The 126,144-nt window shown below is 45.2% G+C and overlaps 1 protein-coding gene across 1 annotated transcript; it reads left to right on the top strand.

Annotated features, from left to right (window-relative positions):
- The first annotated feature begins 4,464 nt into the window (after positions 1-4,464).
- On the top strand, positions 4,465-108,721 carry snta1 (syntrophin, alpha 1). The gene is made up of 8 exons (XM_056274084.1): positions 4,465-4,844; positions 40,237-40,422; positions 93,782-93,968; positions 94,274-94,463; positions 97,626-97,756; positions 99,832-100,028; positions 104,393-104,580; positions 106,348-108,721. The coding sequence occupies exons 1-8, from the start codon at positions 4,562-4,564 to the stop codon at positions 106,438-106,440; spliced, it is 1,455 nt and encodes a 484-aa protein (XP_056130059.1). The 5' UTR covers positions 4,465-4,561; the 3' UTR covers positions 106,441-108,721.
- The last annotated feature ends 17,423 nt before the right edge of the window (positions 108,722-126,144 follow it).

Raw genomic sequence — 126,144 nt, 5'->3', positions numbered from 1 at the left:
TGTATGCAGGTTTTCATTTCAGCCCAGCATTACACCAGCTGATTTCATGATTAGTCATCTCCTGTCTGCTTGTGAGTGTGTTAGTCAGTGAAATAAGCTGGTGTAAGGTTGGTTTGGAATGAAAACCCGCACACACACACACACACACACACTCACGGGCCCGGCCCATAATTCAGGGCCACCGGCCTACGGCCTTGCCCTCTTGGCACGTTTTGAGGATGTTTTAGTGATAATTGGGCCTCTATAAACCTTTTACGCAAGGTTTTCTGTTTCCAATTAATGCTCTAAACCTGTTTCCATTATTAAGCAAAACCCTCTACCGGCCCACCCAGGAGACGTGCGCACATGCTTAAAGTGGGAGCCTCTTTCTGCTGTTTCACCTGCCGCGCGGCAGATGCACGGCAGGCCCAAATGCGTCTTCGGCTGAAGGGCTGCATGGCAGAGAATGTGCAGATGCAGTAGAGGAGGTCAGACATCCACAGAGGCATGTCAGAGTCAGACTACTATCTCAGCTTGTTTTGAAGTCATGACGGCGGTCTTGTCAAAGACCACCTCTGTCGAGTTGCCAACAAAGCATGTCAGGACCGAGCTCTGGCTGGAGTCAAGACCAGAACCAAAATGGGGGCCGAGATGAAACTAAGAAAACAGCGCAGATCTTGTTTCAGGTCACAGTCAAAGCCCTGCTTAAGACCAATGGTAATTTGTTCATGTAGGGAGACTCAGGTTTTGTTTCAGCAGAGATACATCATTGAAATAACAATATAAAATATTCAAGTTGCGATATGATATGTATATTAAATACACATATGATGTGTTTTAGATTATGTATTCTATTCTCATGTACACCTGACCCAGAAAACACCAGAGATAAGACCAAAATATACCAAGTCTGATTCAAACATGATATTTGCCATTTGAGAAAGACATTTATTCAAAATGCCCAACAGTAAAATAAATGCATACATTTGCCATAAGTGGCTGTGGTGGGAATCAGCCGGCCCTTAACGATTCTGGCCCCCCACTAAACTACACATGACCAAACTGTTAATCCCCCTCTTTAACGTGATACCTTACATGGCCAAATGTATGTGGACACCCCTTCAAATTTGTGAGTTTGGCTTTTTCAGCTACATCCATTGCTAAAAGGTGCATAAAATCAGGCACCCAGCCATGCAGTCTCCACAGACTAACGTTAGCAGCAGGATGGGTCATACTGAAGAGCTCAGGGCCTTCCAACAGGGCACACCACCTTTCCAACTAGTCACTTGGTCAAATTTCTGCCCTGCTAGATCTGCCCCGGTCCACTATAAACCTGTTATTGTGAAGTGGAAATGTCTCAGAGCAACAACAGCTCAGCACTCGGCGGCCACACAAGACCACAGAACAGTACTGAAAGTGTTGAAGTACGTAAAAACCACCTGTCCTCGGTTGCAACACTCATTTCACTACCGGGATCCAAACTGCCCCTGGAAGCAACGTCAGCACAAGAACTGTTTGTTGAGAGTTTCACGAAATGGGTTTCCACTGCCGAGCAGCCAAACACAAGCCCAAGATCACCATGCCCCTGTGGTGTCCAACCCCGCTCCTGGAAACCTACCATCCTGCCAGTTTTCATGCCAACCCTAATTTACCTCACCTGGTTCTACTAATCACCTACTGACCAAGACCTTGATTAATTGAATGGGATGTGTTAAATTAGGGTTGGAGTGAAAACTGGCAGGAGGGTAGCGCTCCAGGAGCAGGGTTGGACATGCGTAATGCGAGGGGTGTAAAGCACACCGCCATTGGACTCTGGATTGAGGAATCACACCTCACTATCTGGCAGTCGGACGGACCAATCTGGTTTTGGTGGATGCCAGGAGAAAACTACCTGGCTGAATGCATTGTGCCAACTTATAAAGTCTGTTGGAGGAGGAACAATAGTCTGGGACTGTTTTTCATGATTTAAGCTAGGCCCCTTAACACCAGTGAAAGGAAATCTTAATGCTACAATATACAATGACATTCTAGAGAATTGTGCGAGTCTCACTTTGTGGCAACAGTTTGGGGGGGGGCTTTTCTGTTTCAGCATGACAGTACCCCTGTGCACAAAGCGAGGTCCGTAAGGACATCGTTTGGTGTGGAAGAACTTGACTGGCCTGCACAGAGCCCTGACCTCAACCCCATCCAACACCTTTGGGATGAACTGGAACGCCGACTCTGAGCCAGGCCTTCTCTCCAACATCAGCACTTGACCTCACTAACGCTCTTGTGGCTGAATGGGAGCAAATCCTCTCAGCCAAGTTCCAAAATCTGGTGTAAAGCTTTCCCAGAAGAGTGGATGCTGTTATAACAGTAAAGGGGCTCGTGGTCTTGGAATGAGATGCTAAACAAGCACATGTGTGTGTGTGTGATGTTCAGGTGTCCACATACTTTTGGCCATGTAGTGTATTTTAAACAAAATGTGGCATGCCAAAGTACAAATCCTCCCCTGCGAAAGAGTCTTTGAACAGGCTCCTTATCCGCAGCTGCTGTCCCTGCAGCTGTCCTTCTTCTTCCTTATGGATGTCCCAATTCCCTCACATCAGGTCATTTGGCGTTGGCCAATGGCCAGTATTGATTATTCTCATGCTGTACTGCAGGCTCATTTACAACCTTCTGGAGGGAAACCTTCAGCTAAAGACCCCGCAGAGATCAACGCAGGCTCTCCTGTATCTGCATTTAATTATTTTTAATTTTTTTTGCTGGTTATCGATTCAAAGCTTTATTTTCCACAAGCAACTTCACTACTTAGGAGTTCCCACATGTCATAGGTCAGCATTTTCATGGCGGTGCAGCACCGTTACACTTTTTTTTGTTGTTCAGTTATTAAGTCTTGCTTTGCAAAGCCCGAGGCTTGTCTCAAACAGCAAATTTAGCACAGAGGAGTCATTCCTTTTTTTCTTTTTCTTTTTTACATTGTTAGTGAAAATGACGGTACAACTGAACATACAGTTCCTATAACGGGGAAAGGCTCAACACACTACCACACATTTTACATGCTGATTGATATGAACTCGTTTCAGTCACAGGCCCAGGGCTGCGTCTTGCTAAAAGTGCTATAAGTGGTTTCTTAGGGCTTTCAAGGCACGAGGGGCTCTGCAAGCGTGCACTTCGTTTTTTGTTTAGTTAAATTGTTTTTTTTAATAACATTCCTTATTTACTTTCTGATGAAAACCTCAGTTCAGTCCATGGTTGAGGCAGTCACAGGGTCCCCCCCCCCATTGTGGTCCAACAACAACGAAGATTGTTTTCTAAGGTGGGCAAGTTAGAGGTGTGTCAGAATCACAAAAGTGCTCAAGGGTGTCCGGATAGCACAGTGGTCTATTCCGTTGCCTACCAACTCGGGGGATCGCCAGTTCGAATCCCTGTGTTACCTCCGGCTTGGTCGGGCATCCCTAAAGACACAATTGGCCGTGTCTGTGGGTGGGGAGCTGGCTGTATGTGTCCTGGTTGTTGCACTAGTGCCTCCTCTGGTCGGTCGGGGCACCTGTTCGGGGGGGGGGGGGATAGCGTGATCCTCCCATGCGCTACGCCCCCTGGTGAAACTCCTCACGGTCAGGTGAAAAGAAGCGGCTGGCGAGATCGGCAGAGGGGATGGAGCAGCGACCGGGACGGCTCGGAAGAGTGGGGTAATTGGCCAAGCACAATTGGGGGGGGGGAGCAACAACAATAAAAAATTTTAAAAAAAGAGAAAGAAAACAAAATGGCCAAAGTCATTAAAAAGGGGGGGGGTTACAAAAGTGATGAGGGGGAAAATTTAATCCAGAGCTGAAAAACGTAGGGGTGGGGTGGGCGGGGTGGGCGGACTGCCCCCCAGGATGTAACTTCGGGTCCCCAGATGTCCGGAAACGGTCCTGCGTCAGCCTGCGCGTGTCAGGGCAGTAATTGGTTATCATTGTGTTCTCAGGAAAACTTGAACGCCCACAGCTGTAGAAGACACGGTCTGTGAAAGTCGGAGCTGGTGTGAGGAGGGCAGCCCAATATTTCCAGCCTTTAAAGTGCCGCATGAGCAATTATTGATTTATTTTTTTTTTATCTCATGACAGAATATATCGGCATAGGTCACTGCGACGATTCCGGTGCTTTTCACGCAAATACTGGCCATTTGGTCGATGAAGATCTAAGCCCTGAGTTCAATGTGCACTTTTTCTTGGGGGGGGGGCGAGGGGGATAAATAAATAAATAAATAAATAAAAACTAATTATGTGCAACGCCCGCACACAGTTGATTAATGAGAGGACTCAACAAGAACCTCTTTGAACTTTAAGTCTGTGTCAACACCGTTGCTAATCGTATCATCCTCAATTAACTTTACTTCTTACAAGTGCACACGAGAGAGGGTGCGCGAGAGAGAGTGAGAGAGAGCGAGAGAGAGAGCGAGAGAGAGAGAAGGGGAGGGGGCTCTGTGTGTAGCTGTGTGTGTGTGCGTGTGTGTGTGTGCGTGTGTGTGTGTGCGTGTGTGTCCCCTGCCATCTCCCCCACCCCTATCTCTTTACAGGACTGCCAACCCGTCTAGAGTTATTCCAGGAATGCGTTGAACATGGCTGCCGCTATGAAGGCACAGAAAACGGGACTGCTGGAGCTCCGAGTCACCGTGGACCGCTGGATCCGGGTTTTGGCCACCCTGACCGAGGAGACCCTGACGTTAAGTCCCGGAGAGGCCGGGGAGGAACCGGGCAAACCCAGCCCGACCCCCGCCGGCGCCTTGAACGGAGATCCGCCGAACCTCAGCTCGTCCCCGGTCCCGGAGACGATCACCAACGTGAAGCGCACCGTGCGCGTCACCAAGCAGGACGTGGGAGGACTCGGAATCAGTATCAAAGGTAAGAAATCCCAAGCGATAGAGTATTGATTATCGATAAACTTCGGTGTCCCTTCAAACAAGTTAGTACGGGGGGGGGGCGAGTTGGGCTGAGTTTCGTTTCGGTAACAGGCGGTCACGCAAACAAGTTTCCAGTGACGCGCCCGCAAGTCCGAAAAACACAATAACGCACGACTCTAATCTTTACCTATTCTCCACGCGGACGAAGTCCCGCGCGTGTAGTTTATAACACAAGACACGTGTATCTAGTCTGTCCTGCAAATGTTACACAGCACACACGACAGCTGAGAGCACACCTCAAACTGTCTCTCACTTTTCCTGTCTTCCAGTGCAGACATGGCATTTTGCACCCTTTGCTCACAATTAGCGTGAACCGACTTGTACCCCATTATGACTCTCTTCTGTTTTGTATTTTATTCTCTTCTCATCGTATTCTGCCTCTGCTCAACTCTGTTCTAGTTTAGGCCCTGAAACTAACATTGAGCACCAAACCCATAAGATGTTGGGTTCTATTTTTACCATATCGGCTTCAGGAGGCGCTCCTGCGGCGGAGCCCCTGTTGAAAATGGTGTGCAAATCACATTAAGTGGGGGATACAGAAAACTCAGGATAGCAGGATAAGCCCCAGGGCTGCAAGGTAAGACTCGCTGGACCAATTAAGGCGGAGGGCAAAAAAGAAAAAAAAAGAAAAGAAGCGCTATCTCGCCGCCCCGGAGATAAACCCCCCCCCCCGCGCGGCTTCCGCTCCAGCGTGCGCTTGTTTGGAGGGCGAGCTTTCCTGTTTATATCTGGCTTCGTGTTAATGTTTGACCGAGCGAATCAAACACAGACGACGCCACGCTCGCACTGGCTGACGCTATCAGGGCGGCAGGCGGGCTGGGAAAGGTCGTGACCCTTGGCCCGTGGTCCCGGCCGGGGCTTGCATACCTGTGCGGTTGGCTGCTTCCTCTTTACCTGTAGGAACAGGCAGGTATCCCGCCGAAGATCCCAAAACGCAGACTTGCAGAGTAAACAACTCACGCTGTTACTGTGGCAGCCCCAGATGTACGAACACATCTGCACGCTGTGACTCACTTTTCACTGACAGCGATGCGGTGCAGGGAGGGGGGAGGCGGGGCGGGGGGGTTATTATTCCCCTCTTTTCTGCTTTGCTTATGCTTCACGTGTAGGGTGCTGGGATTCCTTTAACATTACTTTTATTAGTTTTTCAATCTTCCTATAGGCCTTCTGAGACCCAATGTTGGATCTGAAGTCCTGGTCGAACTTCAGCCTCGCCCGCAATGTCTGGGATTAAAGGCTCGATTCTGGCTCACGCGCCCGTCCCGCGTTTGACGCGCCGAGTTGACTTTAGAGCGCGCTCAGCAAACACCCACCGCAACATTCAACCTGCCGAGGGGGGATAAGTCGGGTGTGTGTGTGTGTGTGTGTGTGTGTGTGTGTGTGTGTGTGTGTGTTAAAAGTCTTGACATTCTGTGTGAACTGACAGGTTGTCACCTATTGGCGGCCACCTGCCAGTGTTGGATGGACAGAAAGCACGAGACCCGCACCGCTGTCATGAGGAAGGGGGGCGGCTTGTCATTGTGGCAGCTGGTGGTGACATGTTTTAATTTTAGCCCCCCCCCCACCACCACCACCCCCACCACTTTCCCCGGACCAGCAAATCAGGTCCCTCGTGGTTTGGATGGGAGTCCATCTCTGTGGAAACTGGTGGCTTTGAACATCAGCAGCTGAAGGCAGCAGCGCCACCGCCTCCCTGCAGACACGACGGTGTTGCGATGCTTTCTGTTCAAAGGCAAGATAGGAGGAGCGCCAGAGCGAGACAGAGACAGAGACAGACAGAGAGAGACAGAGAGAAAGAGAGAGGGGGGGGAGGGAGGGAGAGGGGGAGAAGGGAGGTGGAGAGAGAGAGGGGGAGAGAGAAAGAGAGAGAGGGGGGGAGGGAGAAGGAGGGAGAGGGGGAGAAGGGAGGTGGAGAGAGAGAGGGGGAGAGAGAAAGAGGGAGAAGCGAGGTGAAGAGAGAGGAGGAAGAAGGCAGGTGAAGAGAGCGAGAGAGGGAGAGAGAGAGAGGGAGAAGGGAGGTGAAGAGCGAGAGAGGGAGAGAGAGAGAGGGAGAAGGGAGGTGAAGAGCGAGAGAGGGAGAGAGAGAAGGGAGGTGAAGAGCGAGAGAGGGAGAGAGAGAGAAGAGGGCGTGAAGAGCGAGAGAGGGAGAGAGAGAGAGAGAGAGAGAAGAGAAAGGAACAAAGATTAAGACGAAGATGGCAAGGGACTTGGACAACAACTGCGAAGGAAAAAGTTTTAAGATGAAGAAACTTGTCAAAAGGAGATTGGAAGAGGGGGCAAAATGATGGAGTGGTGGCGTCTGGGTAGCGTGGCGGTCTAGTCCATTGCTTACCAACACGGGGATCGCCGGTTCGAATCCCCATGTTACCCCCGGCTTGGTTGGGCGTCTCTACAAACACAACGGGCAGTGTCTGCGGGTCGGAAACCGGATGTGGGTATGTGTCCTGGTCGCTAAGTCGCTGAACTAGCACCTCCTCTGGTCGGTTGGGGAGCCTGTTCCGGGGGGAGGGGGACTGGGGGGGAGAGCGTGATCCTCCCACGTGCTACGTCCCCCTGGCGAAACTCCTCACTGTCAGGTGAAAAGAAGCGGCTGGCGACTCCACATGTATCGGAGGAGACATGTGGTAGTCTGCAGCCCAGCCCGGATCGGCAGAGGGGGTGGAGGAGCGACCGGGACGGCTCGGAGGAGTGGGGTAAATTGGCCGAATACAAATGGGGAGAAAAATGGGGGAAAAAAAAGAAAAATGAGTGATAGGTGAGAGAAAAAGGACAGGGAGGAAAAAACACGCGAAGAAAGAAAGAAAGAAAGAAAGAAAGGAAAAACATGGAAACAAGCAAGGAAGGAAGAAAACGTGCAAGAGAAAGAAACAGAAAAAGGAAGGAAGAAAAAAATGTGAAACAAAGAAAGGAGGAAAGAAGGAAGGAAGAGAAAAAATGAGAAAGAAAAAAGATGTAATAATGGAAGAAAGAATAAGTGTGTGTGTGTGTGTGCGCGTGTTGGGGGGGCGGGCGTCTCGTGAACAGCTGAACAGTTGTCATTGGCTAAAGATGAAAGCTATGTGGCTGTGCAGGGAGCGCTCCTCCGCTGTTAATTTTAGGGAGCCCAGCCCAGCGTGTGAGGAGGAGCACGGAGGAGCTCGACCTTCACTCCTGCGGGGTCTATATTTAAGGAGGCCGGCGAGGAGGCCGGACAACACGGGAGCGGGCGTACGGACAGCTGCAGCGTTCAGGTGGACACATGGAGAAGAATGAGTACTCTCTCTTCCTGGGTGGGGCTGTTCTAAAACGACTGCAGACAAGTTTGGACAGCCAAGAAGTATTTGAATGAGAAGTCCGGGTGGCGTGGCGGTCTACCCCGTTGCCTACCAACATGGGGATCGCCAGATTGAATCCCCGTGTTACTACCTCCGGCTTGGTCGGACGTCCCTGCAGACACAATTGGCCGTGTCTACGGGCGGGGAGCCGGATGTCGGTGTGTGTCCTGGTCGCTGCACTATCACCTCCTCTGGTCGCTTCAAGGGGGAGGGGAAACTGGGGGGAATAGCGTGATCCTCCCACGCGCCACGTCCCCCCTGGCCAAACTCCTCACTGTCAGGTGAAAGGAAGCGGCTGGCGACTCCACATGTATCGGTGGAGGCATGTAGTGGTCTGCAGCCCTCCCCGGATCGGCAGACCGGGACGGCTTGGAAAAGTGGGGTAACTGGCCGGATACAATTGGGGAGAAAAAGGGGTAAAAAAGAGAAGTATTTGAATGTGGATTTAGTGACGTTCCCTGCGACTGACATGGTGTTGTTCCCACCCACTTGTTACAGAATAAAACAAACGGAATCATCTGAGGCCGCATTTAGTCCAGATCTCCTTGCCTCGCGTCTCAGATGTGGACATGATATTAGTGTCACTTTCAGCCCAGCCATGTTTGCAGCGTACTGGATCCAGAGGGGGGCCGGGTATTATAAACCGGAGGAGTCAAATTAAAATCCCCTGCGCTGCTTTGTTCCGTCTGCATTACTTGTGCTCAGACAACCATTCCCAGTTAAAACAGACAAACATCAGAAACACCAATTAAGAACAAGCCCTGAGCTCATTATCTCAAAAGCAATGTCATGCTTTTCTGTCCCCAGTTGTTTCTCCAGCTCTGTTTACCCTTTGACCCCTAAAACCGTTTTTGATGCCGGTGATGACGATGCTGGGCGGGATGAAGGGCGCGGGCGCCGCCATCGCAACGAACACGCTGTTAGCACTTTTGGTGCCTCATTAGCTACATGTCAGAGCTGAGTAAGGCGCTACCATTCATTTACCCGTCACTGTCAGCAGCCGGCACACGCACACGCACACGCACACGCACACGCACACATACTGCATTGTCAACACCGAATTCATGATTGACATGAACACTCAGAGGAAGCTGGGAGATGGAGGGGTGGTACCCACAGATGGATGGATGGATGGATGGATGCAGGGGGGGAGGTGGGAGACGGAGACGTGTGGCGTGGAGAAGGATACTTGGAAGTAAAAAAACCCACACTGATTGATTTTAATTCTGATTAATTGAGGGTTTTTTTTTCTGCTTGGCAGTGCTGCGCGTGAACAAATAATGCCAGTGAAACAGCCCACTGGAAACGTTTTGGTAATGAGTTTGCCTAATTAGTGGCAAAACGTTGACTGGTCGATTAGTATGGCTGCCAGTCGGGCTAAGTAAACAAGACATCACTCTGCAACCTGTGATGGATGCATTTGTCATTGTTTTGACAGTTCCCAAAATCAATTATTTAGAAAAAAAACCAATAGCTAAATCGACGATCTAGATACTAACAGATAAATGAATAACGGGAGAGAAAGGGGGAAGGAGAAGTGAAAGGAGCGTAGAGAGATAGGGGAGGGTTATTGTGGGTCCTTCCTCTCAAGGTCAGAGTTAATGGTCTGCCAGAGAAGAAACATCCTTACGCCAACTCGTTTTGTCACCAGCATCATTAGAATTAATATCTTCTTGGGCTTGAATATCCCTCAGTCAAATGTCTCCAAATTAGTTTGTGGCGAACGCCGGGGTCATTTTCTCACCCATGTCGCCCTCGTGCCACTTTTGACAGCCGGAGTCATTGTCATTTCCTGTCTGACTCAGGCATGTAAGACAAGCTGTGTTTCGCTTCCTCGCTCAGTCATTCACTTTAAATAGATGCTTGGCGTACATGTCCATCTGTTGTCAGGTCGAAGGAGACGGCACCGCCGCTGGTTTACTGGGGTGCTGGCCTGAGCGCTCTATCAGCACTCGCTGTGTGAGAAATAACCCTGGGAGTCCTGAAGGGACCCTGGTTGGGTTTCCATTCTGTCATAACCGAGGTCAAAGGTCATGCGCAGGTCCTGCAGAGTCAGCCATTGCAAAGGTCCCCAAGATGGTGTAACCAGTCTGTGTTAATTATTGTTGTGCGGTTTTTAAAAGTAATTCATTACGTGGGCAGAGAAACAGCTCTAACGCAGGAAAACTGAGACTTCTGAAATGCTACATGGGATTTTTTTTCCTTTTTCAAGAATATGATTATCCAGTTCATGCAGAAATCCCAGAATTCATTCACAGTGACCAGAAAAATGAAAATTAGAAATACTGTTGTTATGTATGCACACATCGACAGTGCTGCATTTGATTTGGTGCTGTTCTATTGTGCTGGGATCGATTGGTGATGCCTGCGGGCTCTGGGTTGTTTGATCGGGTCTGCCTCTGATGCTGTGTCAGTCTAAATAAAGAATGCCACGGAGAGGTTGTGTCGAGCGACAGCGCTGTGTCCTGAAGTGATTTCTAAATACAATATTGGCGACGAGGATGGCTGATATCTCTCTCCCACCACCTGCCCCCTTCCCGGCATTACCTGGCGAGCCTCCGGTACCATGGAATCGCTGGCTACATAGTTTTGAAAATTACATCATCGCCTCAGGGTTCGACGACGTGAGCCAGGCTAGGAAGACGGCTCTGTTGCTACACTGCTTGGGAGCAGAGGGTCATCGTGTGCTCGGGTCTCTGGGGACGTCACAAGCTTTGATGAAGCTGTGGGACTTACGAGCACCCATTTCGCTGCTCCACAGAGTGCCCTCCTTCGGCGACTTATATTCCGTCAGCGACACCAACTGCCTGGTGAGTCTGTGCGGCAGTACGTAGCTAATTTGCGAGGGCTAGCTAGCTCATGCAAGTTTGGCGCGCTTCAGGACGAGATGGTTCGCGACCAGCTAATCGAACACACCAACAACGCAAAGGTGCGTGAGACTCTCCTGCTGGAAAAAGACGATCTGCTGCTGTCCAGAGCAATTACCATCGCACTACAGGTTGAGGTAGCAGCTGAGTGTGCTGCTATGCTAAATACACAGCAAGTGGCCACCTCCAGTCAAGCTGCCAACGACTCCTCCCTCTACTCACGGCTGCCCCTCGGGACTCAACCCAACCAGAGCGAGGCGGGCGCCGACTCCACTGGGGACGTCTTGCAACTGCCACGACGGCGTTCTCGGCCCCGCCCTCAACAGTCCTGTGGTAACTGTGGGTCTCGGTCTCATGTTTCAAGGGCTCAGAACTGCCCTGCCCGTGGCCAGACATGCCGTAGCTGCGGTAAGCACAATCACTTTGCCAACGTCTGTCGATCTTCCCCGGCTGGGTCAGAGGGCCACACCCCCCAGTCTTCAACCGCCGTCATTCACAAGGTGAGCTCTGGGCCAGTGTCATTCAAATCATGCACAGTCAACATTAATGATGTGTGCATCCCCCTGCTGTTGGACACCGGTGCAAGTGTGTCTCTCCTGAATGTTGATACCTACAGTCAATTTTTCGGTTCACTGCCACTGTCCGCACCCTCAGCTGTCCTCTGTGGGTATGGTGACTCCAAAATCGATCTGGTTGGCTCTCTCCAACTGACTGTCCGCTATGGAACCAAGCTGGTGCCCAATGCAGTTTTTCATGTGGCACGCCGTGGGGCCAACCTGATGGGCCTGGACCTGTTCTCCGCTCTGGGGTTCTCCCTCTTAGACACAAGGGGGGCAGCAATCCTGACTGTTGCCACACCTTGGCAGCAGAAGTGGCCATCGCTGTTTATGGGGCTGGGCTGCCTCTCCGCCTTCACTCATCAACCTCTCCTCAACCCTGCTGTGAAATCTGTCATCCAACCACTGCGCCGCATCCCGTTGGCTCTCCGTGATGGGGTCTCCGCCGAGCTGCAACAACTGCTGGAAGCTGGCATCATTGAACCGGTGGACGCGTCACCTTGTGTCTCAAACCTCGTGGTGGCTAAGAAGAAGTCGGGGGGCCTGCGTGTCTGCATCGATCTACGTGCAGTAAATAAGGCAGTGGTCCCTGATAAGTATCCACTGCCCACCTCAGAAGAACTCACTGCTCATTTCTATGGCTCTGAGGTGTTCTCCAAGCTCGACCTCAGACAGGGGTACTTACAGGTGCCCCTCCACCCCAGCAGCCGAAACCTCACAGCCTTTGTGACACATGCAGGAGTGTTTCGCTACACCAGGATGCCTTTCGGTCTCAGCTCCGCCCCTAGCTGCTTCCAGAAAATCATGGTCTCCGTGCTGGCTGGCATACTGGGCGTGGCCATTTATCTGGACGATATAGTGGTACACGGGCCCACCAGTGAAATCCACGACAAGCGCCTCAACATGGTCTTCGCAGCCCTGTCCTAGCACAAGCTAACTCTCAATGCTGAGAAATGTGTCCTCTCTGTGCCAGCCATCGACTTCGTGGGGTTCCGGCTGTCAGCGAGTGGTGTAACTCCACTACAATCCAACGTGGACGCCATTCAGGCCATCCCTGAGCCCAGCTCGGCCGCCCAGGTCGCCTCCTTCCTGGGTATGACAAGTTACTACCTGAGGTTTCTTCCCCAGTACTCTGCGACCACAGCCCCCCTGCGCCAGCTGCTGCGTAAGGACGAGCCATGGGTGTGGTCAAAGGCATGCAGTGACGCTGTGCGTGATCTCAAGACTCAACTGACTTCACCACCAGTGTTGGCTCACTTCGACATCTCCAGCTCCACCTTTGTGACCTGTGACGCATCAGCCACAGCGATAGGGGCTGTGCTGTCTCAAACCCAGAACGGTGTGGAGAAGCCCATTGCCTTCGCCCCCCGTGCCCTCAACCTGACCGAGCAGCGGTACTCCGTGGGTGAGCGTGAGGCGTTAGCCTGTATCTGGGCTTGTGAAAGGTGGCACCTCTACCTCTATGGCCGCTCCTTCACCCTCAGGACAGATCACCAGGCCCTGACAGCGCTGCTGTCCACATCTGGGACAGGCCACAAACCCCTGAGGCTGCACCGCTGGTCTGACCGCCTCCGCCAGTACAACTTCAGCCTGCAGTTTACCCCAGGCAGAGACAATGTTGTCGCCGACCTGCTCTCTCGCTCTGTCTCCACCCCAGCTCCACAGACGGACACTGACTGTGTGGAAAAGGACATTGTCCAAATGCTACACACACCCCTCCAGGCCACTGTCTCTCTGCAGGAGCTGAGGGCAGCCTCCGAACAGGACCCTGTCCTCTCCCAGCTCCGCACCTACATCCAGAACGGCTGGCCTCACAAGGTCCCAGAGGAGCTGGCTGCGTCCGCCCGAGTCAGACAGGAGCTCTCCTGCTGGAACGACACCTGCGTGGCACGTGGGTTTTGCACAGTGGTCCCAGCTGCTCTCCGTGCACGTGTTTTGAATACGGCGCATGAAGGCCACCTGGGCATTGTGAAACTGAAACAGCGCTGCCGAGACCTGGTGTGGTGGCCGGGGATAGACAGAGATATTGAGGCTCTGGTGAAGGACTGTTCTGCCTGCCTTGTGAGTGGCAAGACTGGCCACCAGGCTCCCCCACCCCTGCAACCTCTCGCCTGGCCCTCTCAGCCCTGGGAACACCTGCAGTTGGACATTTGTGGTGAGATCCATGGAGTTCCCCACCACCAACGCTTCATGGTGGTTGCCTACGATCTACACTCAAAATGGCCTGAACTCACCACTTCCGGCACTGTCACCTCACAGATCATCATCGACTTCCTGGACTCTCTTTTCTCTCGCTGGGGCCTCCCAAAGGCCATCACCACTGACAACGGCCCTCAGCTGGTCTCTGCTGAGTTCACTGCTTATCTCGAAAGCAAGGGCATCCGTCATATATGCACTGCGTACTACCACCCCCAGGCCAATGGCGGCGTTGAACGTTTTCACCAGTCACTGAAGAACGGCCTCAGAGCCCACATGGCCCAAGGGTGCTCTTTCACGCAGGCCATCCGTCACACTCTGCTGCACTATCGGGCCACACAGCACTCGACCACAGGCGTCTCCCCAGCCTCTCTCATGCTAGGCCGGGAACTGTGCATGCCCCTTGACAGGCTCCGCCCCTCCACACCTCAGGCACCTCCCTCTGGGGTCAGAGCCTCAGTCACTCGTCAGCAGACGTGGATGAAGCAACGGTTTGACCAGTCAAAACGAACCAGGGTGCCAGACATCAATGTGTCAGACTGGGTCAGGGTCCGCAGGCCCCACAGGGACAATAAAATGGCTTCATACTGGTCCTCTCCTCTCCAAGTCACCCGTCAGCTGGGCCCAGCCACTTACCTCCTCAGCGATGGCACTCGGTGGCACTCCAGTCGTCTACGGAAGGTGTCAGCTCCGCCACACACAGCTGGTGACACAACCATAGCCATTCCCTCAGCATGGCGAGACGCCCCGGGGCTTCATGCAGCTCCTACACGGGCCCCAGACATTTCTGGGCCTCAGCTTCACCTGCCATCTCCCTCCCCACCTCGGCCTGCCCAGCCTCAGGCCGCCCCGCGACCTGTTCGCACACGTTTACGCCCTGGCCACCTAGAGGACTTTGTGTCAACCTTTCATGTTTGAAATCCTGCCGGGGGGGGGGGGGGAATGTTATGTATGCACACATCGACAGTGCTGCATTTGATTTGGTGCTGTTCTATTGTGCTGGGATCGATTGGTGATGCCTGCGGGCTCTGGGTTGTTTGATCGGGTCTGCCTTTGATGCTGTGTCAGTCTAAATAAAGAATGCCACGGAGAGGTTGTGTCGAGCGACAGCGCTGTGTCCTGACGTGATTTCTGAATACAATATCTGTAGCACTTCATAATGGTTTGCTTCCATCCCCCAAGCACAGGCCTGGATGTACTGTGTAATAGTTTGAAAGGTGCTGTAACCGGGCACATTTCCGCCCGCTGCGGGATTCGATCCAGCACTGTACTGCACCATGGGGCGACAACGCCAACAACCCGACTAAAGGGACCGACTCCCTAGCCATCCGGCCAGTGAGAGTTTTGTAGTTTTTACAGTAGCTTCTATTGTTAAAATAAAATAGTTTTTTCAGTTTTTCAATATTTCAGATGGATACATTTTCAGAGAATGTACTGATGGAAAAGTCTTTACAAAGAATTAAAGATTCAACAGTAATCACTGCCCACATTGGTAACTTCCGGAAGCGGGTTGCACTCAGCCCGTGTGAACGCCGAGCGTTCTTTAATTGGCTCCTTAAGAGTTACGGTGAAAGGAAAGAATTGGTGTAGATCGCTCTGCCACTTCTGCCCCATCTCTCGCACTAACAAGTTGTGAGTCGTTGCTGGGTTAGCTGGGCTTGTTTTTAGCCGGCTGGCTAGGCTAGTCTAAGTACTTTCGGCTGCTCCCGTTAGGGGTCGCCACAGCGGATCATCCGTTTCCATTTCTCCCTGTCTTCTGCGTCCTCCTCCGTCACACCAGCCATCTGCATGTCTTGCCTCACCACATCCATAGGGGGCTAGGCTAGTAATAATAACAATAAATAGGTTGCTTTCACTGGAGATTTTAAGCAATTTTATTTCTGGATTTTTTTGGGAGGGGGGGGGGATTTTACTCCTCTTTCCCGCTTTTCCTTTTGAGTGATTGATTCCCGACGGACGTTCCTTACAATGCTGTGTATTGATAGTTGCCTACTCGAGGAAGCAAATGGGGACTATCAGATGAACTAAAGCGGAAGGATATTCTCTTGTCCAATTTCACTGACACTGCATCTGTTCAGGCAAAACACCAGCTGTGATGATCTCGGTCGTTTCTGATACCATCCTGTGGAACTCTTCGGTGCATCCAAGACCATCTTCTTGATCGACCCCGAGCCCCCATCCCTCTTGCACTGAAGTGGTGGTCAGAAACCACAAGAAGTGTGGCCTCCGGGTGATTTCACCTCCAGCTCTGCACCTCTTGAACCCCTTCGGTGCTCTACCTGTGGATACTCCTGTCCAACCAGTGGATATATCCGTGGCTGCTGCAGATGTACGCTGTCCCGCTGCTGGTGCAACTGCTGCAGGACTACCATCGGCCGTCACTAGAGATGTCCTGCAATGTTAGAATTTCATTTAGCAGACGCTTTTATCCAAGCCTACCTCCACTCTTCTGCACACTTCCCTTTCCGACTGCTTACTAGAAATCAAATCCTGGTTTCATACCAATTCCTCAAACTTAATAGTGATAAAACTAAGGTCCTTTTAGTTGGCACTAAATTTACGTTGGCCAGCCAAAACTGATAGTTTTTCATTTACTATTGACAATTCTATAGTTCCCCCATTGCCTCAGGTTAAGAGTCTGGGTGTCATCCTGGACAGCACATTATCTTTTGAAGCTCACATCAACAATGTTACTCGGTCTGCATACTTCCACCTACACAATATTAACCATCTTTGCCTGTCACTTACACCTAACAGCACCGCCATACTCATTCACCCCTACTTACATCCTGTATGGACTACTACAATTCTACCCTCTTTGGTCTTCCCCTCAAGTGTCTTCATAAGCTTCAATTGGTCCAGAATTCAGCTGCCCGTATCATTACCAGAACACCTTCCATAGATCATATCACTCCTGTTCTTCAGCAACTCCATTGGCTTCCTGTTAAATACCGTATTGGCTTCAAGAACCTGCCCCTCACCTTTAAGGCCCTTAATAACCTAGCTCTGTAGTATCTTTCCGAACTCCTTCATATCCACACGCCCTCCCACACTCTCAGATCCTCTTCTGCTCTCCAACTCACTACACTTGATTTTATACTTATCTGTTGTGTTAACTTTTTATTGTCTACCCTGCTCTGTTTTGATTTTATGCTGTCTGATACAGTGCTGCTTGCTTTTTTTTATTATTGTGTTCTGTAAGGTGTCCTTGAGTGTTTTGAAAGGCACCCACAAATAAAATGCATTATTATTATTTATATTATTATTATTATCTGAGAGTTGATACTACACAAGCAAGGACATACTCAGAGGACAGCAACGCAAGGAAGTGCTAAAAAACTAGGTTCAAGTCCGATAGGACATAGGTGTCAACAGGCAGCGCACCAAGGTATTGCATAGGGTGCATAGAAGCGGATTTTTTTTTTTAATAATACCATCAGGTGCGGAGGTGTTGGAGAAAGAGCTGGGTCTTTAGCTTCTTCTTAAAGATGGAGAGGGACTCAGTGGATTGAATGGAGTTTGGTAACTCGTTTCACCACCGGGAAACTACAGAAGAGAGGAGTCTGGCTCGTGACTTAGGGCCCTGTTGCGGCGGAAGTGCCAAGCACCTTTCACTGGCAGAGTGTGGTGAGCGGGGCTGAATGCAGACCTGAAGGAGGGAGTTCAGGTAGGCGGGAGCCGTTTTAGCTGTTGTTTTGTAGGCGAGCATCAAGGTTTTGAATTTGAATTTGAATTTACAGAGGTTTGAAAGCCCAAGCAGGGAGACCTGCCAGTAAGGAGTTGCAGTAGTCAATGTGTGATATTACCAGGAGTTGTGTTGCATGCTCAGACAGGTAGGGTCTAATTTTCCTGATGTTGTACGGGGCAAATCAGCATGACCGAGCAGTCGAGGCCACGTGAACCTTCAAGGTTAATTGGTCATCAATCATGACACCCAGGTTTAGGGCAGACTTTGTGGGCATGAGTTGGGTTGGGTTGATCCGAGCTGGATATATATAAAACTTTGTTTAAAGAAACACTCAACGGTAGGGAAAGTGCTCAACAAATAAGGAGCAAAATAATCCAGTGAGTCAAGTAAATTCTCTATGAGACAATACAAGCCTGCACCCACACCGGCCCTTTTCGCTGCGAGCCCCCACTGCATACCCCTACATCCCTGATCGTCGGTGATTCAGTGGTAAGACATATTAAATCAAAAACTGCAGTGACCCGTGTCCTACCAGGTGCTAATAGACGTCCTGCAGCAGATCTCGTGTCTTCTCAGCAAACACCCGTATGTTCACAACTCATGTTGGCACAAACGACGCCATCAAGCTGCAGTCTGAAGTTTTAAAACAGCATTTTAACCTCAATTTTAACAAACTCAAAAACTGGAAAGGCTGTCTTTATCTCAGGCCCTATTCCCGCGCTGGGCCGAGGTATCGGACGTTTCACTCGGCTGCCGTCTCGTCACACATGGCTGCAGTCAGTCTGTCCATCACAGTTTGGCTTTTATCAACAATTTTTTAACTTTTTGGGGAATTTTAATCTTTTTTTGCACTCCGACTAATAGAAAGGGTGGGGGGTTGGGGTTGCTGTTTTATATAATGATACTTTTAGCTTTGATTTTGTCTTTTGGCAGTTATGTGAGTTTTGAATAGGCTGTTTAGGTGTAGTTGTAAAATCCATATCTCCTGTTGTACTTCTTCTTACTGTCTGTCATCCACCTAAACTGAGACAGCGTTTTTTTTTGGGAAGAATGTGGTGAGCTGTTATCTGAAATCACAATTGATTTTGACAGCATGTTCATATCAGGTGATTTCGATATTCATGTTGATAATACCAACGACTTAGACACAAAACAATTCATCAGTTTACTAGAATCATTTGATGTCAAACAACATGTCACTGGGTCTACCCATACAAAGGGTCACGCACTTGACCTTTTCTTTTCCAAAGGGCTTGATATTGCAATAACAGCTCTAATGGATGTTGCTGTTTCTGATCATCGCATTTTTTTTAATCTTATATGCTTCTGTGAGCAAATGAAAATTGATTCATTCATTAACAAATGTTACATTAATGCTGATACAGCTAATATATTTATTAATGAATTTTCAAAGTATACATTACCCACCTTGCCATCATGTGATGTCATGGTGGACAATTTCTCTATTGTTGTGTCTCAGATCATTGATCATGCTGCCCCAGCCAACACTATAAAGATATGTGGGCCACTAAAAGCACCTGGGAGAAATAGTGAAAAAGTACAGTTGGCAAAAATAATCTGCCGGAGAGCTGAACAGAAATGGAGAAAAGACAAATTACAAACTGATTTTGAAATCGTGTCTGTGAATGTTCTCATTCATCCAGGCCATGGTTATCCAAAGGAATTGAATCAAGTGCAACTGGACTTGATATATATCCGTGAAGACGTTTCACTCTCGTCCAAGAGGCTTCATCAGCACGAACTGATGAAGCCTCTTGGATGAGAGGCGAATATATACCAAGTCCAGTTGCACTCGATTCAATTCCTTTGGATGATTTTGAAATCCATAAAAAATAATCTCTGCTGTTGTAACAATGATATGAAATCTGCCAAACAGTCCTACATTTCTCAATTAATCAACAATAATCAGAATAATGTCTCATTCCTTTCCTCTTCGATTTACAAACTGATTAATCCCTCCAAACCTATCCTTCACGAATTTCTCTCTAAGACCAAATGTGATAGAAAAAGTTTCTCGTATCAGAGATAACAAGTTCATTGATTCTGATTCTGATTTCTTGCAGCAATACATCTAGACCAATGACATTGCTACATTAGGGGCCGGTGGGCCCACCATATGTCACCAATGAGCAATAATTCAATATAACAAGTAATATATATATTCTTCGTATCTGACATTGTTGCGTGTTTATTACATATGGTAATGCTAGAGCTGTCTGATACATCCCACATATTTTCCTGTACCTGTTGCATAAAGGTCAGTATACTCACTGACGGCTCTCTGTCTATCATGTGCATGCATGTAACACGCAACACTGTTCTGCGTTACGTGCATGCACATGACAGACAGAGAGGCATCAGACAGGAGTGAGTATACTATGCAGTTCGTCTGATATTCCCAATAAACAATGTCTTCTCTATCAACATTGATATTTTAGCAAACTGCTGTAAACTTAATTAACCACAAACCAGCAACTCATTAATTATCATCAAGTTTTTTTTAATTTTAGATCAAGGCAAACTCAACTTATCCTGAGATAGCCTAGTAACTTATTTTAGCTAGCTAGTTGTGGCAGTACATTCCCAGAACATTCCCAGAACTATAATCATTTGGGGCTAAAAATCAGCAACACAGGAAGTTTTAACCTGGCAGTGAATGAACTGAAAGAAAAGCACGCAGGGCTTTCTATGCCATAAAACGACAATTTTTTGGTAAACCTTCCAATTAGAATCTGGCTGAAAATATTCCAATCAGCAATCGAACCAATTGCCCTCTATGGCAGTGAAGTGTGGGGTCCAATTACAAGTCAAGAATTTAGCAACTGGGACAAATGTTCAATTGAGACCCTGCATGCAGAGTTCTGTAAGAACCTCTTACACGTCCAGAAGAAAACAGCAAATAACGCATGCAGGGCAGAATTAGGGCAATATCCATTAATGATCAAAAGACAGAAAAGGGCAATCAAATTCTGGCAACATCTGAAAAACAGTGACCCCCCCCCCCCCGCTCATAACATTACAAAGCCTTGCAATACCAAGAGTTGAGCAAAACCAGTCCCCCTCACTCAACGGGTCCTGATGCTCAGCTCATTAACAAACACTAACAATTCACAGCCTCAGGACCAGAACATCAGAATCCATCAAATTATAAGTCAACAAAAAGTAATTATAGTACTTATTGGGGCACACAATGAAAAAAGAAAAAAACACTGTGAAATATTAAAATAAAAGTGCTAATATAAACCGTTTGTTTGTCTTCATCAAGAGTCGTCATCTTTGGTTCCAGTGCAGCAGCAGTCATTAATTTTGTCTTAGCTTTTAGGCGCCACCCGCAGGTATCTCTCTCTCTCTCTCTCTCTCTCTCTCTCTCTCTCTCTCTCTCTCTCTCTCTCTCTCTCTCTCTCTCTCTCTCTCTCTCTCTCTCTCTCTCTCTCTCTCTCTCTCTCTCTCTCTCTCTCTCTCTCTCTCTCTCTCTCTCTCTCTCTCTCCACCACGGGCCTTGAACTTGTTCCCTCAGCCCACTACTAACAGGCCCAGGGTAAGCATGCTTACACACCAATCAGTAGCTCTTTCGTTATCAACGTCATCACATTCACGCAACGGACCTGTACGCTAGCTCCTAGCTAACCGCTGTCGACTAATTTTAACGTTACAGTGAAAATGGACAGTAGTACTGTAAACATCAGCGAGCTTCGGGGCTTTCGCAAACTGGATTTCCCGGAAAAACCGAGTTCCTTTCTAAACGCCGCCCGAAACCAGCGTTGAAAGACCTTCCCACTAAAAAGGGACGGATCGAGCCTGGCACGAACGTAAGAAATGGCTGTGCTACTAGCTACTAGCCGCCTCTCTTGCTACTCCTGTACGTTGTTCTCAACGGGTGATTATAGTGTGTGGACTCAGGCGGGCTACGGGGACCTTAATGACCTGACAAACGCGCTCAGTCAACACCGGAAGACCGCAGTCCACATCACAAGCCAAGTCGCATTGAACACATTTGGCACCAGCCGTATCGATTTAGCTCTCGATGAGCAAACGAGATTATCAATCGAGCTCCACAATCGAAAGGTTAGGGAGAATAGAGATATTCTAAACAAACTGATTGATGCCACCTGCTATTTAGCGAAGCAAGAAATAGCATTTCGGGGCGACGAGGAAGGCGAGGACTCTTTGAACCGTGGCAGCTACGTGGGACTCATTCATCTCATTGCAAAGTATGACTCGTGGATGGCTCATTCAGCACGATCTGGTTGAAACCGTCCCCGAGGTAACAAAGTTGCTAAAATTAGTCTTAACTATACCAGTGTAAACTACTAATAAGACACGTTAGTCCCTAGTTAACGGGTGTTACCCTTTAGCCGAGCGGTTAGTGATATCGCCTTGTGGTGCGGTACACCCCGTATTGAATCCCGCACCGGGCAAGAAAATAACCGGTTACACCAGCAACAACGGTATCTGTTGAGAGGTCCTTTTCAGCGATGAAGAGAGTGGAGACCCTCAGTCGAAATCACACCGGACAAGGACGCCTTCCATCGCTGGCCCTGGTTTCAGTTGAGAAGCAGAGACTTTCCAAACTCCAACAAGCGGGAGACTTTTACAGTGAAGTCACGGAGGTGTTCGTTCGCAAGGAGGGACGCGTGGATTTCGTGTTCAAGTAAAGTAAGATAACATATTTCTATAACTTTATGTTATGGCTGCTGGTTCATACTGTTGGCTAGCCCGATAAGCTGATGGCGATCTGATTTAACTGCACTGAGTACTTTATTGATTTAAGACCGCCGTGTCTAGTTTACATTTGATTGTATGCTTTGTGCTGTGAAGTGGCGATCTGAGTTGACTGCTGTGCTGCACTGGTTATGCTTGAAAGGCCGCCTTCTTTACCTTTTGAATGTAGGCCTATGCGTTGTGCATTGATGTTGAGGACGTTGTATTTGGAGAGAGATTAGTTGGGCCAGAGCAGGTTGTCTGTCAACGGCTCTGAGTCAGGCTAATTGTCGCTGCCCATCCCGGTGGTTCTGAATCAATCGATGAGCGAAGGGCGACGTGTGTGGCCCTTGATCTGAAACATTGTATCGCGACTGGCAACTTTTATTTTGGTAATTTGATCATAAAGTCCGCCACTGTAACACTCCGCTTACTGTTTATTAGCGGGTTCTAGGGCATCAATTTACCCGAATGACATTTCCTTGACACTGCACTCACCCATAACATTTGTGCTTGGCACAATGTATAATTAAGTGTATTAAAATATTTCATGCTTACCCAATCTCAAAGCTCACGGCACGTGCCTGATAACATGTAACGCTATCTGGCCCTAAAAAGACAGTACACTGTGGCAGAATATCTGCACACAGTGGCTGATACGGACACATACCCACATCCGGCTTCCCACCCGCAGGCACAGCCAATTGTGTCTGTAGGGAGGCCCGAGCAAGCCGGAGGCAACACAGGGATTCGAACCAGGATCCTCTTGTTGGTAGGCAACGGTATAGACTGCTACGCCAGCCGGACGCCCACAGAGAATTTTGATTTTAGTATTGCTTGATGTCACTGCTGCCATTGACACTGTTGACCATGACTTTTTGATTCAAAGGCTTCACGATTCAGTCGGCCCGGGGTGGGCAATCTCATCCAGAAAGGGCCAGTGTGGGTGAAGGTTTTTGTTCCAACCAAGTATTTAAATGATAATAATAAATCAAACTTATATAGCGCTTTTCTAACACTCAAAGTCGTTTTACAATAAGCGGGGTGAAACAAGACAACAGATAAACATAACACAGACATACAGGGATGGATGGGGAAGGGGGGGGGCTGCGAGAGGGAGAAGCGGCAGCCACACACGACGCCAGCAGTACTCTCCCATTTAAACACATACAAAATGGTAAGAAAAAGAAAAAACAACAGCACTGTAGACGTTGATTTTCTGTAGAGGTTTACTCCCATAGCCTATTCCTCTTCCAAGGTATCCACTAGGCAGTCGCACTGTTTAACCCATAGCTGGGGCTGGTTCGTGGGCATCAGGGAATATCCACACACCGGTTGGCCTGCCTACCACATGTCTAGGGGCCAGACCTCCTCCGAGTCCCTTGTAGTTCAGCCAGGGTCCAAGGTGTACCCAGTTACCGTGTGTTGCCACGAGGAGGCGCTACATAGGGCTTGCTGTTGGAGAGGCTATGTACTGGCAGGGAGAGACTTGCGTGCTCGGCTCTCCTGTTCGCATTTCTGCTAGCCAGCGGTGAAGGTTGAGAGTGAGACGTGACAAAGAACAGAACACTACACCAACACACTAGACGCTTCACAACAACCCCACTTCTTACACAAGAATGTCAGACACACAAACAATTACACACCTGTGTCTCCTAAGTCGTAATCAAGTTCCTCAGCAAAGACTACAGGTTGATTAGTGGAATTGGGTGTGTAATAACTGCTTGGCTAGAACAAAAACCTTCACCCACACTGGCCCTTTCTGGATAAGATTGCCCACCCCCCTAAAGTGTCCTGTTCTTAACTGGTTTTCATCCTACCTAAAGGCTGGAGCTTTTATATTTCAATTGGTAGTTTTAAATCTGTTGAAACAAAAGTTTTCTTTGAGCTGCACAAGGGTCAGTCCTGGGGCCACTAGTCTTTAATATATATATTTAATATATGCTCCCACTTGGTATTGTCATAAAGAAACACAATATGTCCTACCATTCATATGCTGATGGCACGCAGTTGTACATTTCCCTTTCCTCTGGTTATCTCAGTCCTGTTTCTAAATTATTGAACTATATTCCATCTGTCCATCCATTATCTGAACCGCTTATCCTGCTCTCAGGGTCGCAGGGATGCTGGAGCTTATTCTAGCAGTCACTGGTGATATTAATTTCTGGATCTCCAGAAACATTTTACAGATGAATGCGAACGAGGCCAAGATACTCATAGTTGGTCCTAAAGGTCAGAGACAGGAGATTTATTCACACTTGGCATCGCTTTCTGAAATACAGTGAGCAAGTCAGAAACCTTGGCATTGTTTTGGATACTGATCTCAGGTTTGAAAATCATGTGACCAATATCATGAGAACAGCGTTTTATCACTTAAAATATATATATCAAAATTTAGAGTATTCTCATCTCGAACTGACTGAGAAACTGGTTCATGCATTCATCTCAAGCAGGTTAGACTACTGTAACCCTCTATTTGCAGGATTATCCAGTCAGTAGGACAGCTTCTTTTCATTCAAAATGCAGCAGCCAGAGTCCTCACATGTACCTGAAAATTTGAACCTATTACTCTGGTACTGAAATCACTTCACTGGCTCCTGGTACAATATTGTTGCATGGTATGTTTAGTGTATATTGGGTGTATGCTTCACTGATTCAGCCTCTGCATTTTACTCATGCTTATATTCTTATATTCACTGATGATGAATATATCATTATCATCATCGTATTGTTTATGTTACCGACGTTTATGCCTATATTTTATATTTTGTCTTCTAATGTAAAGCACATTGAGCTTACTTGTAATGAAATGTGCTATATAAATAAAATTGCCATTGTGAATTAATCTTGTAAATGTAGATGCCTATTGACATGCTGGCTACTTCATTTTCATCTACAACCTTTTTAATCCCCTGTTATTCCTGTTTTAAGATTGATTTTTTTCTTGGTCTTGGAGCAAAGTGATACTTAGTAACCCCCAAAATTATGAATCTCTGTGAGGTCTCACCGGTTGGTTCCAAAAAAAAAACCCCACAATATTTTAAAGTATTAAAGTATATGAGAACGATTAAGGAAAGGCTGTTTGACCCGATGGCGGTGGTAATTACTGGGTGTCTGGAGAACTGTGCTTAGCCCTTCCTGGAGAGGATATAGATAAGCAGCTGGCAGACTGTGTTGGTCGCAGTAATGTGAGCCCTTCATGCAGGGAAAAGGAGATTACAGTACAGGGTAATTGACCATAGTTTCCACAGGGTGGAGAACCGGGGTCAGAAGTAACTTGGGGGGCAACCGGTGGATCAATAATTGAATCTGCAAATCAGATGGAATAATTTAGGTGGGGGGAGAGAGAAAAATTCACCCTCTCCAATCTCTCCTAACCATTACCATAGAGTTGCCCTTGAGCAAGGCATCTACATCACCCCATTAAAAGAGAGATGAGAGGGGTGTCAGGGTAGCGTGGCGGTCTATTCCGTTGCCTACCAACACGGGTATCACCAGTTCAAATCCCTGTGTTACCTCGGGCTTGGTCGGGCGTCCCTACAGACACAATTGGCCGTGTCTGCAGGTGGGAAGCTGGATGTGGGTGTGTGTCCTGGTCGCTGCACTAGCGCCTCCTCTGGTTGGTCGGGGCGCCTGTTTGGGGGGAATTGCATGATCCTCCCACACATTATGTCCCCCTGGTGAAACTCCTCACTGTCAGGTGAAAAGAAGCGGCTGGCGACTCCACATGTATCGGAGGAGGCATGTGGTAGATCCGGGGTGGAGCAGCGACCGGCTCGGAAAAGTGGGGTAATTGGTCAGATACAATTGGGGAGTAAAAGGAGGGGGGGGAGAGAGATGAGACAAAGAAACTCAAAGTGCTTTACGAAGTATACGTCACATTCAACCATTCACACACACAGTTTATACACTGATGGTTGGATCTGCCATGCAAGGCACCAACCTGCTCATCAGGAGCAGTTAGGGGTTCCGTGTCTTGCTCAAAGACACTTCGACACACTCTCTGGAGGAGCTGGGGATCGAACCAGCGACCTTCCAATTACTAGACGACCCGCTCTACCTCCTGAACCATGCCGCCGGTACAGAAGAAGGAAAATGTAAATTTAAACTATTTAAATGTAGTAGATTTTGGACACGGGACAACCCCTGGACTGAGCTTTACAATGGTGTCTTATGGGATGCAGTAATAAATAAATAAATAAATAAATAAGCCAAGACAGGAACTGTTTAATCCCACCTCTTGGCTCTCATTAAAAGAGTACTAACAGTTTTGGACAACATCATAACATCATCAAACATCATCGTAACAACTTATCGACTGAATACAGGGCAAGTTATTCCTAAAAACCAGGCCTTTTATGGATGAATTTCATTTCCCTTATGCCTTTCCTGACCTGCTGTCAGACTGGGCCAGATTTTATCCATATATCGCCTCAGGCAAGTGCCTGGGGGCACCAGCCAGTTTGCTGTTTTGGGGGAGGGGAGCACCAAATAAGTAAGACAACGACCAGACTTTTGAAATATATTTGTCATATTTTCTGCAGTGGCTACCACTGCTGTGTGTGTTTCAGCAGCATAGATGCATGGAGGGTGGTGAGGAGGGCGAGGAGAGAGAGAGAGAGAGAGAGAGAGAGAGAGAGAGAGAGAGAGAGAGAGAGAGAGAGAGAGAGAGAGAGAGAGAGAGAGAGAGAGAGAGAGAGAGAGAGAGAGAGCGAGAGAGAGAGAGAGAGACTGTTTATTTCAGTAACTAGTGCAGTGGCCGTTGGGGTGTAATTCCCCCCCCGACCACATTGTGTGGGATTATGGTGTAAATTTTTTGGGTTGGGTCTTGTATTTTTCTGTAGTATGTGTGTTGAGCCTGTACTTCAGCTGTAAGTTTATGTAAATCTATGGCCTTTACACTCATAGTACATGTCACTTTTTTGTGTGTAAAGTGGGAGGAGGGAGGCACTTCAAGTGTGGTCACCCTAGGGCCCCGCACTATGTTAATCTGGGCCCTCTGTCAGAGTATCAATGAGACTAAAATACTCCAGTGGTTCAAGTGAAACCAGTCGTTTGTACAAAGACAAGACTAAAAGCTTAGCTTAAAAGTAACCTGGTGTGGGTGCCTACTATTTTGTAATATGTGATCATATCTGAAATATTCTATATTATTATTATCTCCACCACCTGGTAGCCTGGAGGGGACTATGCATTTGGTCGCTGTGTGTGTGTGTGTCTGCAGCTAATCTTGCAAAGTACTGGACCTATTAGCCTAAATTGTTTTGTGCACAGTTGACTGTATGATGAAGAACCTCTCGTGGTTAGTGTACGGTTATGATCGTATGATGAAGAACCTCTCGTGGTTAGTGTACGGTTATGATTGTATGATGAAGAACCTCTCGTGGTTAGTGTACAGTTATGGCTGTATGATGGAGAACCTCTCGTGGTTAGTGTACGGTTATGACTGTATGATGAAGAACCTCTCGTGGGTTGGTATACGGTTATGACTGTATGATGAAGAACCTCTCATGGTTAGTGTACAGTTATGACTGTATGATGAAGAACCTCTCGTGGTTAGTGTACGGTTATGATTGTATGATGAAGAACCTCTCGTGGTTAGTGTACAGTTATGACTGTATGATGGAGAACCTCTCATGGTTAGTGCACAGTTATGACTGTATGATGAAGAACCTCTCATGGTTAGTGCACAGTTATGACTGTATGATGAGGAACCTCTTGTGGTTAGTGTACGGTTATGACTGTATGATGAGGAACCTCTTGTGGTTAGTGCACAGTTATGATTGTATGATAAAGAACCTCTTGTGGTTAGTGTACACTTATGATTGTATGATGAGGAACCTCTTGTGGTTAGTGTACGGTTATGACTGTATGATGAGGAACCTCTTGTGGTTACTGTATGGTTATGACTGTATGATGAGGAACCTCTTGTGGTTAGTGTACGGTCATGTCTGTATGATGAAGAACCTCTCGTGGTTAGTGCACAGTTATGACTGTTTGATGAAGAACCTCTCGTGGTTAGTGCACAGTTATGACTGTATGATGAAGAACCTCTCGTGGTTAGTTTACGGTTATGACTGTATGATGAAGAACCTCTCGTGGTTAGTTTACGGTTATGACTGTTTGATGAAGAACCTCTCGTGGTTAGTGTACAGTTATGATTGGATGATGAAGCACCTCTTGTGGTTAGTTTACGGTTATGACTGTATGATGAAGAACCTCTCGTGGTTAGTGTACAGTTATGACTGTATGATGAAGAACCTCTCGTGGTTAGTGTACAGTTATGATTGGATGATGAAGAACCTCTCGTGGTTAGTGTACAGTTATGATTGGATGATGAAGCACCTCTCGTGGTTAGTGTACAGTTATGATTGGATGATGAAGCACCTCTCGTGGTTAGTTTACGGTTATGACTGTATGATGAAGAACCTCTCGTGGTTAGTTTACGGTTATGACTGTTTGATGAAGAACCTCTCGTGGTTAGTGTACAGTTATGATTGGATGATGAAGCACCTCTCGTGGTTAGTTTACGGTTATGACTGTATGATGAAGAACCTCTCGTGGTTAGTGTACAGTTATGACTGTATTATGAGGAACCTCTCATGGTTAGTGTACAGTTATGACTATGATGAAGAACCTCCCATGGTTAGTGTACAGTTATGATTGTATGATGAAAAACCTCTCATGGTTATTGCACAGCTATGACTGTATGATGAAGAACCTCTCGTGGTTAGTGTACAGTTATATGACTGTATGATGAGGAACCTCTTGTGGTTGCGGTGATTCAAAACCTTCGAAAAAAATTTGTTCTTGCTGTCGCTACTCTATCTCTTCATTCACACTCTACTAATGCTGTTTTTCATTGCTGCCCGCTTTATGCTCATGCGCGACTCACATCTACAGTTGAGTCAGATCAGGAAGCGGTAGTGTCAAAATCAAAACATTACGTATACAGGAAATCGATCGTATTTTGCAAGCCAGCAAAGCACAGGGAAACTGGAGGAACCAAAAATAATTTGCCTTATTCGCGTCGCCGCGACGTGGGAGTGCCATAGTCACTGATGTCCAAACTCCGCTGTAAATATACAATTTCAAGAGTAAGATTGATTACAGTCGCAGCTGGAAATCAACTCAGTAGCTACAATAAAACATACCTATCATTAATTTCTTACCTATCATTAATTTCATTCATAAAAAAACATTGTTTTATGAATGAAAGTCAATCAGCAGAGCAGCCATTCACCTTGATTCATTTTATATCATGAAAATTGAGATGGTTGAATACATTTTAGGTCTTTTAATAAGGGCTTTGAAATTATAATAGCCTGGTCCAGTGGCAATTCTGGTCATTCTGGCACCCTAGGCGAGATCTCCAACCCCGCTCCCGTGCCAGCTTAAGGGGAAATAACATTTCATTAGAAGGATAGACCCATTGAGATGAACCATCTCATTTTCATGGGGGTCCTCAACACAAATATACAGAAAATACAGTATATAGAGCAAACACAAATACACTGGCACATACACAGACAAAATTTCTCCCAGGGCTAGCCACTCCCCTACCCACTGGTTTCCCTAAAATGTCAGAATACATACAGTAAATGTTACATGTAACATGTAAAGGGTGATGGACAGGTTGACGGACGAGATCAGACAGGAGTTTCTGTGGACTGATGTTTGCAGATGACATTGTGATCTGTAGCGAGAGTAGGGTGCAGGTTGAAGCGAGCCTGGAGAGGTGGAGGTATGCACCGGAGAGAAGAGGTGTGAAAGTCAGTAGGAGCAAGATGGAATACATATGCGTGAATGAGAGGGAGGACAGCAGAATGGCAAGGATGCAAGGCGTAGAGGTGAGGAAGGCGTATGAGTTTAAATACTTGGGGTCAACTGCCCAAAGTAACGGGGAGCGTGGAATAGAAGTGAAGAAGAGAGTGCAGGTAGGGTCGAGTGGGTGGAGAAGAGTGTCAGGAGCGAGTTGCAACAGAAGGGTAACAGTAATAGTTAAAGGGAATGTTTACAAGATGGTTGTCAGACCAGCTATGTTGTATGGTTTGGAGACAGACTGATGGAAAGACAGGAGGCGGAGCTGGAGGTGGCAGAGTTGAAGATGCTAAGATTTTCATTGGGAGTGACGAAGAACGACAGGATTAGGAACAAGTATATTAGAGGGACCGCTCAGGTTGGACGGTTTGGTGGTTTGGAGATGTGTGGAGGAGAGATGCTGGGTATATTGGGAGAAGGATGCTGAATATGGAGCTGCCAGGGAAGAGGAAGGCCAAAGAGGAGGTTTATGGATGTGGTGAGGGAGGACATGCAGGTGCTGGTGTGACAGAGGAAGATGCAGAGGACAGTAAGAAATGGAAACGGCTGATCCGCTGTGGTGACCCCTAATGGGAGCAGCCGAAAATAGCAGTAGTAGTAGGTGCTGTGCCCTCACAGGGTACTGATGGAAACTGTCGAATCTGCTGTGGCGACCCCTGGGAAACAGGGAACAAGCCGCAAGAAGAAGAAGAAGTAGACGTACAGTAAATGTACACATATCCATACAAAGACCAACAAAGACTTCAACAGCGGATCTGGTGGAATGTCTCCAGGTCACAATGGCCATGCCATTGGACTCTGGCCACCCCACTGCCAAGGACCGTGTGGTGGCTGCAGGCACATCCACAGCCACTCCACGTAAAAAGCTGTTGCGTGCAGGCGTCCCCCCATTATGCAGCTCCAGGATCGGCCTCTACACCCACCTGAGGACCCTGGACGACCCAGAAGGAGGACAGACATACTCGACCCTGAGTGACCGCCAATGATGATGACCCATACAAAGCTACATACATATGCACCTACACATTACTGATAAGTTATTTCCATATTTGAATTTTACTTTTATTAACACAAAATAAATAAAAATGCAACAGCAGGTGTGCAAAAAAACTGCTTTAAATGCTGGCATACTAAAAACGTATGGTGTTACTTTGTAGATAATGCATTATGTTTGGCAATGATAGCAATGCTGTTGAACTTTAAAAGTAGTGTATATCTTTTGGGAGGGGCATATTTGGGGTTCTGGTATTGGGCTGGTCTTGTCACAGACCTGGAAACCTGCTTGGATTGATCTTTGTAATTTCATGTTTAGAAGGCTGCACATCCACAGACTGACAGGCAAAACATTTTTCTTTTTCTTTCTTTTTTTTTGTGGATGTTTTTCCCCTTTTTCTCTGAATTCTACTTGGCCAATTACCCCATTCTTCCGAGCCGTCCCTGTCGCGGCTCCACCCCCTGCCGATCCGGGGAGGGCTGCAGACTACCACGTCTCCTCTGATACATGTGGAGTCGCCAGCCACTTCTTTTCACCTGACAGTGAGGAGTTTCACCAGGGGGGCGTAGCATATGGGAGGATCACGCTATTCCCCCCAGTTCCCCCTCCCCCCTGAACAGGAACCCCGACCGACCAGAGGAGGCGCTAGTGCAGTGACCAGGACACATACCCAGATCCGACTTCCCACCTGCAGACACGGCCAATTGTGTCTGTAGGGACGCCCGACCAGTAGATATTTTTTAGCTTGAGCACTGCAGATTAACAACCCCCCCCCCCGCCCATATTTCCCATTCAGTCGACTTGGGTGCTGTGCAAAAGTCTTATAATAACACAAAAATATCCACTTTTTTTTTTAATCTCCGTGTGTGTGTTTGTGTTTGTGTTTGTGTGTGTGTGTGTGTGTGTGTGTGTGTGTGTGTGTGTGTGTGTGTGTGTGTGTGTGTGTGTGTGTGTGTGTACGTACGTGTATCTCCCTTCTCCCGGCAGTTGAAAAAAGGGTTTGTCGCCAAGTTAGAACACCGAAGAAGGGGAGAAACGTGGGGTGGAGGAGATCTGTGATTGATTGATTGATTGATTGACTGATTGATCTGAGGAGAGCACTCCTCTAGTTTTGTTATGTAGTTTGTTTTGTAAGTGGAAGGTAATGTAGAACACAAGAATATGATGTCCACGACGTGGGCCATCATCAACAGAAGAAACAAGTACATCTTGACAGCAAATTGTATAATGGCTGGGTGACCTCTACAACATCCAGCATAATGTGCAGCATGATAAGAACTCTGAACCTTGACAGATCGACTGATCCGGCCAGCGGAAACTGAGATGAGGAGAGCCAGTTTCATAAATTACAAAATTGACGGGCTATTTAATGTCACAATTTTCTTCTTTTCCATTTTTCAATCTCCATCCGGAATAATACACAAGGCCCTTTGTTCAAATAATTTGATTCACACAAATGGACAATTTGAGACATGTGTTCTGGTCGCAGATCCTGCACCTGTTACGGCGACAAGCAGCAGCAGTTGTTTGCTTGTTTTGTTTTTTAACATGAATTTTAAAATCCATCTATTGTGTCTGAACCTATTTGTCGTGTGAATGTTGTTTCTTCTAACCGTCTTTTAAGTACGTGGCATCATCATGGACGTAATGAGTGCTTTGTTCATGAAGATAGTTGCTCTTCGGACTGGTATGAAGTTTCAACAAAGCAACCAGCCTCGCAGACTCCAATATCGTCGTGACTTTCTCATCCGATGTGGCAATTCAGTTGCTGGGACCTAAGCCGACGGCATTCCGCCAGATTTGTAAATGTGGAGCTGTTTATTCCAGGTGGCAGAAGGCAGTACAAGAGAGGAAGCATGGCCAGAAAGCAGGAGTGCGACGGGCTATGTTGACTCGGGCTGCTCCGCTGGCTACTTCCTCTATTATCCTGGGAAACACGCAGTCACTGAGGAATAAAGTCAACGAGTTGCAAGTGATTGTGAAGTGCATACAAGCGTACAACAATGCTTGTGTGATCGTATTGACTGAAACCTGGTTAACTGATCGTGACTTGAGCCAGGATTTCGATATCGATGGTTTTGGTCAACACATCCGGTTCCGGTGCCATGAAATGCACCCCCTTATTTATCCGCATGAAACGCCACTTATAATACTGCAGAGAATTCAGGGGGCAGCCGGGAATCCGCCGCAGCGGGGAATCAAACCCGTATAGTCCACACTACAGGCGACCGCACTAACCAGTCAACTAAAGGGTCTGACGCAGATGACTAGACTTGCTAGCTGAAATGGATGACTAGACTTTCTAGCCCTTGGCTAGCGAGTCTAGTCATCTGTGGTCGTTACACTACCCCCCTCCTTCAGGAAGCGCATCCCCGCACTTCAGCATATCACTCCCTCATGCCTCTGGGCGCACGTGTTTCCGATGGCCTCACAGTCTCACCATTCCACTTCTGACACCAATGTAGCCAATTCAGGGGGCAGCTGGGAATCCACCGCAGCCGGGAAGTGAACCTGGATAGCCCACACCTTGGGCAACCGCGCTAACTAGTCGACTGGTTAGCGCAGTCGCCCATGGTGTGGGAGATCCGGGTGCGCTTCCCGGCTGCCCCTGAAGTCGCTACATTGATGTCAGAAGTGGAATGGTGAGACCGTGAGGCCATCGGAAGTGTGTACACCCAGAGGCGTGAGGGAGCTGATATGCTGAAGCGTGGGGACGCACTTCCCAAAGGAAGGGGGTAGTATAATGATCACGGGTGACTAGACTTTCTAGCCCTTGGAACGGGTCGGACCCTTTAGTTGACTGGTTAGCACAGTCGCCCGGGTTTGCTTCCCGACTGCGGCGGTGGTTCCTGGCTGCCCCCTGAATTCAATACAGCACCTTCAATCTGCTCAAAAAAAAAATCAGTAGAATGCAGTGGTGTGGAATAAGAAAGGTACTGGTTTGCATTCGTTGTTATCCGTTATGAATTACAATCTGACACTCGGTTCGAAAAGTGAAGCAATTCGCATTAATATCGCAAACGAAGGGGGGGGCTATCTCACATTTTAAGTCTGTGAAGGGAATAGAAGAGAAGAACATCGGTTATTTAAACTCTTTAGAAGAGTTTTAAAGAGTTTTTTTCACTGCGAGTGATGAAGAAGGACAGGATTAGGAACGATTATATTAGAGGGACAGCTCAAGTTGGGTGGTTTGGGGACAAAGCAAGAGAGGCAAGATTGAGATGGCTTGGACATGTGTGGAGGAGAGATGCTGGGTATATTGGGAGAAGGATGCTGAGTATGGAGCTGCCAGGGAAGATGAAAAGAGGAAGGCCAAAGAGGAGGTTTATGGATGTGGTGAGGGAAGAAATGCAGGTGGCTGGTGTGACAGAGGAAGATGCAGAAGACAGGAAGAAATGGAAACGGATGATCCGCTGTGGTGACCCCTAATGGGAGCAGCCGAAAGTAGTAGTAGTAGAGAAGAGTTTTAAAGAGTGTAAATAACTGATATTCTTCTCAACACAGTCTATAAAACATGTAATCATAATGTATCTATCTATCTATCCATCCATCCATCCATCCATCCATCCATCTAGAAAGATTGAGTGAAATACCTTTTACCTTGCGTATGGAGACATGGAGGATGTCTCCATCAGCTGACGCCCCCCTGCATTGAGCCCTTCCCTTTTATCCTGTCTCAGTCTTCATGTGGAAAAACACCTCTGCTCAGTGTGAAAATGAGTGAGAATGGCATTCTCTGATGGATCCAGTACTGAATCACATTTGTTTCACCATGGCTTTGACGGTTCGCGTCCTAGAATCCTCTGTGACAACTGACGGGGAAGCGAGTCAGAGAGCTTGAATGTTTAGACGGGATGAGGTTTGTCTGTGTTTAAACTAGACAGACAAGAGGTTTTACATCACATTTCCATGACATTGTCTGGCATAAGATTATGTTTTTCCTCTAAATTAATCTTCTTTTTCTGAAGCTTGAAATTAGAGGAGGTGTCGGGGGTTCCTTAACAGATGGTATCTCTGCAGACCCAACCATACTGTCATGGCTCCTCCGGGTTCCGCTACTCCAGCCCTGGTTGGTGTCTCTGACAGCACCATCCCAGTCCTCAGTCTGTCATGGAAATTGCCTGCAAGAACTCAATAATCATGAAATAACAAACAAAACACTGACGGGTTGAGGATTAAAATATATCTTTTACAATATATTGGGGAGAAACACCCCGACACGGAAGTCAAAGGGAGCCACCTCTCACTGAGGAGAGAAACGCTCAGCATCTTTGATAGTTCAGCAAAACACAAAAGTCTGATATGTTTAGCCTCTTGGCATTTAAAGACAATCAACCTACATAGAAACACTCCTGCATACAGTGGGGAGAACTAGTTCCAGCAAGAGTCAACAGTTCAACACAAGTTCAACACAAGTATTGCTTTCTTCAGAAAAACTCGCAAACGGAAACACGAGACCCGGGGCCCCCTCAAAGACCTCTACACATGACGTGTCTCATGACAGCACACGTCTCTCTTCCGAAACCGCACGACACAACCTCCTTTAAGGTCTACTTGATCCACATAGCAGTGCAGGCATAAAGAAACAAACACATAATGAATAAATAACTCCTTCACAAGTCCTGTCCCCTTTTCCTCTGTTGCCCATTTGCCCCCAAGCTGTTGCTGTTGCTGATTCAGTCAAGTTTCTGTGTATTGAAGTTTGGCTGTTCAGTTTGTTGGTTGTCTGAACATCCACATCTGTGCCGTGTCACCGCCATGTTACCTACCATGTCGCCATGTCTATACCATATTACCATTACTATACCATGTCACCATATCTGTACCATGTCACCATGTCTGTACCATGTTACCATGTCTGTACCATGTTACCATATCTGTACCATGTTACCATGTCTATACCATGTCACCATATCTGTACCATGTCACCATGTCTATACCATGTCACCATATCTGTACCATGTCACCATGTCTGTACCATGTCTACCATGTTACCATATGTGTACCATGTTACTATATATGTACCATGTCACCATGTCTGTACCATGTCACCATGTCTGTACCATGTCTACCATGTTACCATATCTGTACCATGTTACCATGTCTATACCATGTTACCATATCTGTACCATGTTACCATGTCTGTACCATGTTACTATATATGTACCATGTTACTATATATGTACCATGTCACCATGTCTGTACCATGTTACTATATATGTACCATGTTACTATATATGTACCATGTCACCATGTCTGTACCATGTTACTATATATGTACCATGTTACTATATATGTACCATGTCACCATGTCTGTACCATGTTACTATATATGTACCATGTTACCATGTCTGTACCATGTTACTATATATGTACCATGTTACTATATATGTACCATGTTACCATGTCTGTACCATGTTACTATATATGTACCATGTTACTATATATGTACCATGTCACCATGTCTGTACCATGTTACTATATATGTACCATGTTACTATATATGTACCATGTCACCATGTCTGTACCATGTTACTATATATGTACCATGTCACCATGTCTGTACCATGTTACCATGTCTGTACCATGTTACTATATATGTACCATGTGACCATGTCTGTACCATGTTACCATGTCTGTACCATGTCTACCATGTTACCATATCTGTACCATGTTACCATGTCTATACCATGTCACCATGTCTGTACCATGTTACTATATATGTACCATGTTACTATATATGTACCATGTCACCATGTCTGTACCATGTTACTATATATGTACCATGTCACCATGTCTGTACCATGTTACCATGTCTGTACCATGTTACTATATATGTACCATGTGACCATGTCTGTACCATGTTACCATGTCTGTACCATGTCTACCATGTTACCATATCTGTACCATGTTACCATGTCTATACCATGTTACCATATCTGTACCATGTTACCATGTCACCATGTCTGTACCATGTCACCATGTCTGTACCATGTTACCATGTGTGTACCACATCACCGTGTTACCATGTGTGTACCATGTTACCATATATGTACCATGTCACCATGTTTGTACCATTTTACCATGACTGTATCATGGCACCATGTCTACACAATGTCACCATGTCTGTACCATGTTCTCGTCATGTGTGTTCATGATACCCTCATGTTTCCTACGGTAAACGTTTTGATTCACCTGTTACAGCATCTGCATCTGGGTCCTGATGTATAGAAGTGTGTGTGGTTTATGTGCATGTTCTCTATGTGTGTGTATATGTACCTACTGTATGTGTCCAATTTATGTCTGATTGTAGATGAGCTCACATTTGAAAATGTTAATATTATTCACCAGTACCAGCATTATTGACCAGTTGGCAAAGTTTTTTTTTTCACAAAAGAATAACATGGAGGACCATCCACGTTATTCTTCTGTAAACAGAATAACATTATAATAACGTAATACCATTCACACCATACCATAATACCAATATCACAACATAATACCATAATACAGACACAATATTTTGTTAGAAAAACATGAAACCACCCGCCTTGTTCCAAGGCGTCTGTATCGAGGCCACCGCACACCTGCACCGGCTTATACAAGTCCAGAAGAACGCTGCTATTCATTTCATCATGAAAACGCCACAATGGAGGCGCCTAGCCTTGAATGGCTGTATGCATATTCTCAGGACACTGTTTTATTCCTAGATGATGCTCCTCCAAGCTCACCATTTCTCTTAGAAAAAAGGCTTTTGCAGAGCAGAACTTAATACAGCATACAGTGCCTTTCATATTTGTTTCTGCGGCGCTGTGTGTAATAAAAGAAATGCATATATACATGTTTGAGTGATATTTGTGCATTTCTGTATGTGTACTGTGCATTGTACATCTTTTGTAGTTCCTTTACTTTGTCTGAGGTCCTGCTGTGTCTCGTATGAAAGTCTGTGCAGTGAAATCTCTCTAAAATTCACAGAGTTTTGTAAACCAGATTTTTGCACATTGCTGTTGATTGGATAACACGAATATTGTCCCACACCGGAGGCCCACCGGTGTGGGGAGATGGCAGTACGAATTCATGTTTGCAGCAGCCTCACCCAGTACCGGTGTGGGAAGATGGCGGCACGGCCTCACCAGGTACCGTCCATGCAGTCTTTGCCCACGTCTGCATCTTAAGTTGTGTCTTCGTTTGATGGCTGGGAGAGCTGGTGCTGGATTGGCTGGGAGAACTTGGTCTGCTGCATCCTGTGGGCCCAGGGACCCGGGCCTTGCCTAGAGCCGCGTCCGAGGAGGTAACACCGGAAGCAGGACGCGGAAGCAGGGCAAGCTAAGCTAACTACTAGCCCATGTAGACCGGCAGTTCTAATAATACCGAGAGCGGCCTGGCGGCAACCTCGGCTAGTCTTGATTGTATTTTTAGTGTTGTCGAGTGGAGTGCGGGGAGGTGTGTCAAAGGTGTCTGGCTGGGATAGCTAGCGTTGGATCGGCTGAGGGAGCTTGGTCTGCTGCATCCTGTGGGCCCAAGGACCACAGCCCTGACCAGAGCTGTGCCCAAAGAGGAAACACCAAGGGCGGTCTGACAGAACGGAGACGCGGGGCAGGCTAAGCTAACTGCTAGCCCATGCAGACCGGCAGTTCCGACAGTCATCCTGGCTGGCGTTCGTTCTCCTGGACAGTGATTTTCTTTTGTTTAGTTTAGATATCTGTGTTAGTTTGGATATACGTGTTCTTGTAGTTCTTGGATAAATGTTTTTGTCTTTGTGTGGCACTGCTGTGGGATGGGGGAAACGATGCTTTGTTTCATTTCATTTGTGAAAGTGCATGAAAGGAAATGACAAACAAAGTGCTTCTGATTCTGATATATATTTTCTACATTACAGTGGTTTATACCAACACTTTCTACCATGATGGCTATTATCTTAACAATAGAACAATATGAGGGACTAAATACCATCCACTTTGCTGTAGCACATCTGTATCGGACACCTTCAGAGTGACTTGACGGAGTATCTGAACGGGTGAAGGTACGCCTCCAGTTCACTCTGAATGTTCTCTCCATCTTATCGGGGGTCAAATACAGGCAGATGTTGGGGTCGCCTTCTTCCAAAATGTAGTCATGCAGTAAACCGCTGTCTATTTCCATGGTGTGATAGTCACTAGTATACAGAGCTGTCTTCCAGCTGCAGAAAGCTCTGTCATAAAAAAAAACCTTCACACATCAATTCAGCAGCATCAGTCGCCGAGGTCTTCTTCCACCGCAGACAGAACCCGAGGGACACGGTGACTGATTTACACAGGAGGAGTGTGTCAGATCTGTCCCGGCATTTCTTCCCTTTTTTTTTTCTTCTTTATAATTGAGAACACCCGGCTGTGGTCTTGGAGGAAGGATATACATGAATTCAATCCCAAGGAATCGCCGATCCATCAGTATAAGAGCTGCCCTTCATTAAAGTGTGCAGGGAGAGACAGAGAGAGAGTGAGCGATAAGAAACTTTGGTCGTTACTATGAGAGGGTAATAACTTCAATAACTTCTGTCTGGTTCTGTCCTCATATGCTCTTTTGATTGCAGCTTAGGTGGCTGAAGTTGTCCTGCACACACTGATATGAAGAATTATGTAGACTGAAGCAGAGTGGGATGATGCTCGACTGATGTCGTGTGTCAAGTTACAGTGGTTCTTCTGTTGTTACCATCGAATCTCCATTTAGAGCAAGTTAAAGGATTAATCCCTTTTTATTTTTTTTTTCTAGAGTCAGAAGTACGATTTTTTTTAACATCCTGGGTCTTATTTTCATCCTTTTTACCTTAATGTGTTATGATGTCATTTTGCTCAGGATTATAATGTTGATTAAGAAAAGTACAAAAATTCCATCTCACAACAGGATTTATTTTTTAGATGCACTCACGAACATTTTTGAAGCAATCGAAACCCTGCCGAATCTACATAGATGGTACAGCTTAACATGAGACTCAAAGTCAGTTTGTGTGTGAGTTCAGGTTCACGAGGCGCTTTGCATCTAAAAATGTTCGGCGACGGTTCATTTGAAAATAAACTGTATCTAAAACGTCTCGTGGCACTGCTTGGTGACTTTAATTGAAGGCTGTGATTAAACCAGGCAGTTTGCAGGTGTGTAGATTTCAAAAAAATAAAATCGCTCTTTTCTTGTTCTGTGAAGGTGGGAAGGAGAATAAGATGCCAATCCTCATCTCGAAAATCTTCAAGGGTCTGGCTGCTGATCAGACTGAGGCGCTCTACGTCGGTGACGCCATCTTGTCGGTCAATGGGTTCGACCTGCGGGAGGCAACACATGATGAGGCCGTGCAGGCCCTCAAGAAGACCGGCAAGGAGGTCATCCTCGAAGGTAAGACAGGTTTCAGACGGAGTCTGCCCAAACCCAGCACCAACTAAGTCTTGTCTGTTGTACTTTGCATTTCTTCTTTATTGTCGGGGTGATGGTGTGAGTGCTTGGGGGGGGGGGGTGACATGGAAGTAGAGGAGATAGAAAAGGAAGTATATTAACATGAGTTGCTCTCATCTCTTGTCTCTGATAATTCAGCTGTCTGTTTATTTCTTGGTACTCTGTCATTGTCAGAATCAGTGGATTCAAAATGAGCATTTTATTTTATTTTTTGGATTTTTCCCCTTTTTTTCCTCCCCTATTGTACTTGGCCAATTACCCCACTCTTCCTAGCCATCCCGGTCGCTGCTCCACCCCCTCTGCCGATCCGGGGAGGGCTGCAGACTACCACATGCCTCCCTCTGATACATGTGGAGTCACCAGCCGCTTCTTTTCACCTGACAGTGAGGAGTTTCACCGGGGGGACATAGTGCGTGGGAGGATCACGCCATTCCCCCCAGTTCCCCTTCCCCCCGGAACAGGTGCCCCGAGTGACCAGATGAGGCGCTAGTGCAGCAACCAGGGTACATACCCACATCCGGCTTCCCACTCGCAGACACAGCCAATTGTGTCTGTAGGGACGCCCGACCAAGCCTGAGGCAACACGGGGATTTGAACTGCCGATCCCATGTTGGTAGGCAACGGAATCAAAATGAAAATTTCAAACTGTTACCACCAAGAAATCTGAGTAATCCTCATTCATCACAGCTACAAGTCTCGAAAACAGGACAAACTGCTACCAGAGATTAATAGAGAGGTTCATATTTTTCTGTGGGTTGGTATTTTGTTCCTGATCCCCAGAATGTCTTCCAGTATTTGGGTTGATTTCTCCTTGAGGGGCCAAACTGTGACGAGGCGAGACAGACGATCAGTTGAATCAGGACTTTGATCAAATCTTCCTCAGAACATCTGAGTAATGAGTGGAAGTCAAAACAGCGAAGTGAAGGCCAAAGACTTTAGATTCAAAAACAATGTTGTGGCAGACACACCTCGGAGTATCTGAACAAGCTAATGACTAGACTTCCCCTCACATCAAACACTCTCTGACACCGGCAGAATGTAAATGTGGTGTCGGGAACTGTAAGACGGGGGGGCTGAGCACTGAGAGGCTTACAGTCGAGCCAGCGGGTCTGTTGACTGAGTTTTACCTCCTATTCCTTTACTTCCTACCCCCTCCCTTTCACTCTCTCTCTCTCTCACATACAAACAAACACACACACACACACACACACGTAGATGTGCTGTCATAAATCATGTATCTCTCTTTCACTCCCTCATTCTGACACATTTGTAATCCATGATATGTGTGTGTGTGTGTGTGTGTGTGTGTGTGTGTGTGTGTGTGTGTGTGTTTATGTATAATCATGTGTATGGCTGTTTATCAATACCTGTCTATGTCTACAGCCTGGAATGAGACTGTCCACCCGTGTGTGTGTGTTTGTGTGTGTGTGTGTGTGTGTGTGTGGCATAAGTTGTGTTTTTTTCCGTGTGTGTACTCGCCAGCAGGTGTGAAACAACATGGCGAGGCTGATATGAGATCCTGTAGCCTCAGGGAAGAAGCGAAAAGAATTAAACCCGATCTTTTCTTTCTTTCTTGCCGAGCGGTTGCATCACACTCCTTCTTGTATCTCCATAAGTCTCCTCTTCAAGTCAGTTTACTGGAATTGTAAATGGAGGTTGTAAATCGAGGAGTACAGCGTCGTAAACCCTTGTGAGCAAAGCTAGGGCAGCTCTCCTCACACCGGTGGTGTCAGAGAGAACACGTTTTCATCAGGAAATCTACAACTCCACATTTCTTTTATCCTTTCCCCCCATACTTCCTCTTTGTATTCTCTGTGGATCAAATTTTGGAGTGAGAGCCCACCCATAGAGACCGGGCACCGGCTGAGGGATGTATTCACCGATGTGAATCCGACAGGCCCTGCAGACCGTATAGGGACTCACACACCATCCGGCCGGGTGAAATACTCTTATCTCTGAAAAAGTGTGTGTGGGGGGGGGGGGGGATTTAGCCATCTGAGAACATATAGCTCCTGTCAGCATGGTTTTAAACTGGCCAGATTGTAGTTGCACACCTCAACTCCTCGAAATTCTCAGTAAACAAAAACCCTCCGCCGAAGTCCGGCAGCATTGCGAGGTCTGGGTGTGAAGGGAGGGGACGTGATGGAGCTGGTTAGCACGGCTTCAGTGTGCTCTGGAGACACGGCCGCTGGGAAATCATCACAAATCCCTCCATAACAAGTCCACAACCAGGCAGAAAAGTGTTGATATCAGGCGGCTCCAACCAGAGCTGCTCTGTGAGCCGACATGTCAGGAACCATTTCATCCCCCACCCACGACCCCCCCCCCCCACACACACACACACATCTCTCAGTGGATCTGAGAGAGGCTTGGAGACTCTCTTAAGGGAGGAAGTTGTGTGTGTGTGTGTGTGTGTGTGTGTGATTCACATACATCTTTGCATGCATGCATATGTGCACGTGTATTTCTTTTTTTTTTTAAATTTTTTTATTTCTGATTTTTCCCTTTTTTCTCCCAATTTAGTGGCCAATTGATCCCTATTTTAATTCAAACACCCACCCTCGTATTGCATGCGTTCGCCAACTGCATCTCTCCGGCCGGCAGTCTCGAAGGAAAGCGCCTCCCCACTTTCGTGACAAGGCGAATCCAAGCCGAACCACTGTTTTTCCGACACACACAGAGACGCATTCACATGACGAACACAAGCCGACTCCGCCCCCCTCCCGAAGACAGCGTTGCCAATTATTGCTGCTTCATCGAGTCCGGCCATAGTCGGATCTGACGAGACCGGGGCGCGAACCCCAGTCCCCAGTGGGCAACTGCATCGACACCAAGCCGATGCTTATACCGCTACGCCACCGCGGACGTCTGTGCACATGTATTTCTATGATTGAGTGTATTTGTGTGCATGTTTACGCACATGCATGTGTCTTAATCCCTGTGTGTGCATAATTTGTTTTTTTTTGTGTTATGTGTGTTTTGTGTATATAAGCGTGCCTGCAGGTGCGTACATCCATGCTGTGGTGTAAAGTAAGGGAGTAAAAAAACTTTGTTAATGTACTCAAATATTTATTTTGACATATCTGTACTTGAGTTTTTAATGTTTTGCCGGCTTTGACTTCAACTATATTTTATGAATGAAACGTCTTCTTTTATTCATGTTCAGCTATCAGTAATAACGCTGCTGATTGTTACATTATGTGTGCGTTCATGGATAGGTGTGTGTGTGTGTGTGTGTGTGTGTGTGTGTGTGTGTGTGTGTGTGTGTGTGTGTGTGTGTGTGTGTGTGTGTGTGTGTGTGTGTAAAAACATGTAAAGTTTCATTATCGGAGCTTTTCCCAATAGAAAATAATGTATGAAGCACAGAACAATAATAAAAAAATAACAATAATAATAAAAATATAACAATAATAATATTATTATTATTAATTCAAGAAACTACTACTACTACTTTCGGCTGCTCCCGTTAGGGGTCGCCACAGCGGATCATCCCTTTCCATTTCTTCCTGTCTTCTGCGTCTTCCTCTGTCACACCAGCCACCTGCATGTCTTCCCTCACTACATCCATAAACCTCCTCTTTGGCCTTCCTCTTCTCCTCTTCCCTGGCAGCTCCATATTCAGCATCCTTCTCCCAATATACTCAGCATCTCTCCTCCACACATGTCCAAGCCATCTCAATCTTGCCTCTCTTGCTTTGTCTCCAAACCGTCCAACCTGAGTGGTCCCTCTAATATAATCGTTCCTAATCCTGTCCTTCTTCATTACTCCCAGTGAAAATCTTAGCATCTTCAACTCTGCCACCTCCAGCTCCGCCTCCTGTCTTTTCGTCAGTGCCACTGTCTCCAAACCATATAACATAGCTGGTCTCACAACCATCTTGTAAACGTGTTTCCCTTTAACTCTTGCTGATACCCTTCTATCGCAAATCACTCCTGACACACTTCTCCACCCACTCCACCCTGCCTGCACTCTCTTTTTCACCTCTCTACTGCACTCCCCGTTACTTTGGACAGTTGACCCCAAGTATTTAAACTCAAATGCCTTTGTCACCTCCACTCCTTGCATCCTGACCATTCCACTGTCCTCTCTCTTATTCACGCATATGTATTCCGTCTTGCTCCTACTGACTTTCATTCCTCTTCTCTCCAGTGCATACCTCCACCTCTCCAGGCTCTCCTCAACCTGCACCCTACTCTCGCTACAGATCACAATGTCATCCGCGAACATCATCGTCCATGGAGACTCCTGCCTGATCTTGTCCGTCAACCTGTCCATCACCATTGCAAACAAGAAAGGGCTAAGAGCCGATCCTTGATGTAATCCCACCTCCACCTTGAACCCATCTGTCATTCCAACCGCACACCTCACCATTGTCACACTTCCCTCATACGTATCCTGCACCACTCCTACATACTTCTCTGCAACTCCTGACTTCCTCATACAATACCAAACCTCCTCTCTCGGCACTCTGTCATAAGCTTTCTCTAAATCTACAAAGACACAATGCAACTCTTTCTGGCCTTCTCTTTACTTCTCAATCAACATTCTCAAAGCAAACATCGCATCTGTGGTGCTCTTTCGTGGCATGAAACCATACTGCTGCTCGCTGATCGTCACCTCTCCTCTTAACCTAGCTTCTATTACTCTTTCCCAAATCTTCATGCTGTGGCTGATCAACTTTATACCTCTGTAGTTGTTACAGTTCTGCACATCGCCCTTGTTCTTGAAAATCGGTACCAGTATGCTTCTTCTCCACTCCTCAGGCATCCTCTCGCTTTCCAGGATTGTGTTAAACAATCTAGTTAAAAACCCCACTGCCATCTCTCCTAAACATCTCCATGCCTCCACAGGTATGTTATCAGGACCAACTGCCTTTCCATTCTTCATCCTCTTCATAGCTGCCCTCACTTCCTCCTTGCTAATCCGCTGAACTTCCTGATTCACTATCCCTACATCATCCAACCTTCTCTCTCTCTCATTTTCTTCATTCATCAGCCCCTCATAGTATTCCTTCCACCTTCTTAGCACACTCTCCTCGCTTGTCAGCACATTTCCATCTCTATCCTTGATCACCCTAACTTGCTGCACATCCTTTGCAGCTTGGTCCCTCTGTCTAGCCAATCGGTACAAGTCCTTTTCTCCTTCCTTAGTGTCTAATCTGTCATACAACTCACCATACGCCTTTTCCTTTGCCTTTGCCACCTCTCTCTTTGCTTTACGCTGCATCTCCTTGTACTCCTGTCTACTGTCTTCATCTCTCTGACTATCCCACTTCTTCTTTGCCAACCTCTTCCTCTGTATAATTTGCTGTACTTCCTCATTCCACCACCAAGTCTCCTTGTCTTCCTTCCTCTGTCCTGATGACACACCAAGTACCTTCCTAGCTGTCTCCCTCACTATTTCTGCAGTGGTTTTTCAGCCATCTGGCAACCCTTCACTACCACCCAGTGCCTGTCTTAACTCCTGCCTAAACTCCACACAACAGTCTTCCTTCTTCAACTTCCACCATTTGATCTTCGGCTGTGTCTTCACTCGCTTCCTCTTCTTGGTCTCCAAAGTCATCCTACAGACCACCATCCTATGCTGCCTAGCTACGTTCTCCCCTGTCACCACCTTGCAGTCTCCAATCCCTTTTAGATGGCACCTTCTACATAAGATATAGTCCACCTGTGTGCACTTTCCTCCACTCTTGTACGTCACCCTGTGTTCCTCCCTCTTCTTGAAATATGTATTCACCACAGCCATTTCCATCCTTTTCGCAAAATCGACCACCATCTGTCCTTCCACATTTCTCTTCTTGACTCCATACCTTCCCATTACCTCCTCATCACCTCTGTTCCCTTCACCAACATGTCCATTGAAGTCCGCTCCAATCACCACTCTCTCCTCCTTGGGTACCCTCTCCACCATGTCATCCAACTCACTCCAGAATTCTTCTTTTTCATCCATCTCACACCCAACTTGCGGGGCATATGCGCTGATAACATTCAGCAATAAACCTTCAATTTCCAGCTTCATACTCATCACTCTGTCTGACACTCTCTTCACCTCCAGCACGCTCTTGACATACTCTTCCTTCAGAATTACCCTACCCCATTTCTCCTCCCATTCACACCATGGTAGAAGAGTTTGAACCCACCTCCGATACTCCTGGCCTTACTCCCCTTCCACCTGGTCTCTTGCACACACAGTATGCCTACCTTTCTTCTTTCCATCATGTCAGCCAGCTCTCTCCCTTTACCAGTCATAGTGCCAACATTCAAAGTTCCAACTCTCACCTCCACACTCCTACCCTTCCTCCTCTCTAGCTGCCTCTGGACATGCTTTCCTCCTCTCCTTCTCCTTCGCCCAACAGTAGCATAGTTTCCACCGACACCCTGCTGGTTAACAGTACCGGTGGCGGTCGTTGGTAACCCGGGCCTCGACCGATCCGGTATGTAAGTCTTATTTATGATCCGCATATTTGATTTGGCAAAGATTTTACGCCGGATGCCCTTCCTGACGCAACCCTCCCCATTTGTCCGGGCTTGGGACCGGCACTAAGGATGTACTGGCTTGTGCATCCTCAGTGGCTGGGTTATTATTAATTCAAGAAAACTACTTTTAAAACTCGATCACATCTAATTTTACATACATCAAGACATTTACTCAGTTAATAGTCTTATGGGTAATTTTCTATTTTGCTAAAGGGATTTTCCAGTAAATCATGTTCAGTGCTCTTCCCACATCTGCATCCGTTTGTGTTCTATGGAAACGGAGGCTCATACGATGTCATGGAGATCTGTCGTCATCTCATCACATGTCCATAGGAACGCACACAAAGTGACACTCGCATCGCAGCACAACATCAGTCTAGGTATTGGGTGGGTCGTGGAAAATTTTTATCTGAGTTTCGATACTCAATGACGTGCCCTCTCTTCCCTAACTTGAGTGATAAATGTCAGAAAAGCCTCGTTGAAGAGAAGATAACAAAGTCTTATTCTCTTTCTGAGCTGAGGGCAGTTTTGTTGCTCTTTTTTTTCGGTGGCTCCCCCCCCTTTTTCTCCCCAATTGTATCCGGCCAATTACCCCACTCTTCCGAGCCATCCTGGTCGCTGCTCCACCCCCTCTGCTGATCCGGGAGGGCTGCAGACTACCACATGCCTCCTCCAATACATGTGGAGTCGCCAGTCACTTCTTTTCACCTGACAGTGAGGAGTTTCGCCAGGGGCGTAGCGCGTGGGAGGATCACGCTATTCCTCCCAGTTCCTCCTGCCCCAAACAGGCATCCCAGCTGACCAGAAGAGGCGGGAGGCACTAGTGCAGCAACCAGGACACACACCCACATCCAGCTTCCTACCCACAGACATGGCCGGTTTTGTCTGTAGGGATGCCCGACTAAGCTGGGCGTAACACGGGGTTTCGAACCGGCGATCCCCATGTTGGGAAGTGACAGAATAGACCGCTACGCTACCCGAACGCCAAGTTTTGTTGCTCTCTGTGTGAGATGTAAAGACTGACGACCGGCCCATGCCGAGATCTGGGATGTACGGCATCCAACACAGGAGCCAGAGCACTGAAACCGGCCCGACACACACCCAACAACTTACAATTTTTTTTTATTTTGCCTTTTTTATTTATTTATTTATTTATTTTCATTCCTTTTGAAATTTTGTTGAGGACTCATCAGTGAAACGTCTACTCAGTTGGATTTTCTTCACCATGCCTCCAAGCTGTTTCATCTCCAGTTGTACTTATTATTAAGAGAGAGAGCAATCTCTGGTGTGTTGGATTAATTTATGCCACAACATTTATTCTCTCTGTGAATGTTCTCATTCATCCAGGTCATGGTTATCCAAAGGCATTGAATCGAGTGCAACTGGACTTGACTCGATTCAATTCCTTTGGTTAACACTTACTCTCCTCAAAACAGTGCTCGAACGCTGAAAACTTGAAAAGTTCTACCCTGTAGATTCTCAAAATAATCTTCAGTTCTTTCACATTTTTGGACCGAAATTGTCTCCAATATATATGATGGAGTCAGGTTTCATAATCCTACCAGTCATCTTCACCATGGTTGGAGACACTCTTCAGTCTCCGTATACCACTGTGGAGATGTTTTTGACTGGGTACGATGAACACTGAAACAGGATAAAAGTCCGAGATGTGATGCTGATGTGTCCATGACAACCAATATGACTGTGCAACAGTGTTCCCATATAGTGTGATGTGTTTGTAATACATTAGACTGTCTGTGTTAGCGTTGGTCCCAGGATCCATTTATACAAGGGTGGGAACCGTTTACTGCCGAGCTGACGGCACACCAGTCACACCCTGTTTGTAGTCCTGCTACACCTGGTTTGTAGTCCCAGAACATCAGAGTCAACAGGTCTGTTTCTCTCTGCTTCCTACATCAACTATATCACAACACTGTTCTCCTGGAAGACGTGACTGTCTGTCCGACACAACCACCCCATCATCACCATGTGTCAGATGGATAAAATAGCCAGAAAAGTTGCGGATTACACCTTTAAGGGAACGGTGGCGGTGCCGGTGAGGCCTAGAGGTGTAGATGCCAGATGTCGTCAGTTCTCAAAACATTTTGGTTGGTGATCATGGCATGGCAGCCTTTTGGTGGCATGGGTGAAGTTGTAGGTGTAGATTATGTCGTAGCGATGGCAGACACACGGTCACTTCTAGGTAGTTTCCCTCTCCATTTTTTCTGTTGGATGGAATGGACCCGTCTCATGGCTGAAGCTGTAACTTGTTGTATGTTGAGAGCAGGATCCTTTCTCCTTCGCTATATTCCTGTGGCGTCGGCCATCAACATAGAGATGGAATAATCAAGGTGTGTGAGAGACAGGGAGGTACAGTAAACACCTGCCAGGGTCAGATGAATATAATAGAGAAGATGAAATCACAGAGCCACAGCTGCCTTCATTTCCTCCCAGCTATATTTACAGCATGTGTGTGTGTGTGTGTGTGTGTGTGTGTGTGTGTGTGTGTGTGTGTGTGTGTGTGTATGTGTGCGTGCGTGTGCGTGCGCGTGCGAGACAGAGGGACAGAGACAGAGAGAGAGGAGAGAAAGAGAGAGAGTTATTGTGTGGTTGCGTGTTTGTATTGACCCGTCTGTTTCTCTGCTTGTGTGTCTCTGTCCACGTGTGTGTGTGTGTGTGTGTGTGTGTGTGTGTGTGTGTGTGTGTGTGTGTGTGTGTGTGTGTGTGTGTGTGTGTGTGTGTGTGTGTGCTTTTTTGCACATTTTCCATTTTGATAGAGAGCAAGTTTATGCCAAGGCTAGTGCATGTGTGTGCATGTGTGTGCACGTGTGTGTGTGTGTGTGTGTGTGGGGGGGGGGTGTTTGCATTAACAGACATACAGATTTTAATAGCTGGAAATTAAAAAAGTTTAATGCTTTGATTTGTTTGGAATTGTCACTCTCAGAGCTGCCTTAGTTGTTCAGAATGGAATGAGTTGTTGCTAGGTAGAGGATTTAAATTTAAACAAATGAAATGCATTCTTTGTCTCGTAATTTAGCGTCTTGCAGTTTAGCGTCTTACCCAGGACTGGGTAAGACGCTAAACTGCAACCACAGGCTGTAGAGGGGTAGCACCTTACCTTAGCAAGGGCTCTTTGGCTAAGGACGACGTCCCTACTGATAGATCTGGTCCTCCTGCATGCCTGTATGGTACTTCCCATGGTGCCCAGTCCAGCCAACACACTGGGATAGGAGAAGAGAACTCTGATTTAAATCCACCTGCTGCTTTGTGGGTTGATGCCTCTTTAGGCAAAGGCTAGGAGAAGGAAACACTGACAACAAATCTACCCGCTGCCTTGAAGGTTGATGCCTTTTTAGGCAAAGGCTAGTAGAAGGTAACTCTGAATTCAAATCCCCAGGCACAGTCTACCCAGCTGTCAGTACGCGGGAAGGGTAAACCATGACAGCTCCGCTCAGTCAACTCGGCAGCGGTTCCGGCAACCGGCAGCTCTTCTGTTTGTCAACTCGGCAGCAGTTCTGGCAAAAAGCAACAGGAATCTTCTGCGGCCATCTCAGCTACGCTGTGCCACCGAACAACAGAAAGTCTTGCCAAGGGGTGCTATAGAGCACCAAATAGTATCCTCATCTAGGGTGCAGCCTCACATGTGCCTCTGACCAAGGCAATGGGAGGAAATAACTGGAGTTGGGCCCCGGGTGCTGCATGGCGGCTGCTCACTGCTCCTAGCTACACAGCTAGGATGGGTTAAATGCAGAGAGTAAATTTCATTTGTATGTATTTACAAAATGACTTATAAAGAATATTCTATTCTATTCTTTTCTAATTATTTGATTGGGTAAAATTCTGTTAGGAATGATGCTTAAAGTGGGTGGGTGTCGGAATCTGCCAAGGTTGTCCCTTGTGTCCAATTCTGTTTGTGATATTCATGGACAGCATCTGAAGGTGCGGCCAAGATGAGGAGTGTGTCCATTTGGGGAACCTCAGAATTGCGTCTCTGCTCTTCGCAGATGATGTGGTTTTGTTGCCTTCTTCAGAACGCAACCTCCAGTGCGCACTGGGGCAGTTTGCAGCTGAGTGTCAAATGGCCAATATGAGAGTCAGCACCTCCAAGTCTGAGGTCACGGTTCTCTACCGGAAAATGGTGGATTGCTCCCTCTGGGTTGGGGAGGAGTTGTTGCCTCAAATGAAGAAGGAGGAGAGGGACGTCTGGAGTGCCCTATTTGGCTTGCTGCCACCACGACCCGGCCCCGGAGAAGCGACTGATGATGAGAGTGAGATGATGCTGAAAGTGCCTACTGGGAGTAGACTGCAGCAAATAATGCGTCTAACACTGATGATCAGTGTTCGATGCATTATTCGCAGACCACCAAAATCTACAATGATCCAGAAAAACATGGACATGAACAATAAGACTACATGCAAACCCCACAGAGCAGAGATAGAATCAAACCTAAGACCGTCCTGCTGCAGGACCACAGCCCTAACTACTAAACCAACACTTGTGCCAGCTGGAAAACACTCAGTTTTAACTTTAACACGACCCCCTGCATGCTGCAGCTCAACAGGGACACTCTGACTGTTTACATGCAGTCAATAATCTGATTAAATATCTTGATTAAATTTAATCTGATTAAAGTAAAAGTTCAGTTAAGGTGACTACATGTGTTTGCAGTAGTTCAATGTCTTCAGTAATCCCAGTTCGCACGACTCGATGGATAGTCAAATTAAGAAAGAAAAGTTATTTCAGGACTTTAAAATTTCCCCATTTCTATTTTCCGTCTGTCCCAAACCAGAAATGTTTGTGTTTACTGCCCGGCAGGAAAGAGGAGACGGCACACGGCTGTATTGTTGAGCTGCTGACAGGATCGGTATCTAAAGGATTACGTTACCCTGAAGAATATCCTAAAGGAGAAGTTTGGCGAAACTTCACTTAATAAACATCTGTGTCGGGAGTTATGAGTGTTTTTGTTTCCTTCGGTTAATCTTTGTTTACTGCCGCTGGCCATGTTGTCTCTTCATCTGCACAACCGGTTCTCCAGAAGAACTCAGATTAAGGTGAATACGAACACAGTAAATCAAATGATTGATGAAAAATCTAGCTCTGTTAATCTCTTTATACTTGTGTCAATTTAGACCCTAACTGGATTACAGTAGTTCAAATAAGGTGCTTACATGACCATTGCAATGATCAAATTGTTGCCTGAATCTGATTAAAATCAAATTTTTAACTTGCGTGTTAAGTTACCGAATGAGATGCAGTGATGGCTTTCTAAACTGGCTGCTGTGTTCGTTTCAGTTCCACCATGGCTGAGAGTATGTTTATCACTACAACCAGTCAGACAGACAGGCAGGCAGGCAGAAATACAGACAGGCAGGCAGGCAGAAAGACAGACAGGCAGGCAGGCAGAAATGCAGACAGACAGACAGACAGACAGGCAAGCAGGCAGAAAGACAGACAGACAGGCAGGCAAGCAGGCAAAAAGACAGACAGACAGGCAGAAATACAGACAGACGGAAATACAGGCAGGCAGGCATGCAGGCAGGCAGGCAGGCAGAAAGGTAGGCTGACAGGCAGACAGACAGACAGATACACAGACAGACAGGCAGGCAGAAATACAGACAGACAGGCAGACAGGCTGTGTTCCACTGCCATGTCAGGGAACCAGTGAAACCAGAGGCCATGGCTAAATGCTGCCTCAGTCTCCTGGACAACCAAACCCTGACAAACTGCCAAGGGACAGCCAAAGGACACACACACACACACACACACACACACACACACACACACACACACACACACACACACACACACACACACACACACACACACACACACACACACACACACAACAGAAAGCAGGCATGATAGGACACTGAGGCTTGTACAAATATGCAAGGGACAGGGCACCTGTCATTGTGTGTGTTTGTGTGCGTGTGCGCATGTGTGTGTGTGCGCGTGCAAGCCTTCATCTCTGTGTGAGTGTGTGACTTCATATGTGGTGTGTTAATGTGTATTTGTGTGTGCATGTATGTGTATTTACTAGTTTGCTCTGTTCTTCAGTGTGTCTGAGGATTAAGGGTGTTGGTACGTGGTGGTCCATGGCGCGGGCCAGTCTAACGGTTTCTAGGCCAAAGTGACAGACAGGTTGGAGAGCATGCTCCAAACCCCAGAGCAGCAAACTTATCATACATTATCCTGCTCATTATCTTCAGTGTACATTCCACACCGGATGACCCGTTGTGTTTACCTCATTTGTTGAGATCAGTCGGATTTCATATCCAACTAGCATAAGGCTTGATAAGTCTCCATCTGCATTTGTAGACAGTTAAAGCAGCTATAGACAACTTTTCAACTTCCCTCCCTAGCATTTCCAAGTGTTTTTATTTTTGCACCGCTGTCATCAAGACAATTGGATCGCTTTCTGTTTATTAGCAGCCTGGCTACTGTCCAAAGCAAGAAAAGACTGTAAGAATCCCAATTTGAACTAAAAAAAAAACCCAATCTCAGTGCTTTGATAAAGGCAGAGTAAATCATCCAGTAGTATGAATAAGTAGGCAGGTTGTGTTACTCACTGATCCAGTAGAAAGAATACCAACTGAAATTTGGTTTGGAACCCTCTCAAGTCTCGAGTGTTGTATTGAACTCTGTTTCCCCGTCAAGGTCTGTCTACCCCTAGCGAGAGTTCAGTTCAGTTCACACTTCATTGAGTTTTGTGCTGATGTTGATTTTATATTTATCTGTTGTATTAACTTTTTATTGTCTACCCTGCTTTGTTTTGATTTTATGCTGTCTGATTCAGTGCTGCTTGTTTTTTTTTTAGTTTTTTTTTTTAAACTATGTTCTTTAAGGTGTCCTTGAGTGCTCTGAAAGGCGCCCACAAATAAATTGTATTATTATTATATAACACCGGGATGCTTGATAACCTAACTTCAACCTAACCCTATGGTTAATCTAACGCTTACCTTAACCGAATCATAGCCGATAGCTAACTTGTTTCTATGTGAATGCTTTTGTCTGGCGAGGGGGAAACAGATCTCGATGGGGAAACAGAGTTCAATACAACACCGGAGCTTTCTCCATTGAGTGAATGCCTGTCCGAGGTTCACTCTTGTTTTACCTGTTTTACCTGTTGCTCTCCCTCTTTACCTTCTTTGCCTCCTCCGTCAACGGAGTTCTTTTTCTCTTGCCGGATAGTTTCCACTGTCACTTCGGTTGTTCCTTCGTCCATTTGTACTACTGGGGATAGCTACCAATAGCTACCGGGGAAAACCAAAGCGTAATCCTCTTCCTATTTTGCTTGCACAATGGTTGACACACTCCCTTTCAGCCGTTCATTGAGCCTTAATTTTCTCGCGAGATCATACCCGGTGACAGAGAGAATTGTATAGTGAAAGCGAGGCTTATAAAGAATCAATCTAATTCTGATGGTGTCCTTATTCTATAGGTTGTATAATCAACATTTACTTCAATACACTTTATTCGGCATTGTATATACATACAGTGAAATTCCTCTCTGCCTTTAACCCATCCTATCCTAGGAGCAGTAGGCAACTACCATGCAGCGCTTGCGGACCAACTCCAGTTCTTCTTTCCATTGCCTTGGTCAGGGGCACAAACAGGAGTATTAACCTAACATGCATGTCTTTTTGATGGTGGGAGGAAACTGGAGCACCCAGAGGAAACCCACACAGACACGGGGAGAACATGCAAACTCCACACAGAAAGGACCCGGGACAGGCTGGGGTTCGAAACTAGGACGTTCTTGCTGTGAGGCAGCAGTGCTAACCACTGGGCCACCGTGCCGCTCAATGATATATGTATATGTATATGTGTATGTGTATATATATATATATGTATATCTCATAATGATAAATTGTCCTTAGGTGTGAATGTGTGTGTGTGTCGGGGAAACACTAAACTACTAAACCAAAGTGTTGGTTTAGTAGTTTAGTGCTGCCGGGCCCTGTGATGGCCTGGTGGCCTGTCCAGGGTGTCTCCCTGCCTGCCGCCCAATGACTGCTGGGATAGACTCCAGCATCCACGCGACCCTGAGAGTAGGATAAGCGGTTTGGATAATGAATGGCTAGATAATGATAAGTTAAAGCAAAAAAGTTTTCTAGTTCCACTTTAACTTGCAAATGCTTTCCTGTGATTGTCCGAAAAATCTTGTAGTTGTCACTGTTTTATGATCAAGATTAGGATTAAGATGTACTTTATTAATCGCCGTGGGGAAATTCATCCTCTGCATTTAACCCATCCTAGCCATGTAGCTGTGAGCAGTGGGCAGCCGCTGGGGACCAACTCCAGTTCTTCTTTCCTACTGCCTCGGTCAGGGGCACAGTCAGGAGTATTAACCTAATGTGCAAGTCATTTGTCCAAGAGTGTGTGGCGAACAGCATCAACCCAACTCTTAAGGCAAATTAAGGCAGGCCAATTTAAAAGTACCTACGGACAGTAGTTTTGCCCGAGACTGATGAGAAAGTGGGCTGGGAAATTGTTATTAGCTTAATGTCAGCTTGAATTTCAGCAGAATTTACCAGGCTATCCAGGGGCCAGAACTTCATGGATATTAGTGTGTGTGTGTGTGTGTGTGTGTGGGAGAGCGAGAGCGAGAGCGAGAGAGAGAGAGAGAGAGAGAGAGAGAGAGAGAGAGAGAGAGAGAGAGAGAGAGAGAGAGAGAGAGAGAGAGAGAGAGAGAGAGAGAGAGAGAGAGAGAGAGAGAGAGAGAGAGAGAGAGAGAGAGAGAGAGAATGTGCTACTGCCTTCTGCCAGCCATTTAAAAACGGGTTGCCACAGCCTGGCCAGCGCTGGTGCTCGGCCTCGTGCTGTTCTTTTCATTAATATGATGGTTGAGCTCGGGCCCAATGCACAGACACAAGGATTAACTTGGCTTAGTTATGGAAGCTCCTTGGGTCGCAGTTTCCCTCATATAAAAGTAAACGCGTTCTTTTACTAGGAATGCTGAATGTGTGGAAATAAAAAAAAGTAGAGAAATAATGGGGGATGAGATGAGTGTGAGTTGAATGGAAAAAAGACTGACGGGAAGTACGAGTTCTGAAATTGAGGTATGTCATAAAAGACACTGCGTTATAAATGGGCAAAGACACATAAAAAATGAATTAAACAATAAATGGGGGGGAAGCAACAGATTTCTTGATTTAAACTATATATTTAAAAAGTCGCTTGGTGTCCGAATGGCGTGGTGGTCTATTCCATTGCCTACCAACACGGGGATCGCCGGTTCGAAACCCCGTGTTACCTCTGGCTTGGGCGGGCGTCCCTACAGACACAATTGGCCATGTGTGCGGGTGGGAAGCCGGATGTGGGTATATGTCCTGGTTGCTGCATTAGCGCCTTCTCTGGTTGGTCGGGGTGCCTGTTCGGAGGGGGGGGGACTGGGGGAATAGCGTGATCCTCCCACGCGCTACATCCCCCTGGTGTAACTCCTCACTGTCAGGTGAAAAGAAGCGGCTGGCGACTCCACACGTATCGGAGGTAGCGTGGTTGTCTGCAGTCCCAGCGACCGGGACAGCTCGGAAGAGTGGGGAGATCAGCTGGATATAATTGGGGAGAAAAAGAGGGAAAATCTGCCCCCCCACCCAAAAAAAAGGAGCTTGAAAATTTATTACCCTCCTTTTTCAATTCACCTGTATTTTCATCACCCTGTTTTTCAGTTTGTTCTCATCCAGTCAGTTCTACGCTCATCAGGTCTTTCTGTTATTTCCACCCTGCTTCGGCTCCCCTTCGATGATTGATTATTGGTAATTTTGTACTTTAATTAATAAATAATGATGACAAGTGGAGACGAATAATAAAACTTCAAATCAGTTTTAATCAACTCGTCTGCTGATTTATCAAATCACTTATCACTCTTTTGTTTTTAATTCACAAGCATTTTTATCAACCTCACATTAATTTCATTTGATATATTAATTGCATGTTCCATGGTTTGACCTCTGAGTGTTTGTGGAACGTGCAACGTTGGCCTCATAACGTCTTCAGTCTGAGAGAAAGCCGAATGGCTCGAAACATCACTTTGGGTATTTATTATTATTATTATTATTATTTTATTAAAGCTTTGAAACGGGAGCCGTCAGCGTGCGGACTTGTTTTTCTGATGGTCACGTAACGTGGTTAAACATGGTTTCTGTTGGCCCCGGTTGACTTTACCTGCTGTGGGGGCATTCACTACTGATGGACCTTGCACGAAGTCTGAAGCACCTGTTTTAGCAAAACCGTTCCTCAAAACCGTTCCTCATCTATGAAGGTGGTAAGGGATAATCCACTCCAAGGTGTGTGGAGTGGATTATCCTGCTTATACGACAGTCACTTACCAAAGGATTAAAATAAAAGCGTTCAGTTATCTTTTTGTTGAACGATTTGGACTCAGGCAAAAGTTAGCTGCTAAGCTAAAGCTTTGAGTGTTCGCTGGTCTTGCTACTGATTCAGTGTGTTGCTATGGTTATATAGAGACTTTGTGGTCAGCGTATGGATTTAGAACAGCGATTAAACTTGAGCCGAACTACAAGTGTATTAAATGGCTTTAACACACACCCTCCAGCCAATCAGAGACCAGTGTTGACTGTGGTATAACTTGCAGTAACTTTTTTCAGTCAGGGTTTTTCATCAACCACAACACAGAAACAGCTGTTGTAAAGGTGGCACATGGCCTTTGAATCAATACTGATTCAAACAGCCTTTCTACACTAGTGCTGTTGTACCTCAGTGTCATTAGCTTTCGGTACAATCAAGGTGGGTGTGTGGACATCCAGCGGGACTAAAAACAAAACCTGTCAAAGGTCGGATGAGTTCCTCTGTGAACCAACGGCCATCCATACCTGGAGAAGAGATAGGGATAACCAGGTTCTCCCCCTACTGGAACACAATGATGACTCAACCTGTTGAGGCATCAGCTGTGCTCCTACAACCTCAAAAAAAGTTCCAGAACTGATGATGATGATGATGATGATGCCAATCAAGGTGGCTATGAGCAATTTTGATTTAGAACACTTTTTATAATGTTTGGTCAAACTCTTTTTACATCCTGACAGCTATCAAGTAAATCGATGCACTGAGAAGAAAAATCTGGTCCCTTTGGGTGTCCGAGGCACTGTAAACAGAGACACAACATTTTCTCTGTACCTCTCTACCCGCTCCTTGTCAGCCAATCAGGAAGGCCCATTGCAAGCCAGCATCTCTGTTGGTCCCTACTTACTGTCAATCAGTTTTCGCATTCATCAGCTACCACTACTCATCGGCTGCTCCCATTAGGGGTCGCCACAACGGAAAGTATCATCAGCTATATTTTCAAAATATAGCTAGCCCTTACTAACGTCCACCCAGGATTGCTTCACCCCTCATAGTATCCTAACCGAAGCTGGGCGGATGTTTTAGGTACAGTGTTAAATTAAATTAGGTCTTACATTCTTGGCCTTGTTTCTGTTTCAATTGGTAATGATAGCATTAATGAAATTGATATTATTTGATATTATTTATGAGATTCCACAGCTGGCATTCTGTTCCTGGGCCCTTATTGTTCAATCTTTATGGGTCGTTTCCCAGTCACTCATTAAGTCTAGTCCTGGATTAACAAAAGTCATCTTATTGAATGACTAGATATTTTCTATGAAACTTGCCCTATATGTTTCCTTATGGTCATATTATTATGATATAAACAACCATAATTATGATGATGATATGCACATTTACACCGATCAGCCAAAACATTGAAACCGTGTGAGGCCACTGCCATCAGGGAATACCGTTGCCATGAAGGGGTGTACCTGGTCTGCAACTGTGTTTAGGGAGGTGGTACATGTCAAAGTAACATCCACATGAATACCAGGACCCAAGGTTTCTCAGCAGAACATTGTCCAGATTATCACACTGCCTCCACCGGCTTGCCTTCTTCCCATAATGCATCCTGGTACCATCTCTTCCCCAGGTAAACGACGCACACACACAGCCGGCTGTCCACATGATGTAAAACAAAATATGATTCATCAGATCAGGTCACCCTCTTCCATCCATGGTCCAGTTCTGATGCTCACATGTCCATTGTAGGTGCTTTCAGTGGTGGACAGGGGGTCATCATGGACACTGACTGGTCTGCAGCTACACAGCCCCATACGCAGCAAGCTGTGATGCACTGTGTGTTCTGACACCTGTCTATCATAGCCAGCATTGACTTTTTCAGCAGATTGAGCTACAGTAGCTCTTCTGTGGGATTGGATCAGACGGGCTAGCCTTCTCTCCCCACGTGCGTCAATGAGCCTTGGGCGTCCATGACCCTGTCGCCGGTTCCCCGGCTGTCTTTTCTTGGACTACTTTTGGTGGGTACTGACCACTGCATACCGGGAAAACGCCACAAGACTCGCCGTTTTGGAGATGCTCTGACTCAGTCGTCTAGCCATCACAATTGGCCCTTGTCAAAGTCACTTAGATCCTTACGCTTGTCTATTTTTCCTGCTTCCAACACGTCAACTGCAAGATCTGACTGTTCACTTGCTGCCTAATATATCCCAGCCCTTGACAGGTGCCATTGTAATGAGATAATCAGTGTTATTCACTTGCCTGTCTGTGGTTTTAATGTTTTAGCTGGTCAGTGTATATTTGTTTCTCTGTAACCTGAGTCTTGTAGACTCTTTGCTTGAGTCTATAGCGGTGTTATGACACACGGCACTATCGCCGTAACAAGCGGATATAAATTTATGGATATCTTAACATGTTCTACACTTGGATATTTATAAGACTGAGGTGCTTGGTGTGGGTCCCAAAATACAGAGGCAGAAAATCTCTCCATTTCTTTAGTTTCTGTCTTTGAAGAGCAGTGCTGAGGTCAAAAACCTTCTGATGATGATAGATGACGGTCTGACATTTTCAGCGTCACATTATCAGTGTCGCTTGAACAGCTTTCTGTCGCCTTAAAAATATCTTTAACGTTTGACATTTTCTCTCCCAGTCAGGCTCAAAAATTCTCAGAAATAATAAACACGCAAGTAGATTGAACTAATGTAATTCACTTTTCTTTTGGCCTTTCAAAACAACCTATCAGACAGCTACGAGTTATTCTTAAGGCACCAGGCTCATGTTGTAATTCAAATTAGGATGTTTGGTCACATCACTCCAGTCTTTCAAAGTCTCCAGAAGGTTGACCTTTAGTTTCAGAGTAGATTTTAAGATTTTACGGATGGTCTCCATAGCCGTCAATGATGTGCCATCGCAGGACATCGCTGATGTGCCATAAGTTTACTAGATCTCTTAGCTCATTAAGCACATTCTTTTTTTTATTTAAAAATTTCCCCCTTTTTCCCCCCAATTGTATCCAGCCAATTGCCCCACTCTTTGGAGCCATCCCGGTCGCTGCTCCAACCCCTCTGCCGATCCGGGGAGGGCTGCAGACTACCACATGCCTCCTCCGATACATGTGGAGTCGCCAGCTGCTTCTTTTCACCTGACAGTGAGGAGTTTCACCAGGGGGACGTAGCGCATGGGAGGATCACGCTATCCTCCCAGTTCCCCCTTCCCCCTGAATAGGCGCCCCGACCGACCAGAGGAGGCGCTAGTGTAGCGACCAGAACACATACCCACATCCAGCTTCCCACCCGCAGACACGGCCAGTTGTGTCTGTAGGGATGCCTGACCAAGCCGGAGGTAACACTGGGATTCGATCCGGCGATCCCCGTGTTGGTAGGCAACGGAATACACTGCTACGCTACCTGGATGCCTCGACTTATTAAGCACCTTTCTAAAGCTGGTGAAATGGTTTTCAGCCATTATGCTCCCATGAAATAGAACAGCCTACCCCCTAATCTGAGATCTCCCCAAGACTGAGCTCTTTTAAGAGTAAACGGAACAAATGTTTTATTCAGTAGTGCTCATGCAACTGTATGAATGCTTGTCTATTCATCTGTTTCTGTATGTTTCAGTGTATCGCGCTATGTTTTTATCTGCTTGATTATTTTTATTCTGTTTTTTACAGGTACATTGAGATGCATTTTCTATGAAAAGGACTTTATAAATATAATTTAATTTAAAGCAACAGGTGACAAGCATGCAGTTAGAACCCCTGTTCATAACTGCTGATCACATTTCAGTGCTCAGTTAAAAGCAAATATATACTGTTTGTAAGCACGCAGTACATGCATATGCAGTCACATTCACACAAACATGCAGGACTGCAGCCTCTCTCTCGCTAATCCTACTGAACCAGTGGTTGGCCACCAACAGCATTTACAGAGGGAGGGAGGGAGAGCGAGAGAGAGTGAGAGAGAGAGAGAGACATGCACACAAGGACGCAGTATGCATGTATGCACCGCGCACACACACACACACACACACATACACACACACACAGACCATGACCATGACCAGACCTGTAGGCCCTCATGGCAGCCTCATTTTCCCATTTTTTCTTTCGAACAATTTAATGGGGCCCTTGTGTCTTGGCACCCCTTCACTGGCCCACTTCTTCATCACTGTGTTCCTCTTGGATGTTGCCAGCCAGTGAGGCAGTGAGATTTAATACATTTGTAGTTAGGCACCATCCCGTTCTCCCTGCTGTCTCTGCAGACAACAATATGTGATTTTTTTTTCTTTCTTTGATACAACAGTAGAAGAACTGTTTCCTTTTTACCTGGTAAACTTACAACCAGGTCACCTGGTGATGTGAGAAACTGTCTCCTTACCTGGACGGTCTCAGCTCTGAGTCCTTCTGCAGTAGTTGGAAGTGTCCGACCTAGATTTGTCTTGGTATGGTACCATTTATTTTCACATTGTTCCTGCCTTTTCCTAATAACTGGTAATACCGTCTGGCAACACTGGAAAGTGTCTTTGGCCCTGCATACTGTGCGTTACAAGTCCTGAACCATTTGAATCAGGATTCAGGAATCAGGAGCAATTTATTGTTATTTCTATCATGTACCTGCGTACACAAAAGAAACTAAATTTTAATTTCACCCAGCCCACAGCATTGCAACACAAAAAATAAAAACACACCCGAAATTTCCAAAAACGACACCACCAAAAACATGCAAAAACAGAGAGAACAAAGCAAAAAAAAAAAAAAACGTATATATATATACTCACAAACAGTTAACAACACAGTCCATTCAGTGCAACACAGTCCAAAAATTCCACTGTCTAGAGAACGAACCCCAGCAAGGATGACTGTCGGGAGTGCCGGTCTGCATGGGCTAGCAGTTAGCTTAGCCTGCCCCGCTTCCACGTACTGTCAGACTGCCCTTGGTGCTTCCTCTTCGGGCACAGCTCCAGGCAGGGCTGTGGTCCCTGGGTCCACTGGATGCAGGACCAGGCTCCTTCAGCCGATCCACCACCAGCTCTCCCAGCCAGACACCTTCGACACACCTCCCTGCACTCCGCATGACACAAATGCAGACACAGACAAAAACACTGCACAGTCTACTGATGATATACTCTATTGATCCCCGTAGGGAAATCACACTCTGCATTTAACCCATCCTAGCTGTGTAGCTAGGAGCAGTGGGCAGCCACCGTGCAGCACCGGGGACCAACTCGTTTGTCTTGCCATGCCTTGGTCAAGGGCACAGACAGGAGTATTAACCCTGACATGCATGACTTTTTGATGGTGGGGGAAACTGGAGCACCTGGCGAAAACCCGCCGCAGACACGGGGAGAACATGCAAACTTCACACAGAGGACAACCCCGGGATGACCCCCAAGGTTGGACAATCCCGGAGCTCGAACCCAGGACCTTCTTGGACAGCGCTAACCACTGTGCCACCATGCCACCCAACTACTATTTACTACTACTACTACTACTACTACTACTACAGTACTACTGTGTGTACTATTTGGTGGTGTTTTGACCCAAAGTGTTGGAAACGCTGGGGCTTTGACAATAATATGAGCTCTCATATATTAAAAACAGAGTAAGATAAGGGAAAGAATAAGGACTGTCAGTGTGATAGATGTGAAGCGCAACTGTTGTGACTTTGCGGTGAACAAAACGATATGGGATCATTGTCTTTAAGTTTGGAAATGGAAGTAGGTTTAGTGTTGACTACACATCTGGCATCAGACTAAGCATGACTAGGCATCAGACTAAGCTACTAATGCCTTGTGGGAAAACAACGAGACAAAATGAGTTTTAGATGCGATAAATGAAACCATTTAATTGGCTTTAAAGGTCATAAACTTGGCTAATTTCTCAAGTGGTTCTATTCTTGCTGGATCAGTAACTCAGTTTTCGCTTGTCTAGCGCCCGTTCAATCTGAACCTCGTTACTTACCAGACTCAAAGTTACTGGATTATCACATTTCATCCATCCATCATCTGTACCTGGTCTCAGGGTTGCGGGGATGCTGGAGCCTATTCCAGCAGTCATTGGGCAGCAGGCAGGGATACACCCTGGACAGGCTGCCAGGCCATCACAGGGCCTGCCCCCCCCCTTCATACTTAGGGACAATTCAATATGGCTGATTCATCTGACCTACATGTCTTTGGACTGTGGGAGGAAACCGGAGACCCCAGAGGAAACCCACACAGACACGGGGAGAACATGCAAACTCCATACAGAGGATGACCCGGGATGACCCACCATGGTTGGACTACCCCGGGGCTCGAACCCAGGACCTTCTTGCTGTGAGGCGACCACACTAACCACTGCACCACCGTGCTGCCCCACATGTTTCATGCTGGATTATAAACTCTGCAACCAGAGTATCTTGTCGGGATAATGGTGGCGCTGTGCACTATACCGTACCGTGCATGCTAGCTACTGCATTCAAATTCCATCCTCCATTTTTTATCTATTTATTTTTTCATATTTCTCCCCATCCAGATTATCACTGACACCTAATCATACTTGTCCTTTGATAAAAATACACGGGCATGTTTTAAAGTAGTTCTTCTGTGTTACATAAAAACTATTCCACTCATAGCCAGCAGGCTAAATGGAAAAAAGAAGAAAAATGATAAGAGAAGACTTGTTTTAATATTTTTTTCCTTGATTGTCTTGTTCATTTGACCTGCCTGTCAAATTTAATTGCCGGCTTGAATGGTACGTCAATGTTAATTTGAAACTGCTATCCTCTCTCTCATTCACACACACACACACAGAGACTTCTGCTGTATGTGAATGGTGCAGATTTTGAGGAGCGAGAGGCTGTTGCAGTTGCTAATATGAAGTGGGTCACATGCTGTCTTATCTCCAGTTCATAAACAAAGTTCACACCTCGTTTTAAATATTCGCCATACACCAATGTGAGCATGATCATCAGGCAGCCAATCTAGCGACTGAGATGTAGAATCTCTGAAGATGACGGGAAGAGAGTGTGCCGAGACGAACAATGCCGGACTATCAACGCCAGATTTGAACTGATGCTAGGTAAATGGATCACGCGTACATACATAACTCTCTCCCTGGTACACCGTTTTGATGTCTGTTATTAAACAGTGATCTATTCTACAGTGAGACACATTCACCACTTACTGTCATGCAGTGTAGTGTCAGACTTACTGTGTTGTCTGTTAGTTCCACGGATCTATAATAAACTCTGGATCAATAGTGTAATGATAGAAAACTTGCAAAGGGTGATGCCAATGGCAGTTCCTTGGCAGCCATATTTGTATCCCCTAATAAGTTAATTGTGTCTGGGTTTCTGCCAGCTTGTCACTATGACTACATGTGCTGTATTTTGTTGCACGACTGGATTTGATAAAGGATGTGTAATACTATACAGCATTATAAGAAACAGTTGATGTAATGTTATTTTTAACAAAATAGTTGTTAATTGCATAGTAGTAGTTGTTGTTATTTGCATGGTTGGAGATCTGATGGTATTAGTTAAATTTTTTTTGGGGGGGGGGGATTTCTCCCCATTTGTACCTGGCCAATCACTCTGCTCTCTGAGCCGTCCCGATTTTTTGCATCTTCACCAGTCAAGAAATTGTTATTGATCAGTGGCTAGTTCATATGTATTACTGTGTGTACACAGTGTAATGTCTGATTTGCTGTGTTATGTGTTTTTATGATAGGACCACCTGTAAAAAAAAGAATTTCCTCTCTGAAGACAACAAATGGTTCATTTATAAAACTCAATTCTGCGCTAATGGTACTGGTATAGGATGCAATAAGTTGTGGCTATATTCGTTTCTACATATCGTTTTGCTTTGACGTTCTCCAGACTTCAGATCTGCAAGGCAGTTTTGGTCTGGGTCTTTAATATTGCATGATGGTAGTCCACACACAAACTGTATATGTGTACAGCTGGACTGCGTAGTGGCGTAGTTTTGCAGATTTTTGCAAATTGTGCAGTTTTCCACCTTATACACATAGTTGTGTTTGGCGTCAGCAGCCTTTCTTAGGTTGTATTGTGCAATGTTGTGCCATGTAGTTTTTTATCATGTGGCATCTTGTGGTATGAATCGTCTTGTCTTGTATTCAGTGGTGTGGTGTTTGGGTATGTTGTGCAGTTTGTGCCATGTAGTATCATACAGTTTGTATTGTCGAGTCAAGTTGTTGAATTGAGTTGAACTAAATTGAGTTGGGCGGCATGGTGGCACAGTGGTTAGCACGGTTGCCTCACAGCAAGAAGCTCCTGGGTTCAAGTCCCAGGGGTGGTCCAACCTTGGGGGTTGTCCCAGGTCATCCTCTGTGTGGAGTTTGCATGTTCTCCCTGTGTCTGCGTGGGTTTCCTTCGGGTGCTCCGGTTTCCTCCCACAGTCCAAAGACATGTAGGTCAGGTGAATCCGCCATACTAAATTGTCCCTAGGTGTGATTGTGTGTTTGTGTCAGCCCTGTGATGGACTGGCGGCCTGTCCAGGGTGTCTCCCCGCCTGCCGCCCAATGACTGCTGGGATAGGCTCCAGCATCTCGGCGACCCTGAGAGCAGGATAAGCGGCTTGGATAATGGATGAATGGATGGATGAATTAAACTGGCCTCTCAAGACTAGGTGAGAGTAGATATTAAGGGTGGGATGATGCACAAATCTCACAGTTCGATACGTGTCACAATTCAGGGCTCACGATTTCGATTCAGTATGACACAGTGGATGCCTTGGTGAGCAAGAAACAGAACACTATTGCAGTTCTCTATTTTTCATTTATTTTAAGAATTAGGCCCAACATTTTGGCATTATTAAGGCAAATATTCAAAGGTAATGCAAGTGCAAAAGTGCTAGCAAAATTTTGTGCCATCTTTTCTTGTTGTCTAACACAACTGCTTTACTTTAAAACTTTAAACTACTAGAATGACCACAGCAGCCATTTTGGATTTTCAAAGTTTAATAACTTTGTGAAAAAAAAGATACAGACCTGCTGCTCCCTGAATACTTCTAAAATTGCATATATTTGCAATAAAATTAGTTTTAGATCAATTGCACAAAAAAAAGTTATAAGATCTACCTAAAATGACCATGAGCAGTCCAAATGACTGCGCATAATTTGCGCGTCATGTCACTATTTGTGATGTGTGTTGTTTGCGTCATTTACATCGCAATGTTCGATTCTTTTTTTAAATTTCACGTTTTATAGACCTCGTTATGTGTGTTAGATTAGGAATATGTGTTTTCCGTTTTGTTTTTCAGGTATTATTTCCAACATCATTCCGTACCTGCTGAGATACCCCCCCCCCCACCCTTCAGCCTGAAGTGGATCAAGCAGATCCCACATAATAGAGAAGGAATTAAATGAAGGATGTTGAAAGTCCTTTCTTTTATGCAGTCAGGGGGTGGTTGCCTTGTTCTTGGCAGGCAGTGCTACAGTCATAACTATGCATCTGCTCCAACGGTGCCAAAGCCGTACATGCATGTCCTCTATCACTTAATTAAAACTTCCCGAATCTCGCTCCTCTGACAGTTTGATTATCACTTTGAAAATAAGCCTTTCAATATCTCCCCACCATTCCATAACCTACTACTCCTACACCTCCCCCCAGTTCTGATGGTCCTGATAACACACTGCTCTCCGGCGATTTACCTGACGGCCAAGAGATAAAGACTGTTCGTTGGTAGCCTGCTTACAGATAGATCTTAATTTCAGATGTACCTTCTATCTCTCTGTTGGGTCGGAGTGCAAAGGGGAGGATGTGGGTGGAGTACGGCGGAATCTGTTTGTTCTGTGTTAGATGGGAGCAAATTGAAAATCAGCTTTACCTGATGGGTCTTTTTACCTGTTTATTGTTTATTCTAAATTAACCTTCTCTCATTCATGTTAGACTCAGTGAGAGACAAAAGCTCGCTTTTATTGTTTTCTCTAGATTGTTCTTCCAGGTGATCAAAGTGTGAAGTTGTTTGTGAAATTATTTGTCAGTGCGAGTATGCAAGGAAGTGCTCATTGGGTATTGTAGGTTTTACTCGTCTATACATCTTGACATGGGCAGCATTGGACAGAGAGTTGGTCTGTCAATCTCCGAACATGTATTCAAAGTTGGACCAAAATTTTCTAACATCACTTATTGCGTTAATCACCATGTATTGTGTACTGTCTCTTTCAGGTTAAAAGACTTGTTTATAAATTTAAAATGTAATAATCAGGTTTTCTATTTTTCTCCTTTTAAAGGGCTCACCCAGTTCATCATCTCTTAGCTGATCTTTATTTCTGATACTTGTGATGTCATCAGTCACTGATTTACATACAACCAATCAGATCAAATCGTCACAATACACACACACTGTGGTCTTTAATCCATGCAAAGACACACTTGCCCAAGTGTTTTGGCATATATGTTCTGCATATATGTTCACATCACCTGACCCCACGCCTGTATGCTCCCATTTCCAAATGCTTGCATGGTGGATACTCATACACACACATGCACACGAGTTGATGTGTGGCTATATTGTCTGCATAATTTTTTTCCCCACCCCATCAGCCCAGCCTTCTGTCTCTGCGTGTGTTGCACTCCCATAGCTCTCACTCGCCACCAGCCTCCATCTCATTAACCGCATCCCTACAGCTCCGGTTTGGCTTTTCTTTGGTGTGTGCGTTCTGGCCATGAAACGCCTAACTCAGTGACTTACACAACAGCTACCTTAACTTTTCCACTGTGCGCTAGCTGGCTGTTTCTTCAACAAAGATAATGTCGGCTTTCATCTGAGAATACCTAAGCAGTGGTGGGAGTATTACTGTGGTGTGTGTGGCCCCAACAGCCGTTCTTCCCTCTGACCTAGATAGAGTGCTGTGGTACCCTGTCTTTCATAAGTCCTCTTACCCTGCATCAAAACCTCAAAACCTTGGGCGTCCGGGTAGCATAGCGGCCTATTCCGTTGCCTACCAACACGGGGTTCTCTGAAAACAAGATCATGTTCTGAGATCAACAGTTCACATGATGTCATCCTACAGCCACCTCCATTCAGCTTGAATGAGAGGCAGCCAGCCGCAGCGCGGCGCATGGTGGTGGTGCGGGGCAAGCCAGCAGCACGGCAAGGAAAAGTTGAAATTGGTGAGCTTTGAGCCCCGCCGCACAAGAGATTCGCTTAGCAGTAACCAGTCAGGTTCCAGAGAAAGGTCTGCTGTGAAAATTCTCTCCTGGCAACTGTAACTTGCTGTTTCCCAAAAATATGGAGGTGAAGCTAATCAAGTGTCGGGTTTTCTGTACTGTCCTGCTGATGCACAGACACACAGACGGAGGAAAGGCTGTTTGGTGAAAAGTGCCAGAAATTGTCGGTGGTTCTGCTATGTTAAAATAATATACAGAATGATCTTATGACGATCTGCCTTGTCTTGGTTAGTTGTTGATTTTATGTGAGCTAATTTGATTTATCGAATGTAATTGAACTGGTGCATAAAAATATACACAATATATGTCAGTCAACAAGATGACACGACCACAGAGGGCTGATAGCAGCCAGCTGGAGCAGTGCCAGACGGTTTTATTGCTTCCAGTGGGACTTCAGTGTCTCTTATCCCATCAGATTCAGGTTAAAGTCCGGGTCAGGGTTAGGGTCAGGATCAGGGTTAGCCCAAACATGGTCAACATACCAAATGCTGATCTGAGGACATCTCTCATTTTCAGAAATCACAATGTGTAGATGTGATACTCTCTTTTTTTACAAGTCCGCTCTCCTGCGTACACGAGGTTTGTTGAGTGGTCAGATTGATGGGTGGGACTTATTAACTTTCACTATACAAGACGAGTGAGCTTCATATACTTTTCTAGGATCAACCATCTATCAGCTGTCTCAGATTGGTTTTGACACGATTGTCCCTACAGACAACAGTTGGCCGTGTCTGCGGGTGGGAAGTCTGATGTGGGTCTGCGTCCTGGTTGCTGCACTAGCGCCTCCTCTGGTCAGTCAGGGCACCTGTTCGGGGGGAAGGGGAACTGGGGGGAATAGCGTGATCCTCCCACATGCTACGTCCCCCTGGTGAAACTCCTCATTGTCAGGTGAAAAGAAGCGGCTGGCGACTCCACGTGTATCGGAGGAGGCATGTGGTAGTCTGCAGCCCTCCCGGATCGGCAGAGGGGGTGGAACAGTGACCAGGATGGCTCAGAAGAGTGGGGTAGTTGACCAGGTGCAGCTGGGGAGAAAAAGGGGGAGAAAAAAAAACAACTACTCTTGGTGTACCCAAAGAGGCTAAAACAGACTTCTTAACAGATGTAGCTATCGCGCAGTGTGTGTCCGCATTTTAAACAGTTATTCTTATGAAACTCTGTACCAGCTGTAGAGAGCATGTCTATTGCTTTTCATACAGTGATATGTTTTCAGTCAGTGCCATGCTTTTAGTATGAATACTGTCTAGTCGTGCAATCACTTTGCAGAAGGAAGCCACTTTTTCAATTTTCTTTACTATTGTAAATTGGTCCCATTACCTTTTGAAACCCTAGTGTGTGTGTGTGTGTGTGTGTGTGTGTGTGTGTGTGTGTGTGTGTGTGTGTGTGTGTACACATATAATCAATCAATCAGGTTTTATTTGTATCACACTTTTCATACAAACAAACGTAAGACAAAATGCTTCACATAATAAAACAATAAAATCTCCCCCCTCAAAAAAATTTTTTAAAATAAAAGTACAGGCAAATTTTATAAAAGTACAGGCAAGTTTAAAACTGAGTTTTACAGTTTCAGATACAGTTCAGGTTACCTGGACATTAGTCCAAAAACAGGCAACAGAGCAGACAAGGGGAAGACGGCAAACAAGAGTCCAAAGTTCAGACAGCAGAGTAAAACACAGGCAGGTCCAAACACACTAGACTAGACGTTCTGGCAGGGACACTAGGACACCAGGGGAGTGTAAATGCTGAGGAGCTAATCAGGGGGTGGGGAACCGGTGTGGAAGACATGGGGTTGACTGGTGGCAAAAGCAGGGGCAGGAACTGGAATGACAAGAAGAATTTCAAAATAAAACGGAAAGGGAACAAAATAAAAGAAAAACAGGTAAAATAAATGACTGAACTGAGAATGGACACAGTCGTAACAGAAAGTAGTAAACTAATCACATGTCCAGTTTTTGATGTGTCCAGAATGTAGCCTGAAATAGGCGTAATTAGGGCTGTGCGATATGACCAGAATCTCATATCACGAGATAGGTCATTCATATCACGATAACGATACATATCAAAATATAGCACATTTTCTGTAAATTCAATGAATAAATAGTTTATGACCACATGGAAAGGCCTATTTCTTATTACATTTTGAATTAGATACTTGGCAAGCGTAGGTGGTAAAAGAGGCTAGTGGTGTTTGAGTCTGTTGTGGGGACCGGCTTGTGGCATATTTTGCGTAGGTTAGTACAGTTTTCTGGTCTGTGTCAGACTTTTAATACTCAAACCACGTCCATACAATAGAAGTAGCCCTTCTTTTAGGTACAGGCTCCTCGTTTTGTCCTGGCTGGTCGGAGTCCTTCTGTTCGGAATTACACCAATCTGCATTGCGTTCACTGTCCTCCATGTTTGTTTGTATTGCCTTCATGCAAATTTCCTGCCTGTGTCCATGCTGTGCAAAGAGCAGAAAGGGTCGTCCAAATGATGACAAATATTGCCGTAGAGTGTGATTTGCGACACGACGAAATAAACGATAGAGCTTAATATGAAACGATAGACGTTTTCCATTATCACACAAAATATCGTCATATCGCACAGCCCTAGCTGTAATACATGCAAATGTGGTATCAGATATAATTAGACAACACAGTATTGTCAGCTTATACTTTTGAATGGCTTCAAGTCTGTTTATTGTGTAGCGGCAAGGGCAGGAAAACCTGTTAAATGGAGTGCCAGCAGGAATGACTTTGAATCCCTAGTATAAGCTGATGATCTGATGATACTGGCAGCCATGTCCACTAGTAGCAGTGGGTAGCTATAGTGCAGCACCCTGGGACCAACTCCAGTCCTTTGTCATCGCTTTGGTCAGGGGCACAGACAGGAATATTAACTCTAACATACATGTCTTTTTATGGTGGGAGGAAACTGGAGCACTTGGAGGAAACCTACGCAGACACGGGGAAAACATGCAAACTCCACACAGAAAGGACCTGAGATGCCCTGGGTTTCGAACCCAGGCCTTCTTGCTGTGAGGCAACAGTGCTAACCACTGGGCCGACCGAGCTGCCATGCTGGCAAGTGTTGGTGAAGACAATACGAAATATAAAAACAATACAATAACTTCTCCAATTGGATTTGTTCATTTCAAGCCATGTTAAAGATATACTGTATGTTTTACCAGTCTCCATCATTTACCATGCTGTTGGTACACATGGATAGGTCTTCTGGGCCCATGGGGTCAGGAGGCCACTAAATCACAGTCTCTGCATGAAGCCACTGTTATTTTTGTTTCTCGCTGCAGAGTTGAAGGGCTCAGTTGTAATGTAAAATTAAATAAGAAAATATTCAAAATATTCAGGAGGAAATGGAAAATGAAAACTACTATTGCTGCATGAAAAGTAAAAATATTTTTCCTCCAAAATATTAAGTGTATCTCTGTCATTGCATAACTGTCATTATAATGAACCCAAAACTGTTGCAAACCGGAAGCTTATCAAATTTTGGCTTATGACTTTTTTTTTTCGGGTAGTGTGTGTCTTCCTCAAGCTCGGGTCCTCTACCAGAGGCCTGGGAGTTTGAGGATTCTGCACAGTATCTTAGCTGTTCTTAGGATTGCACTCTTCTGAACAGAGACCTCAGATGTTGCTCTTGGAATCTGCTGGAGCCACTCTCCCAGTTTGGAGGTCACAGCCCCTAGTTGCTCCTATTGCCACTGGGACTACTGTGGATTTCACCTTCCACATCCAATCTAGTTCTTCCTTCAGCCCTTAGTATTTCTCTAACTTCTCCGGCTCTTTCTTCCTGATGTTGCCATCGTTTGGGATAGCTACATCAATCACTACTGCTGTCTTCTGTTCCTTGTTGACCACCACAATGTCTGGTTGGTTAGCCAGCATCTTCTTGTCAGTCTGGAACTTGAAGTCCCACAGGATCTTAGCTCTGCCATTCTCAACCACTTTTGGCGGTGTCTCGCATTTGGACTTGGGGACTTCCAGTCTGTTCAGTGCAGATGTTCCTGTACATTATCCCAGCCACTTGGTTATGCCTTTTAGGGGCATCTTTGCACAGCCTCCATGTTGGGTCTTGTCTAGTGTGGTAGACCCCTGCCTCAACTCATCTAATCTTGCGTGCCTATTCTTGTGCTGCTATGATCAGAGCCTCTGTGCTGTCCTTCAGTCCAGCCTTTTCTAGCCACTGGTAGGATTTCTCAATATCAGCTACATCTTCTATCTGTCGATGGTACATCCCATGGAGGGGTTTGATCTTCCATGATACCTCCTCTTTTTCTTCCTCCACACTCTGTCTTCTGCTGACTGAGGTACTCACTCAGAAGTTATCCTGGGGGGGGGTCTTTCTAATGTCCTCATAGATGTTCCTTGTTTCATCCTGGATAGTGGCTCTAACACTCACTAACCCTCGGTCCCATCTTTTCGCTTATTGTACAGTCCAGGCTGCTGGGCTTTGGGTGGGACCCGCCATGCATTGTGAGGAGTTTCCATGTCCTGATATCTGTTGCCTTTATCTCATTCTTTGGCCAGCCTATTATTCCAGCTGGGTATCTGATGACTGGTAGGGAATATATGTTGATGGTTTGGATCTTATTCTTCCCATTGAGCTGGCCCCTCAGGACCTGCCTCACTCTCTGGAGGTATTTGGCTGTAGCTGACCTCCTTGCTGCCTCCTCATGGTTTCCATTTGTCTGTGGAATACCCAGGTACTTGTAACTGTCCTGTATGTCTGTTATCCTGCCAATTCAACCGCTTCAGTGCTCACCACCTTTCCTCTTTTTTGCCACCATTTGACCGCACTTGTCCAGTCCAAATGACATCCCAATGTTGTCACTGTAGATCCTGGTGAGGTGGATCAGCAAATCAATGTCTTGCTCATTCCTGGCATACAGCTTAATGTAATCCGTGTATAGGAGCTGGCTGATGGTAACTCCACTTATGAACCTGTATCCATATCCACTCTTTGTGATGATCTTACTGAGGGGGTTCAGGCCTATGCAGAACAGCAGCTGGGATAGCGCACCACCTTGGTGTGATTGTCTTTGAGTTGGCCTCTAGTGTTGTTTTCCACTGCCACATTGAATTCTTGATGAAGACTGTTAGTGTCCTGTTGGGTTTGTGTAGTCCCAAGGACTCCAGTAACCAGGTGTGGGACATTGAATCATAGGCTTTCTTGTTGTCAATCCAGGCTGTGCTCAGGTTGGTTTGTCTGGTCTTAGAGTCTTGGGTGACTGCTCTATCAACCAGTAGCTGATGGTTTGACCCTCTGGTGTAGTTTCCAATTCTTTTCCAAGTTTCAGTCATGTATTGACTCATGTGCCCATTCAGCTTAGATGCTATGATGCCTGACAGGATCTACCATGTTGTGGAGAGGCAGGTCATTGGCCAGTAGTTTGAAGGTGTATCCTTGTGGGGAACCTTCATGATCAGTATTTTTCTCCCCTGTGTTAGCTAGGCATGGTGAGACCATAATGTTAGCATCAAAGAAGGTTGAATCAGTTAGCAGCTGGTTCATCTGTTTCACCAGGTGTTCACGGAGTGCTGTTAGTTTCTTCAGCCAGTAGGCTTTAATCATGCCAAGGCCTGGTGCAGTCCAGCTCTTCATGTTTGAAACTCATCATTGGATGTTGGCCATTGTGATGATAACTGGTTCTTGTTCTGGGATATTGCTGTGATCTGCTCTTCAGTCCACCAGCCACTGGGCATTGGTGTTACGTGATGCCTCCTTTTCCCATATATCCTTCCAGTATTGCTCGGTCTCTGTTCTGGGTGGGTCTGGTGTTTTTCCCTTGTTACTTTGCAGCTGGGGGTACACTTTGGATGGTTCTTTGAGGAACAGGCCATTTACTCTTTTGGTTTCTGCTTCTGCTGTGTATCGCTTCAGCCTGGCAGCCAGAGCTTTTAGCCTTTGTTTGGCAGTTTCCAGGGCCTCACTTATGGACATTTTTATTTCTTCAACCAGGGCCTGTCTTTCATCACAACTTTCTGCACCTCTGTAAACTGGCTAACATCTGTGCTGCTTTGATCTTGGCTCCTAGCCTTCTCTACCATGGAGGGTACTGTTGGTGACTTGTGTTCTCAATCCTGTACCCAAGCATCTCCAGGATTACGGTTGCAGTGTCATATACAAGCTCATTGGCCTCTGTTATGGTGGCAGTCGAGATAACGCATATGGCTGTGTTCACATCTGCAAGCAGGCTTTGTGATGGTACTTTGTCACTGAGTCGTGGAAGCTGTGCCTGGGGGTTGACTGTTTTTAGTCTGGCCATGATTCTCATTTGAACCTCAGTAGCTTCAGCTGTCACGGGTGGTAGGATTGTTTCCGCTGGTTGGGGTCTTTCCTCATGTACCTCCTGCCTCATATATTTATATATATTGCCCTGCTCTTCTATCACGCTCCTTGGTCAACTCGAACTAGTAGCTTTATGTACAGCACTCAACATTTAATTAAAGGTGATCTATTTGTTTTCTTTGTATTCTCATTAAGAAAAGGAATCATTGCACAGTTTACTCTCAAGTAAACCGTGTAATGGACCTAAGACTAGACATGAGTTGACTGACATAAGTGTTGGTGGTGTACTGTAGTAAAATACCAGCAACACAGACCTCCTCCTTATCTTAAATTTACTTCTAAACATTGTAGGACTTGATGAGACACTAGATAAACAGGTACTGTGTAGTTTTCACACTATCCACCTCGGGAATGCAAAAGTCTATTCCAATAGATTTAGCACAGTCTCTGTCTCTCTCTTTCTCTCTGTGTCTCTCTCTCTGTCCCTGCTGTGAAACCTCTAACACAGTGGACACAAAGTGTGTTTTTCTTTTCCTTCGGAGTCGCTGGTCCGTGAGGACATTGTGCCGGGGCTCAGCGAGGTGCTGGATTAACCCAGAAAACAACACGGCTCCATTAAGTCACAAACCTCCCCGGTGCCCCTTTCCTCCGCTCACAGTGTCAAGTTTATTTAACACATGCCCCCCCTCATCCGAATCCCCCCCACCCCCTGATTAGGGGCCCCTGATATAAAGGGGGCACCTTTCTCCCCCTGTGTTACACGTCCAGTCACTGTAAGGTCACTGAACCATCTGACAATATTGTGAGCAGAAATGAGCGGATGTTCCTCAGACCAGGAAGGCTGACAAATAATAAAACTGAATTTATATTTTCTATAAAGGTTTGGGAAACAAATTACTTGCAAAAAAGGGAATGACATACATACAAAGAATAGAATTGAGTGTGTGTGTGCATGCGTGCGTGCGAGACCAGGGTCCCCACGTGTCTTGGCTAACCTGAAAATTGATAAGACTACTTTTCCAGTCATGGAACACACCTGGAAAAGGACAAAATTGATCAAATGTCCTGGAAATATTATTGAGGTCATGGAGGATTGTAAAATTAGGTTATGAATTTGTATTTTTACCTGCTAACACTGCATAAATTTTATCTGAGATGACATATTTTTATCCTTACTGTTATCCACTGAGATGTGACGTCAGTGTGTTTGGGCAATATGTTCAGTCCCTCAGTCCATTTAGAGACTGTCGAGACTTCCACTGACAGTTAACCCTGAATAACATGACCTAATATGCTTTTAAATTTTGTTGTGCATTATCTAATGATGTGTGTCTAACTTGACTGGAGGGTGTGCTCCAATTATTGGGGCATCACATTGCTCGGCCTCCCTGGGAAAGTCTACTCTAGGGTGCTGGAAAGGAGGCTCTGACCGATTGTCGAACCTCGGATCTAGAAGCATGTCTCTGAATGTTCTCATTCATCCAGGTCATAGTTATCCAAAGGAATTGAATCAAATGCAACTGGACTTGGTTATATATCCGTGAATATATATTCGTGTATATTGTATATTCGTATATATCCATGAAATATATTCACGGATATATAACCAAGTCCAGATGCACTTGATTCAATTCCTTTGGATAACTCGGATCTAGAAGGAACAATGCGGATTCCGTCCTGGCCATGGAACAACGAACCAACTCTTTACCCTTGTGGAAGTGCTGAGGGAGGCATGGGAGTTTGACCAGCCAGTCTATGTGTGTTTTGTAGACTTGGAGAGGGCTTATGACAGTGTACCCCGGGATTACTGCGGGAGTATGGGGTACTGGGGCAGTTGCTACAAGCCTTCCAGTCCTTGTATAACCAAAGTGAGAGCTTTGTCCGCATTCTTGGCACAAAATCAAACACGTTTTCAGTGGGTGTTGGACTCTGCCAAGGTTGTCTCTTGTCTTCGATTCGGTTTGTGATATTCACGGGCAGGATCTCAAGGCGCAGGTAGGGTGAGGAGTGTGTCTGTTTTGGGAACCTCAGAATTGCATCTCTGCTCTTCACAGATGATGTGGTTTTGTTGGCTTCATCAGAACATGACCTTCAGCGCACACTGGGATGGTTTGCGGCTGAGTGTAAAAGCCTTAGAGATAGGGTGAGGAACTCGGACATCCGGAGGGAGCTCGGAGTAGAGCCGCTGCTCCTTCGCGTCGAAAGGAGCCAGTTGAGGTGGTTCGGGCATCTGATTAAGATGCCTCCTGGGCGCCTTCCTTTGGAGGTTTTCCAGGCACGCCCAACTGGGAGGAAACCCCGGGGTAGACCCAGAACTTGCTGGAGGGGCTACATGTCCAATCTTGCCTGGGAACGCCTTGGGATCCCCAGGAGGAGCTGTAGGGCGTTGCTGGGGAGAGGGACGTCTGGAGTGCCCCTACTTAGCTTGCTGCATTATCTAATGACGCGTGTCTACCTTTTAGGTTGTGCTGAAACATATTTCATGATTTCTTTTGTGCAACAACATGCACGCACACATGCACTTACTTAAACAACCACAGACAAATGCACAGTAACACACAGACAGAAACACGAGTACACAGAAACACGTTTTTATTTGTGTGCCTCTTCTTTTGCATTGGAATCGTGTACCTCTTGAGTTCTTAGTCTAAGGTACACAGTGTAAATTTGAAACTGACCTCTGCAGGTGTAACCTTTCACTTGCAAATCTACTATTTCAAAATGAAAAGCCAGTGCTAACGTCAGTGGCATAGAGCAATGTCTCATTTCAGATGAAAGTTAACTGAAAATGAATTCGTAAGTCCTGCAGTGAGCGGCCACTTGGACTTGCAGTTAAGAGGATATACCTTTTTTGGGGGGTTTCAAAGATAAGTATTCAAATTGAAAATGGGGGTCCAAATACTTCAGCGAGGATAAAGATAGAAATCAGGGAAAAATATGTAAAATGACAGGGAAATCTCTCTAGACGAACCTTTCCTTCACTCCGTCCTCGTCCTCTGTCAGATCCTGTTCAGCCCTCTGTCACTTTGTTGAATTAGGATAATTAACTCTCCTGACACAATATGCAAAGTAATCAAATCTCGGCTTCAGCTATATGTGAATTACTTTGAAAGTCTGATTCAGTGTGCTCTGTTGACCTCTATCTCTCTCTCTCTCTCTCTCTCTCTCTCTCTCTCTCTCTCTCTCTCTCGTTTTGCCTCTCACTTTTTGCGTCTTTCTGTATCTCTTGCTCTCACTCCTACTCTCTCTCTCCCTTTCTTCCTCTCTCCCCATCCATTTTTATGCCCCCAGGGGTTGGCACTGGTCCATGGTTTTAATGAGATGGGCTATGGGGATGATGAACTTATCTAAATCACCTCAAACTGTCTGATTGACGCTGCCAGAAGGAAACAGATATCCACTAGTAAAACCCCCGGCATCCACCAACCCCCCAAATTTATCAACTGCAAGACATGAGCTCAGTGAGACCATATGCAGGGGGAAGGAAATACATGTACATGCAGTGTACCTAGTTATGCACGCGCACACACACACACCGCATACACAAATACACACACACAGGCACACCAAAATATGAGCATACATAAACATGTATGTACACACACACACACACACACACACCAAAAATATACACACGCACGCACACACATGCATGCACACACACACACACCAAAAGATGTGTGTGTATATTTTTGCACACACAATGAACACACAACTACACAGAGCAAAAACTTGAACTTGAACTTCTCGCTGTCACCTCACAGCGAGAAGGTCCTGGTTCGCACCCCGGGGTTGTCCAACCTTAAGGGTCATCCCAGGCTGTCCTCTGTGTGGAGTTTGCATGTTCTCCCCGTGTCTGCGGTGGGTTTTCTCCCGGTGCTCCGGTTTCCCCCACCATCAAAAAGACATGCATGTTAGGGTTAATTCTCCTGTCTGTGCCCCTGACCGAGGCATGGCGAGACGAACTGGAGTTGGTCCCCGGGCGCTGCACAGCGGCCGCCCTCTGCTCCTGGCTACACAGCTAGGATGGGTTAAATGCAGAGCGTCATTTCCCTACAGGGATCAATAAAGTATCTCAAAGTCAAATCAAAATAAAAAAAATCACATGCATACTCACACAGATCCAAGTTTGCTAGATATATTCTACATGTGTGAGCATGAGACTGTGATGGTTTTACCAACATAAAGTGTTTGGACTCAAGAATAGAAACATTTAAAAGAACCAACCTGAATTAATAAATTAGTAAGGCTTAGGGAACTCTGTAAACATGCAGGTGTCTATGCATGCATGCATGCGTGTATGTGTGTGTGTGTCTTTATGCATGCTCAATAATCTAGGTGGCGTGGCAGTCTATTCTAAATGCTAACAGATTAAAGACCAAACTTTTAAGTTAGTAACCATGATCTGATTAGCAATGATAAGCTAAACTAGCAGATGCTAGATTGGTTTTAGAAAGTTTCTGAAATGACAGATTAATTTCGGGGACCAATAACAGCAAACTACTGTAAATTACCGCTATAACATAATACAACAACGTGATATTGTAACGTGCATGGATTAGTAGACACGCTGGCCGCTGGCTCGCGGGTCTGACCCTTTAGTCTAGTGGTTAGCGATGTCTCCTGCGGTGCGGGCGATACGGGTTTGCTTCCCGGCCGCAGCAGTTCCTGTGGTTGCGTTGTCCCCCGAATTCGCTACAATATATTCAATTAAACAAAATATTTTTTGACAGCTCTACAGTTCAGCATAATTGTGGCCTGTACCTTTTGGGTTGTCTGCATGGGATATGGACAACAACAATCAATGACTAAAGATGTCTATGAAGTCATTGTGAAGAAACTAAAGGGAGAGTTCAATGTTCCTGTCAATGCACGTACAAGAGTGCAACAAAGTGCTCTGGTGAGGCTGTGGAGAAATAGGAATCTCTACTCTCTGAGCGAGGATGGAGAGACCTTGCTATGTGCCGGGAAGCCAGTAGCTATGAAGTCTGCAGTTGGTGGCATTGTAAAAAAAGGTCTGGATGACACAAAGGGATCAGGTACGAGGAAGCTGAATAAGCGACTAAATGAGCAACACTCTGGCATTAGTGAAAGAAAGGTTCAAAAAACACTGGACTGCTCCAGACGCTACCAACTCCACAAGGCTAGATTTGGAAATAAACCCATTCCGAGGCCCATCGGGGCCAAAGAAGTACAGGATCGGCATCAGATTGACCTCCTTGATATGGGAAAGTGGAAGATCAAGCATGGCCATTTCACATATCGATACATCCTCACTGTGATTGATGTCTTTAGTCGATACACATGGCTTAAACCATTAAAAAGTAAAGACAGCTCAGAGATTGCAAGAGATCTTTATGATATCTACACTGAACATGGCCCACCTCAAGTTTTGCAGCATGATCAAGGCAGAGAGTTTAAAGAAGCTGTGCGAAGGCTGATGGAATCAATGCAAGTGAGAATAATTGAGAGTTCACCGTACCATCCCCAAAGCCAAGGAAAGGTAGAGAGGACCCACAGAGTGCTGGGGAAAAAGATCATGTATGACCTTGTGAATTGTCAGAGGAAAGGAGTTAACTGGGTTAAACATTTGCTGTCATATTCCCGAGTGCTAAATGAAGACCCAAAGGAAGTTTTAAGTTGGATGTCTCCATTTCAAGTATACTATGGGAGAAAAAGTAACACGGTGATGCATCCCCTGGCAGGTTCTCCATCCAGTGTCTTTGGTGAACAATCCATGAATGATCCACAAAGTAATTTACCCTCCCTGAAACAGCGGCTCAGATTTGAGGAAAAACGAAGAAGACAAAGACAAATGGCAAAGAAAGCCACTGAGCATTGCAGTAAACGGATGATTCGGCATGCATCTAAACAAAATCCTCCATCTGTTTATCATGTCAGTGAAGCTGTTTTGGTGAGAGTGAAAGATGGTGCCCATCGAGTTTCAAAACGGTATCGCGTGTTGCCTGGTAGGATCATGAAACGTAACATAAAGCTTTCAAAATACAAAGTTCAGTTCAAGATTCCTGGTGATGCTAAAGTGCAAGAAAAATGGTTCTTTGTTTCTGATGTGACCAGTACAACACGGCAACGAGAAAAAAGCGCTCCAAATCTTCGAAGTCAGTTCTAACTTTGCATCCACTTTTGATGACATACACACATGAAGACAGACTGAGGGACTGTAACTCCTTAGATGTGAGTGTACGGTTTGACCCAGCACCCGATGGAAATTGCCAGTTTAGTGCCATAGCTGATGAGGTTGCTTCATTAGGAATATTCAGATCAGCAGCAACCCTAAGGGATGAAATAGTTCAAGATCTCAGGTCTAATCCATTTACCGTAAATGGAACACCTTTGTCTCACTATGTTGATGGAAATGACTTGGATGTATACTTGGATAGCATGTCACAATTTGGGACCTACGGAGACCACATCACACTACAAAGGGCAGCTGAGATTTTCAATGTCCAATTTCTCATTATCTCCACACTGGGAACTGATGCCTCTTCTATTATATCTCAGTCTAACACATACTCAGAAAGCTTGCCATTGCTGGTCCTTGGACATATTGCAGAGGAGCATGGAGCACGTTATCTCAGTCTGGAGTGGTCAGTGTCTTCATTCATTGAGAATATTGTGGAAGCTGAGAGGGAAAGGACATGTCAAAGATATGAGAATGGATCAAACCAAGAAGATGATGAACCAGATGTTCTCCATGATGATGCCCTGAATGAATGCCATGATGCTACGTTTGTTGAAAACCATCACCATTTCACGGATGAACCAGATGACTGTGCTCTGGATGAACACCATCATGATCCCCTGGATATACCCCATGATGATGCCCTTCTATATGATGATGGAAATTGTGACATGCCCAACCTGCCGACAGAATTGCTGGCATATGTTATTCAGTTGACACTACATGCTGACATGTCAATGCACGGTGTATTCAACAGGGTTTCTAAACTTTTGCAAGACCTTGCATCACGATTTCTCCCTCAAATCTACATCAGGGAATCTTTAGCTGAAAGCCTTCAGTTGGAACATGACAGTGACAGTGTCATTAGTATTATGAAGCTATATAAATCAGCTGGACGTGGGAGTGGTCTCTCAGCGAGATTAAAGGAGCTATTTGGAAAAAATAGCAAGTGGATGAGGGCCTGGGTCTTGTTGAGGCACACAAGCTGTGGACATTTCAAAATCAAGGACATTTTTTGGAAAACATAGTATGGGAAGGAAGGAAGGAAGGAGAGATATGATGTAAATAGTGAATGAATAAAGGAAAGAATGATAGGAGGAACTTCCAAATGTGACAGATCACATTTAACCTTGAACAGTATGTGTCTGTTGTACCTAGTTCAATAATTTTCTGACTGTTTATCTTTAATCTTACTAAGTGATGGTTGTTTTAAGAGAAGTTTATGTTGGAGGAAAAGGTATTTCTACTGTTGCTACTAGAGAAGATGTTTTTTTTCAAGTCGTAAGTAAATTTCACGTATATTGGAAATATTGCAAATCTTTTTGTTAATCGGCAAGTGTGGCTAGCCTTCTTTTTATTTTAATAACATGATTAGAAATATCTCATTTTGATTTGAAAGATTGTTTAGGCTGTTTTTAGTCAGTTTATACTATTGTTAACCACTATAGAAAAGGACATCTATGTTGCATTAACACAAATGGAACTGGAATAAAGTTTTTTCTATTCCATATTTGTTTCTGTCTTTTGCCTGCTTTCTATCACGTATATATGCATAACATAATGCAGATGTGTGTATGTCTCCTGACATTTCAGTGCACTGATAATGTTTGTGTCTGTAACACGCATGTAGTGCAGTTTTTGTCTCTGAACATTCAAACACATTCTTTATGATTATAATAAACAGTTATATTTGAATATGTTTTGATTAATGAAACATCTTACTAGAAAAATTAATTCTTAGTTGAGTCATGCCAGAATGCTTAAAATCAATGTTGTTCTGACGTTATGTTTTTTTCAAATCAAGACATAAATTTTGGTGGTTTATTACATAATGCACCAAATTATTACATTTTCTTCATAAAAAAGTGTAACATCCGCATTTTGTAATAACCGTTGCAATATGTAACAACTTATTACAAAATGCGGCAAACTTTATTACATATTGCGTTCAAGGATTTTATTACAAAATGCGGCAAGTTATTACGAAATGTGGCGTTATTACATAATGATGTGAAAATTTATTACATTATTACATAATGCGGCGTTATTACATAATGCGGCGCTACAGGCCTGTTCGGGGGGGGGGGACTGGGGCGAATAGCGTGATCCTCCCATGCGCTATGTCCCCCTGGTGAAACTCCTCACTGTCAGGTGAAAAGAAGCGGCTGGCGAACTCCACATGTATCGGAGGAGACGGTAGTGGAGCAGAGACTGGGACGGCTCGGAAGAGTGGGGTAACTGGCCAAGTACAACTGGGGAGAACAAAGGGGGAAAAAAATCCCAAAAAAAAATCCAGGTCAGAAAATCAAAGAAAGTTGAATCAGTTCATGTAGACACTGTGTTCATTGAGAGAAACGTTTCATCACTCATCTAAGTGACCTCTTCAGTCTCAACTGAATGCAGGTGTCCCCACCCTTATAAACAATACAGTTGCATGACGACCGAAACCAACGATCGGGTTCATGATCAAATGTGGGTGTGACCATTAACTAGAGTTACAATGGCCATGTGTACTAATCACAGAGGATTGGGGAATGTCTGCAATCTCAGCATTGTAAGATGGTGACAGATGTACTCTTAAGCCCTCCCCCCTCGGTTCAGGGATGGTCATTCCCTCTTCACATAGATGGCTTCTTTGACTCTCCGTTCAAACCAGTGTCCCTCCCTATCAAGGACGTGGCTGTCTGTATGCATTTGTATATTCAGGATGTTGCTTGCAGGGAGCACTCTGCTGCCTTGGTTGTTCTGCATGGGGGACAATCATCCTAACAGGGTTTACGACGCCAACTGCATGCTTCTGAGGTCACCTCCCGGCCAATGAAATGACATTCCAGCGGCTCCCACAGCAACCAAGTGCGGCAGGATGCCATTCCGGGACACAGCCTGGGAGCATTGTTTTACTTCAACCGGGCAACACCGCACTATGTCCGAAAAGTTAAGAAGTGCCATTGATGGCTGCCGACCAGGCTGTTCTCTGTATATTTATGTCTGCCCCTGTCTTCTATAGAGCACTAGAGTACGTTTCTGGTGTTTGGATGGTATTTTATTGCTCCTTTGGGGGTGGGTCAGCCAAACTGGGCGCGAGTGTGTTTGTGCATGGGGTATGTCTGTGCGTTCTCGTCGGTGTAATTGGCATAACTGAGCATTATTTAGCACTTAGTAAAGAGGGCCGAACTGTGTGAATACCGTTTTATTTATACGTAAGCGCATTTTTCATGTGTCTTACGCTTTGAACAATTATGGAAACTTGGCGGTTTTTGGGGTGGCACTGAGAAATTGGGGAGAAAAGCTTTTGAAAGCTGAGTTTCCGTCAATTGAGTGGAAACTGAATTGGCTGGAAATGTATGGTCAGGATTTGTGGGGTTCAATGTAAGAATTAAGTGAGGAAAGCTTAGCAATGGATTCTGCAGCAGAGGCAAAGAAACGCCTCACAACACTCATGTACACGCACACACACACACACACACACACTCACACACACTGCACAAGAGAAGTCAGTTTCACTGGCTGCCAGATAAGCTAAAGTAATAACATTGCCATCTCAGCTAATTTTAGCTCTGTATTGAATGTGCCGCCACTGGTATTCATGGCAACATATCTGGTTGAATTGAGTTTAGCTGTATTTTCCATCCCTCCCTTTTTCATTCAATCCCTCCTGCTTTTGCTCTTCTCGCTCATCTTTTTCTTTCTCTCTTCTCTGTTTTCTTTTTTTAAGGCTTCACACGGTTTACCCATATCTTCTTCCTCTTTCGCCATCTCTTTTTCTCCCTCTCTCTCTGCTCTTTTTCCAGCCACCTCTCTGTTTAAAAGCCCTCTCGTCTGGTTTTGTTATGTGGGGCGACAGCTTACACCGGACAATTTTATTTTGTTAGATACCAATAAGATCACTTCATCACAGCTTTTTATTGTTTTTTTGTTTTTTTTTAGAATACCACTGAATCACCTTTTGGAAGATCAACAGTTGATGGTCTTGTCCAGACCCGGCTCTAGACAACAGGGGGCCCCAAGCCAGATTTTTTTTACTTTTCCTGGAGCTGAGAGCTATGTAATAAAACTACAGAAAGTTGAATCAGTTCATCTGGACACCGACCAGTTTCATATGCCAATTGCCGTGAGCATTAACTAGAGTTTCAATGGCCATGTGTACTATTCACAGAGGACTGGGGAATAGTTGCAATCACAGCATTGTAAGATGGTGACAGATGTACTCTTAGCCCCCCCCCCCCCCCCCCGGTTCAGGGATGGTCGTTCCCTCTTCACATAGGTGGCCTATTTGACTCTTCAAACTAGTGTTCCTCTCTATCAAGGATGTGCACATCCTCATCCTTGAAAGAGTGGCCACTGGCCTGTAGATGGGTGTAGACCAAGGGTGGGCAATCTTAACCAGAAAGGGCCAGTGTGGGTAAAGTTTTTGTTCCAACCAAGCAGTTACACACCTGATCCCACTAATCAACTAGTAAAATCTTTGCTGAGGAACTTGATTAGTAGACACAGGTTTGTAATTGCTTGGTTGGGACAAAAACCTTCACTCACACTGGCCCTTTCTGGATAAGACTGCCTACCCCTGGTGTAGACTGTGGAGTCCTGGCCTGACGTGTTAGCTCTTCTCCATTGTGCCATCCTCTTGGCCAGCGTCTGTTTAGTTTCCCCATTGTACAAGTCACTGCAATCCTCCTGGCACTTAACAGCGTACTCTCTTCGATTGGCTGGTGCACTGTTAGGGCGTCCTCCTGGCTTTGACAAATGCCCAGTTAGGGTAACCACACGTAACCAGGGCCTGTTTAATATGGGACTTCTCCCCTTCCCCGGCCGCTGTGTCAGTGGGGACGTTGTCAGCTCGGTGGTGCAGCGTCCTGATGACTCCTAGTTTGTGCTAGTTTGCAGGAGTCATCAGGACGCTGTATAAAGTGGGCATAATCCTTGCATAACATTAATACACAAAACACACATTTTTAGTAAACATGTCTTCATTCAGTAGATGTTCATTAAGAATTATGCCCTCAGACCTTTAATAAGAGATCTCAACAACATCCTCAAGGAAAAAGTCGTTCTAAACTAGCAATAAAAAATGGCGGTGATACAACTACTGATGACAGGCATGTTGGCAGAAAAACAATACAACCCAGCCAACACTCAACAGCAGTCATGCAATTCACAATAATCTAAAATGACAACAAAGCTAAATCAACACATAGAAAAATTAATACTGTTGATGTGAGGTGTCAATGAGTAGGGGGAGAAAGTAACACTTTTCAGATAAACGTCATTTTAAAAGAAAATGTTACAGAGAGAAACTAATTTTTGTTGTGATCAACAACTCACATGTGTGTTCTATCAATGCCAGGTGCTGTTTTGTACAAATGTGGCTTGAGTTCAGTAGGATTTGACTTTGACTTGGGAAATTCGGGACAAAAGTAACGCATGGGTGGGTCAAAAGTAACAAAACGGATTATTCTTTTTTATTAAAAATGTCCGACAATGTCCTTGTTAATATTGTGTAATTGCAAACATATTATGTCCTTTATCTCAATAAAAATTTATTAAATTTCATTTTTAGAACATAGGGCCTAACAATCAATGATGTGTTAACAGTTAACAGTGTTAACAGTATTTGCTATATTACTAACAAATTCTTTTTTTAGTCATTGTCACACGTGATATACACGTTTTAATAAATACTGCAACACACACAGTGACCACATTAGCAGTGAGGTGGAAGAAACACTCATTGTCTCTGTGACTCCTGACAGTAGGGGTGGGAATCTTTCGGAGTCTCACGATTCAATTTCGATTCTTGGGGTCACGATTTGATTCAAAATCAATTTTCAATTCAAAAGGATTCTCGATTCAAAATTGATTCTAGATTTGGTACATAAAGGTGCTAATTTCAGGATCTACTCCAGTCCACTGTGTGCTAAGAAAGGCGGTGCGGCAAATTATGGCATGAAAGCAGACTAAAGTGTGATTAAGATTCTCTGCTATCGCCGGTTCGAATCCCTGTGTTACCTACGGCTTGGTTGGGTGTCCCTACAGACACAATTGGCCGTGTCTGCGGGTGGGAAGCCAGATGTGGGTATGTGTGCTGTTCGCTGTACTAGTGCCTCCTCTGACTGGTCAGGGTGCCTGTTTGGGGGAGGGGGAACTGGGGGGAATTGCGTGATCCTCCCACGCGCTACGTCCCCCTGGCGAAACGCCTCACTGTCAGGTGAAAAGAAGCGGCTGGCGACTCCACATGTATCAGAGGAAGCATGTGGTAGTCTGCAGCCCTCCCTGGATCGGCAGAGGGGGTGGAGCAGTGACCGGGACGGCTTGGAAGAGTGGGGTAATTGGCCAGATACAGTTGGGGAGAAAAAGGGGGAAGGAAAAAAAAAAGACAGGATACAGGTGATTTTTTTTTGGGTACAGGCACATAAGGGTTTTGTTAAAGCGTGTAGGAACCACATGTACTGACAATGACCGGTTAAAAATGTCTGTAAAATCATTCAATAGCTGACTAGAGCAGGTCTTAAGGACATCAGATGGGATATCATCTTGGCTGGCAGGTTTGCAAGCTTTGACACATTTAAAAACCTTACTTCCGTCAGCCTTTGTCACTTGATGTATTACCTCGTTGAGTGAGTGCCCAACAAGGTGCTGCGTATTGTCTGGTGGTCCCAAGTTACACTCAAACAGCCATAGAACCTGTTCAGGTCATCCGGGAGTGAAGCCGATGGTGTTGGTAAAACCGCCTGGCTTGGGTTGGTAGTCCATCATCGCTTGCAGTCCCTGCCACATGCGCCTGGAATCCCTGCCTTTGTAATGCTGTTCTAATTTTTCCTGGTATTATTTTTTGGCTGACTTGATGGCTTTCCTTGGCATGTACCTGGCTTTCTTGTAGTGGTCCTTATCCCTGGCTTTAAAAGCAGCAGTCCTTTCTTTTAATCTCAGCCAAATGTCACTATTAATCCAGGTCACAGAAAGTTGAATCAGTTCATCTGGACACATTTATTAATTTATTTATTAATCCAGGGTTCAGATTCAGATAGGAGTGGATGGTACGACTGGGAATACAGGTGTCCTCACAGAATTCAACATGGTCCATAACTGTATTGGGGTATTTGTTCAGGTTCAAATGGTCCCTAAAAACCAACCAATCTGTTGAATCAAAACAACCCTGAAGTTTGGGCTCATTTCCCACTAATCAGCATTGCACTGTCCTCAAGGTGGGTTTCTGGCCCTTAACTTTCTGCTTGTAAACCAGTAGCAAGAGCACAGATGAATGGCCTGATTTCCCAAAATGAGGCCATGGAATAGACCTGTGGGCTCCCTTTGATAGTGCAGTAGATGTGATCCAAGATCTTGTCACCCGTGGTTGGGCAGCTGACATGCTGGAAGTATTTATGTAGCACCGATTTGAGGCTGCAGTGATTGAAGTTCCTCGCCATAATGGAAATAGCCTGTGGATGCTGATTCTCATAGCCACTGTTTGTACCATAGAGATGTTCCAGAGCTCTTGTAACGTTGGCTTGTGGAAGAATGTAAACAGCAGTTAACAGGATGGAGGGGAATTCCCTTGGTAGAAAAAATGGTTGACACTTGATTGTAAGACGTTCAACACTGGCGAACAGGACTGGGAGATTACTTCCACATTGGTGCACCATGAGTTGTTAACCAGAAAACAAACTTCCCCACCTTTTACCTTGCTGGTTGTTTCACAAAAGCGGTCCAGTCGGTGCATGGAGAAGCCGTCAGGCTGTACGGCCCCGTCTGGGATGTTCGAGGTAAGCCAGGTCTCAATAAAACAGTGTATTAGCTGCTGTATTGGCAGTGGAGTTCATCGAGCTAGTTGCCAACAAATTGTACATTGGCTAGCAAAATGCTAGGAATGAAAGGTCAAGTTGGGCGACAGCGTAGCCTAGCCAGGACCCTGCTTCATCTTCTGCACCTCCGCCTATATTGTGCCGGTTGCTGGTGCTCCAAGATATTGTAGGATTGCAAACCATGTCTTTTGGTATCTCTGGAGATGCAGACAAGTCTGGAACATTTAGTCTTACGTCCAGTAAGGTATGACAGTCATAAATGATTGTTCTAAACGTAGTATGTGCGAGAAAGCTAACAATTAATGCAAAAACAAATACAAGGGAGAGCTCGTAACATGTTGCCATCAGCCAGTGCCTTCTTGCTTACTAAGCACTAACCTGTAACTGTACGACTGCAATGAAAGGGTACCACTTTACAATAAGACTACCCTTATAAAGGGATTATGAATGGTTTATAATTAGTTTATCAATTAGGTTGTGACAACTTTATAAATTATTAATAAGTTGTCATAATACATTAGATTAAAAGGGCAACAATGACCTGTTGCTTGCCAAATAGTGAGCCAACATTTATCTGTACTGTTAAGCCTCAGATCTCATTGGTTCGCAGAGCCCTACGCAATTGCATATTCAGTGTATAGGGTGGGCCCCTTATGGTCTTACCTGCTGATTTACTGTGGTTTTGTTTTGACCTACCTACTCTTTCTGAGTTTGTGCATCTAATTGCGTGGTCATGCAAAAAGCCACATGCAAAAACACAGGCATGCATCGAGGAAGCTATTTTTATTTTGCTGGATGCAGAACTTAAACATTACTGAGAAAAGACCATGTTTCTCTCTCTCTACTTTGCCATTCTGTTTTTTTCTCTCTAACTCCCTCCATTGCTCCTATTCTGTTGTGTTTAGTTCTAAGAAACTGCATTCTGGTTGGAGCTTTTGGCATCACTCTGCAAGACACATCCGAATCAACCTAATAACATACAATTAAAGCCACGACTGAATTTCCATTTCTCCTTGTCCTTGCTTTAATATGACTCAAAAGCTGCACTGCTGCACCACCAATAAGAGCAATCCATCATTTACTGTATGACTAATTCAGGATAGTATAACAGATCATCTTGTTGTTGGTCAACATTTCCGCTGTGAGAAAGAATGCAGAAAAGCACATTTCCATGTTCTCAGGCTTCAGGCCAAGCCTACCATGTTGAGATTGACCATATCAGTTTTGAATAGCCTGGGTCCAGCAACAAAAAAGAGTTTGGCTATCCACACAAGCACGCATCACTACACTGGCACGGGAACAAGCCAACGGAGGCTCATTTCCACGAAATGCATGCAAGTTGATGGCTACTTCAGAGCTGTGGTTGTACCACAGGGATAGTCCCAAACACCACCTGCCTCCCATTTCCGTGCAACATATATCGACAGTTTTGTCTAGTCATTCAATTCCAACGGTTATCCATACAAACTGATTTGTCCTCATGGATGAAACAGAATTATGTGTTATGGTTTTGCGTTTGGCTTTTGTTTCTCAGTGTAAAGGGAGAGAGAGAGAGAGAGATTTGGAAGATGAAAGACTTGGAGAGGTTTCAGGGGATAAAATGCAGATGGACTAGAACAGATCTTAAACATTCTGCTGACCCTGTCAAAGCCATAGGTACTTACACCGGTTTATTGAGATTTTATTTTAAAAATGTTGTTTTACGTCATGGTAGTTTAGCAGTTGGCATTTATTTTTTCCTCACAGCTAGAGGGTGCTGGGTTTGATTCCCACCCTCCTGTGTAGAATTATTTTTTTCCACAGGTTTGCAGATTTCCTGTAGGATTTCACTTTGCTGTGAATTTGAATTGGTGCCAGCGATTACTACAGTGCTCATTCTCACTTAAACACTTTTACTATTGAGCCCTTTTTCTACTTGCACTTGACAGCTTCATGTGCCTGTTTTCTGTCTTGTGTCAGGGTTGATGTACTTTCTATTTTGTTCTCTATTCATTGTCTTTATGATCTGAAACATACTTAGACTAAATGCACTCGACATGACATGCATTCTTGGATATGAAGTGATCACTATGAAGCAAATGTACTACTACTACTACCACCACTACCATTCTACCATTACTGCGACTTCTTATAGTACTGCTAAGATATGATTACTATGTAGCAAACACACAACTACTACTATTTCTTCTTATAGTACTATAAGTAATATAATACTACTGTGATATGATTATTATGTAGCAAATGTTCTACTACTACAACTTCATATAGTACTACTGTGATATGATTTCTATGTTACGTTCTATTATATGTCAGCATTTGAGATTGACTGACTCACTGACTGAATTTGAGATTGTCTGTCTGTGTGACAGACTGGCCAACTTGACTGACCCACTGAATTAGCAGAGTTTGCAAATGTGTTTGCCTGTGTTGAGGTCTATTTTGGGACTGGTGGAAGCCCCGCGTCACTCTGAACCCTGCACTGTGATGCCTGTTGCTGACCAGCGGCTGCAGGCCTGTCGTACGGCGCTGAAGGAGCCCGTGAAACCAGAGCCTCGCCCTCTGCCTCCGGCCCTGCTGTGTCCTCCCAGCTATTTTTACCCCCAAAATCCATACCACGGCCTACAGTAATGAAGCTCTGGCCCTCTGTGCATGCGTATGTGTAAAGCCGAAAAAGTCATGTGTGCTACAGAGTCTTGAGTAAGCAGGAATGCCTGTGACATAGCAGAGCAGGGGAAATTCAGTCCCCTAACATACAGACATTGTGTTGATAAATGATTAGTCTCTCTCTCTCTCTCACACACACATGCACACATTTTGTAACTGCCAAAATTACTGTGTTGGCAGAAAATGTTTGGAAAAATCACAAAAAAGAGCTTGGCCATGACATTCCTGAATCATGAACTGTTTTAATGATGGGAGATGTAATACAGAAACTATGGTGCTGGAGAGGGACTTGGACCTGTTAAAATATTCTCTTGGCAGCCATTAAGACAGCTATGACCAGAAAGAGGTATTGGAGCGAGGCTCCCACACAAAGCCAATGGATCAGTACTGTTCAAGAAATATACGCTATAGAAATACTTTCTTAAATACTAAACACACAAGATACACAATATGGTGAAAAACGGGAGAAATGCGCTGACTTTGCTTCTCGACAAAAATAAATAGACGTATAGGGGTTGCAGAGCATGCGAGTTCTCGAGCAGTTACATCAATTCAGTTTCTACATTAACATTGAGTACTCGTTTATCACGTGATGCTAGATCTTATCCGCTCTCAGTTTCCAGTCAGAGCACTTGGTAAGCAAGAGGAAGGATGGTGACAGCAGAAAAGGGTAAATCAATTGCCAATTTACAAAAAAAAAACAAAAAACCAGCCGCTATATCTAAAGACAATAAGAAAGAACACTTAGTGAAAAAACCCACTTTGTTGACTGAACTTTCTGTCTTGGGCTGTTGTAGAATGTTGGTAACAGTAACATTAAAACATTGTCAGTATCATCCATGCTTCACCATTGCGTAAGGTTAGACCAAGTGTTTTTTTCACATCTCATCATTAATTTTATGCTTGATTCTATGTGCTAGCCAAGTCACCTCCCTTACGACCCGACCCCCCCCGACTTCTCGAGAACTCGAGTTTTTCAGGCAAGGAGTACTTGAGTTGTAAAATTATGCACTTGTGCAGCCGGTAACACAACCATCTTCTCATCGAAAAAGATCACCCCTGATGTTTCTCTGTGAACTTCTTACTGTCCACATTTCTTTGTTTTTGCAATTACAAAAGACAGAGAAATGTGACGGAAAAAAAGAAACCAAACATACAGATGGTAAAGGAAAAGCAAAATTCATCCATTGTCAAGTCCCGCCCTTCTCCCGTGCTCCTTGGTTACTGTTGCTAGGTGAGACAAACAATAGCCTCAGAGAGCCTATTTCCATTGAAAACCTTGTGATAAAAACACAATTAACTTTTATATCTATCTAATAAATACATTTCTTTAAAATAACTTTGTAATAAGAGACATCTCGGGTACAGTGCACTGACTGAGTGTTTTACCAATTTTTTTTTCAGAAAACTGGCGAAAGACCTTGGATAAATTTTCTGGTGTCTAACTGTCATTGCCGGCCTCTGGGGTGCTACCGCAAATGCTAACTGTCTTCCCTGCACAGACTTACCTCTCCAATCTATCTGTGTCCACTTTTGAATCCAAGGGGTCTCAAATACCTTCTAAATGTCATGAACAGGGCCCTCAATATGCAATGGAGAGTGTTACATACATGATAAAACATTCAGGGACACATCTGCACACGCTAAATATATAGACAGACCAACTTGATCTCACAGAAATACCTGAAATGACTACGACTTTCCATCGGCATTGTTTCCGTGGTGCCGGCACGTAATTTAAACACATTACATGCCGGCACTAAGTAACATTGTGTTGAGAGGTCGTGGTCTTTTCACATATTTCTGCGAGATCAGGTTGAGACAGACTGAAGGACATGTATATGTCGTATCGACGGACATTAGCAACGGCTGCTATGTGCACAAGCCCTCTGGTTGGTGGGTCAGCAGACCAGTCAAAAAGGCCAACAAAGGGTCATTGTGATCTCATCACTAAAATTGTGTATAGTTTATATTTCAGTTATTTATATCAGCTAGATGCTTCAATTTGCCGTTAGTAAGCTCACTCACATAATCCTGACATACACCTGCCTGTCTGTAATGGATTTGTCAGAAAATGTTTTTGTGCATGCAGGTCTGTTATCGGAGACAAGTCCGATTAAAGAGATTCAGTACTGAGAGGTTTTTTCTGTGGCGTTTGGATCTGATGTGCTGATCTCTCAGATCATAAATGCTGCTACAGCGCTCAACTCCTCTCCCAAAGTCCCCGAGGCTCCAAGTTCACATCCCAAATCCCTCTCTTCTCTCTCTTGCTGCTCATCCACCACTTCTACATTATCACATCTCTCTCTCTCTCTCTCTCTCTCTCTCTCTCTCTCTCTCTCTCTCTCTCTCTCTCTCTCTCTCTCTCTCTCTCTCTCTCTCTCTCTCTCAGTGAAGTACATCAAGGAGATGTCGGCCTTCTTTAAAAACTCGGGCTCTCCTGGGGCGTCCCTCCCGTGGGAGTCGCCTCCGTCCACGCCTCAGCGAGCCGCCGACGCCGAGTTGAGGGAGCCCCGCAGCATCCCGCTCAAAATGTGCCAGGTGTCCCGGAAACAGTGCCCCCCAGACACGGAAAACAGGTACTGCATGTTTGGACATCGAACCGAATTTTTTTCCTTTTCCAATGGAGAGAATTATGCAGTGGAAAATTCCTAGACATGTTTACCTCATCTTAACAGTTTGACATACAAGCAATGGGACTTTATCGTGACCCTCTCTCTGTCACACATTCTTTTTGTTAGTAAATCATTGTCATACTCACCAGTTATACCTTTTTTTCCTGCCCTACAGCTGCTGTGTCTCTCTGGCCCCTCTCTCGCTCTCTGTCTCTCTCTCTGTCAATTCTCCTCTGTTCTCACCCAACGCATCCAATCTGTCTTCCCAGGTATTTCGAAGTGATCTCGTCCAGCAGAAAGAACTCTGTGTTCCTGCGGGCAAAAGACCCGGCCATGGCTCAGTCCTGGTACAGCGCCATCCTGGCGGGCACCGCCAACTTGGTGCCCAGAGTGAAAGAGGAGATGAAGGCCCTGCAGCCTGGCATGGAGGTCAAACATCTGGGCTGGATTATGGAGCAGGTAGGCAAAAATACACGTGCACACACATACGCGTACACATACACATACACACAGACGCGTACACAAACATGCATGCATATGCAAACAACTTTTTTCAACATGACAAAATAGGAAATATTCTGTAACATGAAACAAGTATGGAAATATAGACAAAACAATGACACAAATAATACACTCAAGAGACTTAAACACACATGCACAACTTTTTCCAGCATGGGAAAAATATATGCACAAACATTCACAAACACGTAGCACACAAAGAGACATACACCAAACAACACAGATTCCCACAAACAACCAAACACACACACTCACACACGCACATGCATGCATGCAAGTTTGTGTGGCAAGATAAAATATTGATGTGCACCTTGAAGCATCGATGGTTTGTTTTGGCAAAAGGCGATGAAGTCTAGTGAAGGTGGTGGATGATTGACGGGGTGAAAGTAGAATGGGGGGGGGTTGATGATTAAGCAAGCCAACAGCCAGCCGGATTCTGTGGACCGCCTGATTCAAACGGCTGTGTTTATGACCTGCAGAGTGAGATGGAAATCACCATTCATTTTAAGCAGATGTCAAAACATAAATGCAATGCAATCTAGACGCTTTCTGTATGCGGGTGATGTGAACTAGAGATCGGCAGAGCTGCTTGCTGGTGTAACTGCCCCACGCGATTGTGTGCAACCTCCTGCACCAATAAATGGTTGTCCTGCCCGGGTGCCCTCGATCAAGGCACTGAATTTTGAAAAGTTCCACCATATCAGATGAAACCTGTTGAGTCCCATTACCACGTCTGAGTTAACCAGCTATCATTTAATTCAGAATCAGAAACACTTGTCATTTCATTTCATGCATTGTGCTCATGAAATGAAACTAAACATTGTTTCCCCCAGCCCACAGCAGTGCAACACAAAGACAAAAACACATATCCAAAAACTACAGGAACACATATATCCAAACTAATACGTATATCTAAAAAAAAAAAATCACTGGCCAGGAGAACGAATGCCAGCAAGGATGACTGTCGAAACTGCCGGTCTGCATAGGCTAGCAGTTAGCTTAACCTGCCCCACTTCCATGTCCTGTCAGACCGCCCTTGGGGTTTCCTCTTCGGGCACAGCTCCTGTCAGGGCCGTGGTCCTTGGGCCGATCCAACGGTAGCGCTCCCAGCCCGACACCTCCGACACACCTCCCTGCACTCCACACGACGACGTCAAAAACACAGCCAAGGCTAGGCAAGGCCGCCGCCAGACCGCCTTTGGTATTATTGGAACTGCTGGTCTGCATGGGCTAGCAGTTAGCTTAGCCTGCCCCGCTTCTGTGTCCTGTCAAACCGCCCTCGGCGTTACCTCTTCGGGCACAGCTCCAGGCAGGGCCGTGGTCCCTGGGCCAACAGGACGCAGCAGACCAAGCTCTCCCAGCTGATCCAGCACCAGCTCTCCCAACCATCAAATGAAGACAAAAGACGCAGACATGGACAAAGACACCGCATAGACGGTACTGGGTGAGGCCACCGCAAACGTGAATTTTTGCCGCCATCTTCCCACACCGGAAACAGACGTGTGGTGTGTCCCTGTGTCTGCGCAGTGCTTTAGTGTTCAATACTGTGGTCCCACCTGAGGTCTAGACTTGAGTCACATGACTTGGGACTCGGGTCACACTCAAGCCACAAATTTGATTACTTTAGATCGAAAAAGACTTGCAGCTCAACTTTTACTTTGACACCAGTGACTCGTGACTTGATTTGGACTTGAGCCTTGTCACTTAAAATACTTGATACCTTCTTGAAGTCCAAAGATAAATTGTTTTTAAAAGTGTGCAGCCAATTAACGTTAAAATGTGTTCATAATTTACATAGATTTAGTATATTAACTGTTACTATGTTGTTAAAATTTTGAAATGCCATTAAATGTCAATGACGTTTAGGACTTGAAACTGAAAAGTGTAGGATTTGGGACTTACTCATGACTTGGCCCTATCTTTTCATCCCACTGCAAATGTTCCTGCTTCCAGTGTGGGAAGATGGCGGCGCGAATTCACATTTGCAGCGGCCTCACCCAGTACTGGTGTGGGAAGATGGTTGCCCGAATTCATGTTTGCAGCAGCCTCACCCAGTACTGTCCATGCAGTGTGTTTGTCCACATCTGCGTTTAAGTTTTGTCTTCGTTTGATGGCTGAGAGAGCTGATGCTGGATCTGCTGGGAGAGCTTGGTCTGCTGTGTCTTATGGGCCAAGGGACCATGGCCCTGGCTGGTGCTGCGCCCAAAGAGGAAACATCGAGGGTGGTCTGACAGGATGTGGAAGCGGGGAAGGCTAAGCTAACTGCTAGCCCATGCAGACTGGCAGTTCCAAACAGTCATCCTGGCTGGCGTTTGCTCTCCTGGGCAGTGATTTTTTTTTCATTTTGGATATATGTTAGTTTGGATATGTGTGTTCTTGGAAGTTTTTGGATATGTGTCTGTGTTGCACTGCTGTGGGCTGGGGGAAACGATATTTCATTTCATGTACAGAAGTACATGAAATAAAATGACAAATTAAGTGTCCCTGATTCGAAATGAGTCCTGGGTTTAGTTCCATTCCCTTCTCTATGGAGCTTGCATGCCTCCCTTTTGTCCATATAAGTTGCCTCCCGTGGTCCAAACACGTGTGTCAGGTTAATCTGAGAACCTAAAATGCCCTTAGATATGAATGGTGCATGAGTGATCGTGTGTGTGTGTGTGTGTGTGTGTGTGTGTGTGGGGACCTTCTGATAGACTGATGACCTTTCCATTGTGTCTGTCCGCCTTCCAACTAAAGCCCAGAATTGAATAAAGAGTTACAGAGAGATAATAAATACATGTGATGGTGTATGTTTTTCCCCTCTATTTTCACTTTAAGTAAAATATTCAATGAAAAATTAAATATCTTGATTTGTATTTTATTTAATGCTCTCAAACTCTCCAGGTAGGGGGGCAAAAGTGAAAAGGGAACTTAACAGCATGGACCAGTATTTCACATTATAATTAGTGAGGCATTATTCCAATAGCGCCCATGAAATGTGACCGCAACTCTCTGGCCTTAAAAAAAAATCTGAATGATCTTTATGTGTGTGTGTGTGTGTGTGTGTGTGTGTGTGTGTGTGTGTGTGTGTGTGTGTGTGTGTGTGTGTGTGTGTGTGTACAGGTCACTCATGGTCCAGAGAGGCCAGTGATGGCAGTGTTGACTGACAGAGACCTGCTTCTGTTCCCCACCCTGCCGGACAGCAAAGAGAGTATCAGCAGTCCTACCAAGAGCCACCCACTCATCACTACACGGTACGTACACACACACACACACACACACACACATACAATAACATACTTTACCCACCGCATGTGTTGCCAACCCTGGGCAGACCGGTTTTGGCTCTACAGAGATTCCATGGCTTGCTTTGGCCCAGTAAACTAGTAGATACTCACTGTTTCCATAACTGGCCATATAATTGGCCATTTTGGCACCTAATGTCTTCTTCATGTGGAAATGATTCGTTTAAATAGAGCAAATGAGTCATGTATTTTCCTCCCTACTCATCCTCCCTCCCTTTCAGTGTCTAAATCTTTTTCTCTCTCTTTATTCACAGTCTCATATTTTCACCTTTCCATTTCCCTCAGCCAATCTAATGCTTCCTCTCTGACCAACAACAAATGCCATCATCTCTTTTAAACGCCACTTCCTCTTCTTTCTCATTGTGGATGAAGTACTCTGTTCCTTTACTTACACAGAAGTAGAATTACCTGCAAAGAATAAATGCTCTGGTAAAATTAAAAGTCCTCAATTCAATAATCCACTTGAGTAAAAGTAGGAAAGTATTTCCTGCCGTAGACAACTTTTCAACTTCCCCGCCCCCTAGCGTTTCCAAGTGGTATCATTGTTTGTGCCGCTGTCGCAAAGACAAACGGATCGCTTTCTGTTTATTAGCAGCCTGGCTACTGTCCAAAGCAAGAAACAACCATAAGAATCCCAAGTGAAACTTGAAACCCCGCTATCAGTGCTATGATAAGGGCAGAGTAAAACATCCGGTAGTATTAATAAGTAGGCAGGTTGTGTTACTTACTGATCCAGTAGAAATAATGCCAAGTGAAATTCGGTTATGAACCCTCTCAAATCCCACAGCTCTCTCCATCAACTGAATGCCCATCCGAGGTTCACTCGTTCTATCTCCGTTTCCATCACTCGCCTTCTTTGCCTCCTCCGTCAACAGGGTTCTTTTTCTCTTGCTGGCTAGTTTCCGCTGTCATTTAGGTTTTTCCATCATCTGCCATTTCTGCTACTGGGGATGGCTACCGATAGCTAACGAGGAAAATAAAAGCGCTATCCGCTTCCTATTTTGGTTGCACAATGGTTTGACGCACTTCCTTTGTGCAGTAAACCGAGCCTTCATTTTCCCGTGAGATCATACCCGGTGGCAGACAGAATTGCATCGTGAAAGCGAGGCTTATAAGGTGCCAGTCTAAACGCCGATGATGTCATTACTCTATAGCCATTACACTTTTTCTTCATAATTTTAAGTTACAGCAAAAAAAAAAAGTTGTCTATTACCGATTTAAGTATCAAAAGTACAGATTTTTGCAAGAGTTTCTCATATTTTGTTACTCGAGTTTTAAATCCTCAATCCACTGACCTCTTAAGGTTCTGTTCAAATGGTTAGCGGTCAAGCAATGTTCACTCTTATTATGTTCTCTTTAAGTACAAAATAGATGTATAAAACACAAACACCTTTGTCAACTGATACCATGTTTTATGTGCAAAATCTGTTTCTTAAAAGTAAGTAGTAATTCATGGGTTCATATCAATGTAGTGGAATTAACAGTTCATTATTTTCTTTGAAAATTTAGTTGAGTAAAGGTATTATATTCCTAAAATGAAAATACACAAGTAAAGTTCAAGTACCTGAAATCTGTACTGAAGTACAATGTTTGAGCAAAAATACTTACAAGTGGAGTTAGACAATCCTGGGAGGAAGTTAACTATATTTATATTAGCTATATTTTGAAAACATCCTACAAAAGAATCTGCCCCCTGAACATACAAAATGACTGACAGCAACTAGATACCAATGGAGACACTGACTTGCAAAGAACTCTCCTGATTGATTGATAAGGAGTGGGTACAGAGAAAAACTTCTGTCTCTGTCTACAGTGCCCAGGAAGGCCACAGAGATTGGGGGGTTTTTCTCTCTGTGCATCTACTTATTTGATGCAATATTATGAAAATTGTTTTAATTAAAATCACTGATAGCCACTTTAAGTACTGCCAATCACTGCTTCGTTCTCCTGCACCTGTTTTCTTCCTCCCCCTCCCTCCTTTCTTTTTTCTCATTTCCCTCTCTTTTTTTTTTAACATCCTTCAGACTGGTTCACTCCGGCCCAGGGAAAAGTTCTCCCTTGCTGGACTCAGAGCTGTCATTTGGCCTTCGTTCGGGCACAAAACAAGGCGTGGAGACACACGTGTTCAGGGTGGACTCGGCCAAGGAGCTCTCTGCCTGGACTCACCTGCTGGTGGAGGGCTGCCACAACGCCGCCGAGCTCATCCAGGAAGTCACCACAGGTACGTACACATACCATGTCGGAACACCAACACTGGTTGCAGTCCATCCTTTCTACACTTTTGTTGTACCTTCAGCCATAAAAGGTCCTGTCCCATAATCTGCATTTGAATGCTAGGGCACCAACAAGGTGCATGACGCGTCATATACAATTAGCCAAACCCCCCTCCACAGCAGTCTTAGCTTAAGAGCAGATAAAGTGCACATCAATTGCACTGTGCCTTGGTTTTTTAGTGAAACTGGGCACACTTGCACACCTAATCACGTGAACGATCACACACACCAATTGGCCAAGTGTTAAAATGCGGATCAAGTGTGAATAATGGGACAGGCCCAATGGGCAACCCATACAGCAGCTGACACTGGGCCGGATCCGCCCACAGTCCAGCATATCCGCATAGGAATCACATCCGCCCCTAGACCCCCGCCAATTCCGGCAGATCAATATAGCAATAACATCCATTCCAAGTGCCCCGTGCCTCTAGCCAGAGTGTGGCCTCCTTACTACAGTCAGAATCCAATTTTAAATTGGGCCTTGTGGATCTAAAATGTGTCAGCACCTGAATTCCCTATTTCTCATCAATTTTTTTTTTTAGAAACAAATTTCAGTGGACTGGAGAGAGAATGTTTACAATCCTTGAATATGACGCCATGCATTTTTGTACTTGCGTCATGGCGGATCCGTTTTGCGGATCTGCGCCAGATGCTGCGATACATCGGGCCCGGATCCGGCCTAGTTTCATTTTGCTGTCTGGGAAAGTAATGACCTGGCAACCATTTCTATTCTTGGTCTCATCCACATTGGTCTGATATGATTCTACAAATTAAGATTTCTACACCCCTGCAACCACCCATGCTACAACCAACCACTACTGTTTGAACGATAACATCATATGTCCATTCGATCTTTAGTTTAGCATCCAAGAAAGGACTGACCAATGGCGGAAGTGAAATGCAGAATTTACATAAGGGACCAGTATCAGGGATCCAGACTGAGGTGCTCTGAGTTTAACAGGAGAGCTAGAATTTGAATAGAAAACTCAAGTCAGCCTAACATAATAAATATACACAAATAGTCTGAAATTATTCACAAAATCTTGCACAGGCAGGCTCTGCAAATAATTAAGGAGGATAATGAGTAGATTGTTGTCTCTGGAAATATGATTTCCCACGATCGAAATGTCCTCAAAGATAGTGCATGTAAAACAAAGACATAACCTCTTTTACACCCTTACAAAACCATCCTCTGAAAATGTCCAGACATGATTTTCATACATTACAGTGTCTTCAGTAGTGGAGGAATTCAGCTGTTACGCCACTGACCCCTGCTGGTGTCAGCATGTGATGCAGCTGTGGAAACCACGGCAAACCCGAATTTAGTTTCACCTTTCTGGATTAGGTGACGTTTTCACACCTCCTTCCTCTCTTAAGAACAAGCTTTTTAATTTGTATTTTATATGTGCAAGCCTTTGGACTACATCAACGAGCCCTGTTTTTTTGTCAGTGGGATTTATTCAAGCTTGGACATGTCAGGTTAAAGTTGTTTCACTCATCGTTAGAAGTCTACTCTAGCATCTTCATTTGGGGTGAACCAATTTATATGTCCCGAGTTAACAGACCAACTCAGGACTCCTGGTCCACACCACACTCTGCCACATCCAGTCATACACTTCACACACAGCACTGCGTAGGCGGGGAGGCCATTACCCAAACCTGTTTCTAACACAGATCTGTTTGGATAAACGAGATGACAGCCCATGGACATCACGTCAAATGTTGCTCCGTCTCTGGAGTTATGTCACTCCCCTTTTTTTTTTTTTGTTGTATGACAATCATACCAAGTCAAATTCTTTAAGTGCTTTAATGAATGTTTGTTTTTAAGTCTTTTTTTATACGTGTTGTACTTGAGGATGGACCAGCATGCAGGTGTTTTGTTTTTTCTTCCAGATTAAAACAAAATTTATTCAGATCCGCCACTAAAAAAAAGGAGAGCCATAAACAATTTCATTAGGTCTATCACTTAGGGTCCATCCATCCATTATGCAAACCGCTTATCCTGCTCTTGCGGTCACGGGATGCTGGAGCCTATCCCAGCAGTCACTGGATGGTAGGCGGGGAGACACCCTGGACAGGTTGCCAGGCCATCACAGGGCCAACACCCACACACCCACGTTCACACCTAGGGACAATTTAGTATGGCCGATTCACCTGACCTTTATGTCTTTGGACTGTGGGAGGAAACCAGAGTACCCAGAGGAAACCCACACAGACAAGGGGGAGAACATGCAAACTCCACACAGTGGACAACCCGGGACGACCCCCAAAGGCTGGACTACCCTGGGGCTTGAACCCAGGACCTTCTTGCTGTGAGACCAACTCAGGACTCCTGGTCCACACCACACTCTGCCACATCCAGTCATACACTTCACACACAGCACTGCGTAGGCGGGGAGGCCATTACCCAAACCTGTTTCTAACACAGATCTGTTTGGATAAACGAGATGACAGCCCATGGACATCACGTCAAATGTTGTATTTGTAGGCGACCGTGCTAACCACTGCACCACCGTGCCGCTTCACTGAGGGTCCTCTCCAGATAATTTGTTAGGGAAAAATCCTTCACATTAAACAAAACACTGGCCCTCCTCCATTTTCCTGGAGATTGAAAACAGACACGCCCTCTTTGCCGTCTTCCAAAACCTTCTGCACCCTGTCACCTGCTGTCTGTCGCCAATCAGGGATGCTCTCCGGAATTAGTGCCACCTTGACCCAGGTGGCATCAGTAAACATTCCTTTCTTTGGAACTGACTCACACTACAGCAAAAATAAATACATAAATAAATAAAATACCCACAAAGACATATTAAAGGGGAAATGCACTCCTTAAAGGGTCAGGCAGGTCAGGGAATGAAAGTCCCCCTACAGAAAACCTGGGTGAGCATAAGGACTAAACACGAGTGACCAAGCATTTCTCAAACGTCACAAGTTCATGGCTTATATAAATGAGTAAGAGGAACGTGCACCTTCCTCTCAGCCGACATACCAGTGTCGACTCAAAAATTACATATTGGGAATGGAGGAAGTAGGCTCCATGACAATGTGGTTTTAACTGCTGTTTTTAATCATTATTTTAATAAATGGGCTGTTGTGTCCTCATTTAGGATCTGTGTCCGTGTCTCAGAAAGGGAGCATTGTTTGTTTAAAATTAATCCAGTTCCATCAATCAAGGGCGTCCAGGTAGCGTAGCGGTCTATTCTGTTGCCTACCAACACGGGGATCGCCAGTTCGAATCCCTGTGTTACCTCCGGCTTGGGCAGGCGTCCCTACAGACACAATTGGCCGTGTCTGCGGGTGGGAAGCCGGATGTGGGTATGTGTCCTGGTCGGGGCACCGGTTCGGGGGGTAGGGGGAACTGGGGGGAATAATGTGATCCTCCCACGCGCTACGTTCCCCTGGTGAAACTCCTCACTGTCAAGTAAAAAGAAGTGGGTGGTGACTCCACATGTATCGGAGGAGACGTGTGGTAGTAGTCTGCAGACTCCCCGGATCGGCAGAGGGGGCGGAGCAGCGACCGGGATGGCTCGGAAGAATGGGGTAATTGGCTGGGTACCATTGGGGAGAAAACGGGGAAAAATCCCCCCCAAAAAAAGAAGATGTAATAACTAAAATTGGATTGGGTCATACTCACTTGAACAACACTCTTCCCTTTAAAGGGACAATTCACCGATTTTCAACCGTCTCTGTCTACCTGCAACAGGGATAGCCACTGAAAAGCACCTGCAGTTGTTCCCAATCGTTTCTGCATCTCTGGAGGCAGTGAAACAGTTTTTTTGTTTCTGCCAACTGACATACAGTGACGTCATTTGGCGGCCTTAAAAACTAAATACCGCCTAACAGGGTTTCTAATACTCTAATCCACTCTAAACACACTGTCAAAAAAAACATCCTCATTCTGTCCTCTAAGCTCTGGCTAATGGTGTAACAACATCACAGAGACAAAGACTGTGAACAAGACAACATCCTGGCTCAAGAGTTTTTCCCACATTGCCTACACATACCAGAATGCATTGGTGCATTAGCTTCTGTATCGTCATCTATAAAATCCTCTGTGCTAGTACTGACTTCTCCATCATTATAGGACACAGTGAGGACTTCATCGCTTCAGTCTGCCACATTGCTCATTAGTACTGATTGCACGTACACAAAACTATCGGTGAAATTCCCCTTTAAGTGCAAAATAGAACATCTGCACAACAGAAGAAAATACAGATTGTGTAATGATCTACTAATGTGCTATAATAATGTGGTTAACATTTGTCTAAATCATTACACATGTTCCTCCTCTCCACTTTGCTCAACCCGTCAGCCTGCAGCTGGAATGGGAAGGAGTGCACGTTGGGCGTGCACATCGACGAGGGATTCACGCTGTTCACCGAGGAGATGGGTGTTCGGAAAAGCGTTCTGTTGCAGCAGCCCTTCGAGCGCCTCAGGATGTCTTCAGACGATGGTGTTCGCATGATGTTTCTAGACTTTGGAGGCCCAGAGGCCGAGATAGTGAGTTGGTCCAATTTCCCCCACGAACTCCGCTCACTTATTTGTTTACCTGTAGACACTTTTTTCCCCCACATTATTTAGATACCTCGCTCATTTGCTGTCGTTTTATGCAGCAATCTTTTAAAGAGTAACTGAACATTCGACCATTTTAGTGAGTTTGCGGACATCTACAGGTTAAAAACATGGCAGGCTGGTCTTGGTACTCTGTAGCTGTGTCCCGAATACCTTACTTTACACTAACACTATATAATATTTACTGTGTACTAAAATTCATAGTACACTACCTCGACAGTTAGTGTGCCAGAAATGAATACTAATCATTTGGTATTAACAGGAAATGTGTGCGCTGCATTTCCTGCCGTGCGTGAATTTCCTGTTCGTACACGAGTGATAACAGAATTGCAACAAAGGAGAATGTGCCATTTTCAACGAAAAACAGTTATTCAGATTTTCTTTGGGTTTATTAGTTTGTTTTTTGTTTTCATTAATTATTATTTTTACCGTTCTCCTTTGACACGGCAGAGACTCTTTTAGATGGCAGCTGATTCATTCACTGACTCCAGTGTTACTTTTGCGGCAGTCATGGGTGCTAGTCCATGAATACTGGGATGGCATCCAGCGCTTTACCTGTGCCCCCATACATAGGGTTAGTGGTTGTGTCAGCAAGGGCATCCGATGTAACATTTTGCCAAATCAGTACGATGCGGATTGACAAAACCATACTGGATCGGTCAAGGTTCCATACCGGATTAGTCAAGGCCCAGATTAACAATGGCCGCCACTGGTGCTGTGCCCTGACAGTGGAAACTGTAAAATCCACTGTCAATCCCTGAAAAACAGGGAATAAGTTGAAAGAAAAAGAAGAAGAAGAGTGGGACGTCTGGGTAGCATAACGGTCTATTCCGCTGCCTACCAACACGGGGCTCGCCGGTTCGATCCCCGTGTTACCTCCGGCTTGGTCGGGCATCCCTACTGACACAATTGGCCATATCTGCAGGTTCGAAGCCGGCTGTGGCAATGTGTCCCGGTTACTGCACTAGCACCTCCTCTGGTCGGTCGGGGCAACTGAGGGAATAGCGTGATCCTCCCACACGCTATGTCCCCCTGGTGAAACTCCTCACTCTCAGGTGAAAAGAAGCGGCTGGTGACTCCACATGTATCAGAGGAGGCATGTGGTAGTTTGCAGCCCTCCCGGGATCGGCAGAGGGGGTGGAGCAGCAACCGGGATGGCTCAGAAGAATGGGGTAATTGGCCAAGTACCATTGGGGAAAAAAAAGGGAAGAAAATTGAAAAAAAAAAAAAATTAAGAGTGTTACTTTACTCATAAAGATCGGGTAGACACATGTTTGAAGGTTGGCTTTTGGCTTGGTCACAGTTCGCATCGCCATCTGCTGTTTTTAAAACATTTTCCCAGTCCTCAGTTTCTGCAACACGTTGCATTATGGGACAATAGTGTCCACCAACAGCACACTCAAAAATGGAGCAGATTTAGTATGCACGTTTGAATTTTGAAGTATGCTTTGTTTTGTCAGTTTTCTAGTGTGAACACACTACATACTCAGTTATAATTAGTATGTAGTACGGCATTTGGGACACAGGGTGTGACGTTAGCATTGCAGCGTGAATACAACTGCAGCTAAGAACATTAATAATGGGTCTGCTTGACCCATTATTGCCTTAGACTAGATTATAGACTAGATTAACTGATCTTTTTCTCTCTCTCTGTCACCACTACCTTCCTATATCTTCATTGTCTTCCTCTCACAGCAACTGGACCTCCACTGTTGTCCCAAGACCATCGTCTTCATCATCCACTCTTTCCTGTCCGCTAAGGTCAAGCGGCTTGGCCTGCTGGCATGATAACGACAAACCAGTCAGTCAGAGGAGTACCACTGGGAATATTCAGAAAAGAAAATACACACACACACACACACGCACACACACACAGCTCAGAAGACTCGGGAGGAGACAGACGAGGAGAAGGTGCTGACTTTAACTGCTTACTTTTCAGCCTCTTTGGGGCTTTCACGACCGTCATCTCTGCCAGACACCCACTGTTCTGGCAAGCAGAAAAGTCAGAACTCTGCGATGTGTGATGGACCTTTTGTTGAACTTGTAGCTTTGTTTTTGTTACTTACAGAGAGCGTAGGTCAACAGTCACACAAGCCATTTGACGACTGAAATCTGTCACCGCAGGTTCCAGCATGCCATGATGATGATGATGATGATGATGATGGATGGCAAACTGTAGGATTGTGACAGCCTGTATCATACTGTATCCGGGCTTCAGCCTCCACCCGTACACCTTTCATTATCTGAGCCCCCATTGTTGAGTTTTTTTGTTTTGTTTCATGAGTCATGGCGGGCGGCTGTCACCCGCCTCCTTTCATCTGTCAGTCTTTATGTGCCGCAAGCAGTCATGACAAAAGCAGTCGCCTCACGAGCAGAAGCTGTTGTGATAGATAGTACAAAAAAAAAATCATTTCGGCGTTGAGGCACCTTCAAGTGGAGCGAGAAGATATCACACACCCATCGCCAAATGATCAATAGTCTAATAATAATAATGTAAAGAACACCACTTTAATATCTTCCCTTATGATGCAGCCTAGCACCTGTTGACATGGATTTTAAAATGATCACTAACCTGTCTCTCTCTACGTGGAGCTATAATAACCTTATTTTTTTAATTTCTCCAGTTTGAATGTCTAAAATGGAAAAAAAATTGTTTTGTTTTTGCAGCTAAGCTGATTTTCTACTCTTATTATTCCCTCTGTCCTCATTAAAGAAGAAAAAAAAATCAGATGGCATATGACAAACCGAAAACCAGACTGCTATGTTATGTAAACACTGTTTTTACCTTCTTTCTTTTTTTTAGCCTAGCCATTAAATATCAGAGACAGATAAGGACTGATGACTCTCCTTACACGATGTTGACGTCCATCAGGAGCCTGAAGCCGTCTGGAGTGTCGGACATGAGCAGCCTCTTTACATTTGCTGCTGCTGCTCATAAGCCCGCTGTTTCCTTCAGCCCATGTGATTTAGAAGTGCCAGAAAAGAACAGAAGTCCAGTTAAGCTACTGTAGCGAATTCGGGGGTAGTGTAACGACCACGGATGAGTAGACTCGCTAACTGGTTGGCTAACGGGTCAGACCCTTTAGTCGACTGGTTAATGTAGTCACCCATGGTGCGTCCCGGCTGCGGCGGTTCCTGGCTGCCCCCTGAATCCGCTACATCGGTGTCAGAAGTGGGATGGTGAGACCGTGAGGCCATTTGAAACGCGTGCGCCCAGAGGCATGAGGGAGCTGGTATGCTGAAGCGCGGGGACACGCTTCCTGAATTCAGGGGGCAGCCGGGAACCACCGGGACGCGAACCCAGGTCACCTGCACCATGGGGGTCTACATTAACCAGTTGACTAAAGGGTCCGACCCGTTAGCCAACCGGCTAGGGAGTCTACTCATCTGTGGTCATTACACCACCCCCCTCCTTCAGGAAGCGCGTCCCCGCACTTCAGCATACCAGCTCCCTCATGCCTCTGGGCACACGCGCTTCCGATGGCCTCACCATCCCACGTCTGCCACCAATGCAGCGAATTCAGGGGGCAGCCGGTAATCCGTTGCAGCCGGGAAGCGAACCCGGGTTGCCCGCACCACGGGCGACTGCGCTAACCAGTCAATTAAAGGGTCCAACCCGTTAGCCAAGGGCTAGCAAGTCTAGTCATAGGTGGTCGTTACACTACTCTTTCTGTAAAAATAAGCATTTTAGTTAAAACCATTTCAGTACACAATGTTCCTGTCTTTACTTTGGAATTAATTTGCCATAACAAATAAATACGTTACAGGGACTTTTTGTTTTTTATTCCTTGTGGCCAAAATGTCAACACATGCATTGAAACACCAGTAGAAAAAAAAAATGTTAATGTGTTCACATCGTAAAACGTTTGAATAATTTCTCTCATTTCTTCTCTGTCAGCGGACCCACGAACTGAGGCCTTTTCTCTGTATGATGCTAAACAGACTTATATTAATATATATTTCAAAGCTAAAACTCATTTGCTTTCAAGAATAATATGTATGTATATTCTTATTTAAACAAAGGTGTGCCTTGCAGGGTTGTTTGTATATAAAAGTGTAATAAACTCTGTTAACTTTTACATGTGTGTTTTGCATTGTTGTACGTCGTCTTCACCGACAAAGTGTGCAAACCGCCCAACACAGTGGAACAGCAGTGCAAACAGAAACCCTGCAACTCACGAAGAAATAACAAGAGTAATCTACTGCTGCTACTACTCTCAGCTGCTCCCGTTAGGGGTCGCCTCAGCGGATCATCCGTTTCCATCTCTTCCTGTCCTCTGCATCTTCCTCTGTCATGCCAATCACCTGCATGTCTTCCCTCACCACACCTATAAACCTGCTCTTTGGCCTTCCCCTTTTCAATCTCACCTCTCTTTCTTTGTCTCCAAACCATCCAACCTGAGCTGTCCCTCTATTATACTCATTCCTAATCCTGTCCTTCTTCATCACTCCCAATGAAAATCTTAGTATCTTCAACTCTGCCACCTCCAGCTCTGCCTCCTGTTTTTTCGGCAGTGCCACCATCTCTAAACTACAACATAGCTGGTCTCACAACCATCTTGTAGAATAAAATAGAATACAATGAAATTCACTCTCTGCGTTTAACCCATCCTAGCTGTGTAGCTAGGAGCAGTGGGCAGCCGCCGTGCAGCGCCCGAGGAATGGTTTACCCTTTCTGGGTACTGACAGTTGGGTAGACTGTGCCCAGGGATTTGAATTCAGAGTTACCTTCTCCTAGCCTTTGCCTAAACAGGCATCAACCTACAAGGCAGCAGGTGGTTTTGTGGGGGACCTCTTCTAGATCTTCCTTTTAACTCTTCCTGGTACCCGTCTGTCGCAGATCATTCCTGACACTCTTCTCTACCCACTCCACCCTACCTGCACTCTCTTCTTCACCACTCTTCCGACCCCCCATTACTTTGAACAGTTGACCCCAAATATTTAAATTCATCCACCTTCATCACCTCTACTCCTTGCATCCTCACCATTCCGCTGTCCTCCCTCTCGTTCACGCATATGTATTCCATCTTGCTCCTCCTGACTTTCATTCCTCCTCTCTCCAGTGCATACCTCCACCTCTCCAGGCTCTCCTCAACCTGCAACCTACTCTCAATACAGATCACCATATCATCCGCAAACAGCATAGCCCACGGAGACTCCTGCCTGATCTTGTCTGTTAACCTGTCGAACACCATTGCAAACAAGAAAGGGTTCAGAATCAATCCTTAATGTAAACCGGCCTCCACCTTGAACCTATCCATCATTCCTACCGCACACCTCACCACTGTCACACTGTCCTCATACCCTGCACCACTCCTACATACTTTTCTGCCACTCCCGACTTCCTCATACAATACCACACCTCCTCTTCTTGGCACCCTGTCATATGCTTTATCCAAATCCATGAAGACACAATGTAACTCCTTCTGGCCTTCTCTATACTTCTCAATCAACATTCTTAAAGCAAACATTGCATCTGTGGTGCTCTTTCCTGTCATGAAACCATACTGCTGCTCGCTAATCATCACCTCTCCTCTTAACCTAGCTTCCACTACTCTTTCCCATATCTTCATGCTGTGGCTGATCAACTTTATACTTCTATAGTTGCTACAGTTCTGCACATTGTCCTTATTCTTAAAAATCAGTAGCAGTATGCTTCTTTTCCACTCCTCAGGCATCCTCTCACTTTCTAAGATTATGTTAAACAATGTACACTACCGTTCAAAAGTTTGGGATCACATTGAAATGTCCATATTTTTGAAGGAAAAGCACTGTACTTTTCAATGAAGATAACTTTAAACTAGTCTTAACTTTAAAGAAATACACTCTATACATTGCTAATGTGGTAAATGACTATTCTAGCTGCAAATGTCTGGTTTTTGGTGCAATATCTACATAGGTGTATAGAGGCCCATTTCAAGCAACTATCACTCCAGTGTTCTAATGGTACAATGTGTTTGCTCATTGGCTCAGAAGGCTAATTGATGATTAGAAAACCCTTGTGCAATCATGTTCACACATCTGAAAACAGTTTAGCTCGTTACAGAAGCTACAAAACTGACCTTCCTTTGAGCAGATTGAGTTTCTGGAGCATCACATTTGTGGGGTCAATTAAACGCTCAAAATGGCCAGAAAAAGAGAACTTTCATCTGAAACTCAACAGTCTATTCTTGTTCTTAGAAATGAAGGCTATTCCATGCGAGAAATTGCTAAGAAATTGAAGATTTCCTACACCGGTGTGTACTACTCCCTTCAGAGGACAGCACAAACAGGCTCTAACCAGAGTAGAAAAAGAAGTGGGAGGCCGCGTTGCACAACTGAGCAAGAAGATAAGTACATTAGAGTCTCTAGTTTGAGAAACAGACGCCTCACAGGTCCCCAACTGGCATCTTCATTAAATAGTACCTGCAAAACACCAGTGTCAACATCTACAGTGAAGAGGCGGCTGCGGGATTCTGGGCTTCAGGGCAGAGTGGCAAAGAAGAAGCCATATCTGAGACTGACCAATAAAAGAAAAAGATTAAGATGGGCAAAAGAACACAGACATTGGACAGAGGAAGACTGGAAAAAAGTGTTGTGGACGGATGAATCCAAGTTTGAGGTGTTTGGATCACAAAGAAGAACGTTTGTGAGACGCAGAACAAATGAAAAGATGCTGGAAGAATGCCTGACGCCATCTGTTAAGCATGGTGGAGGTAATGTGATGGTCTGGGGTTGCTTTGGTGCTGGTAAGGTGGGAGATTTGTACAGGGTAAAAGGGATTCTGAATAAGGAAGGCTATCACTCCATTTTGCAACGCCATGCCATACCCAGTGGACAGCGCTTGATTGGAGCCAATTTCATCCTACAACAGGACAATGACCCTAAACACACCTCCAAATTGTGCAAGAACTATTTAGAGCAGAAGCAGGCAGCTGGTATTCTATCGGTAATGGAGTGGCCAGCGCAGTCACCAGATCTGAACCCCATTGAGCTGTTGTGGGAGCAGCTTGACCGTATGGTACGCAAGAAGTGCCCATCCAACCAATCCAACTTGTGGGAGCTGCTTCTGGAAGCGTGGGGTGCAATTTCTCCAGATTACCTCAACAAATTAACAGCTAGAATGCCAAAGGTCTGCAATGCTGTAATTGCTGCAAATGGAGGATTCTTTGACAAAAGCAAAGTTTGATGTAAAAAAAATCTTATTTCAAATACAAATCATTATTTCTAACCTTGTCAATGTCTTGACTCTATTTTCTATTCATTTCACAACATATGGTGGTGAATAAGTGTGACTTTTCATGGAAAACACAAAATTGTTTGGGTGATCCCAAACTTTTGAACGGTAGTGTAGTTAAAAACTCCTCTGCTATCTCTCCTAAACAATTATGTTTATTTATGTAAGCATGCATGTGAAAGCATGTGTATACATGGGTGTTGTTGTAGGATGTTTTTAATGTGGAGCCCAGGAAGAGTAGCTGTTGCCTTGGGTAACAGCTAATGGGGATCTAAATAAACATAAACACCTCCATGCCTCCACAGGTATGTCATATGGACCAACCGCCTTTCCACTCTTCACCGTCTTCATAGCAGCCTTCACTTCCTCTTCGCTAATCCACCGCACTTCCTGATTCACTATTCACTTATTCATCAACTGCTCAAAGCACTCCTTCCAAGTTCTCAACTCACTCTCCTCACTTGTCAGCACATTTCCATCTCTCCCTAACCAGCCGCACATCCTTCCCAGTTCGGTCCCTCTGTCTAGCCAATCAGCACAAGTCCTTTTCTCTTTCCTTAGTGTCTAACCTGTCATACAATTCACCATAGGCCTATTCTTTTGCCTTTGGCACCCCTGTCTTCACTTTTTGCCGCATCTCCTTGTATTTCTGTCTACTTTCTTGCTCTCTCTGACTACCCCACTTCTTCTTTGCCAACCTCTTCCTCTGTATACTTTAGTGTACTTCCTCATTCATTTCGTTACATTACAGTCATTTAGCCGACGCTTTTATCCAAAGCGACTTACAATAAGTGCATTTAACATAGGAAATCAGGAGAACTACTAGTCATCAGAGATCATAAGTGCATCTCCTCTCTAAGCAAGCATCTAAGAGCAAGCGTCTTATTCCACCACCAAGTGTCCTTGTCTTCCTTCCTCTGTCCTGATGATACACCAAATACCTTCCTAGCTGTCTCCCTCACTATTTCTGCAGTGGTTGCCCAGCCATCCGGCATCTCTTCACTACCATCCAGTGCCTGTCTTAACTCCTCCCTGAACTCCACACAACAGTATTCCTTTTTAAACTTCCACCATTTGATCCTTGGCTCTGCCTTCACTCTCTTCCTCTTCTTGACCTCCAAAGTCATCCTACAGACCACAATCCGATGCTGCCTAGCTACGTTATCCCCGGTCACCACCTTGCAGTCTCCAATTCCTTTCAGACTGTGCCTCTTGCATAAGATAGTCCACCTTCCTCCACTCTTATATGTCATCCTGTGTTCCTCCCTCTTCTTGAAATATGTATTCACCACAGCCATTTCCATCCTTTTCGCAAAATCCACCACCATCTGTCCTTCCACATTCCTCTCAACACCATACCTCCTCATCACCACTGTTCCCTTCACCAACATGTCCATTGAAGTCCACTCCAATCACCACTCTCTCCTCTTTGGGGATATTTTCCACCATTTCATACAACTCACTCCAGAATTCTTCTCTTCCATCTCACACCCAGATTGTGGGGGCACATGCGCTGATAATATTCATCAACACATCTTCGATTTCCAGCTTCATACTCGTCACTCTCCGACACTCTCTTCACCTCCAACACACTCTTGACATACTCTTCCTTAAGAATTACCCCTACCCCATTTCTCCTCCCATTCGCACCATGAGAGTTGGTGCGAATGGGAAGAGTTTGAACCCACCTCCGATGTTCCTGGCCTTACTCCCCTTCCACCTGGTCTCTTGCACATACAGTATATCCACCTTCCTGCTCTCCATCATATCAGCCAGCTCTCTCCCTTTACCAGTCAGAGTGCCAATGTTCAAAGTTCCGACTCTCACCTCCACACTCCTACCCATCCTCCTCTCCTGCTGCCTCTGGACATGCCTTCCCCTTCTCCTTCTCCTTTGCCCAAAAGTAGCATAGTTTCCACTAGCACCCTGCTGGCCAACAGTACCGGTGGCGGTTGTTGGTAACCCGGGCCTCGACTGATCTGGTATGGAAATCTGATCCGCTTATGATCCGCATATTTGATTTGGCAAAGGTTTTATGCCAGATACCCTTCCTGACACAACCCTCCCCATTTATCCGGGCTTGGGGCCGGCACTAAGAATGCACTGGCTTGTGCATCCTCAGCAGTGTTGGGAGTAACCCATTACTACTGTAACGCCACTACTTTTTGCAGTAACTAGTAGTGTAACTAGCTACTTTTCAAATTCAATAATGCTGTTACAAGTACTGAAATTTAAATGGGCCTGTTACTCTGTTACTTTATGTGAAAATAGCCGACAACTTCAGAGGATGAAGGTTTATTATCATTCGACTTGGTGGACAAGACCTTAACGTCAACACAGCAGCATTCTGGGGGGAAAATATCGTGTGCAGTACGTCCACACATTGCACACAATGGCTGATGATCGTTCAGGCGTGAGCTTTCTATCATGGAAATACCAGCATTATTTTTCCCTCCTCGAGACAAAGGACAAGAATATAGTGGTGAACTGTAATCTATGTGCAGGAAGGAAAACTTTGTCCACCGCCAATAATAGCAATTCTAATCCCCTGAAGCACCTAGCAAAACAACACGTTTCTACTAAGCTAGTTGCCAAAGACCCTGGTGCAACTAACACCGGTGACCCAGGTGCAGCTCATGTTAGCTCGGCTGACCAAGGAGGAGCCAGTCCATCAAAACAACCTAGGCTTGATTTTAAATCACCCTCTGCTCCACAGTCTGTAAGCCAGGCAGAACTAAACAGATGAATTGCAAGGTATGTTGTTTAAGACATGCTTCCCATATCAACAGCTGAGTCTGCTGCCTTTAGAGAACTAATTAGTAAAATACCGGTGAGAAGAGTAGATGGGCCACCATGCAGAAAGACATTTAACAAATACCTGGACAGCGAATATACTAGAATGGGGGCCCTGCCTATAGTCCCCGGGTCCTAAATTCCCCGTTTTCCCCTAAAAAGGTCCTATAATCCCCGTTGCAATAGACACCGGGGAACATAGAACCCTCTTTTGGAAAAAGGGTCCTATATTCCCCGCTGTTTCCAGGGGAACATAGGACCTTTTTCCAAATAAAGGGTCCTATATTCCCCGCTATTGCCAATCGAGGAACAAACCGGGGAACTTAGAACCCTTTTTGCAAATTATTTCCTTAACGGGTCCAAAATAATAAAAACTGGGGTCATGGCTGAGATGTAGGCTACGACAATCTATTCCTCCGCTGATTAAATTAGGCCGTATTACCATTGTTGGCTGTTGTATATCGCACCTTGAGTGCGTATCCAAATTCGGCCTATAGAGGAGGCTGTAATTTGCTTTATTGTTATTTCTTACCGATATTTACTGCAGTAGGCCTAGTTAGTTGGCTCTCCGGCTCAGCATGGACAGTCGGCAATCAACGCAAGTTTGTCTTGCAGTAGGCCTGCCTACCAGTATAACCTAGCCATTTCCACCTTCGCTCAAAGTTCAATTTGCACAGCACTGGACACTTCAGCCACTTTCTTGTTACTTTGCAGTTCGTTTTCCATATTAAATCACTTGGCAGACTTTCTTTCAAAAAGACTTTAATGATGAACTTTTTAGGCAGAGAACTTAGACCAGGACTTGGGAATTTAGGACCAGCACAAAGTATCCATCAACGGGGGCCGCCTACCTTACACAATAGGCTAATTGCCTAATAATAATAATATGTGCTTCTCAAAAAACTAAAGGCTTGTGGAGGTGCTAAACCAAAAACATGAATCAAAGACGAACATCAAAGGATGTAAGGTAACACTCACCAAATGGTAAAAAAATAACAGAGGCAGTCCTCTATTTCACCATTTTATTGTTTGGCATCAGTCATTAAGGTTTCTGAAGAAGACCACCCGGCCAAGTTATTGACTGATGCCAAACAATGAAATGGTAAAATAGAGAATTGTGTCTTTTTTTTTCATTTGATGAGTGCTACCTTACATCCTTTGATGTTCTTCTTTAATAATAATAATAATAATAATAGCCTAATTATAAAAGAGGCCTAATAACAAATAACAATTACAGGCATAATACTATCAATAGTAACACTGATAATAGGCTATTAATAACAAAATGCTTCTAGTAAAAGCTTGGCTGAAAAAGGGTTGGTCTATGGCAGAAGCCCCCCAGAAAAGGCATGGTCTAAAACAAAAATCTCCAAGGCCTAACTAGCCTAACGTTAAGGCTTTTTTTCTTCTTCAAAAAAGCAAAATGAGTAGTCCTAGCCCATTAGGCTACTCAACAAAGAGGGGCTAAAACCTCTACTCAGCCTATCTGAAAATGTGATGGCTTACAGCCCTCCAATATGATTCCAAATCTCTGTGACCAGCATCCAGTTGACCCTTGAGCCGCAGGAGACGGGCCTCCAACCTCCTCCACTTGGGCTTCCGCCTTGGGGGAGCATCTCCTCGCTCCGCCATCTCCAGCCTTTCCTCTGCCAGGGTTTGCTGGTCCTTAATGTGGCGCAGAAACATCCAAAGGGATGGGTGGCGCACTTGGACCGCATCATTTAGAGTGCGATGATAAGCTACAAAAACAAAAACAAGAGGTTAATCATGTAAACTGTTAAAGAAATGTGAATATGCTGAACATGTTGACAGTGGCTTGATAAACATGAATGCATAATACAGCTTTAGGAGTGTAGGCCTTTGTGTGATGTAGACCTCCAAAAATTATGCAAACTGATTTTTAAAATGAAAGTTAAACACATAGCCTATGGTGAATTCCACAGCTAATTGATGGAAACAATGTAGATTCATCAAGCTTTAAGAGTATCCAAAGCAATGGTTGACTGTGAGTCCTACACCGATGCTATATTATTTTTTTAAATAATGATACAAATAATCGACTAAAAACAGTATAGCCTAATTTACACAACCATAATCATACAATTGGCCTACGTTATCATAGCCTGCACGCTTCTGTGGTGTCGCATGAAAATGTTAAGCGTGTTATGGGCCACACATCAAAAATAAAGTCTGTTCGCTGATTATTCAATAAATCAGAAAATAAGTCTTAGTCACTTACACTCAACGTGATTGTTGGTCCTTTGCTCCATGTTGCGTGCATAGACGTTCCACATTGGATGTGGGAAGAGGGCTCCATCATGGACGTATGTGTTCCCGACATACTGCAGGAAGTCATGCAGCTCTGGATGGTCCCGCTGGACGCGCCTCGTGTCTGGGTGGTGAACGAGCAGGGCGAAGTTGCCTTGAACTGTGTCCAGTGGTAGGTGGCCGAGTGCCATCACCTTGCGGATGACTGCTGCCAACTGAAGGTCATCCCGGAATGCAGTAGTCAGTCCAAGTCTTTGCACCCTCTTCCACAGGGCTTGACTGAAATGGAAGTAGCATCCACTCACTTGTGCCCTTGGAAGTTCTGTTTCCAGCGCATTGATAAGCGCCTGTTCAAAGTCGCATATGACCTTTTGAGGTGCCCAGTGGTGCTGCGTAATCCTCCTGGTTTCCCGTTTGATGCAATCGAGCACCTGCCGGTAGTGCCCAATTGTGCGCTGGCCCATCAGCGCATGCACAAGAGGGATAACGAAGCCATGCATGTTTCCAAGTACTGTAAAAACTTGGCTGAAGGGGCGGGGGCACGTTCTGAACGTTGCATCCATATATATGGTTCCACAGCCTCGCAGCTTCCTGATGTTTCCCTCTGTGGCAAACACAGCGATAGCCCACTCGTTGTCTTGGTGCAGGAGGAACTGTTCCCTGTCCCATGTTTCAGCCCATGCACCTTCGATGACGACATCCTCAAGTGTAGCTGGAATCGGGGGCGTGACTGCTGCGCGTGCTCTGGCCATAACAGTCCTTACAGACTGGAATCCTTGTGGTGGTGGTCTGTCGCCGCCACCTTGGATTTGACGTTGCCGATGCTGCAGGACCCTTTGCGCATTATAGATCCTTCTGATTGGGACTGTTGGCTCCCTCGCAACTTCTGCAATCACCCCCTGTCGGAATTCTGCACGGTGCACCATTTCTCCGTCAGGGGGATGCACGTGTCCCCCAACATCGTGCACAATAATGTTAGCATCCACGTCCTCCACTTCAAATCTATTTGTGATCAGTGGCACTCTACAGTTCCACCTCCAGCACCTCCATCTAATGGTGTCTTGATTGGTGCGGTGCTTCTGATATCTGAAGTTCTCATGTACCAACACTTTGCCCCCTCGATCACCATCCATAACTATCGCCATTGTTTGTCTTCTTGTAGGCTAGTAAGCACATGACAGTGAGTCCCACGAGTTATCACCGATAACAACCGATTGTTGCAAACTGTTGCAAGTTGGCGGGCGGTTTAGACATTGGTGAATTTTGATCATGTGATTTAGAACACCAGGAAACTTGCATGCAGATGACCACACATCCACGACAAGTTTTAAATATTTCCAAACTCGAAATCATGTGTGCATTTGGCTATTTATAAATAATTTTTCGAGCAATATGTGTTTTGTGATTCAGCTTTAGCGTTGTTGATTAGCCTTTCATTCATATTTTGTCAAAAAGGCGTATTCATTAGCCTAGGCCTATGTCCCGTTATTTCTGTAGCATACAGCATCTTAGAATCTTAAGAGACCAGGCAGATATTGTTATTACCATGCTATATTAGCCTACTTTATAATTATAAATATTTCAATTATCCAATTTTTAGCATTTCTAATATAAGGCTATATTGTTATTATTATTATCATCATCATCATCATCATCATCATTATTATTATTATGTTATTATTATTATTATTATTATCATTACAATTATGATGCTTAAAGGGCCTTACTGAGCAGATGGTTTCTATCTAATATCTGTCAGATGCTTTTCCCAATAAGCTGGTGTGGTTATGATGGGAACGACGGCTTTCTAGCGAACATAGAAGAAGTGGGTCGGAATTGGCCTATTGTCGATATCAGCTAGCTTTCGCAGGAGTCTATCCCTGGTACAATGCACTAGACCTCTGGGAGATGGACTGCCGAGGACGGAACACAACACCTATCCTCAGCTCCCAGCACTTCTCGCACAATGTGCTACTCATACGCTGAGTTGGTGGCACCCGGGATCGAACTCACAACCTTGCGATCCATAGGCGAGAGCTCTACCGACTGAGCTACGCCCGGGTACAATTGCCCAAGGAGCATAGGCTTACTATATTACATTCAGACACAGACGAGCCAGCTCACCTACTCGGCGAGGCGCATTTTCCTCGATAAGTGACACATTTCACGCATAAATATCAAAGAACTACCGGGGTGGGTTATGCGCCCAAATATAGGCTATAGCCTAATAAGTTGAAATTGGTTTAGTGTCGAAAGTTTCCACATACTTTAGCCAACCTGGACTTTGTGAATTCGTTTTTGTGATATAAAAATAAGAAATCGTATGATTCATTGTCTTCTTAATAATCTGCCCTAAATAATGCATTATTGAAAATGCACTTTTTGCGCCAAACAGCGTCAAACCTGCTGACCGGGGAACATAGGACCTTTCTTTATAAAAAGGGTCCTATGTTCCCCGGGTGCCCTAGGGGAACATAGGACCCTTTTTATAAAGAAAGGTCCTATGTTCCCCTGCACATACAAAACGGGGAACATAGGACCCTTTTGGGGAAAAGTGGGGAATATAGGCCCCTCTGTATACAAAAAGGTCCGATATTCCCCGGTCTCATACAAAGCGGGGAACATAGGACCCGGGGACTATAGGACCCGGGGACTATAGGGAGGACCCCCTAGAATGGAGGTCGAGCTCAAAAAGGCATTTGAGGAGTTATACCATGTCTCTACCACAGCAGGCATTTGGACTGCATGTAATAAGTTTTCTTGGCATACTGCACATTGGATAAATCCACACAACATGCAACGTGGGAAAGCAGTGCTGGCATGTAGAAGATTTAAGGGTCGGCACACATATGACAGTATTGCAAGTGAGCTCGATATCATCCACTCATCCCATGGCCTATCTCATAAAATCACAGCAACTGTCACGGATAATGGCTCTAATTTTGTCAAGGCCTTTCAAGTTTACCAGCCACCTGAGGACTCTGATGATAAGGAGGATGAGGTGACTTTTACAAACATTGGGGATGTACTGCTCAATGGCGCTGATGATAATGATGACATGACTTCTTTACCTCCACATCAGAGATGTGCATCCCACACATTGAATCTCATATCATGCACTGACGTGGGTAAGTGGCTGGTATCAACACCTGAAATTAAAGCGATCTACAGATACGCTACCACAAAATGTGCAGGGCTGTGGAACAAGGCGAGTCGGTCCACAGTGGCCTCGGAGATCGTGGATGACGTTATCGCGAAGAGGGTACTAGTACCATGCACAACTAGGTGGAATTCATTTTGCGATACCCTGGCTCGTTTCTGAGATACCTATGGTCGAGTTGAACACCATCTCCTCCAAACTACAGATGAAGTGTATCGGTGAAAGGGAACATCAGTTTTTCAGAGAGTATTGTGCTGCCATGAAGCCACTTATTGTGGCACTGGGCATTCTTCAGGGAGAAGACAATTGCTTTTATGGCACACTGCTACCCACACCGGAAACATCAATGTACAAGACTCTGGAATTAAAGTATGGACTGCAAATCCTTGTTGGCCTACCAGATGCAATTGCCCAGGTAAGAGCTGTTATTTTCTTTCACATTTATCATTAATTTAATCAATCAATCACCCAATTGCATTTTATTTATGTCACTCATATGAGAATATAGGCTATGTGTGATTAATATGTAGCCTACAGGTGTAGACTGTCTGAGACACTTTTATGACAATCAACCTGCAAAGCCTTTTAGCTGTAAATAAATACAACATATAGGCTAGGCCAGTGGTCGGGAACCTATGGCTCGCGAGCCATATATGGCTCTTCCGGTGACGGCATATGGCTCCCAGACAATTTTGAGTTGAAAAATAATTTTAAAAAAAAATCCGTTTGGAACTGATTTTAAAATACTTGTGATATTTCTTAATAATACTGTGTCATTTTAAAGTAAACAGAAATTAGTTTTGAAGATGAATTTCACGGGTCACCCGTGGGTCGGGTCAGGAACCAATGGCTCGCGAGCATGTCCGGGTCATTGTAAAGGTGAAGAAATCAATTTTATCAGATAGCCAACTAGTTTATCCGCTTCAACCCTTGTAACGGAAAAGATGGCGAAAAGAAAAAAAGACGATGATTACCGTGCATTCCAGGCTGCGTGGACAGAGGAATTTGCATTTGTGGAGAGAGCAGGATCTGCGGTATGTCTAATATGCGATGATAAAATTGCATCGATGAAACGGTCAAATATAAAGCGGCACTTCGATACGCACCATGCTTCATTTGCATGGAAATATCCAGCGGGGGCCAGCAGGGAAAGGGCATGCGAGGAGCTACAGCGGAGAGTGCAGACGAGTCAGCAGCAACTACGTGTGTGGACCAAGCAAGGTGACGGGAATTCCGCTAGCTTTGCGGGTGCTTTGGCAATAGTAAGGAATGGAAAGTCATTCACAGATGGCGAGTATGCCAAAACATTCATGCTTGATGTGGCCAATGAACTGCTTGATGACTTCCCAAATAAAGACAAGATAATCAAACGAATAAAAGACATGCCCCTGTCAGCAAGAACTGTGCACGATCGTAGCATCATGATGGCAAATCAAGTCGAGGAAACACAAATTAAGGACATAAACGCCGGGACATACTTTTCTCTCGCGTTAGATGAGTCAACAGACGTTAGCCATCTATCTCAGTGCAGTATCATTGCCAGGTATGCTGCAGGTGACACACTGCGTGAGGAAAGCTTGGCTGTTTCGCCAATGAAAGGGACAACAAGAGGAGAGGATTTATTCACGTCTTTCATGAAGTTTGCTAAAGAAAAAAAACTACCGATGGATAAACTTATTTCTGTCTGTACTGATGGTGCACCCTGTATGTTGGGGAAGAACAAAGGATTTGTAGCGCTTCTCCGTGAACATGAAAAGAGAGCCATCCTAAGTTTTCATTGCATCCTGCACCAGGAGGCGCTTTGCGCTCACACGTGTGGCCAGGAGCTTGGTGAGGTGATGTCGCTGGTCATTCGAGTGGTCAACTTGATTGTTGCCCGAGTTTTAAATGATCGCCAGTTTAAAGCACTGTTAGAAGAAGTTCGGAATCATTATCCCGGTCTGCTTTTACACAGCAACGTGCGTTGGTTGTCAAGGGGGAAGGTGCTCAGCCGTTTTGCAGCTTGCCTGAGTGAAATCCGGACTTTTCTTGAAATTAAAAGCGTCAAGCATCCTGAGCTAGACAACGCTGACTGGCTCCTGCAGTTTCACTATCTCGTGGACATAACTGGCCATCTGAACCAGCTCAATGTGAAAATGCAAGGTATTGGAAATACAATCTCATCCCTTCAACAAGCAGTGTTTGCATTTGAAAGCAAGCTGGAAGTCTTTTTCAGGGACATTGAAACAGGTCGTCTTCTGCACTTTGAAAGACTGCAACAATTTAGAGATGCATGCTTAGCAAGTGACTCCACTCAACATCTGGATCTCCAGCAGCTAGCTGGCTTTACGTCCAATCTCCTGCAATCATTCAAAGCACGTTTTGGAGAATTTCGTGCGCGCACTGGTCTTTTCAAGTTCATCACTCATCCACATGAGTGTGCAGTAGACAAAATCGACCTGACATGCATCCCCGGGGTCTCTATCGGAGACTTTGAGCTGGAAGTTGCTGACCTGAAGGCATCAGACATGTGGATGAGTAAGTTCAAGTCACTTAATGGAGAGTTGGAAAGTCTTGCGCGACAGCGAGCAGAGCTGGCGAGGGAACACAAGTGGACAGAAATGAAAAATCTTCAACCTGAAGACCAGCTGATTCTTAAAACTTGGAACGAGCTTCCTGTGACATACCACACAATGCAGCGTGTGAGTATTGCCGTATTGACCATGTTTGGCTCTACATATGCATGTGAGCAGTCATTCTCGCATATGAGGAACATTAAGACCAACCTACGCTCACGTTTAACTGATGGAAGCCTCAACGCCTGCATGAAGCTCAACCTCACCACGTATGAACCAGACTACAAGGCCATCAGCAAAACCATGCAGCACCAGAAGTCGCATTAAAAGTAACACATATTTAATTTATTATACGTTAAAAATACTATATGGCTCTCAATGAAATATATTTAGAAATATTTGGCTTTTATGGCTCTCCCAGTCAAAAAGGTTCCCGACCCCTGGGCTAGGCCTACACATTTTTTTGCATTGAATTAAAATACATTATGAAACTATGTAATGTATAATGCAATATTTTTTAAACTATGCTCATAATGTATAATGTTGTTGTTATATATATATATGTGTCATTTCAGGCAATCAAAACAAAATGCTGTCCTGGCTGCTGTAACACTACCAAAGTTCAGGCTTCGTTGGTTGCGTGACCAGGACAAGAAGGACCAGGCAAAGGCAAGTCTGGTAGCAGAGTGCCAAAAACATGTCCTGGAGCAAGAACAGCAACCAGGTAAAACCAACCCAACACAGCACCATAGCACAGGTTCTACCAAAGAGGAGAAGTTATTTTTCTTTGAAGAGGATGAAGACATCTATTCCACTGCTGAAACTGAAGAAGCCAATTACCTCAAATCAAGAGCGGCAGGGATAGACACTCTGAATCAATTTCCAATGATAAAGAAAATATCTCTTAAACATAATGCAGCCACTCCCTCCAGTGCCCCAGTAGAAAGACTCTTTAGCCTGGCAAACCTGATTCTCTCTCCAAAGAGGAACATGCTATCAGATCAAAAGTTTGAGAAGCTTCTCCTCTTGAGGTACAATCATTGGTTTGAGGTTCTAGGATGTTGAGGAGCTTGGAAAACTTCCAGCTGCAATCCACAAAGTTGGAGTAAAGAGGGAGTAAACAAACATTGCCCCTGCTGGACTAAAGACTAGAGACCAAAAAAGATACACCCACACTCACAACACTTTCACTGAGAGAAGGTTAGTCTGTAATGTAAGAACAGAACTTTGAGGTGTGACATGTAGGTCACTGGCCAGAGATAAACTAGCCTTGGAGTATTTTGTTAATCCATTTATGGTTGGATACCTTTTGTTAAGCATTACACAACCAGACTTTGCTGCCTTACTGAAAAGCATCTCAAGCTATCTGTATAGTTTTTCTTTGTGAGGCTGAAAGCATTTCTTAAATGTATCCACCATTAAGTTCATCCACCATTATTGATTTCTTCAGCTAAATGGCTGGATGTGAGATAAATTGTTTTTGTTAAATCATTACTGTGTTTTGTTTCTCATTGTGAGGCTGAAAATACTTTGTCCAACATTATTGAATCTTCAGTTGGTGAATGGAAAGGAGGATAAACCACATGTGTTTTTTTTTGTTATAGTATGATAGTTACATACATCTAGTGATGCACTTGACCTGGGCACATCTTCAGTGATGGTACCTTTCTTTCTTTTTTGTAAATAACTTTTATTTCATTAGGCCTATCATTTGATAAGAAGTTACTGTCAAATGTCTGAGGAACGGTATATTATGTATTTAAGTTTTACACCGCTAAGAGTGTAGTTATTTGTTTTGTGCACTGCCAAAACAGTGTAGTTATTTAATTTTACATTACTGAGTGCACTAATGCTTGATTTGAGGCTACAATAAATGTGCCAAAAATACCAAAAAATTCAAAACATATCTATTGTGTTTTATTGTTCCATGACTTACTTTTCATTATAGTGATAATGGCTACAATAAGATGAAATTTGAACGTTTTGTCTCACACTGTGCCACAACAACACTAAAATAATGTGTACATTAATAAGAGTATATTGAAGCAACAAAAAAAAGGTAACGCAAACGTTACTTTCCCTGGTAACTAATTACTTTTATAATGCAGTAACTTACTTTTGAGAGCAGTAACTAGTAACTGTAACTAATACTAATTCTCAGTAACTTGCCCAACACTGATCCTCAGTGGCTGGGTTCTCCGTTTCATTACTCATCTAAGTGACGTCTTAAATCTCAACTGACTGCAGGTATCCCCACCCTCATAAACAACAGTGCCATAACGACCGAAAACAATGATCGATTTTCACATGAATTAGCATATGTATTGTCATTGTAACTCTAGTTAATGGCCACAGCAATTTGCATACGAAATCAATAGTTGTTTTCGGTCGTTATGCCACGGTATTGTTTATAAGGGTGGGGGTACCTGCAGTCAGTTTAGCCCAGGGGTCCCCAACCTTTTTTTGCACCGCGGACCGGTCTATTATACAATAATCTGGCAGACCGGGGGTGGGTTAGTAACGACCGGAATATAGGTTAGGTCAATAGTATCATAACATTTAAAGTAACGTTTGGATATTAAACACAACGCATATTTTCTCGCATTAACATAACATACATACAACAACATTGCAACTCACCAATTATCACTGAGACTGGTAGCTGAAAGAGGAACCTTTGCCACCTTGTTAGCTGCAGCTTCCCCCAACAGTACACGGCACATATCCTTGGCAGCAGGCAGAATCAATTCTTCACCGCTAGTGAGTCTTCTTAGCCTTAGCAATACGACTAGCCACCAAGTAGCCTTAGCAATACGACTAGCCCCTAAGTAGCCTTAGCAATACGACTAGCCACAAAGTAGCCTTAGCAATACGACTAGCCACTAAGTAGCCTTAGCAATACGACTAGCCACCAAGTAGCCTTAGCAATACGACTAGCCACCAAGTAGGCTTAGCAATACGACTAGCCCCTAAGTAGCCTTAGCAATACGACTAGCCACAAAGTAGCCTTAGCAATACGACTAGCCCCTAAGTAGCCTTAGCAATACGACTAGCCCCTAAGTAGCCTTAGCAATACGACTAGCCACAAAGTAGCCTTAGCAATACGACTAGCCACTAAATAGCCTTAGCAATACGACTAGCCACAAAGTAGCCTTAGCAATACGACCAGCCCCTAAGTAGCCTTAGCAATACGACTAGCCCCTAAGTAGCCTTAGCAATACGACTAGCCACAAAGTAGCCTTAGCAATACGACTAGCCACTAAATAGCCTTAGCAAAACGACTAGCCCCTGCCTCCAAGTACGACGCTCTCAGGGCAGCAGCATTTGTAGAGGTGGTGGCTCTCAGCACGCGCTTCTGTCCCGCTTGCTCGCGTGGTTTTCGCGCAAAGAACTCCACGGCCCCGGGGTTGTGTTTAGGTGCAGGGTTCTTGGGCTCAAGGTCCCGCAGCAGTTTTGAGGGCTTCATTACACAGCTTGTCTCCACATATCACACACAGGGG

This window comes from Lampris incognitus, chromosome 2, assembly GCF_029633865.1.
Source record: "Lampris incognitus isolate fLamInc1 chromosome 2, fLamInc1.hap2, whole genome shotgun sequence".
Taxonomy (NCBI): Eukaryota; Metazoa; Chordata; class Actinopteri; order Lampriformes; family Lampridae; genus Lampris; species Lampris incognitus.
The sequence above is the reverse complement of the archived record's forward strand: the minus strand, read 5'-3'. Positions and strand labels throughout refer to the sequence as shown.

Bases quoted from the DNA above. Each gene is read 5' to 3' on its own strand.
- snta1 (XM_056274084.1), top strand. From the start codon at position 4,562: ATGGCTGCCGCTATGAAGGCACAGAAAACGGGACTGCTGGAGCTCCGA. The intron at 40,423-93,781 runs GTAAGACAGGTT...TCTCTCTCTCAG, and splicing joins CAAGGAGGTCATCCTCGAAG to TGAAGTACATCAAGGAGATG. The intron at 100,029-104,392 runs GTACGTACACAT...TCAACCCGTCAG, and splicing joins CATCCAGGAAGTCACCACAG to CCTGCAGCTGGAATGGGAAG.